We start from the raw sequence: 144179 nt of genomic DNA, 5'->3' as shown, positions 1-144179 counted from the left end.
CAATGATGGACATGCCCCTGACCCAATGATAGACACGCCCCTGACCCAATGATGGACTCGCCGCTGACCCAATGATGGACACGCCCCTGACCCAATGATGGACACGCCCCTGACCCAATGATGGACACGCCCCTGACCCAATGATGGACACGTCCCTGACCCAATGATGGACACGCCCCTGACCCAATGATGGACACGCCCCTGACCCAATGATGGACACGCCCCTGACCCAATGATGGACACGCCCCTGACCCAATGATGGACACGCCCCTGACCCAATGATGGACACGACGCTGACCCAATGATGGACACACCCCTGACCCAATGATGGACACGCCCCTGACCCAATGATGGACACGCCCCTGACCCAATGATGGACTCGCCCCTGACCCAATGATGGACTCGCCCCTGACCCAATGATGGACACGTCCCTGACCCAATGATGGACACGCCCCTGACCCAATGATGGACACGCCCCTGACCCAATGATGGACACGCCCCTGACCCAATGAAGGACACGCCCCTGACCCAATGATGGACTCGCCCCTAACCCAATGGGGACACGCCCCTGACCCAATGATGGACACGCCCCTGACCCAATGATGGACACGCCCCTGACCCAATGATGGACACGCCCCTGACCCAATGGGCCACGCCCCTGACCCAATGATGGACACGCCCCTGACCCAATGGGGACACGCCCCTGACCCAATGATGGACACGCCCCTGACCCAATGATGGACACGCCCCTGACCCAATGATGGACACGCCCCTGACCCAATGATGGACACGCCCCTGACCCAATGGGGACACGCCCCTGACCCAATGATGGACACGCCCCTGACCCAATGATGGACTCGCCCCTGACCCAATGATGGACACGCCCCTGACCCAATGATGGACACGCCCCTGACCTAATGATGGACACGCCCCTGACCCAATGATGGACATGCCCCTGACCCAATGATGGACACGCCCCTGACCCAATGACGGACACGCCCCTGACCCAATGATGGACACGCCCCTGACCCAATGATGGACACGCCCCTAACCCAATGATGGACACGCCCCTGACCCAATGATGGACACGCCCCTGACCCAATGATGGACACGCCCCTGACCCAATGATGGACACGTCCCTGACCCAATGATGGACACGCCCCTGACCCAATGATGGACACGCCCCTGACCCAATGATGGACTCGCCCCGACCCAATGATGGACACGACCCTGACCCAATGATGGACACGACCCTGACCCAATGATGGACACGTCCCTGACCCAATGATGGACACGCCCCTGACCCAATGATGGACACGCCCCTGACCCAGTGATGGACACGCCCCTGACCCAATGATGGACACGCCCCTGACCCAATGATGGACACGCCCCTGACCCAATGATGGACTCGCCCCTGACCCAATGATGGACACGCCCCTGACCCAATGATGGACACGCCCCTGACCCAATGATGGACACGCCCCTGACCCAATGATGGACACGCCCCTGACCCAATGATGGACACGCCCCTGACCCAATGATGGACACGCCCCTGACCCAATGATGGACACGCCCCTGACCCAATGATGGACACGCCCCTGACCCAATGATGGACACGCCCCTGACCCAATGATGGACACGCCCCTGACCCAATGATGGACACGCCCCTGACCCAATGATGGACACGCCCCTGACCCAATGATGGACATGCCCCTGACCCAATGATGGACACGCCCCTGACCCAATGATGGACACGCCCCTGACCCAATGATGGACACGCCCCTGACCCAATGATGGACACGCCCCTGACCCAATGGGGACACGCCCCTGACCCAATCATGGACACGCCCCTAACCCAATGATGGACACGCCCCTGACCCAATGATGGACACGCCCCGTCCCAATGATGGACACGCCCCTGACCCAATGATGGACACGCCCCTGACCCAATGATGGACACGCCCCTGACCCAATGGGGACACGCCCCTGACCCAATGATGGACACGCCCCTGACCCAATGATGGACACGCCCCTGACCCAATGATGGACACGCCCCTGACCCAATGATGGACACGCCCCTGTCCCAACGATGGACACGCCCCTGACCCAATGATGGACACGCCCCGACCCAATGATGGACACGCCCCTGACCCAATGATGGACACGCCCCTGACCCAATGATGGACACGACCCTGTCCCAATGATGGACACGCCCCTGACCCAATGGGGACACGCCCCTGACCCAATGATGGACACTCCCCTGACCCAATGATGGACACGCCCCTGACCCAATGGGGACACGCCCCTGACCCAATGATGGACACGCCCCTGTCCCAATGATGGACACGTCCCTGACCCAATGATGGACACGCCCCTGACCCAATGATGGACACGCCCCTGACCCAATGATGGACACGCCCCTGACCCAATGATGGACACGCCCCTGACCCAATGATGGACACGCCAGTGACCCAATGATGGACACGCCCCTGACCCAATGATGGACACTCCCCTGACCCAATGGGGACACGCCCCTGACCCAATGATGGACACGTCCCTGACCCAATGATGGACACGCCCCTGACCCAATGATGGACACGCCCCTGACCCAATGGGGACACGCCCCTGACCCAATGATGGACACGCCCCTGACCCAATGATGGACACTCCCCTGACCCAATGATGGACACGCCCCTGACCCAATGATGGACACGCCCCTGACCCAATGATGGACACGCCCCTGACCCAATGATGGACATGCCCCTGACCCAATGATGGACACCCCCCTGACCCAATGATGGACACGCCCCTGACCCAATGGGGACACGCCCCTGACCCAATGATGGACACGCCCCTGACCCAATGATGGACACGCCCCTGACCCAATGATGGACACGCCCCTGACCCAATGATGGACACGCCTCTGACCCAATGATGGACACGCCCCTGACCCAATGATGGACACGCCTCTGACCCAATGATGGACACGCCTCTGACCCAATGATGGACACGCCCCTGACCCAATGATGGACACGCCCCTGACCCAATGATGGACACGCCTCTGACCCAATGATGGACACGCCCCTGACCCAATGATGGACTCGCCCCTGACCCAATGATGGACACGCCCCTGACCCAATGATGGACACGCCCCTGACCCAATGATGGACTCGCCGCTGAGCCAATGATGGACACGCCCCTGACCCAATGATGGACACGCCCCTGACCCAATGATGGACACGCCCCTGACCCAATGATGGACACGCCCCTGACCCAATGATGGACACGCCCCTGACCCAATGATGGACACGCCCCTGACCCAATGATGGACACGCCCTTGACCCAATGATGGACACGCCCCTGACCCAATGATGGACACGCCCCTGACCCAATGATGGACACGCCCCTGACCCAATGATGGACACGCCCCTGACCCAATGATGGACACGCCCCTGACCCAATGATGGACACGCCCCTGACCCAATGATGGACACGCCCCTGACCCAATGGGGACACGCCCCTGACCCAATGATGGACACGCCCCTGACCCAATGATGGACACGCCCCTGACCCAATGATGGACACGCCCCTGACCCAATGATGGACACGCCACTGACCCAATGATGGACACGCCCCTGACCCAATGATGGACACGCCCCTGACCGAATGATGGACACGCCCCTGACCCAATGATGGACACGCCACTGACCCAATGATGGACACGCCACTGACCCAATGATGGACTCGCCCCTGACCCAATGATGGACACGCCCCTGACCCAATGATAGACTCGCCCCTGACCCAATGATGGACACGCCCCTGACCCAATGGGGAGACGCCCCTGACCCAATGATGGACACGCCCCTGACCCAATGATGGACTCGCCCCTGACCCAATGATGGACTCGCCCCTGACCCAATGGGGACACGCCCCTGACCCAATGATGGACACGCCCCTGACCCAATGATGGACTCGCCCCTGACCCAATGATGGACTCGCCCCTGACCCAATGGGGACACGCCCCTGACCCAATGATGGACACGCCCCTGACCCAATGATGGACTCGCCCCTGACCCAATGATGGACTCGCCCCTGGCCCAATGATGGACACGCCCCTGACCCAATGGGGACACACCCCTGACCCAATGGGGACACGCCTCTGACCCAATGATGGACACGCCCATGACCCAATGATGGACTCGCCCCTGACCCAATGATGGACTCGCCCCTGACCCAATGGGGACACGCCCCTGACCCAATGATGGACATGCCCCTGACCCAATGATGGACACGCCCCTGACCCAATGATGGACACGCCCCTGACCCAATGATGGACACGCCCCTGACCCAATGATGGACACGCCCCTGACCCAATGGGGACATGCCCCTGACCCAATGATGGACACGCCCCTGTCCCAATGATGGACACGCCCCTGACCCAAAGATGGACACGCCCCTGACCCAATGATGGACACGCCTCTGACCCAATGATGGACACGCCCCTGACCCAATGATGGACACGCCTCTGACCCAATGATGGACACGCCCCTGACCCAATGGGGACACGCCCCTGACCCAATGATGGACACGCCCCTGACCCAATGATGGACACGCCCCTGACCCAATGATGGACACGCCCCTGACCCAATGGGGACACGCCCCTGACCCAATGATGGACACGCCCCTGACCCAATGATGGACACGCCCCTGACCCAATGATGGACACGCCCCTGACCCAATGATGGACACGTCCCTGGCCCAATGATGGACATGCCCCTGACCCATTGGGGAGACGCCCCTGACCCAATGATGGACACGACCCTGACCCAATGATGGACACGCCCCTGACCCAATGATGGACACGCCCCTGACCCAATGATGGACACGCCCCTGACCCAATGATGGACACGCCCCTGACCCAATGATGGACACGCCCCTGACCCAATGATGGACACGCCCCTGACCCAATGATGGACACGCCCCTGACCCAATGATGGACACGCCCCTGACCCAATGATGGACTCGCCCCTGACCCAATGGGGAGATGCCCCTGACCCAATGATGGACACGCCCCTGACCCAATGATGGACACGCCCCTGACCCAATGATGGACACGCCCGTGACCCAATGATGGACACGCCCCTGGCCCAATGATGGACATGCCCCTGACCCATTGGGGAGATGCCCCTGACCCAATGATGGACACGACCCTGACCCAATGATGGACACGCCCCTGACCCAATGATGGACACGCCCCTGACCCAATGATGGACACGCCCCTGGCCAAATGATGGACACGCCCCTGACCCAATGATGGACATGCCCCTGACCCAATGATAGACACGCCCCTGACCCAATGATGGACTCGCCGCTGACCCAATGATGGACACGCCCCTGACCCAATGATGGACACGCCCCTGACCCAATGATGGACACGCCCCTGACCCAATGATGGACACGTCCCTGACCCAATGATGGACACGCCCCTGACCCAATGATGGACACGCCCCTGACCCAATGATGGACACGCCCCTGACCCAATGATGGACACGCCCCTGACCCAATGATGGACACGCCCCTGACCCAATGATGGACACGACGCTGACCCAATGATGGACACACCCCTGACCCAATGATGGACACGCCCCTGACCCAATGATGGACACGCCCCTGACCCAATGATGGACTCGCCCCTGACCCAATGATGGACTCGCCCCTGACCCAATGATGGACACGTCCCTGACCCAATGATGGACACGCCCCTGACCCAATGATGGACACGCCCCTGACCCAATGATGGACACGCCCCTGACCCAATGAAGGACACGCCCCTGACCCAATGATGGACTCGCCCCTAACCCAATGGGGACACGCCCCTGACCCAATGATGGACACGCCCCTGACCCAATGATGGACACGCCCCTGACCCAATGATGGACACGCCCCTGACCCAATGGGGACACGCCCCTGACCCAATGATGGACACGCCCCTGACCCAATGGGGACACGCCCCTGACCCAATGATGGACACGCCCCTGACCCAATGATGGACACGCCCCTGACCCAATGATGGACACGCCCCTGACCCAATGATGGACACGCCCCTGACCCAATGATGGACACGCCCCTGACCCAATGATGGACACGCCCCTGACCCAATGATGGACTCGCCCCTGACCCAATGATGGACTCGCCCCTGACCCAATGATGGACACGCCCCTGACCCAATGATGGACACGCCCCTGACCCAATGATGGACACGCCCCTGACCCAATGATGGACACGCCCCGAGCCAATGATGGACACGCCCCCTGACCCAATGATGGACACGCCCCCTGACCCAATGATGGACACGCCCCTGACCCAAAGATGGACACGCCCCTGACCCAATGGGGACACGCCCCTGACCCAATGATGGACACGCCCCTGACCCAATGGGGACACGCCCCTGACCCAATGATGGACACGCCCCTGACCCAATGATGGACACGCCCCTGACCCAATGATGGACACGCCCCGAGCCAATGATGGACACGCCCCCTGACCCAATGATGGACACGCCCCCTGACCCAATGATGGACATGCCCCTGACCCAATGATGGACACGCCCCTGACCCAATGATGGACACGCCCCGACCCAATGATGGACACGCCCCTGACCCAATGATGGACACGCCCCTGACCCAATGATGGACACGCCCCTGACCCAATGGGGACACGGCCCTGACCCAATGATGGACACGCCCTTGACCCAATGGGGACACGCCCCTGACCCAATGATGGACACGCCCCGAGCCAATGATGGACACGCCCCTGACCCAATGATGGACACGCCCCTGACCCAATGATGGACACGCCCCCTGACCCAACGATGGACACGCCCCTGACCCAATGATGGACACGCCCCTGACCCAATGATGGACACGCCCCTGACCCAATGATGGACACGCCCCTGACCCAATGATGGACACGCCCCTGACCCAATGGGGACACGCCCCTGACCCAATGATGGACACGCCCCTGACCCAATGATGGACACGCCCCTGACCCAATGATGGAATCGTCCCTGACCCAATGATGGACACGCCCCTGACCCAATGATGGACACGCCCCTAACCCAATGATGGACACGCCCCTGACCCAATGATGGACACGCCCCTGACCCAATGATGGACACGCCCCTGACCCAATGATGGACACGCCCCTGACCCAATGATGGACACGCCCCTGACCCAATGATGGACACGCCCCTGACCCAATGATGGACACGCCCCTGACCCAATGATGGACACGCCCCTGACCCAATGATGGACACGCCCCTGACCCAATGATGGACTCGCCCCTGACCCAATGATGGACACGCCCCTGACCCAATGATGGACACGCCCCTGACCCAATGATGGACACGCCCCTGACCCAATGATGGACACGTCCCTGACCCAATGATGGACACGCCCCTGACCCAATGATGGACACGCCCCTGACCCAATGATGGACACGCCCCTGGCCCAATGATGGACTCGCCCCTGACCCAATGATGGACACGCCCCTGACCCAATGATGGACACGCCCCTGTCCCAATGATGGACTCGCCCCTGACCCAATGATGGGCACGCCCCTGACCCAATGATGGACACGCCCCTGACCCAGTGATGGACTCGCCCCTGACCCAATGATGGACACGCCCCTGACCCAATGATGGACACGCCCCTGACCCAATGATGGACACGCCCCTGTCCCAATGATGGACACGCCCCTGACCCAATGATGGACACGCCACCGACCCAATGATGGACACGCCCCTGACCCAATGATGGACACGCCCCTGACCCAATGGGGACACGCCCCTGACCCAATGGGGACACGCCCCTGACCCAATGATGGACACGCCCCTGACCCAATGATGGACACGCCACTGACCCAATGATGGACACGCCCCTGACCCAATGATGGACACGCCCCTGACCCAATGATGGACACGTCCCTGACCCAATGATGGACACGCCCCTGACCCAATGATGGACACGCCCCTGACCCAATGATGGACACGCCCCTGACCCAATGATGGACACGCCCCTGACCCAATGATGGACACGCCCCTGACCCAATGATGGACACGCCCCTGACCCAATGATGGACACGCCCCTGACCCAATGATGGACTCGCCCCTGACCCAATGATGGACACGCCCCTGACCCAATGATGGACACGCCCCTGACCCAATGATGGACACGCCCCTGACCCAATGATGGACACGTCCCTGACCCAATGATGGACACGCCCCTGACCCAATGATGGACACGCCCCTGACCCAATGATGGACACGCCCCTGGCCCAATGATGGACTCGCCCCTGACCCAATGATGGACACGCCCCTGACCCAATGATGGACACGCCCCTGTCCCAATGATGGACTCGCCCCTGACCCAATGATGGGCACGCCCCTGACCCAATGATGGACACGCCCCTGACCCAGTGATGGACTCGCCCCTGACCCAATGATGGACACGCCCCTGACCCAATGATGGACACGCCCCTGACCCAATGATGGACACGCCCCTGTCCCAATGATGGACACGCCCCTGACCCAATGATGGACACGCCACCGACCCAATGATGGACACGCCCCTGACCCAATGATGGACACGCCCCTGACCCAATGGGGACACGCCCCTGACCCAATGGGGACACGCCCCTGACCCAATGATGGACACGCCCCTGACCCAATGATGGACACGCCACTGACCCAATGATGGACACGCCCCTGACCCAATGATGGACACGCCCCTGTCCCAATGATGGACACGCCTCTGACCCAATGATGGACACGCCCCTGACCCAATGATGGACACGCCACCGACCCAATGATGGACACGCCCCTGACCCAATGATGGACACGCCCCTGACCCAATGATGGACACGCCCCTGACCCAATGATGGACACGCCCCTGACCCAATGATGGACACGCCCCTGACCCAATGATGGACACGCCCCTGACCCAATGATGGACACGACGCTGACCCAATGATGGACACACCCCTGACCCAATGATGGACACGCCCCTGACCCAATGATGGACACGCCCCTGACCCAATGATGGACACGCCCCTGACCCAATGATGGACACGACCCTGTCCCAATGGGGACATGCCCCTGACCCAATGATGGACACGCCCCTGACCCAATGATGGACACGCCCCTGACCCAATGATGGACACGCCCCTGACCCAATGATGGACACGCCCCTGACCCAATGATGGACACGCCCCTGACCCAATGATGGACACGCCCCTGACCCAATGATGGACACGCCCCCTGACCCAATGATGGACACGCCCCCTGACCCAATGATGGACACGCCCCTGACCCAAAGATGGACACGCCCCTGACCCAATGGGGACACGCCCCTGACCCAATGATGGACACGCCCCTGACCCAATGATGGACACGCCCCTGACCCAATGATGGACACGCCCCTGACCCAATGATGGACACGCCCCGAGCCAATGATGGACACGCCCCCTGACCCAATGATGGACACGCCCCCTGACCCAATGATGGACATGCCCCTGACCCAATGATGGACACGCCCCTGACCCAATGATGGACACGCCCCGACCCAATGATGGACACGCCCCTGACCCAATGATGGACACGCCCCTGACCCAATGATGGACACGCCCCTGACCCAATGGGGACACGGCCCTGACCCAATGATGGACACGCCCTTGACCCAATGGGGACACGCCCCTGACCCAATGATGGACACGCCCCGAGCCAATGATGGACACGCCCCTGACCCAATGATGGACACGCCCCTGACCCAATGATGGACACGCCCCCTGACCCAACGATGGACACGCCCCTGACCCAATGATGGACACGCCCCTAACCCAATGATGGACACGCCCCTGACCCAATGATGGACACGCCCCTGACCCAATGATGGACACGCCCCTGACCCAATGGGGACACGCCCCTGACCCAATGATGGACACGCCCCTGACCCAATGATGGACACGCCCCTGACCCAATGATGGAATCGTCCCTGACCCAATGATGGACACGCCCCTGACCCAATGATGGACACGCCCCTAACCCAATGATGGACACGCCCCTGACCCAATGATGGACACGTCCCTGACCCAATGATGGACACGCCCCTGACCCAATGATGGACACGCCCCTGACCCAATGATGGACACGCCCCTGACCCAATGATGGACACGCCCCTGACCCAATGATGGACACGCCCCTGACCCAATGATGGACACGCCCCTGACCCAATGATGGACACGCCCCTGACCCAATGATGGACTCGCCCCTGACCCAATGATGGACACGCCCCTGACCCAATGATGGACACGCCCCTGACCCAATGATGGACACGCCCCTGACCCAATGATGGACACGTCCCTAACCCAATGATGGACACTACCCTGACCCAATGATGGACACGCCCCTGACCCAATGATGGACACGCCCCTGGCCCAATGATGGACTCGCCCCTGACCCAATGATGGACACGCCCCTGACCCAATGAAGGACACGCCCCTGTCCCAATGATGGACTCGCCCCTGACCCAATGATGGGCACGCCCCTGACCCAATGATGGACACGCCCCTGACCCAGTGATGGACTCGCCCCTGACCCAATGATGGACACGCCCCTGACCCAATGATGGACACGCCCCTGACCCAATGATGGACACGCCCCTGTCCCAATGATGGACACGCCCCTGACCCAATGATGGACACGCCACCGACCCAATGATGGACACGCCCCTGACCCAATGATGGACACGCCCCTGACCCAATGGGGACACGCCCCTGACCCAATGGGGACACGCCCCTGACCCAATGATGGACACGCCCCTGACCCAATGATGGACACGCCCCTGACCCAATGATGGACACGCCCCTGACCCAATGATGGACACGCCCCTGTCCCAATGATGGACACGCCTCTGACCCAATGATGGACACGCCCCTGACCCAATGATGGACACGCCACCGACCCAATGATGGACACGCCCCTGACCCAATGATGGACACGCCCCTGACCCAATGATGGACACGCCCCTGACCCAATGATGGACACGCCCCTGACCCAATGATGGACACGCCCCTGACCCAATGGGGACACGCCCCTGACCCAATGATGGACACACCCCTGACCCAATGATGGACTCGCCCCTGACCCAATGGGGACACGCCCCTGACCCAATGATGGACACGCCCCTGACCCAATGATGGACACGCCCCTGACCCAATGATGGACACGCCTCTGACCCAATGATGGACATGCCCCTGACCCAATGATGGACACGCCCCTGACCCAATGATGGACACGCCCCTGACCCAATGATGGACACGCCCCTGACCCAATGATGGACACGCCCCTGACCCAATGATGGACACGCCCCTGACCCAATGATAGACACGCCCCTGACCCAATGATGGACACGTCCCTGACCCAATGATGGACACGCCCCTGACCCAATGATGGACACGCCCCTGACCCAATGATGGACACGCCCCTGACCCAATGATGGACACGCCCCTGACCCAATGATGGACTCGCCCCTAACCCAATGGGGACACGCCCCTGACCCAATGATGGACACGCCCCTGACCCAATGATGGACACGCCCCTGACCCAATGATGGACACGCCCCTGACCCAATGGGGACACGCCCCTGACCCAATGATGGACACGCCCCTGACCCAATGGGGACACGCCCCTGACCCAATGATGGACACGCCCCTGACCCAATGATGGACACGCCCCTGACCCAATGATGGACACGCCCCTGACCCAATGATGGACACGCCCCTGACCCAATGGGGACACGCCCCTGACCCAATGATGGACACGCCCCTGACCCAATGATGGACTCGCCCCTGACCCAATGATGGACTCGCCCCTGACCCAATGATGGACACGCCCCTGACCCAATGATGGACACGCCCCTGACCCAATGATGGACACGCCCCTGACCCAATGATGGACACGCCCCGAGCCAAAGATGGACACGCCCCCTGACCCAATGATGGACACGCCCCCTGACCCAATGATGGACACGCCCCTGACCCAAAGATGGACATGCCCCTGACCCAATGGGGACACGCCCCTGACCCAATGATGGACACGCCCCTGACCCAATGGGGACACGCCCCTGACCCAATGATGGACACGCCCCTGACCCAATGATGGACACGCCCCTGACCCAATGATGGACACGCCCCGAGCCAATGATGGACACGCCCCCTGACCCAATGATGGACACGCCCCCTGACCCAATGATGGACATGCCCCTGACCCAATGATGGACACGCCCCTGACCCAATGATGGACACGCCCCGACCCAATGATGGACACGCCCCTGACCCAATGATGGACACGCCCCTGACCCAATGATGGACACGCCCCTGACCCAATGGGGACACGGCCCTGACCCAATGATGGACACGCCCTTGACCCAATGGGGACACGCCCCTGACCCAATGATGGACACGCCCCGAGCCAATGATGGACACGCCCCTGACCCAATGATGGACACGCCCCTGACCCAATGATGGACACGCCCCCTGACCCAACGATGGACACGCCCCCTGACCCAACGATGGACACGCCCCTGACCCAATGATGGACACGCCCCTGACCCAATGATGGACACGCCCCTGACCCAATGATGGACACGCCCCTGACCCAATGATGGACACGCCCCTGACCCAATGGGGACACGCCCCTGACCCAATGATGGACACGCCCCTGACCCAATGATGGACACGCCCCTGACCCAATGATGGAATCGTCCCTGACCCAATGATGGACACGCCCCTGACCCAATGATGGACACGCCCCTAACCCAATGATGGACACGCCCCTGACCCAATGATGGACACGTCCCTGACCCAATGATGGACACGCCCCTGACCCAATGATGGACACGCCCCTGACCCAATGATGGACACGCCCCTGACCCAATGATGGACACGCCCCTGACCCAATGATGGACACGCCCCTGACCCAATGATGGACACGCCCCTGACCCAATGATGGACACGCCCCTGACCCAATGATGGACACGCCCCTGACCCAATGATGGACTCGCCCCTGACCCAATGATGGACACGCCCCTGACCCAATGATGGACACGCCCCTGACCCAATGATGGACACGCCCCTGACCCAATGATGGACACGTCCCTGACCCAATGATGGACACGCCCCTGACCCAATGATGGACACGCCCCTGACCCAATGATGGACACGCCCCTGGCCCAATGATGGACTCGCCCCTGACCCAATGATGGACACGCCCCTGACCCAATGATGGACACGCCCCTGTCCCAATGATGGACTCGCCCCTGACCCAATGATGGGCACGCCCCTGACCCAATGATGGACACGCCCCTGACCCAATGATGGACTCGCCCCTGACCCAATGATGGACACGCCCCTGACCCAATGATGGACACGCCCCTGACCCAATGATGGACACGCCCCTGTCCCAATGATGGACACGCCCCTGACCCAATGATGGACACGCCACCGACCCAATGATGGACACGCCCCTGACCCAATGATGGACACGCCCCTGACCCAATGGGGACACGCCCCTGACCCAATGGGGACACGCCCCTGACCCAATGATGGACACGCCCCTGACCCAATGATGGACACGCCCCTGACCCAATGATGGACACGCCCCTGACCCAATGATGGACACGCCCCTGTCCCAATGATGGACACGCCTCTGACGCAATGATGGACACGCCCCTGACCCAATGATGGACACGCCACCGACCCAATGATGGACACGCCCCTGACCCAATGATGGACACGCCCCCGACCCAATGATGGACACGCCACCGACCCAATGATGGACACGCCCCTGACCCAATGATGGACACGCCCCTGACCCAATGATGGACACGCCCCTGACCCAATGGGGACACGCCCCTGACCCAATGATGGACACACCCCTGACCCAATGATGGACTCGCCCCTGACCCAATGGGGACACGCCCCTGACCCAATGATGGACACGCCCCTGACCCAATGATGGACACGCCCCTGACCCAATGATGGACACGCCCCTGACCCAATGATGGACACGCCTCTGACCCAATGATGGACACGCCCCTGACCCAATGATGGACACGACCCTGACCCAATGATGGACACGCCCCTGACCCAATGATGGACACGCCCCTGACCCAATGATGGACTCGTCCCTGACCCAATGATGGAGACGCCCCTGACCCAATGATGGACTCGCCCCTGACCCAATGATGGACACGCCCCTGACCCAATGGGGACACGCCCCTGACCCAATGATGGACACGCCCCTGACCCAATGATGGACACGCCCCTGACCCAATGATGGACACGCCCCTGACCCAATGATGGACACGCCCCTGACCCAATGATGGACTGGCCCCTGACCCAATGATGGACACGCCCCTGACCCAATGATGGACACGCTCCTGACCCAATGGGGACACGCCCCTGACCCAATGATGGACACGCCCCTGACCCAATGATGGACACGCCCCTGACCCAATGATGGACTCGCCCCTGACCCAATGATGGACACGCTCCTGACCCAATGATGGACACGCCCCTGACCCAATGATGGACACGCTCCTGACACAATGATGGACACGTCCCTGACCCAATGATGGACACGCCCCTGACCCAATGGGGACACGTCCCTGACCCAATGATGGACTCGCCCCTGACCCAATGGGGACACGCCCCTGACCCAATGATGGACACGTCCCTGACCCAATGGGGACACGTCCCTGACCCAAAGATGGACTCGCCCCTGACCCAATGATGGACTCGCCCCTGACCCAATGATGGACACGCCCCTGACCCAATGATGGACACGCCCCTGACCCAATGATGGACTCGCCCCTGACCCAATGATGGACTCGCCCCTGACCCAATGATGGACACGCCCCTGACCCAATGATGGACAGACCCCTGACCCAATGGGGACACGCCCCTGACCCAATGATGGACAGGCCCCCGACCCAATGATGGACACGCCCCTGACCCAATGATGGACACGCCCCTGACCCAATGATGGACACGCCCCTGACCCAATGGGGACACGCCCCTGACCCAATGGGGACACGCCCCTGACCCAATGATGGACACGCCCCTGACCCAATGATGGACACGCCCCTGACCCAATGATGTACACGCCGCTGACCCAATGATGGACACGCCCCTGACCCAATGATGGACACGCCCCTGGCCCAATGATGGACACGCCCCTGACCCAATGATGGACACGCCCCTGACCCAATGATGGACACGTCCCTGACCCAATGATGGACACACCTCTGACCCAATGATGGACTCGCCCCTGACCCAATGATGGACACGCCCCTGACCCAATGATGGACACGTCCCTGACCCAATGATGGACACACCCCTGACCCAATGATGGACATGCCCCTGACCCAATGGGGACACGCCCCTGACCCAATGATGGACACGCCCCTGACCCAATGGGGACACGCCCCTGACCCAATGATGGACACGCCCCTGATCCAATGATGGACACGCCCCTGACCCAATGATGGACACGCCCCTGACCCAATGATGGAGACGCCCCTGACCCAATGATGGACACGCCCCTGACCCAATGATGGACACGCCCCTGACCCAATGATGGACACGCCCCTGACCCAATGATGGACTCGCCCCTGACCCAATGATGGACACGCCCCTGACCCAATGATGGACACGCTCCTGACCCAATGGGGACACGCCTCTGACCCAATGATGGACACGCCCCTGACCCAATGATGGACACGCCCCTGACCCAATGATGGACACGCCCCTGACCCAATGATGGACACGCCTCGACCCAATGATGGACTCGCCCCTGACCCAATGGGGACACGCCCCTGACCCAATGATGGACATGCCCCTGACCCAATGATGGACTCGCCCCTGACCCAATGGGGACACTCCCCTGACCCAATGATGGACACGCCCCTGACCCAATGATGGACACGCCCCTGACCCAATGATGGACACGCCCCTGACCCAATGATGGACACACCTCTGACCCAATGATGGACTCGCTCCTGACCCAATGATGGACACGCCCCTGACCCAATGGGGACACTCCCCTCACCCAATGATGGACACGCCCCTGACCCAATGATGGACTCGCCCCTGACCCAATGATGGACACGCCCCTGACCCAATGATGGACACGCCCCGACCCAATGATGGACACGCCCCTGACCCAATGATGGACACGCCCCTGACCCAATGATGGACTTGCTCCTGACCCAATGATGGACACGCCGCTGACCCAATGATGGACACGCCCCTGACCCAATGATGGACATGCCCCTGACCCAATGATGGACTCGTCCCTGACCCAATGATGGACACGCCCCTGACCCAATGGGGACACGTCCCTGACCCAATGGGGACACGTCCCTGACCCAATGATGGACACGCCCCTGACCCAATGATGGACACGCCCCTGACCCAATGATGGACAAGCCCCTGACCCAATGATGGACTCGCTGCTGACCCAATGATGGACACGCCCCTGACGCAATGATGGACACGCCCCTGACCCAATGGGGACACGCTCCTGACCCAATGATGGACACGCCCCTGACGCAATGATGGACACGCCCCTGACCCAATGATGGACACGCCCCTGACCCAATGATGGACACTCCCCTGACCCAATGATGGACACGCCCCTGACCCAATGGGGACACGCCCCTGACCCAATGATGGACACGCCCCTGACCCAATGATGGACACTCCCCTGACCCAATGATGGACACGCCCCTGACCCAATGGGGACACGCCCCTGACCCAATGGGGACACGCCCCGACCCAATGATGGACACGCCCCTGACCCAATGGGGACACGCCCCTGACCCAATGATGGACACGCCCCTGGCCCAATGGGGACACGCCCCTGACCCAATGATGGACACGCCCCTGACCCAATGACGGACACGCCCCTGACCCAATGATGGACACGCCCCTGACCCAATGATGGACATGCCCCTGACACAATGGGGACACGCCCCTGACCCAATGATGGACACGCCCCTGACCCAATGGGGACACGCACCTGACCCAATGATGGACACGCCCCTGATCCAATGATGGACACGCCCCTGACCCAATGATGGACACGCCCCGACCCAATGATGGACACGCCCCTGTCCCAAAGATGGACACGCCCCTGACCCAATGATGGAGACGCCCCTGACCCAATGATGGACACGCCCCTGACCCAATGATGGACACGCCCCTGACCCAATGATGGACACGCCCCTGACCCAATGATGGACTCGCCCCTGACCCAATGATGGACACGCCCCTGACCCAATGATGGACACGCTCCTGACCCAATGGGGACACGCCTCTGACCCAATGATGGACACGCCCCTGACCCAATGATGGACACGCCCCTGACCCAATGATGGACACGCCCCTGACCCAATGATGGACACGCCCCGACCCAATGATGGACATGCCCCTGACCCAATGGGGACACGCCCCTGACCCAATGATGGACATGCCCCTGACCCAATGATGGACTCGCCCCTGACCCAATGGGGACACTCCCCTGACCCAATGATGGACACGCCCCTGACCCAATGATGGACACGCCCCTGACCCAATGATGGACACGCCCCTGACCCAATGATGGACACACCTCTGACCCAATGATGGACTCGCTCCTGACACAATGATGGACACGCCCCTGACCCAATGGGGACACTCCCCTCACCCAATGATGGACACGCCCCTGACCCAATGATGGACTCGCCCCTGACCCAATGGGGACACGCCCCTGACCCAATGATGGACACGCCCCTGACCCAATGATGGACACGCCCCGACCCAATGATGGACACGCCCCTGACCCAATGATGGACACGCCCCTGACCCAATGATGGACTTGCTCCTGACCCAATGATGGACACGCCGCTGACCCAATGATGGACACGCCCCTGACCCAATGATGGACTCGCCCCTGACCCAATGATGGACACGCCCCTGACCCAATGATGGACACGCCCCTGACCCAATGATGGACTCGCCCCTGACCCAATGATGGACACGCCCCTGACCCAATGATGGACACGTCCCTGACCCAATGATGGACACGCCCCTGACCTAATGATGGACACGACCCTGACCCAATGATGGACATGCACCTGACCCAATGGGGACACGCACCTTACCCAATGATGGACACGCCCCTGACCCAATGATGGACACGCCCCTGACCCAATGATGGACACGCCCCTGACCCAATGATGGACACGCCCCTGACCCAATGATGGACACGCCCCTGACCCAATGATGGACACGCCCCTGACCCAATGATGGACACGTCCCTGACCCAATGATGGACTCGCCCCTGACCCAATGATGGACACGCCCCTGACCCAATGATGGACACGCCCCTGACCCAATGATGGACACGCCCCTGACCCAATGACCGACACGCCCCTCTCCCAATGATGGACACGCCTCTGACCCAATGATGGACAGACCCCCGACCCAATGATGGACACGCCCCTGACCCAATGGGGACACGCCCCTGACCCAATGATGGACACGCCCCTGACCCAATGATGGACACACCCCTGACCCAATGGGGACACGCCCCTGACCCAATGATGGACACGTCCCTGACCCAATGATGGACACGCCCCTGACCCAATGGGGACACGCCCCTGACCCAATGATGGACACGCCCCTGACCCAATGATGGACACGCCCCTGACCCAATGACCGACACGCCCCTGACCCAATGATGGACACGCCTCTGACCCAATGATGGACAGACCCCCGACCCAATGATGGACACGCCCCTGACCCAATGATGGACACGTCCCTGACCCAATGATGGACACGCCCCTGACCCAATGATGGACTCGCCCCTGACCCAATGATGGACACGCACCTGACCCAATGATGGACACGCCCCTGACCCAATGATGGACACGCCCCTGACCCAATGATGGACACGCCCCTGACCCAATGATGGACACGCCCCTGACCCAATGGGGACACGCCCCTGACCCAATGATGGTCACGCCCCTGACCCAATGTTGGACACGCCCCTGACCAAATGATGGACTCGCCCCTGACCCAATGATGGTCACGCCCCTGACCCAATGATGGACACGCCCCGACCCAATGATGGACACGCCCCTGACCCAATGATGGACACTCCCCTGACCCAATGATGGACACCCCCCTGACCCAATGATGGACACGCCCCTGTCCCAATGATGGACACGCCCCTGACCCAATGATGGGCACGCCCCTGACCCAATGATGGACTCGCTCCTGACCCAATGATGGACACGCCGCTGACCCAATGATGGACACGCCCCTGACCCAATGATGGACTCACCCCTGACCCAATGATGGACACGCCCCTGACCCAATGATGGACACGACTATGACCCAATGATGGACACGCCCCTGACCCAATGGGGACATGCCCCTGACCCAATGATGGACACGCCCCTGACCCAATGATGGACACGCCCCTGACCCAATGATGGACACGCCCCTGACCCAATGATGGACTCGCCCCTGACCCAATGATGGACACGCCACTGACCCAATGATGGACACATCCCTGACCCAATGATGGACTCGCCCCTGACCCAATGATGGACACGCCCCTGTCCCAATGATGGACTCGCCCCTGACCCAATGATGGACACGCCCCTGACCCAATGATGGACACGCCCCTGACCCAATGATGGACACGCCCCTGACCCAATGGGGACATGCCCCTGACCCAATGATGGACACGCCCCTGACCCAATGATGGACACGCCCCTGACCCAATGATGGACACGCCCATGACACAATGATGGACACGCCAGTGACCCAATGGGGACACGCCCCTGACCCAATGATGGACACTCCCCTGACCCAATGATGGACTCGCCCCTGACCCAATGATGGACACGCCCATGACACAATGATGGACACGCCAGTGACCCAATGGGGACACGCCCCTGACCCAATGATGGACACTCCCCTGACCCAATGATGGACATGCCCCTGACCCAATGGGGACACGCCCCTGACCCAATGATGGACACTCCCCTGACCAATGATGGACACGCCCCTGACCCAATGATGGTCACGCCCCTGACCCAATGATGCACACGCCCCTGACCCAATGATGGACACGCCCCTGACCTAATGGGGACACGCCCCTGGCCCAATGATGGACACGCCCCTGACCCAATGATGGACACGCCCCTGACCCAATGATGGACACGCCCCTGACCCAATGATGGATACGCCCCTGACCCAATGGGGAGACGCCCCTGACCCAATGATGCTCACGCCGCTGACTCATTGGGGAGACGCCCCGGACCCAATGATGGACACGCCCCTGACCCAATGGGGAGACGCCCGTGACCCAATGATGGACACGCCCCTGACCCAATGATGGACACGCCCCTGACCCAATGATGGACACGCCCCTGACCCAATGGGGAGACGCCCCTGACCCAATGATGGACACGCCCCTGACCCAATGATGGGCATGCCCCTGACCCAATGATGGAGACGCCCCTGACACAATGATGGACACGCCCCTGACCCAATGATGGACACACCCCTGACCCAATGATGGACTCGCCCCTGACCCAATGATGGAGACGCCCCTGACACAATGATGGACACGCCCCTGACCCAATGATGGACACGCCCCTGACCCAATGATGGAGACGCCCCTGACACAATGATGGACACGCCCCTGACCCAATGATGGACACACCCCTGACCCAATGATGGACACGCCCCTGGCCCAATGATGGACACGCCCCGAGCCAATGATGGTCACGCCCCCTGACCCAATGATGGACACGCCCCTGTCCCAATGATGGACACGCCCCTGACCCAATGATGGACTCGCCCCTGACCCAATGGGGACACGCCCCTGACCCAATGATGGACTCGCCCCTGAGCCAATGATGGACACGCCCCTGACCCAATGATGGACTCGCCCCTGACCCAATGATGGACACGCCCCTGACCCAATGATGGACACGCCCCTGACCCAATGATGGACTCGCCCCTGACCCAATGATGGACACGCCCCTGACCCAATGGGGACACGCCCCTGACCCAATGATGGACTCGCCCCTGACCCAATGATGGACAAGCCCCTGACCCAATGGGGACACGCCCCTGACCAAATGATGGACTCGCCCCTGACCCAATGATGGACGCGCCCCTGACCCAATGATGGACACGCCCCTGACCCAATGATGGACATGCCCCTGACCCAATGATGGACACGCCCCGACCCAATGATGGACACGCCCCTGACCCAATGATGGACATGCCCCTGACCCAATGATGGACACGCCCCTGACCCAATGATGGACACGCCCCTGACCCAATGATGGACACGCCCCGACCCAATGATGGACACGCCCCTGACCCAATGATGGACACGCCCCGACCCAATGATGGACACGCCCCGACCCAATGATGGACATGCCCCTGACCCAATGATGGACTCGACCTGACCCAATGATGGACATGCCGCTGACCCAATGGGGACACGCCCCTGACCGAATGATGGACATGCCGCTGACCCAATGATGGACATGCCGCTGACCCAATGGGGACACGCCCCTGACCCAATGATGGACACGCCCCTGACCCAATGATGGACATGCCGCTGACCCAATGGGGACACGCCCCTGACCGAATGATGGACATGCCCCTGACCCAATGATGGACACGCACCTGACCCAATGATGGACACGCCCCTGACCCAATGATGGACACGCCCCTGACCCAATGATGGACACGCCCCTGACCCAATGATGGACACGCCCCTGACCGAATGATGGACTCGCCCCTGACCCAATGATGGACACGCCCCTGACCCAATGATGGACACGCCCCTGACCCAATGATGGACACGCCCCTGACCCAATGGGGACATGCCCCTGACCCAATGATGGACATGCCGCTGACCCAATGGGGACACGCCCCTGACCGAATGATGGACACTCCCCTGACCCAATGATGGACACGCCCCTGACCCAATGATGGACACGCCCCTGACCCAATGATGGACACGCCCCTGACCCAATGATGGACACGCCCCTGACCCAATGATGGACACGCCCCTGACCCAATGATGGACACGCCCCTGACCCAATGATGGACACGCCCCTGACCCAATGATGGACACGCCGCTGACCCAATGGGGACATGCCCCTGACCCAATGATGGACACGCCCCTGACCCAATGATGGACACGTCCCTGAACCAATGATGGACACGTCCCTGACCCAATGATGGACACGCCGCTGACCCAATGATGGACACGCCGCTGACCCAATGGGGACATGCCCCTGACCCAATGATGGACACGCCCTTGACCCAATGACGGACACGCCCCTGACCCAATGATGGACACGCCCCTGACCCAATGATGGACACGCCCCTGACCCAATGATGGACACGCCCCTGACCCAATGATGGACACGCCCCTGACCCAATGATGGACACGCCCCTGACCCAATGATGGACACGCCCCTGACCCAATGATGGACACGCCCCTGACCCAATGATGGACACGCCCCTGACCCAATGGGGAGACGCCCCTGACCCAATGATGGACATGCCCCTGACCCAATGATGGACACGCCCCTGACCCAATGATGGACACGTCCCTGACCCAATGATGGACACGCCCCTGACCCAATGATGGACACGCCCCTGACCCAATGATGGACACGGCCCTGACCCAATGATGGACACGTCCCTGACCCAATGATGGACATGCCGCTGACCCAATGGGGACACGCCCCTGACCGAATGATGGACATGCCCCTGACCCAATGATGGACATGCCGCTGACCCAATGGGGACACGCCCCTGACCGAATGATGGACATGCCCCTGACCGAATGATGGACTCGCCCCTGACCCAATGATGGACACACCCCTGACCCAATGATGGACACGCCCCTGACCCAATGGGGACACGCCCCTGACCCAATGATGGACACGCCCCTGACCCAATGATGGACACGCCCCTGACCCAATGATGGACACGCCCCTGACCCAATGATGGACTCGCCCCTGACCCAATGATGGACACGCCCATGACCCAATGATGGACACGCCCCTGACCCAATGGGGACATGCCCCTGACCCAATGATGGACACGCCCCTGACCCAATGGGGACACGCCCCTGACCCAATGGGGACACGCCCCTGACCCAATGATGGACACGCCCCTGACCCAATGATGGACACTCCCCTGACCCAATGATGGACACGCCCCTGACACAGTGATGGACACGCCCCTGACCCAATGATGGACACGCCCCTGACCCAATGATGGACACGCCCCTGACCCAATGATGGACACGCCCCTGACCCAATGATGGACACGCCCCTGACCCAATGATGGACACGCCCCTGACCCAATGATGGACAATCCCCTGACCCAATGATGGACACGCCCCTGACCCAATGATGGACACGCCCCTGACCCAATGATGGACACACCCCTGACCCAATGATGGACACGCCCCTGACCCAATGGGGACACTCCCCTGACCCAATGATGGACACGCCCCTGACCCAATGTTGGACACGCCCCTGACCCAATGATGGACACGACCCTGACCCAATGATGGACACGCCCCTGACCCAATGATGGACACGCCCCTGACCCAATGATGGACACGCCGCTGACCCAATGGGGACATGCCCCTGACCCAATGATGGACACGCCCCTGACCCAATGATGGACACTCCCCTGACCCAATGATGGACACGCCCCTGACCCAATGATGGACACGCCCCTGACCCAATGATGGACACACCCCTGACCCAATGATGGACACGCCCCTGACCCAATGATGGACACGCCCCTGACCCAATGGGGACACTCCCCTGACCCAATGATGGACACGCCCCTGACCCAATGATGGACACGCCCCTGACCCAATGATGGACACGCCCCTAACCCAATGATGGACACGCCCCTGACCCAATGATGGACACGCCCCTGACCCAATGATGGACACGCCCCTGACCCAATGATGGACACGCCCCTGACCCAATGATGGACACGCCCCTGACCCAATGGGGAGACGCCCCTGACCCAATGATGGACACGCCCCTGACCCAATGATGGACACGCCCCTGACCCAATGATGGACACGTCCCTGACCCAATGATGGACACGCCCCTGACCCAATGATGGACACGCCCCTGACCCAATGATGGACACGGCCCTGACCCAATGATGGACACGCCCCTGACCCAATGATGGACACGCCCCTGACCCAATGATGGACACGCCCCTGACCCAATGATGGACACGCCCCTGACCCAATGATGGACACGCCCCTGACCCAATGATGGACACGCCCCTGACCCAATGGGGACACGCCCCTGACCCAATGATGGACACGCCCCTGACCCAATGGGGAGACGCCCCTGACCCAATGATGGACACGCCCCTGACCCAATGATGGACACGTCCCTGACCCAATGATGGACACGTCCCTGACTCAATGATGGACACGCCCCTGACCCAATGATGGACACGCCCCTGACCCAATGATGGACACGGCCCTGACCCAATGATGGACACGCCCCTGACCCAATGATGGACACTCCCCGGACCCAATGATGGACACGCCCCTGACACAGTGATGGACACTCCCCTGACCCAATGATGGACACGCCCCTGACCCAATGGGGACACGCCCCTGACCCAATGGGGACACGCCCCTGACCCAATGATGGACACGCCCCTGACCCAATGATGGACACGCCCCTGACCCAATGATGGACACGCCACTGACACAGTGATGGACACGTCCCTGACCCAATGATGGACACGTCCCTGACCCAATGATGGACACGCCCCTGACCCAATGATGGACACGCCCCTGACCCAATGATGGACACGCCCCTGACCCAATGATGGACACGCCCCTGACCCAATGATGGACACTCCCCTGACCCAATGATGGACACGCCCCTGACCCAATGATGGACACGCCCCTGACCCAATGATGGACACACCCCTGACCCAATGATGGACACGCCCCTGACCCAATGATGGACACGCCCCTGACCCAATGGGGACACTCCCCTGACCCAATGATGGACACGCCCCTGACCCAATGTTGGACACGCCCCTGACCCAATGATGGACACGACCCTGACCCAATGATGGACACGCCCCTGACCCAATGATGGACACGCCCCTGACCCAATAATGGACACGCCGCTGACCCAATGGGGACATGCCCCTGACCCAATGATGGACACGCCCCTGACCCAATGATGGACACGTCCCTGAACCAATGATGGACACGTCCCTGACCCAATGATGGACACGCCCCTCACCCAATGATGGACACGCCGCTGACCCAATGGGGACATGCCCCTGACCCAATGATGGACACGCCCCTGACCCAATGACGGACACGCCCCTGACCCAATGATGGACACGCCCCTGACCCAATGATGGACACGCCCCTGACCCAATGATGGACACGCCCCTAACCCAATGATGGACACGCCCCTGACCCAATGATGGACACGCCCCTGACCCAATGATGGACACGCCCCTGACCCAATGATGGACACGCCCCTGACCCAATGATGGACACGCCCCTGACCCAATGATGGACACGCCCCTGACCCAATGGGGAGACGCCCCTGACCCAATGATGGACACGCCCCTGACCCAATGATGGACACGCCCCTGACCCAATGATGGACACGTCCCTGACCCAATGATGGACACGCCCCTGACCCAATGATGGACACGCCCCTGACCCAATGATGGACACGGCCCTGACCCAATGATGGACACGCCCCTGACCCAATGATGGACACGTCCCTGACCCAATGATGGACACGCCCCTGACCCAATGATGGACACGCCCCTGACCCAATGATGGACACGCCCCTGACCCAATGATGGACACGCCCCTGACCCAATGATGGACACGCCCCTGACCCAATGGGGACACGCCCCTGACCCAATGGGGACACGCCCCTGACCCAATGATGGACACGCCCCTGACCCAATTATGGACACGCCCCTGACCCAATGATGGACACGCCCCTGACCCAATGATGGACACGTCCCTGACCCAATGATGGACACGTCCCTGACTCAATGATGGACACGCCCCTGACCCAATGATGGACACGCCCCTGACACAGTGATGGACACGCCCCTGACCCAATGATGGACACGCCCCTGACCCAATGATGGACACTCCCCGGACCCAATGATGGACACGCCCCTGACACAGTGATGGACACGCCCCTGACCCAATGATGGACACGCCCCTGACCCAATGATGGACACGCCCCTGACCCAATGATGGACACGCTCCTGACCCAATGGGGACACTCCCCTGACCCAATGATGGACACGCCCCTGACCCAATGATGGACACGCCCCTGACCCAATGATGGACACGCCCCTGACCCAATGATGGACACGCCCCTGACCCAATGATGGACACGCCCCTGGCCCAATGATGGACACGCCCCTGACCCAATGATGGACACGCCCCTGACCCAATGATGGACACGCCGCTGACCCAATGACGGACACGCCCCTGACCCAATGATGGACACGCCCCTGACCCAATGATGGACACGCCCCTGACCCAATGATGGACACGCCCCTAACCCAATGATGGACACGCCCCTGACCCAATGATGGACACGCCCCTGACCCAATGATGGACACGCCCCTGACCCAATGATGGACACGCCCCTGACCCAATGATGGACACGCCCCTGACCCAATGATGGACACGCCCCTGACCCAATGGGGAGACGCCCCTGACCCAATGATGGACACGCCCCTGACCCAATGATGGACACGCCCCTGACCCAATGATGGACACGTCCCTGACCCAATGATGGACACGCCCCTGACCCAATGATGGACACGCCCCTGACCCAATGATGGACACGGCCCTGACCCAATGATGGACACGCCCCTGACCCAATGATGGACACGTCCCTGACCCAATGATGGACACGCCCCTGACCCAATGATGGACACGCCCCTGACCCAATGATGGACACGCCCCTGACCCAATGATGGACACGCCCCTGACCCAATGATGGACACGCCCCTGACCCAATGGGGACACGCCCCTGACCCAATGGGGACACGCCCCTGACCCAATGATGGACACGCCCCTGACCCAATTATGGACACGCCCCTGACCCAATGATGGACACGCCCCTGACCCAATGATGGACACGTCCCTGACCCAATGATGGACACGTCCCTGACTCAATGATGGACACGCCCCTGACCCAATGATGGACACGCCCCTGACACAGTGATGGACACGCCCCTGACCCAATGATGGACACGCCCCTGACCCAATGATGGACACTCCCCGGACCCAATGATGGACACGCCCCTGACACAGTGATGGACACGCCCCTGACCCAATGATGGACACGCCCCTGACCCAATGATGGACACGCCCCTGACCCAATGATGGACACGCTCCTGACCCAATGGGGACACTCCCCTGACCCAATGATGGACACGCCCCTGACCCAATGATGGACACGCCCCTGACCCAATGATGGACACGCCCCTGACCCAATGATGGACACGCCCCTGACCCAATGATGGACACGCCCCTGGCCCAATGATGGACACGCCCCTGACCCAATGATGGACACGCCCCTGACCCAATGATGGACACGCCGCTGACCCAATGATGGACACGCCCCTGACCCAATGATGGACACGCCCCTGACCCAATGATGGACACGCCCCTGACCCAATGATGGACACGTCCCTGACCCAATGATGGACACGCCCCTGACCCAATGATGGACACGCCCCTGACCCAATGATGGACACACCCCTGACACAGTGATGGACACACCCCTGACCCAATGATGGACACGCCCCTGGCCCAATGATGGACACGCCCCTGGCCCAATGATGGACACGCCCCTGACCCAATGATGGACACGCCCCTGACCCAATGATGGACTCGCCCCGACCCAATGATGGACACGCCCCTGACCCAATGATGGACACGCCCCTGACCCAATGATGGACACGCCCCTGACCCAATGATGGACACGTCCCTGACCCAATGATGGACTCGCCCCTGACCCAATGATGGACACGCCCCTGACCCAATGATGGACACGCCCCTGACCCAATGATGGACACGCCCCTGACCCAATGATGGACACGCCCCTGACCCAATGATGGACACGCCCCTGACCCAATGATGGACACGCCCCTGACCCAATGATGGACACGCCCCTGACCCAATGATGGACACGCCCCTGACCCAATGATGGACACGCCCCTGACCCAATGATGGACACGCCCCTGACCCAATGATGGACACGCCCCTGACCCAATGGGGACACGCCCCTGACCCAATGATGGACACGCCCCTGACCCAATGATGGACACGCCCCTGACCCAATGATGGACACGCCCCTGGCCCAATGATGGACACGCCCCTGACCCAATGATGGACACGCCCCTGACCCAATGATGGACACGCCCCTGACCCAATGATGGACACGCCCCTGACCCAATGGGGACACGCCCCTGACCCAATGATGGACACGCCCCTGACCCAATGATGGACACGCCCCTGGCCCAATGATGGACACGCCTCTGACCCAATGATGGACACGCCCCTGACCCAATGATGGACACGCCCCTGACCCAATGATGGACTCGCCCCTGACCCAATGATGGACTCGCCCCTGACACAATGGGGACCCGCCCCTGACCCAATGATGGACAGGCCCCCGACCCAATGATGGACACGTCCCTGACCCAATGATGGACTCGCCCCTGACCCAATGGGGACACGCCCCTGACCCAATGATGGACAAGCCCCTGACCCAATGATGGACTCGCCGCTGACCCCATGATGGACACGCCCCTGACCCAATGATGGACACGCCCCCGAGCCAATGATGGACACGCCCCTGACCCAATGATGGACACGCCCCCGAGCCAATGATGGACACGCCCCTGACCCAATGATGGACACGCCCCTGACCCAATGATGGACACGCCCCTGACCCAATGATGGACACGCCCCTGACCCAATGGGGACACGCCCCTGACCCAATGATGGACACGCCCCTGACCCAATGATGGACACTCCCCTGACCCAATGATGGACACGCCCCTGACCCAATGATGGACACGCCCCTGACCCAATGGGGACACTCCCCTGACCCAATGATGGACACGCCCCTGACCCAATGATGGACACGCCCCTGACCCAATGATGGACACGCCCCTGACCCAATGATGGACACGCCCCTGGCACAATGATGGACACGCCCCTGACCCAATGATGGACACGCCCCTGACCCAATGATGGACACGCCCCTGACCCAATGATGGACACGCCCCTGGCCCAATGATGGACACGCCCCTGACCCAATGATGGACACGCCCCTGACCCAATGATGGACACGCCCCTGACCCAATGATGGACTCGCCCCTGACCCAATGATGGACTCGCCCCTGACCCAATGGGGACACGCCCCTGACCCAATGATGGACAGGATCCCGACCCAATGATGGACACGTCCCTGACCCAATGATGGACTCGCCCCTGACCCAATGGGGACACGCCCCTGACCCAATGATGGACAAGCCCCTGACCCAATGATGGAGTCGCCGCTGACCCCATGATGGACACGCCCCTGACCCAATGATGGACACGCCCCCGAGCCAATGATGGACACGCCCCTGACCCAATGATGGACACGCCCCTGACCCAATGATGGACACGCCCCTGACCCAATGATGGACACGCCCCTGACCCAATGGTGGACACTCCCCTGACCCAATGATGGACACGCCCCTGACCCAATGGGGACATGCCCCTGACCCAATGGGGACACGCCCCTGACCCAATGGGGACACGCCCCTGACCCAATGATGGACACGCCCCTGACCCAATGATGGACACGCCCCTGACCCAATGATGGACACGCCCCTGACCCAATGGGGACACGCCCCTGACCCAATGGGGACACGCCCCTGACCCAATGATGGACACGCCCCTGGCCCAATGGGGACACGCCCCTGACCCAATGATGGACACGCCCCTGACCCAATGATGGACACGCCCTTGACCCAATGATGGACACGCCCCTGACCCAATGATGGACACGCCCCTGACCCAATGATGGACACGCACCTGACCCAATGGGGACACGCCCCTGACCCAAAGATGGACACGCCCCTGACCCAATGATGGACACGCCCCTGACCCAATGGGGAGACGCCCCTGACCCAATGATGGACACGCCCCTGACCCAATGATGGGCATGCCCCTGACCCAATGATGGAGACGCCCCTGACACAATGATGGACACGCCCCTGACCCAATGATGGACACACCCCTGACCCAATGATGGACTCGCCCCTGACCCAATGATGGAGACGCCCCTGACACAATGATGGACACGCCCCTGACCCAATGATGGACACGCCCCTGACCCAATGATGGAGACGCCCCTGACACAATGATGGACACGCCCCTGACCCAATGATGGACACACCCCTGACCCAATGATGGACACGCCCCTGGCCCAATGATGGACACGCCCCTGACCCAATGGGGAGACGCCCCTGACCCAATGATGGACACGCCCCTAACCCAATGATGGGCATGCCCCTGACCCAATGATGGAGACGCCCCTGACACAATGATGGACACGCCCCTGACCCAATGATGGACACGCCCCTGACCCAATGGGGAGACGCCCCTGACACAATGATGGACACGCCCCTGACCCAATGATGGGCATGCCCCTGACCCAATGATGGAGACGCCCCTGACCCAATGATGGACGCTCCCCTGACCCAATGATGGACACGCCCCTGACCCAATGGGGACACGCCCCTGACCCAATGGGGACACGCACCTGACCCAATGATGGACACGCCCCTGACCCAATGATGGACACGCCCCTGACCCAATGATGGACACGCCCCTGACCCAATGATGGACACGCCCCTGACCCAATGGGGACACGCCCCTGACCCAATGATGGTCACGCCCCTGACCCAATGTTGGACACGCCCCTGACCAAATGATGGACTCGCCCCTGACCCAATGATGGTCACGCCCCTGACCCAATGATGGACACGCCCCGACCCAATGATGGACACGCCCCTGACCCAATGATGGACACTCCCCTGACCCAATGATGGACACCCCCCTGACCCAATGATGGACACGCCCCTGTCCCAATGATGGACACGCCCCTGACCCAATGATGGGCACGCCCCTGACCCAATGATGGACTCGCTCCTGACCCAATGATGGACACGCCGCTGACCCAATGATGGACACGCCCCTGACCCAATGATGGACTCACCCCTGACCCAATGATGGACACGCCCCTGACCCAATGATGGACACGACTATGACCCAATGATGGACACGCCCCTGACCCAATGGGGACATGCCCCTGACCCAATGATGGACACGCCCCTGACCCAATGATGGACACGCCCCTGACCCAATGATGGACACGCCCCTGACCCAATGATGGACTCGCCCCTGACCCAATGATGGACACGCCACTGACCCAATGATGGACACGTCCCTGACCCAATGATGGACTCGCCCCTGACCCAATGATGGACACGCCCCTGTCCCAATGATGGACTCGCCCCTGACCCAATGATGGACACGCCCCTGACCCAATGATGGACACGCCCCTGACCCAATGATGGACACGCCCCTGACCCAATGGGGACATGCCCCTGACCCAATGATGGACACGCCCCTGACCCAATGATGGACACGCCCCTGACCCAATGATGGACACGCCCATGACACAATGATGGACACGCCAGTGACCCAATGGGGACACGCCCCTGACCCAATGATGGACACTCCCCTGACCCAATGATGGACTCGCCCCTGACCCAATGATGGACACGCCCATGACACAATGATGGACACGCCAGTGACCCAATGGGGACACGCCCCTGACCCAATGATGGACACTCCCCTGACCCAATGATGGACATGCCCCTGACCCAATGGGGACACGCCCCTGACCCAATGATGGACACGCCCCTGACCAATGATGGACACGCCCCTGACCCAATGATGGTCACGCCCCTGACCCAATGATGAACACGCCCCTGACCCAATGATGGACACGCCCCTGACCTAATGGGGACACGCCCCTGGCCCAATGATGGACACGCCCCTGACCCAATGATGGACACGCCCCTGACCCAATGATGGACACGCCCCTGACCCAATGATGGATACGCCCCTGACCCAATGGGGAGACGCCCCTGACCCAATGATGCTCACGCCGCTGACTCATTGGGGAGACGCCCCGGACCCAATGATGGACACGCCCCTGACCCAATGGGGAGACGCCCGTGACCCAATGATGGACACGCCCCTGACCCAATGATGGACACGCCCCTGACCCAATGGGGAGACGCCCCTGACCCAATGATGGACACGCCCCTGACCCAATGATGGGCATGCCCCTGACCCAATGATGGAGACGCCCCTGACACAATGATGGACACGCCCCTGACCCAATGATGGACACACCCCTGACCCAATGATGGACTCGCCCCTGACCCAATGATGGAGACGCCCCTGACACAATGATGGACACGCCCCTGACCCAATGATGGACACGCCCCTGACCCAATGATGGAGACGCCCCTGACACAATGATGGACACGCCCCTGACCCAATGATGGACACACCCCTGACCCAATGATGGACACGCCCCTGGCCCAATGATGGACACGCCCCGAGCCAATGATGGTCACGCCCCCTGACCCAATGATGGACACGCCCCTGTCCCAATGATGGACACGCCCCTGACCCAATGATGGACTCGCCCCTGACCCAATGGGGACACGCCCCTGACCCAATGATGGACTCGCCCCTGAGCCAATGATGGACACGCCCCTGACCCAATGATGGACTCGCCCCTGACCCAATGATGGACACGCCCCTGACCCAATGATGGACACGCCCCTGACCCAATGATGGACTCGCCCCTGACCCAATGATGGACACGCCCCTGACCCAATGGGGACACGCCCCTGACCCAATGATGGACTCGCCCCTGACCCAATGATGGACAAGCCCCTGAACCAATGGGGACACGCCCCTGACCAAATGATGGACTCGCCCCTGACCCAATGATGGACGCGCCCCTGACCCAATGATGGACACGCCCCTGACCCAATGATGGACATGCCCCTGACCCAATGATGGACACGCCCCGACCCAATGATGGACACGCCCCTGACCCAATGATGGACATGCCCCTGACCCAATGATGGACACGCCCCTGACCCAATGATGGACACGCCCCTGACCCAATGATGGACACGCCCCGACCCAATGATGGACACGCCCCTGACCCAATGATGGACACGCCCCGACCCAATGATGGACACGCCCCGACCCAATGATGGGCATGCCCCTGACCCAATGATGGAGACGCCCCTGACACAATGATGGACACGCCCCTGACCCAATGATGGACACGCCCCTGACCCAATGGGGAGACGCCCCTGACACAATGATGGACACGCCCCTGACCCAATGATGGGCATGCCCCTGACCCAATGATGGAGACGCCCCTGACCCAATGATGGACGCTCCCCTGACCCAATGATGGACACGCCCCTGACCCAATGGGGACACGCCCCTGACCCAATGGGGACACGCACCTGACCCAATGATGGACACGCCCCTGACCCAATGATGGACACGCCCCTGACCCAATGATGGACACGCCCCTGACCCAATGATGGACACGCCCCTGACCCAATGGGGACACGCCCCTGACCCAATGATGGTCACGCCCCTGACCCAATGTTGGACACGCCCCTGACCAAATGATGGACTCGCCCCTGACCCAATGATGGTCACGCCCCTGACCCAATGATGGACACGCCCCGACCCAATGATGGACACGCCCCTGACCCAATGATGGACACTCCCCTGACCCAATGATGGACACCCCCCTGACCCAATGATGGACACGCCCCTGTCCCAATGATGGACACGCCCCTGACCCAATGATGGGCACGCCCCTGACCCAATGATGGACTCGCTCCTGACCCAATGATGGACACGCCGCTGACCCAATGATGGACACGCCCCTGACCCAATGATGGACTCACCCCTGACCCAATGATGGACACGCCCCTGACCCAATGATGGACACGACTATGACCCAATGATGGACACGCCCCTGACCCAATGGGGACATGCCCCTGACCCAATGATGGACACGCCCCTGACCCAATGATGGACACGCCCCTGACCCAATGATGGACACGCCCCTGACCCAATGATGGACTCGCCCCTGACCCAATGATGGACACGCCACTGACCCAATGATGGACACGTCCCTGACCCAATGATGGACTCGCCCCTGACCCAATGATGGACACGCCCCTGTCCCAATGATGGACTCGCCCCTGACCCAATGATGGACACGCCCCTGACCCAATGATGGACACGCCCCTGACCCAATGATGGACACGCCCCTGACCCAATGGGGACATGCCCCTGACCCAATGATGGACACGCCCCTGACCCAATGATGGACACGCCCCTGACCCAATGATGGACACGCCCATGACACAATGATGGACACGCCAGTGACCCAATGGGGACACGCCCCTGACCCAATGATGGACACTCCCCTGACCCAATGATGGACTCGCCCCTGACCCAATGATGGACACGCCCATGACACAATGATGGACACGCCAGTGACCCAATGGGGACACGCCCCTGACCCAATGATGGACACTCCCCTGACCCAATGATGGACATGCCCCTGACCCAATGGGGACACGCCCCTGACCCAATGATGGACACGCCCCTGACCAATGATGGACACGCCCCTGACCCAATGATGGTCACGCCCCTGACCCAATGATGAACACGCCCCTGACCCAATGATGGACACGCCCCTGACCTAATGGGGACACGCCCCTGGCCCAATGATGGACACGCCCCTGACCCAATGATGGACACGCCCCTGACCCAATGATGGACACGCCCCTGACCCAATGATGGATACGCCCCTGACCCAATGGGGAGACGCCCCTGACCCAATGATGCTCACGCCGCTGACTCATTGGGGAGACGCCCCGGACCCAATGATGGACACGCCCCTGACCCAATGGGGAGACGCCCGTGACCCAATGATGGACACGCCCCTGACCCAATGATGGACACGCCCCTGACCCAATGGGGAGACGCCCCTGACCCAATGATGGACACGCCCCTGACCCAATGATGGGCATGCCCCTGACCCAATGATGGAGACGCCCCTGACACAATGATGGACACGCCCCTGACCCAATGATGGACACACCCCTGACCCAATGATGGACTCGCCCCTGACCCAATGATGGAGACGCCCCTGACACAATGATGGACACGCCCCTGACCCAATGATGGACACGCCCCTGACCCAATGATGGAGACGCCCCTGACACAATGATGGACACGCCCCTGACCCAATGATGGACACACCCCTGACCCAATGATGGACACGCCCCTGACCCAATGGGGAGACGCCCGTGACCCAATGATGGACACGCCCCTGACCCAATGATGGACACGCCCCTGACCCAATGGGGAGACGCCCCTGACCCAATGATGGACACGCCCCTGACCCAATGATGGGCATGCCCCTGACCCAATGATGGAGACGCCCCTGACACAATGATGGACACGCCCCTGACCCAATGATGGACACACCCCTGACCCAATGATGGACTCGCCCCTGACCCAATGATGGAGACGCCCCTGACACAATGATGGACACGCCCCTGACCCAATGATGGACACGCCCCTGACCCAATGATGGAGACGCCCCTGACACAATGATGGACACGCCCCTGACCCAATGATGGACACACCCCTGACCCAATGATGGACACGCCCCTGGCCCAATGATGGACACGCCCCGAGCCAATGATGGTCACGCCCCCTGACCCAATGATGGACACGCCCCTGTCCCAATGATGGACACGCCCCTGACCCAATGATGGACTCGCCCCTGACCCAATGGGGACACGCCCCTGACCCAATGATGGACTCGCCCCTGAGCCAATGATGGACACGCCCCTGACCCAATGATGGACTCGCCCCTGACCCAATGATGGACACGCCCCTGACCCAATGATGGACACGCCCCTGACCCAATGATGGACTCGCCCCTGACCCAATGATGGACACGCCCCTGACCCAATGGGGACACGCCCCTGACCCAATGATGGACTCGCCCCTGACCCAATGATGGACAAGCCCCTGAACCAATGGGGACACGCCCCTGACCAAATGATGGACTCGCCCCTGACCCAATGATGGACGCGCCCCTGACCCAATGATGGACACGCCCCTGACCCAATGATGGACATGCCCCTGACCCAATGATGGACACGCCCCGACCCAATGATGGACACGCCCCTGACCCAATGATGGACATGCCCCTGACCCAATGATGGACACGCCCCTGACCCAATGATGGACACGCCCCTGACCCAATGATGGACACGCCCCGACCCAATGATGGACACGCCCCTGACCCAATGATGGACACGCCCCGACCCAATGATGGACACGCCCCGACCCAATGATGGACATGCCCCTGACCCAATGATGGACTCGACCTGACCCAATGATGGACATGCCGCTGACCCAATGGGGACACGCCCCTGACCGAATGATGGACATGCCGCTGACCCAATGATGGACATGCCGCTGACCCAATGGGGACACGCCCCTGACCCAATGATGGACACGCCCCTGACCCAATGATGGACATGCCGCTGACCCAATGGGGACACGCCCCTGACCGAATGATGGACATGCCCCTGACCCAATGATGGACACGCCCCTGACCCAATGATGGACACGCCCCTGACCCAATGATGGACACGCCCCTGACCCAATGATGGACACGCCCCTGACCCAATGATGGACACGCCCCTGACCGAATGATGGACTCGCCCCTGACCCAATGATGGACACGCCCCTGACCCAATGATGGACACGCCCCTGACCCAATGATGGACACGCCCCTGACCCAATGGGGACATGCCCCTGACCCAATGATGGACATGCCGCTGACCCAATGGGGACACGCCCCTGACCGAATGATGGACACTCCCCTGACCCAATGATGGACACGCCCCTGACCCAATGATGGACACGCCCCTGACCCAATGATGGACACGCCCCTGACCCAATGATGGACACGCCCCTGACCCAATGATGGACACGCCCCTGACCCAATGATGGACACGCCCCTGACCCAATGATGGACACGCCCCTGACCCAATGATGGACACGCCGCTGACCCAATGGGGACATGCCCCTGACCCAATGATGGACACGCCCCTGACCCAATGATGGACACGTCCCTGAACCAATGATGGACACGTCCCTGACCCAATGATGGACACGCCCCTGACCCAATGATGGACACGCCCCTGACCCAATGATGGACACGCCCCTGACCCAATGATGGACACGCCCCTGACCCAATGATGGACACGCCCCTGACCCAATGATGGACACGCCCCTGACCCAATGATGGACACGCCCCTGACCCAATGATGGACACGCCCCTGACCCAATGGGGAGACGCCCCTGACCCAATGATGGACACGCCCCTGACCCAATGATGGACACGCCCCTGACCCAATGATGGACACGTCCCTGACCCAATGATGGACACGCCCCTGACCCAATGATGGACACGCCCCTGACCCAATGATGGACACGGCCCTGACCCAATGATGGACACGTCCCTGACCCAATGATGGACATGCCGCTGACCCAATGGGGACACGCCCCTGACCGAATGATGGACATGCCCCTGACCCAATGATGGACATGCCGCTGACCCAATGGGGACACGCCCCTGACCGAATGATGGACATGCCCCTGACCGAATGATGGACTCGCCCCTGACCCAATGATGGACACGCCCCGACCCAATGATGGACACGCCCCTGACCCAATGGGGACACGCCCCTGACCCAATGATGGACACGCCCCTGACCCAATGATGGACACGCCCCTGACCCAATGATGGACACGCCCCTGACCCAATGATGGACTCGCCCCTGACCCAATGATGGACACGCCCATGACCCAATGATGGACACGCCCCTGACCCAATGGGGACATGCCCCTGACCCAATGATGGACACGCCCCTGACCCAATGGGGACACGCCCCTGACCCAATGGGGACACGCCCCTGACCCAATGATGGACACGCCCCTGACCCAATGATGGACACTCCCCTGACCCAATGATGGACACGCCCCTGACACAGTGATGGACACGCCCCTGACCCAATGATGGACACGCCCCTGACCCAATGATGGACACGCCCCTGACCCAATGATGGACACGCCCCTGACCCAATGATGGACACGCCCCTGACCCAATGATGGACACGCCCCTGACCCAATGATGGACACTCCCCTGACCCAATGATGGACACGCCCCTGACCCAATGATGGACACGCCCCTGACCCAATGATGGACACACCCCTGACCCAATGATGGACACGCCCCTGACCCAATGATGGACACGCCCCTGACCCAATGGGGACACTCCCCTGACCCAATGATGGACACGCCCCTGACCCAATGTTGGACACGCCCCTGACCCAATGATGGACACGACCCTGACCCAATGATGGACACGCCCGACCCAATGATGGACACGCCCCTGACCCAATGATGGACACGCCGCTGACCCAATGGGGACATGCCCCTGACCCAATGATGGACACGCCCCTGACCCAATGATGGACACTCCCCTGACCCAATGATGGACACGCCCCTGACCCAATGATGGACACGCCCCTGACCCAATGATGGACACACCCCTGACCCAATGATGGACACGCCCCTGACCCAATGATGGACACGCCCCTGACCCAATGGGGACACTCCCCTGACCCAATGATGGACACGCCCCTGACCCAATGATGGACACGCCCCTGACCCAATGATGGACACGCCCCTAACCCAATGATGGACACGCCCCTGACCCAATGATGGACACGCCCCTGACCCAATGATGGACACGCCCCTCACCCAAAGATGGACACGCCCCTGACCCAATGATGGACACGCCCCTGACCCAATGATGGACACGCCCCTGACCCAATGGGGAGACGCCCCTGACCCAATGATGGACACGCCCCTGACCCAATGATGGACACGCCCCTGACCCAATGATGGACACGTCCCTGACCCAATGATGGACACGCCCCTGACCCAATGATGGACACGCCCCTGACCCAATGATGGACACGGCCCTGACCCAATGATGGACACGCCCCTGACCCAATGATGGACACGCCCCTGACCCAATGATGGACACGCCCCTGACCCAATGATGGACACGCCCCTGACCCAATGATGGACACGCCCCTGACCCAATGATGGACACGCCCCTGACCCAATGGGGACACGCCCCTGACCCAATGATGGACACGCCCCTGACCCAATGGGGAGACGCCCCTGACCCAATGATGGACACGCCCCTGACCCAATGATGGACACGTCCCTGACCCAATGATGGACACGTCCCTGACTCAATGATGGACACGCCCCTGACCCAATGATGGACACGCCCCTGACCCAATGATGGACACGGCCCTGACCCAATGATGGACACGCCCCTGACCCAATGATGGACACTCCCCGGACCCAATGATGGACACGCCCCTGACACAGTGATGGACACGCCCCTGACCCAATGATGGACACGCCCCTGACCCAATGGGGACACGCCCCTGACCCAATGGGGACACGCCCCTGACCCAATGATGGACACGCCCCTGACCCAATGATGGACACGCCCCTGACCCAATGATGGACACGCCACTGACACAGTGATGGACACGTCCCTGACCCAATGATGGACACGTCCCTGAACCAATGATGGACACGCCCCTGACCCAATGATGGACACGCCCCTGACCCAATGATGGACACGCCCCTGACCCAATGATGGACACGCCCCTGACCCAATGATGGACACTCCCCTGACCCAATGATGGACACGCCCCTGACCCAATGATGGACACGCCCCTGACCCAATGATGGACACACCCCTGACCCAATGATGGACACGCCCCTGACCCAATGATGGACACGCCCCTGACCCAATGGGGACACTCCCCTGACCCAATGATGGACACGCCCCTGACCCAATGTTGGACACGCCCCTCACCCAATGATGGACACGCCGCTGACCCAATGGGGACATGCCCCTGACCCAATGATGGACACGCCCCTGACCCAATGACGGACACGCCCCTGACCCAATGATGGACACGCCCCTGACCCAATGATGGACACGCCCCTGACCCAATGATGGACACGCCCCTAACCCAATGATGGACACGCCCCTGACCCAATGATGGACACGCCCCTGACCCAATGATGGACACGCCCCCGACCCAATGATGGACTCGCCCCTGACCCAATGATGGACTCGCCCCTGACCCAATGGGGACACGCCCCTGACCCAATGATGGACAGACCCCCGACCCAATGATGGACACGCCCCTGACCCAATGATGGACAGACCCCCGACCCAATGATGGACACGCCCCTGACCCAATGGGGACACGCCCCTGACCCAATGGGGACACGCCCCTGACCCAATGATGGACACGCCCCTGACCCAATGATGGACACGCCCCTGACCCAATGATGAACACGCCCCTGACCCAATGATGGACACGCCCCTGACCCAATGATGGACACGCCCCTGACCCAATGATGGACTGGCCCCTGACCCAATGATGGACACGCCCCTGACCCAATGATGGACACGCTCCTGACCCAATGGGGACACGCCCCTGACCCAATGATGGACACGCCCCTGACCCAATGATGGACACGCCCCTGACCCAATGATGGACTCGCCCCTGACCCAATGATGGACACGCTCCTGACCCAATGATGGACACGCCCCTGACCCAATGATGGACACGCTCCTGACACAATGATGGACACGTCCCTGACCCAATGATGGACACGCCCCTGACCCAATGGGGACACGTCCCTGACCCAATGATGGACTCGCCCCTGACCCAATGGGGACACGCCCCTGACCCAATGATGGACACGTCCCTGACCCAATGGGGACACGTCCCTGACCCAAAGATGGACTCGCCCCTGACCCAATGATGGACTCGCCCCTGACCCAATGATGGACACGCCCCTGACCCAATGATGGACACGCCCCTGACCCAATGATGGACTCGCCCCTGACCCAATGATGGACTCGCCCCTGACCCAATGATGGACACGCCCCTGACCCAATGATGGACAGACCCCTGACCCAATGGGGACACGCCCCTGACCCAATGATGGACAGGCCCCCGACCCAATGATGGACACGCCCCTGACCCAATGATGGACACGCCCCTGACCCAATGATGGACACGCCCCTGACCCAATGGGGACACGCCCCTGACCCAATGGGGACACGCCCCTGACCCAATGATGGACACGCCCCTGACCCAATGATGGACACGCCCCTGACCCAATGATGTACACGCCCCTGACCCAATGATGGACACGCCCCTGACCCAATGATGGACACGCCCCTGGCCCAATGATGGACACGCCCCTGACCCAATGATGGACACGCCCCTGACCCAATGATGGACACGTCCCTGACCCAATGATGGACACACCTCTGACCCAATGATGGACTCGCCCCTGACCCAATGATGGACACGCCCCTGACCCAATGATGGACACGCCCCTGACCCAATGATGGACACACCCCTGACCCAATGATGGACACGCCCCTGACCCAATGATGGACACACCCCTGACCCAATGGTGACACGCCCCTGACCCAATGACGGACACGCCCCTGACCCAATGACGGACACACCCCTGACCCAATGATGGACTCGTCCCTGACCCAATGGGGACACGCCCCTGACCCAATGATGGACACGCCCCTGACCCAATGATGGACTCGCCCCTGACCCAATGATGGACACGCCCCTGACACAATGATGGACACGCCCCTGACCCAATGGGGACACGCCCCTGACCCAATGATGGACACGCCCCTGACCCAATGATGGACACGCCCCTGACCCAATGATGGACACGCCCCTGACCCAATGATGGACACGCCCCTGACCCAATGGGGACACGCCCCTGACCCAATGGGGACACGCCCCTGACCCAATGGGGACACGCCCCTGACCCAATGATGGACACGCCCCTGACCCAATGGGGACACACCTCTGACCCAATGATGGACTCGCCCCTGACCCAATGATGGACACGCCCCTGACCCAATGATGGACTCGTCCCTGACACAATGATGGACACGCCCCTGACCCAATGGGGACACGTCCCTGACCCAATGATGGACACGCCCCTGACCCAATGATGGACACGCCCCTGACCCAATGATGGACAAGCCCCTGACCCAATGATGGACTCGCTGCTGACCCAATGATGGACACGCCCCTGACCCAATGGGGACACGCTCCTGACCCAATGATGGACACGCCCCTGACGCAATGATGGACACGCCCCTGACCCAATGATGGACACGCCCCTGACCCAATGATGGACACTCCCCTGACCCAATGATGGACACGCCCCTGACCCAATGATGGACACTCCCCTGACCCAATGATGGACACGCCCCTGACCCAATGGGGACACGCCCCTGACCCAATGATGGACACGCCCCTGACCCAATGATGGACACTCCCCTGACCCAATGATGGACACGCCCCTGACCCAATGGGGACACGCCCCTGACCCAATGGGGACACGCCCCTGACCCAATGGGGACACGCCCCTGACCCAATGATGGACACGCCCCTGACCCAATGGGGACACGCCCCTGACCCAATGATGGACACGCCCCTGGCCCAATGGGGACACGCCCCTGACCCAATGAGGGACACGCCCCTGACCCAATGACGGACACGCCCCTGACCCAATGATGGACACGCCCCTGACCCAATGATGGACATGCCCCTGACCCAATGGGGACACGCCCCTGACCCAATGGGGACACTCCCCTCACCCAATGATGGACACGCCCCTGACCCAATGATGGACTCGCCCCTGACCCAATGATGGACACGCCCGTGACCCAATGATGGACACGCCCCGACCCAATGATGGAGACGCCCCTGACCCAATGATGGACACGCCCCTGACCCAATGATGGACACGCCCCTGACCCAATGATGGACACGCTCCTGACCCAATGGGGACACGCCTCTGACCCAATGATGGACACGCCCCTGACCCAATGATGGACACGCCCCTGACCCAATGATGGACACGCCCCTGACCCAATGATGGACACGCCTCGACCCAATGATGGACACGCCCCTGACCCAATGGGGACACGCCCCTGACCCAATGATGGACATGCCCCTGACCCAATGATGGACTCGCCCCTGACCCAATGGGGACACTCCCCTGACCCAATGATGGACACGCCCCTGACCCAATGATGGACACGCCCCTGACCCAATGATGGACACGCCCCTGACCCAATGATGGACACACCTCTGACCCAATGATGGACTCGCTCCTGACCCAATGATGGACACGCCCCTGACCCAATGGGGACACTCCCCTCACCCAATGATGGACACGCCCCTGACCCAATGATGGACTCGCCCCTGACCCAATGATGGACACGCCCGTGACCCAATGATGGACACGCCCCGACCCAATGATGGACACGCCCCTGACCCAATGATGGACACGCCCCTGACCCAATGATGGACTTGCTCCTGACCCAATGATGGACACGCCGCTGACCCAATGATGGACACGCCCCTGACCCAATGATGGACATGCCCCTGACCCAATGATGGACTCGTCCCTGACCCAATGATGGACACGCCCCTGACCCAATGGGGACACGTCCCTGACCCAATGATGGACACGCCCCTGACCCAATGATGGACACGCCCCTGACCCAATGATGGACAAGCCCCTGACCCAATGATGGACTCGCTGCTGACCCAATGATGGACACGCCCCTGACGCAATGATGGACACGCCCCTGACCCAATGGGGACACGCTCCTGACCCAATGATGGACACGCCCCTGACGCAATGATGGACACGCCCCTGACCCAATGATGGACACGCCCCTGACCCAATGATGGACACTCCCCTGACCCAATGATGGACACGCCCCTGACCCAATGGGGACACGCCCCTGACCCAATGATGGACACGCCCCTGACCCAATGATGGACACTCCCCTGACCCAATGATGGACACGCCCCTGACCCAATGGGGACACGCCCCTGACCCAATGGGGACACGCCCCGACCCAATGATGGACACGCCCCTGACCCAATGGGGACACGCCCCTGACCCAATGATGGACACGCCCCTGGCCCAATGGGGACACGCCCCTGACCCAATGATGGACACGCCCCTGACCCAATGACGGACACGCCCCTGACCCAATGATGGACACGCCCCTGACCCAATGATGGACATGCCCCTGACACAATGGGGACACGCCCCTGACCCAATGATGGACACGCCCCTGACCCAATGGGGACACGCACCTGACCCAATGATGGACACGCCCCCGATCCAATGATGGACACGCCCCTGACCCAATGATGGACACGCCCCGACCCAATGATGGACACGCCCCTGTCCCAAAGATGGACACGCCCCTGACCCAATGATGGACACGCCCCTGACCCAATGATGGACACGCCCCTGACCCAATGATGGACACGCCCCTGACCCAATGATGGACACGCCCCTGACCCAATGATGGACACGCCCCTGACCCAATGATGGACTCGCCCCTGACCCAATGATGGACACGCCCCTGACCCAATGATGGACACGCTCCTGACCCAATGGGGACACGCCTCTGACCCAATGATGGACACGCCCCTGACCCAATGATGGACACGCCCCTGACCCAATGATGGACACGCCCCTGACCCAATGATGGACACGCCCCTGACCCAATGATGGACACGCCCCTGACCCAATGGGGACACGCCCCTGACCCAATGATGGACATGCCCCTGACCCAATGATGGACTCGCCCCTGACCCAATGGGGACACTCCCCTGACCCAATGATGGACACGCCCCTGACCCAATGATGGACACGCCCCTGACCCAATGATGGACACGCCCCTGACCCAATGATGGACACACCTCTGACCCGATGATGGACTCGCTCCTGACACAATGATGGACACGCCCCTGACCCAATGGGGACACTCCCCTCACCCAATGATGGACACGCCCCTGACCCAATGATGGACTCGCCCCTGACCCAATGGAGACACGCCCCTGACCCAATGATGGACACGCCCCTGACCCAATGATGGACACGCCCCGACCCAATGATGGACACGCCCCTGACCCAATGATGGACACGCCCCTGACCCAATGATGGACTTGCTCCTGACCCAATGATGGACACGCCGCTGACCCAATGATGGACACGCCCCTGACCCAATGATGGACTCGCCCCTGACCCAATGATGGACACGCCCCTGACCCAATGATGGACACGTCCCTGACCCAATGATGGACACGCCCCTGACCTAATGATGGACACGACCCTGACCCAATGATGGACATGCACCTGACCCAATGGGGACACGCCCCTGACCCAATGATGGACACGCCCCTGACCCAATGATGGACACGCCCCTGACCCAATGATGGACACGCCCCTGACCCAATGATGGACACGCCCCTGACCCAATGATGGACACGCCCCTGACCCAATGATGGACACGCCCCTGACCCAATGATGGACACGTCCCTGACCCAATGATGGACTCGCCCCTGACCCAATGATGGACACGCCCCTGACCCAATGATGGACACGCCCCTGACCCAATGATGGACACGCCCCTGACCCAATGACCGACACGCCCCTGACCCAATGATGGACACGCCTCTGACCCAATGATGGACAGACCCCCGACCCAATGATGGACACGCCCCTGACCCAATGGGGACACGCCCCTGACCCAATGATGGACACGCCCCTGACCCAATGATGGACACGCCCCTGACCCAATGGGGACACGCCCCTGACCCAATGATGGACACGTCCCTGACCCAATGATGGACACGCCCCTGACCCAATGGGGACACGCCCCTGACCCAATGATGGACACGCCCCTGACCCAATGATGGACACGCCCCTGACCCAATGACCGACACGCCCCTGACCCAATGATGGACACGCCTCTGACCCAATGATGGACAGACCCCCGACCCAATGATGGACACGCCCCTGACCCAATGATGGACACGTCCCTGACCCAATGATGGACACGCCCCTGACCCAATGATGGACACGCCCCTGACCCAATGATGGACACGCCCCTGACCCAATGATGGACACGCCCCTGACCCAATGATGGACACGCCCCTGACCCAATGATGGACACGCCCCTGACCCAATGATGGACTCGCCCCTGACCCAATGATGGACACGCACCTGACCCAATGATGGACACGCCCCTGACCCAATGATGGACACGCCCCTGACCCAATGATGGACACGCCCCTGACCCAATGATGGACACGCCCCTGACCCAATGGGGACACGCCCCTGACCCAATGATGGTCACGCCCCTGACCCAATGTTGGACACGCCCCTGATCAAATGATGGACTCGCCCCTGACCCAATGATGGTCACGCCCCTGACCCAATGATGGACACGCCCCGACCCAATGATGGACACGCCCCTGACCCAATGATGGACACTCCCCTGACCCAATGATGGACACCCCCCTGACCCAATGATGGACACGCCCCTGTCCCAATGATGGACACGCCCCTGACCCAATGATGGGCACGCCCCTGACCCAATGATGGACTCGCTCCTGACCCAATGATGGACACGCCGCTGACCCAATGATGGACACGCCCCTGACCCAATGATGGACTCACCCCTGACCCAATGATGGACACGCCCCTGACCCAATGATGGACACGACTATGACCCAATGATGGACACGCCCCTGACCCAATGGGGACATGCCCCTGACCCAATGATGGACACGCCCCTGACCCAATGATGGACACGCCCCTGACCCAATGATGGACACGCCCCTGACCCAATGATGGACTCGCCCCTGACCCAATGATGGACACGCCCACTGACCCAATGATGGACACGTCCCTGACCCAATGATGGACTCGCCCCTGACCCAATGATGGACACGCCCCTGTCCCAATGATGGACTCGCCCCTGACCCAATGATGGACACGCCCCTGACCCAATGATGGACACGCCCCTGACCCAATGATGGACACGCCCCTGACCCAATGGGGACATGCCCCTGACCCAATGATGGACACGCCCCTGACCCAATGATGGACACGCCCCTGACCCAATGATGGACACGCCCATGACACAATGATGGACACGCCAGTGACCCAATGGGGACACGCCCCTGACCCAATGATGGACACTCCCCTGACCCAATGATGGACTCGCCCCTGACCCAATGATGGACACGCCCATGACACAATGATGGACACGCCAGTGACCCAATGGGGACACGCCCCTGACCCAATGATGGACACTCCCCTGACCCAATGATGGACATGCCCCTGACCCAATGGGGACACGCCCCTGACCCAATGATGGACACGCCCCTGACCAATGATGGACACGCCCCTGACCCAATGATGGTCACGCCCCTGACCCAATGATGCACACGCCCCTGACCCAATGATGGACACGCCCCTGACCTAATGGGGACACGCCCCTGGCCCAATGATGGACACGCCCCTGACCCAATGATGGACACGCCCCTGACCCAATGATGGACACGCCCCTGACCCAATGATGGATACGCCCCTGACCCAATGGGGAGACGCCCCTGACCCAATGATGCTCACGCCGCTGACTCATTGGGGAGACGCCCCGGACCCAATGATGGACACGCCCCTGACCCAATGGGGAGACGCCCGTGACCCAATGATGGACACGCCCCTGACCCAATGATGGGCATGCCCCTGACCCAATGATGGAGACGCCCCTGACACAATGATGGACACGCCCCTGACCCAATGATGGACACACCCCTGACCCAATGATGGACTCGCCCCTGACCCAATGATGGAGACGCCCCTGACACAATGATGGACACGCCCCTGACCCAATGATGGACACGCCCCTGACCCAATGATGGAGACGCCCCTGACACAATGATGGACACGCCCCTGACCCAATGATGGACACACCCCTGACCCAATGATGGACACGCCCCTGGCCCAATGATGGACACGCCCCGAGCCAATGATGGTCACGCCCCCTGACCCAATGATGGACACGCCCCTGTCCCAATGATGGACACGCCCCTGACCCAATGATGGACTCGCCCCTGACCCAATGGGGACACGCCCCTGACCCAATGATGGACTCGCCCCTGAGCCAATGATGGACACGCCCCTGACCCAATGATGGACAAGCCCCTGACCCAATGGGGACACGCCCCTGACCAAATGATGGACTCGCCCCTGACCCAATGATGGACGCGCCCCTGACCCAATGATGGACACGCCCCTGACCCAATGATGGACATGCCCCTGACCCAATGATGGACACGCCCCGACCCAATGATGGACACGCCCCTGACCCAATGATGGACATGCCCCTGACCCAATGATGGACACGCCCCTGACCCAATGATGGACACGCCCCTGACCCAATGATGGACACGCCCCGACCCAATGATGGACACGCCCCTGACCCAATGGGGACACGCCCCTGACCGAATGATGGACATGCCGCTGACCCAATGATGGACATGCCGCTGACCCAATGGGGACACGCCCCTGACCCAATGATGGACACGCCCCTGACCCAATGATGGACTCGACCTGACCCAATGATGGACATGCCGCTGACCCAATGGGGACACGCCCCTGACCGAATGATGGACATGCCGCTGACCCAATGATGGACATGCCGCTGACCCAATGGGGACACGCCCCTGACCCAATGATGGACACGCCCCTGACCCAATGATGGACATGCCGCTGACCCAATGGGGACACGCCCCTGACCGAATGATGGACATGCCCCTGACCCAATGATGGACACGCCCCTGACCCAATGATGGACACGCCCCTGACCCAATGATGGACACGCCCCTGACCCAATGATGGACACGCCCCTGACCCAATGATGGACACGCCCCTGACCGAATGATGGACTCGCCCCTGACCCAATGATGGACACGCCCCTGACCCAATGATGGACACGCCCCTGACCCAATGATGGACACGCCCCTGACCCAATGGGGACATGCCCCTGACCCAATGATGGACATGCCGCTGACCCAATGGGGACACGCCCCTGACCGAATGATGGACACTCCCCTGACCCAATGATGGACACGCCCCTGACCCAATGATGGACACGCCCCTGACCCAATGATGGACACGCCCCTGACCCAATGATGGACACGCCCCTGACCCAATGATGGACACGCCCCTGACCCAATGATGGACACGCCCCTGACCCAATGATGGACACGCCCCTGACCCAATGATGGACACGCCGCTGACCCAATGGGGACATGCCCCTGACCCAATGATGGACACGCCCCTGACCCAATGATGGACACGTCCCTGAACCAATGATGGACACGTCCCTGACCCAATGATGGACACGCCCCTGACCCAATGATGGACACGCCGCTGACCCAATGGGGACATGCCCCTGACCCAATGATGGACACGCCCTTGACCCAATGACGGACACGCCCCTGACCCAATGATGGACACGCCCCTGACCCAATGATGGACACGCCCCTGACCCAATGATGGACACGCCCCTGACCCAATGATGGACACGCCCCTGACCCAATGATGGACACGCCCCTGACCCAATGATGGACACGCCCCTGACCCAAAGATGGACACGCCCCTGACCCAATGATGGACACGCCCCTGACCCAATGGGGAGACGCCCCTGACCCAATGATGGACACGCCCCTGACCCAATGATGGACACGCCCCTGACCCAATGATGGACACGTCCCTGACCCAATGATGGACACGCCCCTGACCCAATGATGGACACGCCCCTGACCCAATGATGGACACGGCCCTGACCCAATGATGGACACGTCCCTGACCCAATGATGGACATGCCGCTGACCCAATGGGGACACGCCCCTGACCGAATGATGGACATGCCCCTGACCCAATGATGGACATGCCGCTGACCCAATGGGGACACGCCCCTGACCGAATGATGGACATGCCCCTGACCGAATGATGGACTCGCCCCTGACCCAATGATGGACACGCCCCTGACCCAATGATGGACACGCCCCTGACCCAATGGGGACACGCCCCTGACCCAATGATGGACACGCCCCTGACCCAATGATGGACACGCCCCTGACCCAATGATGGACACGCCCCTGACCCAATGATGGACTCGCCCCTGACCCAATGATGGACACGCCCATGACCCAATGATGGACACGCCCCTGACCCAATGGGGACATGCCCCTGACCCAATGATGGACACGCCCCTGACCCAATGGGGACACGCCCCTGACCCAATGGGGACACGCCCCTGACCCAATGATGGACACGCCCCTGACCCAATGATGGACACTCCCCTGACCCAATGATGGACACGCCCCTGACACAGTGATGGACACGCCCCTGACCCAATGATGGACACGCCCCTGACCCAATGATGGACACGCCCCTGACCCAATGATGGACACGCCCCTGACCCAATGATGGACACGCCCCTGACCCAATGATGGACACGCCCCTGACCCAATGATGGACACTCCCCTGACCCAATGATGGACACGCCCCTGACCCAATGATGGACACGCCCCTGACCCAATGATGGACACACCCCTGACCCAATGATGGACACGCCCCTGACCCAATGATGGACACGCCCCTGACCCAATGGGGACACTCCCCTGACCCAATGATGGACACGCCCCTGACCCAATGTTGGACACGCCCCTGACCCAATGATGGACACGACCCTGACCCAATGATGGACACGCCCCTGACCCAATGATGGAATCGCCCCTGACCCAATGATGGACACGCCGCTGACCCAATGGGGACATGCCCCTGACCCAATGATGGACACGCCCCTGACCCAATGATGGACACTCCCCTGACCCAATGATGGACACGCCCCTGACCCAATGATGGACACGCCCCTGACCCAATGATGGACACACCCCTGACCCAATGATGGACACGCCCCTGACCCAATGATGGACACGCCCCTGACCCAATGGGGACACTCCCCTGACCCAATGATGGACACGCCCCTGACCCAATGATGGACACGCCCCTGACCCAATGATGGACACGCCCCTAACCCAATGATGGACACGCCCCTGACCCAATGATGGACACGCCCCTGACCCAATGATGGACACGCCCCTGACCCAATGATGGACACGCCCCTGACCCAATGATGGACACGCCCCTGACCCAATGATGGACACGCCCCTGACCCAATGGGGAGACGCCCCTGACCCAATGATGGACACGCCCCTGACCCAATGATGGACACGCCCCTGACCCAATGATGGACACGTCCCTGACCCAATGATGGACACGCCCCTGACCCAATGATGGACACGCCCCTGACCCAATGATGGACACGGCCCTGACCCAATGATGGACACGCCCCTGACCCAATGATGGACACGCCCCTGACCCAATGATGGACACGCCCCTGACCCAATGATGGACACGCCCCTGACCCAATGATGGACACGCCCCTGACCCAATGATGGACACGCCCCTGACCCAATGGGGACACGCCCCTGACCCAATGATGGACACGCCCCTGACCCAATGGGGAGACGCCCCTGACCCAATGATGGACACGCCCCTGACCCAATGATGGACACGTCCCTGACCCAATGATGGACACGTCCCTGACTCAATGATGGACACGCCCCTGACCCAATGATGGACACACCCCTGACCCAATGATGGACACGGCCCTGACCCAATGATGGACACGCCCCTGACCCAATGATGGACACTCCCCGGACCCAATGATGGACATGCCCCTGACCCAATGATGGACACGCCCCTGACCCAATGATGGACACGCCCCTGACCCAATGATGGACAAGCCCCTGACCCAATGATGGACACGCCCCTGACCCAATGATGGACAAGCCCCTGACCCAATGATGGACACGCCCCTGACCCAATGATGGACACGCCCCTGACCCAATGATGGACAAGCCCCTGACCCAATGATGGACACGCCCCTGACACAGTGATGGACACGCCCCTGACCCAATGATGGACACGCCCCTGACCCAATGGGGACACGCCCCTGACCCAATGGGGACACGCCCCTGACCCAATGATGGACACGCCCCTGACCCAATGATGGACACGCCCCTGACCCAATGATGGACACGCCACTGACACAGTGATGGACACGTCCCTGACCCAATGATGGACACGCCCCTGACCCAATGATGGACTCGTCCCTGACCCAATGATGGACACGCCCCTGACCCAATGATGGACTCGCTCCTGACCCAATGATGGACTCGTCCCTGACCCAATGATGGACACGTCCCTGACCCAATGATGGACACGCCCCGACCCAATGATGGACACGCCCCTGACCCAATGATGGACACGCCCCTGACCCAATGATGGACACGCCCCTGACCCAATGATGGACACTCCCCTGACCCAATGATGGACACGCCCCTGACCCAATGATGGACACGCCCCTGACCCAATGATGGACACACCCCTGACCCAATGATGGACACGCCCCTGACCCAATGATGGACACGCCCCTGACCCAATGGGGACACTCCCCTGACCCAATGATGGACACGCCCCTGACCCAATGTTGGACACGCCCCTGACCCAATGATGGACACGACCCTGACCCAATGATGGACACGCCCCTGACCCAATGATGGACACGCCCCTGACCCAATAATGGACACGCCGCTGACCCAATGGGGACATGCCCCTGACCCAATGATGGACACGCCCCTGACCCAATGATGGACACGTCCCTGAACCAATGATGGACACGTCCCTGACCCAATGATGGACACGCCCCTCACCCAATGATGGACACGCCGCTGACCCAATGGGGACATGCCCCTGACCCAATGATGGACACGCCCCTGACCCAATGACGGACACGCCCCTGACCCAATGATGGACACGCCCCTGACCCAATGATGGACACGCCCCTGACCCAATGATGGACACGCCCCTGACCCAATGATGGACACGCCCATGACCCAATGATGGACACGCCCCTGACCCAATGATGGACACGCCCCTGACCCAATGATGGACACGCCCCTGACCCAATGATGGACACGCCCCTGACCCAATGATGGACACGCCCCTGACCCAATGATGGACACGGCCCTGACCCAATGATGGACACGCCCCTGACCCAATGATGGACACGTCCCTGACCCAATGATGGACACGCCCCTGACCCAATGATGGACACGCCCCTGACCCAATGATGGACACGCCCCTGACCCAATGATGGACACGCCCCTGACCCAATGATGGACACGCCCCTGACCCAATGGGGACACGCCCCTGACCCAATGGGGACACGCCCCTGACCCAATGATGGACACGCCCCTGACCCAATGATGGACACGCCCCTGACCCAATGATGGACACGCCCCTGACCCAATGATGGACACGTCCCTGACCCAATGATGGACACGTCCCTGACTCAATGATGGACACGCCCCTGACCCAATGATGGACACGCCCCTGACACAGTGATGGACACGCCCCTGACCCAATGATGGACACGCCCCTGACCCAATGATGGACACTCCCCGGACACAATGATGGACACGCCCCTGACACAGTGATGGACACGCCCCTGACCCAATGATGGACACGCCCCTGACCCAATGATGGACACGCCCCTGACCCAATGATGGACACGCTCCTGACCCAATGGGGACACTCCCCTGACCCAATGATGGACACGCCCCTGACCCAATGATGGACACGCCCCTGACCCAATGATGGACACGCCCCTGACCCAATGATGGACACGCCCCTGACCCAATGATGGACACGCCCCTGGCCCAATGATGGACACGCCCCTGACCCAATGATGGACACACCCCTGACCCAATGATGGACACGCCCCTGACACAGTGATGGACACACCCCTGACCCAATGATGGACACGCCCCTGGCCCAATGATGGACACACCCCTGGCCCAATGATGGACACGCCCCTGACCCAATGATGGACACGCCCCTGACCCAATGATGGACTCGCCCCGACCCAATGATGGACATGCCCCTGACCCAATGATGGACACGCCCCTGACCCAATGATGGACACGCCCCTGACCCAATGATGGACACGTCCCTGACCCAATGATGGACTCGCCCCTGACCCAATGATGGACACGCCCCTGACCCAATGATGGACACGCCCCTGACCCAATGATGGACACGCCCCTGACCCAATGATGGACACGCCCCTGACCCAATGATGGACACGCCCCTGACCCAATGATGGACACGCCCCTGACCCAATGATGGACACGCCCCTGACCCAATGGGGACACGCCCCTGACCCAATGATGGACACGCCCCTGACCCAATGATGGACACGCCCCTGACCCAATGATGGACACGCCCCTGGCCCAATGATGGACACGCCCCTGACCCAATGATGGACACGCCCCTGACCCAATGATGGACACGCCCCTGACCCAATGATGGACACGCCCCTGACCCAATGGGGACACGCCCCTGACCCAATGATGGACACGCCCCTGACCCAATGATGGACACGCCCCTGGCCCAATGATGGACACGCCCCTGACCCAATGATGGACACGCCCCTGACCCAATGATGGACACGCCCCTGACCCAATGATGGACTCGCCCCTGACCCAATGATGGACTCGCCCCTGACCCAATGGGGACACGCCCCTGACCCAATGATGGACAGGCCCCCGACCCAATGATGGACACGTCCCTGACCCAATGATGGACTCGCCCCTGACCCAATGGGGACACGCCCCTGACCCAATGATGGACAAGCCCCTGACCCAATGATGGACTCGCCGCTGACCCCATGATGGACACGCCCCTGACCCAATGATGGACACGCCCCCGAGCCAATGATGGACACGCCCCTGACCCAATGATGGACACGCCCCCGAGCCAATGATGGACACGCCCCTGACCCAATGATGGACACGCCCCTGACCCAATGATGGACACGCCCCTGACCCAATGATGGACACGCCCCTGACCCAATGGGGACACGCCCCTGACCCAATGATGGACACGCCCCTGACCCAATGATGGACACTCCCCTGACCCAATGATGGACACGCCCCTGACCCAATGATGGACACGCCCCTGACCCAATGGGGACACTCCCCTGACCCAATGATGGACACGCCCCTGACCCAATGATGGACACGCCCCTGACCCAATGATGGACACGCCCCTGACCCAATGATGGACACGCCCCTGGCACAATGATGGACACGCCCCTGACCCAATGATGGACACGCCCCTGACCCAATGATGGACACGCCCCTGACCCAATGATGGACACGCCCCTGGCCCAATGATGGACACGCCCCTGACCCAATGATGGACACGCCCCTGACCCAATGATGGACACGCCCCTGACCCAATGATGGACTCGCCCCTGACCCAATGATGGACTCGCCCCTGACCCAATGGGGACACGCCCCTGACCCAATGATGGACAGGATCCCGACCCAATGATGGACACGTCCCTGACCCAATGATGGACTCGCCCCTGACCCAATGGGGACACGCCCCTGACCCAATGATGGACAAGCCCCTGACCCAATGATGGACTCGCCGCTGACCCCATGATGGACACGCCCCTGACCCAATGATGGACACGCCCCCGAGCCAATGATGGACACGCCCCTGACCCAATGATGGACACGCCCCCGAGCCAATGATGGACACGCCCCTGACCCAATGATGGACACGCCCCTGACCCAATGATGGACACGCCCCTGACCCAATGATGGACACGCCCCTGACCCAATGGTGGACACTCCCCTGACCCAATGATGGACACGCCCCTGACCCAATGGGGACATGCCCCTGACCCAATGGGGACACGCCCCTGACCCAATGGGGACACGCCCCTGACCCAATGATGGACACGCCCCTGACCCAATGATGGACACGCCCCTGACCCAATGATGGACACGCCCCTGACCCAATGGGGACACGCCCCTGACCCAATGGGGACACGCCCCTGACCCAATGATGGACACGCCCCTGGCCCAATGGGGACACGCCCCTGACCCAATGATGGACACGCACCGACCCAAGGGTGGACACGCCCCTGACCCAATGATGGACACGCCCCTGACCCAATGATGGACACGCACCTGACCCAATGGGGACACGCCCCTGACCCAAAGATGGACACGCCCCTGACCCAATGATGGACACGCCCCTGACCCAATGGGGAGACGCCCCTGACCCAATGATGGACACGCCCCTGACCCAATGGGGAGACGCCCCTGACACAATGATGGACACGCCCCTGACCCAATGATGGGCATGCCCCTGACCCAATGATGGAGACGCCCCTGACCCAATGATGGACGCTCCCCTGACCCAATGATGGACACGCCCCTGACCCAATGGGGACACGCCCCTGACCCAATGATGGACACGCCCCTGACCCAATGGGGACACGCACCTGACCCAATGATGGACACGCCCCTGACCCAATGATGGACACGCCCCTGACCCAATGATGGACACGCCCCTGACCCAATGGGGACACGCCCCTGACCCAATGATGGTCACGCCCCTGACCCAATGTTGGACACGCCCCTGACCAAATGATGGACTCGCCCCTGACCCAATGATGGTCACGCCCCTGACCCAATGATGGACACGCCCCGACCCAATGATGGACACGCCCCTGACCCAATGATGGACACTCCCCTGACCCAATGATGGACACCCCCCTGACCCAATGATGGACACGCCCCTGTCCCAATGATGGACACGCCCCTGACCCAATGATGGGCACGCCCCTGACCCAATGATGGACTCGCTCCTGACCCAATGATGGACACGCCGCTGACCCAATGATGGACACGCCCCTGACCCAATGATGGACTCACCCCTGACCCAATGATGGACACGCCCCTGACCCAATGATGGACACGCCCCTGACCCAATGGGGACATGCCCCTGACCCAATGATGGACACGCCCCTGACCCAATGATGGACACGCCCCTGACCCAATGATGGACACGCCCCTGACCCAATGGGGACATGCCCCTGACCCAATGATGGACACGCCCCTGACCCAATGATGGACACGCCCCTGACCCAATGATGGACACGCCCATGACACAATGATGGACACGCCAGTGACCCAATGGGGACACGCCCCTGACCCAATGATGGACACTCCCCTGACCCAATGATGGACTCGCCCCTGACCCAATGATGGACACGCCCATGACACAATGATGGACACGCCAGTGACCCAATGGGGACACGCCCCTGACCCAATGATGGACACTCCCCTGACCCAATGATGGACATGCCCCTGACCCAATGGGGACACGCCCCTGACCCAATGATGGACACGCCCCTGACCAATGATGGACACGCCCCTGACCCAATGATGGTCACGCCCCTGACCCAATGATGCACACGCCCCTGACCCAATGATGGACACGCCCCTGACCTAATGGGGACACGCCCCTGGCCCAATGATGGACACGCCCCTGACCCAATGATGGACACGCCCCTGACCCAATGATGGACACGCCCCTGACCCAATGATGGATACGCCCCTGACCCAATGGGGAGACGCCCCTGACCCAATGATGCTCACGCCGCTGACTCATTGGGGAGACGCCCCGGACCCAATGATGGACACGCCCCTGACCCAATGGGGAGACGCCCGTGACCCAATGATGGACACGCCCCTGACCCAATGATGGACACGCCCCTGACCCAATGATGGACACGCCCCTGACCCAATGGGGAGACGCCCCTGACCCAATGATGGACACGCCCCTGACCCAATGATGGGCATGCCCCTGACCCAATGATGGAGACGCCCCTGACACAATGATGGACACGCCCCTGACCCAATGATGGACACACCCCTGACCCAATGATGGACTCGCCCCTGACCCAATGATGGAGATGCCCCTGACACAATGATGGACACGCCCCTGACCCAATGATGGACACGCCCCTGACCCAATGATGGAGACGCCCCTGACACAATGATGGACACGCCCCTGACCCAATGATGGACACACCCCTGACCCAATGATGGACACGCCCCTGGCCCAATGATGGACACGCCCCGAGCCAATGATGGTCACGCCCCCTGACCCAATGATGGACACGCCCCTGTCCCAATGATGGACACGCCCCTGACCCAATGATGGACTCGCCCCTGACCCAATGGGGACACGCCCCTGACCCAATGATGGACTCGCCCCTGAGCCAATGATGGACACGCCCCTGACCCAATGATGGACTCGCCCCTGACCCAATGATGGACACGCCCCTGACCCAATGATGGACACGCCCCTGACCCAATGATGGACTCGCCCCTGACCCAATGATGGACACGCCCCTGACCCAATGGGGACACGCTCCTGACCCAATGATGGACTCGCCCCTGACCCAATGATGGACAAGCCCCTGACCCAATGGGGACACGCCCCTGACCAAATGATGGACTCGCCCCTGACCCAATGATGGACGCGCCCCTGACCCAATGATGGACACGCCCCTGACCCAATGATGGACATGCCCCTGACCCAATGATGGACACGCCCCGACCCAATGATGGACACGCCCCTGACCCAATGATGGACAGGCCCCTGACCCAATGATGGACACGCCCCTGACCCAATGATGGACACGCCCCTGACCCAATGATGGACACGCCCCGACCCAATGATGGACACGCCCCTGACCCAATGATGGACACGCCCCGACCCAATGATGGACACGCCCCGACCCAATGATGGACATGCCCCTGACCCAATGATGGACTCGACCTGACCCAATGATGGACATGCCGCTGACCCAATGGGGACACGCCCCTGACCGAATGATGGACATGCCGCTGACCCAATGATGGACATGCCGCTGACCCAATGGGGACACGCCCCTGACCCAATGATGGACACGCCCCTGACCCAATGATGGACATGCCGCTGACCCAATGGGGACACGCCCCTGACCGAATGATGGACATGCCCCTGACCCAATGATGGACACGCCCCTGACCCAATGATGGACACGCCCCTGACCCAATGATGGACACGCCCCTGACCCAATGATGGACACGCCCCTGACCCAATGATGGACACGCCCCTGACCGAATGATGGACTCGCCCCTGACCCAATGATGGACACGCCCCTGACCCAATGATGGACACGCCCCTGACCCAATGATGGACACGCCCCTGACCCAATGGGGACATGCCCCTGACCCAATGATGGACATGCCGCTGACCCAATGGGGACACGCCCCTGACCGAATGATGGACACTCCCCTGACCCAATGATGGACACGCCCCTGACCCAATGATGGACACGCCCCTGACCCAATGATGGACACGCCCCTGACCCAATGATGGACACGCCCCTGACCCAATGATGGACACGCCCCTGACCCAATGATGGACACGCCCCTGACCCAATGATGGACACGCCCCTGACCCAATGATGGACACGCCGCTGACCCAATGGGGACATGCCCCTGACCCAATGATGGACACGCCCCTGACCCAATGATGGACACGTCCCTGAACCAATGATGGACACGTCCCTGACCCAATGATGGACACGCCCCTGACCCAATGATGGACACGCCGCTGACCCAATGGGGACATGCCCCTGACCCAATGATGGACACGCCCTTGACCCAATGACGGACACGCCCCTGACCCAATGATGGACACGCCCCTGACCCAATGATGGACACGCCCCTGACCCAATGATGGACACGCCCCTGACCCAATGATGGACACGCCCCTGACCCAATGATGGACACGCCCCTGACCCAATGATGGACACGCCCCTGACCCAATGATGGACACGCCCCTGACCCAATGATGGACACGCCCCTGACCCAATGGGGAGACGCCCCTGACCCAATGATGGACACGCCCCTGACCCAATGATGGACACGCCCCTGACCCAATGATGGACACGTCCCTGACCCAATGATGGACACGCCCCTGACCCAATGATGGACACGCCCCTGACCCAATGATGGACACGGCCCTGACCCAATGATGGACACGTCCCTGACCCAATGATGGACATGCCGCTGACCCAATGGGGACACGCCCCTGACCGAATGATGGACATGCCCCTGACCCAATGATGGACATGCCGCTGACCCAATGGGGACACGCCCCTGACCGAATGATGGACATGCCCCTGACCGAATGATGGACTCGCCCCTGACCCAATGATGGACACGCCCCTGACCCAATGATGGACACGCCCCTGACCCAATGGGGACACGCCCCTGACCCAATGATGGACACGCCCCTGACCCAATGATGGACACGCCCCTGACCCAATGATGGACACGCCCCTGACCCAATGATGGACTCGCCCCTGACCCAATGATGGACACGCCCATGACCCAATGATGGACACGCCCCTGACCCAATGGGGACATGCCCCTGACCCAATGATGGACACGCCCCTGACCCAATGGGGACACGCCCCTGACCCAATGGGGACACGCCCCTGACCCAATGATGGACACGCCCCTGACCCAATGATGGACACTCCCCTGACCCAATGATGGACACGCCCCTGACACAGTGATGGACACGCCCCTGACCCAATGATGGACACGCCCCTGACCCAATGATGGACACGCCCCTGACCCAATGATGGACACGCCCCTGACCCAATGATGGACACGCCCCTGACCCAATGATGGACACGCCCCTGACCCAATGATGGACACTCCCCTGACCCAATGATGGACACGCCCCTGACCCAATGATGGACACGCCCCTGACCCAATGATGGACACACCCCTGACCCAATGATGGACACGCCCCTGACCCAATGATGGACGCGCCCCTGACCCAATGGGGACACTCCCCTGACCCAATGATGGACACGCCCCTGACCCAATGTTGGACACGCCCCTGACCCAATGATGGACACGACCCTGACCCAATGATGGACACGCCCCTGACCCAATGATGGACACGCCCCTGACCCAATGATGGACACGCCGCTGACCCAATGGGGACATGCCCCTGACCCAATGATGGACACGCCCCTGACCCAATGATGGACACTCCCCTGACCCAATGATGGACACGCCCCTGACCCAATGATGGACACGCCCCTGACCCAATGATGGACACACCCCTGACCCAATGATGGACACGCCCCTGACCCAATGATGGACACGCCCCTGACCCAATGGGGACACTCCCCTGACCCAATGATGGACACGCCCCTGACCCAATGATGGACACGCCCCTGACCCAATGATGGACACGCCCCTAACCCAATGATGGACACGCCCCTGACCCAATGATGGACACGCCCCTGACCCAATGATGGACACGCCCCTGACCCAAAGATGGACACGCCCCTGACCCAATGATGGACACGCCCCTGACCCAATGATGGACACGCCCCTGACCCAATGGGGAGACGCCCCTGACCCAATGATGGACACGCCCCTGACCCAATGATGGACACGCCCCTGACCCAATGATGGACACGTCCCTGACCCAATGATGGACACGCCCCTGACCCAATGATGGACACGCCCCTGACCCAATGATGGACACGGCCCTGACCCAATGATGGACACGCCCCTGACCCAATGATGGACACGCCCCTGACCCAATGATGGACACGCCCCTGACCCAATGATGGACACGCCCCTGACCCAATGATGGACACGCCCCTGACCCAATGATGGACACGCCCCTGACCCAATGGGGACACGCCCCTGACCCAATGATGGACACGCCCCTGACCCAATGGGGAGACGCCCCTGACCCAATGATGGACACGCCCCTGACCCAATGATGGACACGTCCCTGACCCAATGATGGACACGTCCCTGACTCAATGATGGACACGCCCCTGACCCAATGATGGACACGCCCCTGACCCAATGATGGACACGGCCCTGACCCAATGATGGACACGCCCCTGACCCAATGATGGACACTCCCCGGACCCAATGATGGACACGCCCCTGACACAGTGATGGACACGCCCCTGACCCAATGATGGACACGCCCCTGACCCAATGGGGACACGCCCCTGACCCAATGGGGACACGCCCCTGACCCAATGATGGACACGCCCCTGACCCAATGATGGACACGCCCCTGACCCAATGATGGACACGCCACTGACACAGTGATGGACACGTCCCTGACCCAATGATGGACACGTCCCTGACCCAATGATGGACACGCCCCTGACCCAATGATGGACACGCCCCTGACCCAATGATGGACACGCCCCTGACCCAATGATGGACACGCCCCTGACCCAATGATGGACACTCCCCTGACCCAATGATGGACACGCCCCTGACCCAATGATGGACACGCCCCTGACCCAATGATGGACACACCCCTGACCCAATGATGGACACGCCCCTGACCCAATGATGGACACGCCCCTGACCCAATGGGGACACTCCCCTGACCCAATGATGGACACGCCCCTGACCCAATGTTGGACACGCCCCTGACCCAATGATGGACACGACCCTGACCCAATGATGGACACGCCCCTGACCCAATGATGGACACGCCCCTGACCCAATGATGGACACGCCGCTGACCCAATGGGGACATGCCCCTGACCCAATGATGGACACGCCCCTGACCCAATGATGGACACGTCCCTGAACCAATGATGGACACGTCCCTGACCCAATGATGGACACGCCCCTCACCCAATGATGGACACGCCGCTGACCCAATGGGGACATGCCCCTGACCCAATGATGGACACGCCCCTGACCCAATGACGGACACGCCCCTGACCCAATGATGGACACGCCCCTGACCCAATGATGGACACGCCCCTGACCCAATGATGGACACGCCCCTAACCCAATGATGGACACGCCCCTGACCCAATGATGGACACGCCCCTGACCCAATGATGGACACGCCCCTGACCCAATGATGGACACGCCCCTGACCGAATGATGGACACGCCCCTGACCCAATGATGGACACGCCCCTGACCCAATGGGGAGACGCCCCTGACCCAATGATGGACACGCCCCTGACCCAATGATGGACACGCCCCTGACCCAATGATGGACACGTCCCTGACCCAATGATGGACACGCCCCTGACCCAATGATGGACACGCCCCTGACCCAATGATGGACACGGCCCTGACCCAATGATGGACACGCCCCTGACCCAATGATGGACACGTCCCTGACCCAATGATGGACACGCCCCTGACCCAATGATGGACACGCCCCTGACCCAATGATGGACACGCCCCTGACCCAATGATGGACACGCCCCTGACCCAATGATGGACACGCCCCTGACCCAATGGGGACACGCCCCTGACCCAATGGGGACACGCCCCTGACCCAATGATGGACACGCCCCTGACCCAATGATGGACACGCCCCTGACCCAATGATGGACACGCCCCTGACCCAATGATGGACACGTCCCTGACCCAATGATGGACACGTCCCTGACTCAATGATGGACACGCCCCTGACCCAATGATGGACACGCCCCTGACACAGTGATGGACACGCCCCTGACCCAATGATGGACACGCCCCTGGCCCAATGATGGACACTCCCCGGACCCAATGATGGACACGCCCCTGACACAGTGATGGACACGCCCCTGACCCAATGATGGACACGCCCCTGGCCCAATGATGGACACTCCCCGGACCCAATGATGGACACGCCCCTGACCCAATGATGGACACGCCCCTGACCCAATGATGGACACTCCCCGGACCCAATGATGGACACGCCCCTGACACAGTGATGGACACGCCCCTGACCCAATGATGGACACGCCCCTGACCCAATGATGGACACGCCCCTGACCCAATGATGGACACGCTCCTGACCCAATGGGGACACTCCCCTGACCCAATGATGGACACGCCCCTGACCCAATGATGGACACGCCCCTGACCCAATGATGGACACGCCCCTGACCCAATGATGGACACGCCCCTGACCCAATGATGGACACGCCCCTGGCCCAATGATGGACACGCCCCTGACCCAATGATGGACACGCCCCTGACCCAATGATGGACACGCCCCTGACACAGTGATGGACACACCCCTGACCCAATGATGGACACGCCCCTGGCCCAATGATGGACACGCCCCTGGCCCAATGATGGACACGCCCCTGACCCAATGATGGACACGCCCCTGACCCAATGATGGACTCGCCCCGACCCAATGATGGACATGCCCCTGACCCAATGATGGACACGCCCCTGACCCAATGATGGACACGCCCCTGACCCAATGATGGACACGTCCCTGACCCAATGATGGACTCGCCCCTGACCCAATGATGGACACGTCCCTGACCCAATGATGGACACGCCCCTGACCCAATGATGGACACGCCCCTGACCCAATGATGGACACGCCCCTGACCCAATGATGGACACGCCCCTGACCCAATGATGGACACGCCCCTGACCCAATGTTGGACACGCCCCTGACCCAATGGGGACACGCCCCTGACCCAATGATGGACACGCCCCTGACCCAATGATGGACACGCCCCTGACCCAATGATGGACACGCCCCTGGCCCAATGATGGACACGCCCCTGACCCAATGATGGACACGCCCCTGACCCAATGATGGACACGCCCCTGACCCAATGATGGACACGCCCCTGACCCAATGGGGACACGCCCCTGACCCAATGATGGACACGCCCCTGACCCAATGATGGACACGCCCCTGGCCCAATGATGGACACGCCCCTGACCCAATGATGGACACGCCCCTGACCCAATGATGGACACGCCCCTGACCCAATGATGGACTCGCCCCTGACCCAATGATGGACTCGCCCCTGACCCAATGGGGACACGCCCCTGACCCAATGATGGACAGGCCCCCGACCCAATGATGGACACGTCCCTGACCCAATGATGGACTCGCCCCTGACCCAATGGGGACACGCCCCTGACCCAATGATGGACAAGCCCCTGACCCAATGATGGACTCGCCGCTGACCCCATGATGGACACGCCCCTGACCCAATGATGGACACGCCCCCGAGCCAATGATGGACACGCCCCTGACCCAATGATGGACACGCCCCCGAGCCAATGATGGACACGCCCCTGACCCAATGATGGACACGCCCCTGACCCAATGATGGACACGCCCCTGACCCAATGATGGACACGCCCCTGACCCAATGGGGACACGCCCCTGACCCAATGATGGACACGCCCCTGACCCAATGATGGACACTCCCCTGACCCAATGATGGACACGCCCCTGACCCAATGATGGACACGCCCCTGACCCAATGGGGACACTCCCCTGACCCAATGATGGACACGCCCCTGACCCAATGATGGACACGCCCCTGACCCAATGATGGACACGCCCCTGACCCAATGATGGACACGCCCCTGGCACAATGATGGACACGCCCCTGACCCAATGATGGACACGCCCCTGACCCAATGATGGACACGCCCCTGACCCAATGATGGACACGCCCCTGGCCCAATGATGGACACGCCCCTGACCCAATGATGGACACGCCCCTGACCCAATGATGGACACGCCCCTGACCCAATGATGGACTCGCCCCTGACCCAATGATGGACTCGCCCCTGACCCAATGGGGACACGCCCCTGACCCAATGATGGACAGGATCCCGACCCAATGATGGACACGTCCCTGACCCAATGATGGACTCGCCCCTGACCCAATGGGGACACGCCCCTGACCCAATGATGGACAAGCCCCTGACCCAATGATGGACTCGCCGCTGACCCCATGATGGACACGCCCCTGACCCAATGATGGAAACGCCCCCGAGCCAATGATGGACACGCCCCTGACCCAATGATGGACACGCCCCCGAGCCAATGATGGACACGCCCCTGACCCAATGATGGACACGCCCCTGACCCAATGATGGACACGCCCCTGACCCAATGATGGACACGCCCCTGACCCAATGGTGGACACTCCCCTGACCCAATGATGGACACGCCCCTGACCCAATGGGGACATGCCCCTGACCCAATGGGGACACGCCCCTGACCCAATGGGGACACGCCCCTGACCCAATGATGGACACGCCCCTGACCCAATGATGGACACGCCCCTGACCCAATGATGGACACGCCCCTGACCCAATGGGGACACGCCCCTGACCCAATGGGGACACGCCCCTGACCCAATGATGGACACGCCCCTGGCCCAATGGGGACACGCCCCTGACCCAATGATGGACACGCACCGACCCAATGGTGGACACGCCCCTGACCCAATGATGGACACGCCCCTGACCCAATGATGGACACGCACCTGACCCAATGGGGACACGCCCCTGACCCAAAGATGGACACGCCCCTGACCCAATGATGGACACGCCCCTGACCCAATGGGGAGACGCCCCTGACCCAATGATGGACACGCCCCTGACCCAATGATGGGCATGCCCCTGACCCAATGATGGAGACGCCCCTGACACAATGATGGACACGCCCCTGACCCAATGATGGACACACCCCTGACCCAATGATGGACTCGCCCCTGACCCAATGATGGAGACGCCCCTGACACAATGATGGACACGCCCCTGACCCAATGATGGACACGCCCCTGACCCAATGATGGAGACGCCCCTGACACAATGATGGACACGCCCCTGACCCAATGATGGACACACCCCTGACCCAATGATGGACACGCCCCTGGCCCAATGATGGACACGCCCCTGACCCAATGGGGAGACGCCCCTGACCCAATGATGGACACGCCCCTAACCCAATGATGGGCATGCCCCTGACCCAATGATGGAGACGCCCCTGACACAATGATGGACACGCCCCTGACCCAATGATGGACACGCCCCTGACCCAATGGGGAGACGCCCCTGACACAATGATGGACACGCCCCTGACCCAATGATGGGCATGCCCCTGACCCAATGATGGAGACGCCCCTGACCCAATGATGGACGCTCCCCTGACCCAATGATGGACACGCCCCTGACCCAATGGGGACACGCCCCTGACCCAATGGGGACACGCCCCTGACCCAATGGGGACACGCCCCTGACCCAATGATGGACACGCCCCTGACCCAATGATGGACTCGCCCCTGACCCAATGATGGACACGCCCCTGACCCAATGATGGACACGCCCCTGACCCAATGATGGACACGCCCCTGACCCAATGATGGACACGACCCTGACCCAATGATGGACACGCCCCTGACCCAATGATGGACTCGCCCCTGACCCAATGATGGACACGCCCCTGACCCAATGATGGACACGCCCCTGGCCCAATGATGGACACGCCCCTGACCCAATGATGGACACGCCCCTGACCCAATGATGGACACGCCCCTGACCCAATGATGGACTCGCCCCTGACCCAATGATGGACTCGCCCCTGACCCAATGGGGACACGCCCCTGACCCAATGATGGACAGACCCCCGACCCAATGATGGACTCGCCCCTGACCCAATGATGGACTCGCCCCTGACCCAATGGGGACACGCCCCTGACCCAATGATGGACAGACCCCCGACCCAATGATGGACACGCCCCTGACCCAATGATGGACAGACCCCCGACCCAATGATGGACACGCCCCTGACCCAATGGGGACACGCCCCTGACCCAATGGGGACACGCCCCTGACCCAATGATGGACACGCCCCTGACCCAATGATGGACACGCCCCTGACCCAATGATGGACACGCCCCTGACCCAATGATGGACACGCCCCTGACCCAATGATGGACTCGTCCCTGACCCAATGATGGACACGCCCCTGACCCAATGATGGACACGCCCCTGACCCAATGGGGACACGCCCCTGACCCAATGATGGACTCGTCCCTGACCCAATGATGGACTTGTCCCTGACCCAATGATGGACAAGCCCCTGACCCAATGATGGACTCGCCGCTGACCCAATGATGGACACGCCCCTGACCCAATGATGGACACGCCCCTGACCCAATGATGGACACCACCCTGACCCAATGATGGACACGCCCCTGACCAAATGATGGACACGCCCCTGACCCAATGATGGACACGCCCCTGACCCAATGATGGACACTCCCCTGACCCAATGATGGACACGCCCCTGACCGAATGGGGACACGCCCCTGACCCAATGATGGACACGCCCCTGACCCAATGATGGACACGCCCCTGACCCAATGATGGACACGCCCCTGACCCAATGATGGACACGCCCCTGACCCAATGGGGACACGCCCCTGACCCAATGGGGACACGCCCCTGACCCAAAGATGGACACGCCCCTGACCCAATGATGGACACGCCCCTGAACCAAAGGGGACACGCCCCTGACCCAATGGGGACACGCCCCTGACCCAATGATGGACACGCCCCGACCCAATGATGGACACGCCCCTGACCCAATCATGGACACGCCCCTGACCCAATGGTGACACGTCCCTGACCCAATGGGGACACGCCCCTGACCCAAAGATGGACACGCCCCTGACCCAATGATGGACACGCCCCTGACCCAATGATGGACACGCCCCTGACCCAATGATGGACACGCACCTGACCCAATGATGGAAACGCCCCTGACCCAATGATGGACACGCCCCTGACCCAATGATGGACACGCCCCTGACCCAATGGTGACACGCCCCGACCCAATGGGGACACGTCCCTGACCCAATGGGGACACGCCCCTGACCCAAAGATGGACACGCCCCTGACCCAATGATGGACACGCCCCTGACCCAATGATGGACACGCACCTGACCCAATGATGGAAACGCCCCTGACCCAATGATGGACACGCCCCTGACCCAATGATGGACACACCCCTGACACAATGATGGACACGCCCCTGACCCAATGATGGACACGCCCCTGAGCCAATGATGGACACTCCCCTGACCTAATGATGGACACGCCCCTGACCCAATGGGGACACGCCCCTGACCCAATGGGGACACGCCCCTGACCCAATGATGGACACGCCCCTGACCCAAGGATGGACACGCCCCTGACCCAATGATGGACACGCCCCTGACCCAATGGGGACACGCCCCTGACCCAATGATGGACACGCCCCTGACCCAATGATGGACACGCCCCTGACCCAAAGATGGACACGCCCCTGACCCAATGATGGACACGCCCCTGACCCAATGATGGACACGCTCCTGACCCAATGATGGACACGCCCCTGACCCAATGATGGACATGCCCCTGACCTAATGGGGACACGCCCCTGACCCAATGGGGACACGCCCCTGACCCAAAGATGGACACGCCCCTGACCCAATGATGGACACGCCCCTGACCCAAAGATGGACACGCCCCTGACCCAATGATGGACACGCCCCTGACCCAATGATGGACACGCCCCTGACCCAAAGATGGACACGCCCCTGACCCAATGATGGACACACCCCTGACCCAATGATGGACTCGCCCCTGACCCAATGATGGACTCGCCCCTGACCCAATGATGGACATGCCCCTGACCCAATGATGGACTCGCCCCTGACCCAATGATGGACATGCCCCTGACCCAATGATGGACACGCCCCTGACCCAATGATGGACTCGCCCCTGACCCAATGATGGACTCGCCCCTGACCCAATGATGGACATGCCCCTGACCCAATGATGGACTCGCCCCTGACCCAATGATGGACATGCCCCTGACCCAATGATGGACACGCCCCTGACCCAATGATGGACTCGCCCCTAACCCAATGGGGACACGCCCCTGACCCAATGATGGACTCGCCCCTGACCCAATGATGGACATGCCCCTGACCCAATGATGGACTCGCCCCAACCCAATGATGGACACGCCCCTGACCCAATGATGGACTCGCCCCTGACCCAATGATGGACACGCCCCTGACCCAATGATGGACATGCCCCTGACCCATTGGGGAGATGCCCCTGACCCAATGATGGACACGACCCTGACCCAATGATGGACTCGCCCCTGACCCAATGATGGACATGCCCCTGACCCAATGATGGACACGCCCCTGACCCAATGATGGACACGCCCCTGACCCAATGATGGACACGCCCCTGACCCAAAGATGGACACGCCCCTGACCCAATGATGGACACGCCCCTGACCCAATGATGGACGCGCCCCTGACCCAATGTTGGACACGGCCCTGACCCAATGGGGACGCGCCCCTGACCCAATGATGGACACGCCCATTTTCTGCTTCTTCTGCCAATGAGGACCCTGTTAAATGACCTAATTTTGCCTGCTCGCCCCGCTATTGGCTGTCACACCCGTCAGTAACAGCGCGGTCCCGCCCCCATTATCTAGTTTGGTTTTTGATTGGACGGACGTGACATGATCCCGCCCCCTCTCAGCTCACTGTCCTTGTTGGCCAACCGGAGGCTCGGTCCCGCCCCGCTGTGCCGCAGCCATTGGCGGAGGCGCCTGTCCGTTAGCCGAGTCCTCGCTTCTGATTGGGCGGCGCGCGTTTGTTGTTTGGGAACCGTTTTCGAAGCCCCGCCCCCCCTCCGCCGCTACCGCTCGCCGATTGGATAACTCGCCTGTCGCTAGGCGGGAGGGCCGGTCGGCGATTGGTCGGCGCGGCGTCCGTCAAGGGGAAGCGCCGCCGGCTGATTGGTCGGAGCCGCACTGGCGAGAGTTGAGGTGCGTGTTTGAGGCGGGCCTCGGGCTGCGGGCTCTCGGCCGCCGGCTGCGGGCACCGGATCCGCCTCGGTAAGGCCCCGGCTCTTCACCCATTCCCAGTGCACTTCCCCCCCCCCCCCCCCCCCGTTACCTGCGGGCAGATGATTGACAGCAACTCCATCCAATCAGGTGCCGGCTTACGCCTTTCACCCACGGGTTCCAACCAATGGCGGGTGGGGAGGGGGCGGGACTTGGAGTGATTGACCGGCCTGCAGCCAATAGCGAGTTAGAAGGGGCGGAGACGTTCTTGTGGGCGTGGAGGGGACGGGGCCATGGCAAGGGGGCGTGGCCATTACTGGGGGGAGGGGCCATGGCTAGGGGGCGGGGCATCGGGTAAAGCTCACCTGGGGAGGGGCATCGGGTAAAGCTCACCTGGGGAGGGGGCATCGGGTAAAGCTCACCTGGGGAGGGGGCATCGGGTAAAGCTCACCTGGGGAGGGGCGTCGGGTAAAGCTCACCTGGGGAGAGGCATCGGGTAAATCTCACCTGGGCAGGGGGCATCGGGTAAAGCTCACCTGGGGAGGGGGCATCGGGTATAGCTCACCTGGGGAGGGGGCATCGGGTAAAGCTCACCTGGGGAGGGGCATCGGGTAAAGCTCACCTGGGGAGGGGCATCGGGTAAAGCTCACCTGGGGTGGGGCATCGGGTAAAGCTCACCTGGGGAGGGGGCATCGGGTAAAGCTCACCTGGGGAGGGGGCATCGGGTATAGCTCACCTGGGGAGGGGGCATCGGGTAAAGCTCACCTGGGGAGGGGCATCGGGTAAAGCTCACCTGGGGAGGGGCATCGGGTAAAGCTCACCTGGGGAGGGGCGTCGGGTAAAGCTCACCTGGGGAGGGGCATCGGGTAAAGCTCACCTGGGGAGGGGCGTCGGGTAAAGCTCACCTGGGGAGGGGCGTCGGGTGAAGATCACCTGGGGAGGGGCATCAGGTAAAGCTCACCTGGGGAGGGGCATCTGGTAATGTTCACCTGGGGAGGGGGCATTGGGTAAAGCTCACCTGGGGAGGGGCGTCAGGTAAAGCTCACCTGGGGAGGGGCGTCAGGTAAAGCTCACCTGGGGAGGGGGCATCGGGTAAAGCTCACCTGGGGAGGGGGCATCGGGTAAAGCTCACCTGGGGAGGGGGCATCGGGTAAAGCTCACCTGGGGAGGGGCGTCGGGTAAAGCTCACCTGGGGAGGGGCATCGGGTGAAGCTCACCTGGGGTGGGGCATCGGGTAAAGCTCACCTGGGGAGGAAACATCGGGTAAAGCTCACCTGGGGAGGGGCGTCAGGTAAAGCTCACCTGGGGAGGGGCATCGGGTAAAGCTCACCTTTGGAGGGGGCATTGGGTAAAGCTCACCTCGGGAGGGGCATCGGGTAAAGCTCACCTGGGGAGGGGTATCGGGTAAAGCTCACCTGGGGAGGGGCATCAGGTAATGTTCACCTGGGGAGGGGGCATCAGGTAAAGCTCACCAGGGGAGGGGCATCGGGTAATGTTCACCTCGGGAGAGGGCGTCGGGTAAAGCTCACGTGGGGAGGGGGCGTCGGGTAAAGCTCACCTGGGGAGGGGCATCGGGTAAAGCTCACCTGGGGAGGGGCATCGGGTAAAGCTCACCTGGGGAGGGGGAATCGGGTAAAGCTCACCTGGGGAGGGGCATCGGGTAAAGCTCACCTGGGGAGGGGGCATCGGGTAAAGCTCACCTGGGGAGGGGGCATCGGGTAAAGCTCACCTGGGGAGGGGCGTCAGGTAAAGCTCACCTGGGGAGGGGGAATCGGATAAAGCTCACCTGGGGAGGGGCAACGGGTAAAGCTCACCTGGGGAGGGGGCATTGGGTAAAGCTCACCTGGGGAGGGGCGTCAGGTAAAGCTCACCTGGGGAGGGGCGTCGGGGAAAGCTCACCTGGGGAGGGGATTCAGGTAAAGCTCACCTGGGGAGGGGCGTCGGGTAAAGCTCACTTGGGGAGGGGCATCGGGTAAAGCTCACCTGGGGAGGGGGCATCGGGTAAAGCTCACCTGGGGAGGTGGCATTGGGTAAAGCTCACCTGGGGAGGGGCGTCAGGTACAGCTCACCTGGGGAGGGGGCATCGGGTAAAGCTCACCTGGGGAGGGGCGTCGGGTAAAGCTCACCTGGGGAGGGGCATCGTGTAAAGCTCACCTGGGGATTGGGCATTGTGTAAAGCTCACCTGGGGAGGGGGCATCGGGTAAAGCTCACCTGGGGAGGGGGCATCGGGTAAAGCTCACCTGGGGAGGGGGCATCAGGTAAAGCTCACCTGGGGAGGGGCATCAGGTAAAGATCACCTGGGGATTGGGCATCGGGTAAAGCTCACCTGGGGAGGGGCGTCGGGTAATGCTCACCTGGGGAGGAAACATCGGGTAAAGCTCACCTGGGGAGGGGCGTCAGGTAAAGCTCACCTGGGGAGGGGGCGTCGGGTAAAGCTCACCTGGGGAGCGGGCATCGGGTAAAGCTCACCTGGGGAGGAGCATCGGGTAAAGCTCACCTGGGGAGGAAACATCGGGTAAAGCTCAGCTGGGGAGGGGCGTCAGGTAAAGCTCACCTGGGGAGTGGGCATCGGGTATAGCTCACCTGGGGAGGGGGCATCGGGTAAAGCTCACCTGGGGAGGGGCGTCGGGTAAAGCTCACCTGGGGAGGGGCATCGGGTAAAGCTCACCTGGGGAGGGGCATCGGGTAAAGCTCACCTGGGGAGGGGGGTCAGGTAAAGCTCACCTGGGGAGGGGCATCGGGTAAAGCTCACCTGGGGAGGGGGCATTGGGTAAAGCTCACCTCGGGAGGGGCATCGGGTAAAGATCACCTGGGGATGGGGCATCGGGTAAAGCTCACCTGGGGAGGGGGCACTGGGTAAAGCTCGCCTGGGGAGGGGCATCGGGTAAAGCTCACCTGGGGGAGGGGGATTGGGTAAAGCTCACCTGGGGAGGGGCATCGGGTAAAGCTCACCTGGGGAGGGGGCATTGGGTAAAGGTCACCTCGGGAGGGGCATCGGGTAAAGCTCACCTCGGGAGGGGCATCGGGTAAAGCTCACCTGGGGAGGGGGCATCGGGTAAAGCTCACCTGGGGAGGGGCATCAGGTAAAGATCACCTGGGGATGGGGCATCGGGTAAAGCTCACCTGGGGAGGGGTGTCGGGTAAAGCTCACCTGGGGAGGGGCGTCGGGTAAAGCTCACCTGGGGAGGGGCGTCGGGTAAAGCTCACCTGGGGAGGGGGCACCGGGTAAAGCTCGCCTGGGGAGGAGCATCGGGTAAAGCTCACCTGGGGAGGGGCATCGGGTAAAGCTCACCTGGGGAGGGGTATTGGGTAAAGCTCACCTGGGGAGGGGGCATCGGGTGAAGCTCACCTGGGGAGGGGCATCGGGAAAAGCTCACCTGGGGAGGGGGATCGGGTAAAGCTCACCTGGGGAGGGGCATCGGGTAATGTTCACCTGGGGAGGGGGCTTCAGGTAAAGCTCACCTGGGGAGAGGCATCGGGTAAAGCTCACCTGGGGAGGGGCATCGGGTAAAGCTCACCTGGGGAGGGGCATCGGGTAAAGCTCACCTGGGGAGGGGCATCGGGTAAAGCTCACCTGGGGGAGGGGGCATCGGGTAAAGCTCACCTGGGGAGGGGCATCGGGTAAAGCTCACCTGGGGAGGGGGATCGGGTAATGTTCACCTCGGGAGAGGGCATCAGGTAAAGCTCACCTGGGGAAGGGGATCGGGTAAATCTCACCTGGGGAGGGGCATCGGGCAATGTTTACCTGGGGAGGGGCGTCGGGTAAAGCTCACCTGGGGAGGGGCATCGGGTAATGTTTACCTGGGGAGGGGGCGTCGGGTAAAGCTCACCTGGGGAGGGGCCGTCGGGTAAAGCTCACCTGGGGAGGGGCATCGGGTAAAGCTCACCTGGGGAGGGGGCATCGGGTAAAGCTCACCTGGGGAGGGGGCATCGTGTAAAGCTCACCTTGGGCGGGGCTTCGGGTAAAGCTCACTTGGGGAGGGGGCATCGGGTAAAGCTCACCTGGGGAGGGGGCGTCAGGTAAAGCTCAACTGGGGAGGGGCAACGGGTAAAGCTCACCTGGGGAGGGGGCATTGGGTAAAGCTCAGCTGGGGAGGGGCGTCAGGTAATGCTCACCTGGGGAGGGGGCATCGGGTAAAGCTCACCTGGGGAGGGGGCATTGGGTAAAGCTCACCTGGGGAGGGGCGTCAGGTAAAGCTCACCTGGGGAGGGGCGTCGGGTAAAGCTCACCTGGGGAGGGGCGTCAGGTAAAGCTCACCTGGAGAGGGGCATCGGGTAAAGCTCACCTGGGGAGGGGGCATCGGGTAAAGCTCACCTGGGGAGGGGGCGTCGGGTAAAGCTCACCTGGGGAGGGGCATCGGGTAAAGCTCACCTGGGGAGGGGAATCGGGTAAAGCTCACCTGGGGAGGGGCAGCGGGTAAAGCTCACCTGGGGAGGGGCATCAGGTAAAGGTCACCTGGGGAGGAAACATCGGGTAAAGCTCAACTGGGGAGGGGCATCGGGTAAAGCTCACCTGGGGAGGGGCATCGGGTAAAGCTCACCTGGGGAGGAAACATCGGGTAAAGCTCACCTGGGGAGGGGGCATCGGGTAAAGCTCACCTGGGGAGGGGCAGCGGGTAAAGCTCACCTGGGGAGGGGCATCAGGTAAAGGTCACCTGGGGAGGGGGAATCGGGTAAAGCTCACCTGGGGAGGGGCATCGGGAAAAGCTCACCTGGGGAGGGGGCATCAGGTAAAGCTCACCTGGGGAGGGGGCATCGGGTAAAGCTCACCTGGGGAGGGGCATCAGGTAAAGTTCACCTGGGGATGGGGCATTGGGTAAAGCTCACCTGGGGAGGGGCGTCGGGTAAAGCTCACCTGGGGAGGGGCATCGGTTAAAGCTAACCTGGGGAGGGGGCATCGGGTAAAGCTCACCTGGGGAGGGGCATCGGGTAAAGCTCACCTGGGGAGGAGCATCGGGTAAAGCTCACCTGGGGAGGAGCATCGGGTAAAGCTCACCTGGGGAGGGGCATCGGGTAAAGCTCACCTGGGGAGGAAACATCGGGTAAAGCTCAACTGGGGAGGGGCATCGGGTAAAGCTCACCTGGGGAGGGGCATCGGGTAAAGATCACCTCGGGAGGAAACATCGGGTAAAGCTCACCTGGGGAGGGGGCATCGGGTAAATCTCACCTGGGGGAGGGGCATCAGGTAAAGCTCACCTGGGGGAGGGGCGTCAGGTAAAGCTCACCTGGGTAGGGGCATCAGGTAAAGCTCACCTAGGGAGGGGGCATCGGGTAAAGCTCACTTGGGGAGCGGCGTCGGGTAAAGCACACATGGGGAGGGGCATCGGGTAAAGCTCACCTGGGGAGGGGCATCGGGTAAAGCTCACTTGGGGAGGGGGCATCAGGTAAAGCTCACCTGGGGAGGGGGCATCGGGTAAAGCTCACCTGGGGAGGGGCATCAGGTAAAGCTCACCTGGGGATGGGGCATCGGGTAAAGCTCACCTGGGGATGGGGCATCGGGTAAAGCTCACCTGGGGAGGGGCGTCGGGTAAAGCTCACCTGGGGAGGGGCGTCGGGGAAAGCTCACCTGGGGAGGGGGCATCGGGTAAAGCTCACCTGGGGAGGAGCATCGGGTAAAGCTCACCTGGGGAGGGGCATCGGGTAAAGCTCACCTAGGGAGGAAACATCGGGTAAAGCTCAACTGGGGAGGGGCATCGGGTAAAGCTCACCTGGGGAGGGGCATCGGGTAAAACTCACCTGGGGAGGGGCATCGGGTAAAGCTCACTTGGGGAGCGGCGTCGGGTAAAGCTCACCTGGGGAGGGGGCATCGGGTAAAGCTCACTTGGGGAGGGGCATCGGGTAAAGCTCACCTGGGGAGGGGCATCGGGTAAAGCTCACTTGGGGAGGGGGCATCGGGTAAAGCTCACCTGGGGAGGGGCATCGGGTAAAGCTCACCTGGGGAGGAAACATCGGGTAAAGCTCACCTGGGGCGGGGGCATCAGGTAAAGCTCACCTGGGGAGGGGCATCAGGTAAAGCTCACCTGGGGAGGGGGCATCGGGTAAAGCTCACCTGGGGAGGGGCATCGGGTAAAGCTCACCTGGGGAGGGGCATCAGGTAAAGCTCACCTAGGGAGGGGGCATCGGGTAAAGCTCACCTGGGGAGGGGCATCGGGTAAAGCTCACCTGGGGGAGGGGGATTGGGTAAAGCTCACCTGGGGAGGGGCATCGGGTAAAGCTCACCTGGGGAGGGGGCATCGGGTAAAGCTCACCTGGGGAGGGGCATCGGGTAAAGCTCACCTGGGGAGGGGCATCGGGTGAAGCTCACCTGGGGAGGGGCATCGGGTAAACCTCACCTGGGGAGGGGGCATCGGGTAAAGCTCACCTGGGGAGGGGCATCAGGTAAAGCTCACCTAGGGAGGGGGCATCGGGTGAAGCTCACCTGGGGAGGGGCATCGGGTAAAGCTCACCTGGGGAGGGGCATCGGGTAAAGCTCACCTGGGGAGGGGCATCGGGTAAAGCTCACCTGGGGAGGGGGCATCGGGTAATGTTCAGCTGGGGAGGGGCATCGGGTAAAGCTCACCTGGGGCGGGGCATCGGGTAAAGCTCACCTGGGGAGGCAACATCGGGTAAAGCTCACCTGGGGAGGGGGCATCGGGTAAAGCTCACCTGGGGAGGGGCATCGGGTAAAGCTCAACGGGGAGGGGGCATCGGGTAAAGCTCACCTGGGGAGGGGCATCGGGTAAAGCTCACCTGGGGAGGGGCATTGGGTAAAGCTCACCTGGGGAGGGCGCATCGGCTAAAGCTCACCTGGGGAGGGGGCATCGGGTAAAGCTCACCTGGGGAGGGGCGTCGGGTAAAGCTCACCTGGGGAGGGGGCATCAGGTAAAGCTCACCTGGGGAGGGGGCATCGGGTAAAGCTCACCTGGGGAGGGGGCATCGGGTAAAGTTCACCTGGGGAGGGGCATCGGGTAAAGCTCACCTGGGGAGGGGGCATCAGGTAATGCTCACCTGGGGAGGGGGCATCAGGTAATGCTCACCTGGGGAGGGGCGTCGGGCAAAGCTCACCTGGGGAGGGGGCATCGGGTAAAGCTCACCTGGGGAGGGGCGTCGGGAATGCTCACCTGGGGAGGGGCATCGGGTAAAGCTCACCTGGGGAGAGGCATCGGGTAAAGCTCACCTGGGGAGGGGCGTCGGGTAAAGCTCACCTGGGGAGGGGCGTCGGGTAAAGCTCACCTGGGGAGGGGCATCGGGTAAAGCTCACCTGGGGAGGGGCATCGGGTAAAGCTCACCTGGGGAGGGGCATCGGGTAAAGCTCACCTGGGGAGGGGCATCAGGTAAAGCTCACCTGGGGAGGGGGCATCGGGTAAAGCTCACCTGGGGAGGGGCATCAGGTAAAGCTCACCTGGGGAGGGGGCATCGGGTAAAGCTCACCTGGGGAGGGGCATCGGGTAAAGCTCACCTGGGGAGAGGCATCGGGTAAAGCTCACCTGGGGAGGGGCATCAGGTAAAGCTCACCTGGGCAGGGGGCATCGGGTAAAGCTCACCTGGGGAGGGGCATCAGGTAAAGCTCACCTGGGGAGGGGGCATCGGGTAAAGGTCACCTGGGGAGGGGAATCGGGTAAAGCTCACCTGGGGAGGGGCATCGGGTAAAGCTCACCTGGGGAGGGGCCGTCGGGTAAAGCTCACCTGGGGAGGGGGCATCGGGTAAAGCTCACCTGGGGAGGGGGCATCGGGTAAAGCTCACCTGGGGAGGGGCGTCGGGTAAAGCTCACCTGGGGAGGGGCATCGGGTAAAGCTCACTTGGGGAGAGGGCATCAGGTAAAGCTCACCTGGGGAGGGGGCATCGGGTAAAGCTCACCTGGGGAGGGGCATCAGGTAAAGCTCACCTGGGGAGGGGGCATCGGGTAATGCTCACCTGGGGAGGGGCATCGGGTAAAGCTCACCTGGGGAGGGGCATTGGGTAAAGCTCACCTGGGGAGGGGCATCGGGTAAAGCTCACCTGGGGGAGGAGCATTGGGTAAAGGTCACCTGGGGAGGGGCATCGGGTAAAGCTCACTTGGGGAGGGGGCATCGGGTAAAGCTCACCTGGGGAGGGGCATCGGGTAAAGCTCACCTGGGGAGGGGCATCGGGTAAAGCTCACCTGGGGAGGGGCATCGGGTAAAGCTCACCTGGGGAGGGGCATCGGGTAAAGCTCACCTGGGGAGGGGGGTCAGGTAAAGCTCACCTGGGGAGGGGCATCGGGAAAGCTCCCTGGGGAGGGGGCATCGGGTAAAGCTCACCTGGGGGGGGGAATCGGGTAAAGCTCACCTGGGGAGGGGCATCGGGTAAAGCTCACCTGGGGAGGGGGCATCGGGTAAAGCTCACCTGGGGGGGGAATCGGGTAAAGCTCACCTGGGGAGGGGCATTGGGAAAGCTCACCTGGGGAGGGGCATCGGGTAAAGCTCACTTGGGGAGGGGGCATCAGGTAAAGCTCACCTGGGGAGGGGCATCGGGTAAAGCTCACCTGGGGAGGGGCATCAGGTAATGCTCACCTGGGGAGGGGCGTCGGGTAAAGCTCACCTGGGGAGGAGCGTCGGGTAAAGCTCACTTGGGGAGGGGGCATCAGGTAAAGCTGACCTGGGGAGGGGTGTCGGGTAAAGCTGACCTGGGGAGGGGCATCGGGCAAAGCTCACCTGGGGAGGGGCATCGGGTAAAGCTGACCTGGGGAGGGGCATCGGGCAAAGCTCACCTGGGGAGGGGGATCGGGTAAAGCTCACCTGGGGAGGGGGATCGGGTAAAGCTCACCTGGGGAGGGGCATCGGGTAAAGCTCACCTGGGGAGGGGGGTCAGGTAAAGCTCACCTGGGGAGGGGCATCGGGAAAGCTCCCTGGGGAGGGGGCATCGGGTAAAGCTCACCTGGGGGGGGGAATCGGGTAAAGCTCACCTGGGGAGGGGCATCGGGTAAAGCTCACCTGGGGAGGGGGCATCGGGTAAAGCTCACCTGGGGGGGGAATCGGGTAAAGCTCACCTGGGGAGGGGCATTGGGAAAGCTCACCTGGGGAGGGGCATCGGGTAAAGCTCACTTGGGGAGGGGGCATCAGGTAAAGCTCACCTGGGGAGGGGCATCAGGTAAAGCTCACCTGGGGGGGGAATCGGGTAAAGCTCACCTGGGGAGGGGGCATCGGGTAAAGCTGACCTGGGGAGGGGCATCGGGCAAAGCTCACCTGGGGAGGGGGCATCGGGTAAAGCTCACCTGGGGAGGGGGCATCAGGTAAAGCTCACCTGGGGAGGGGCATCAGGTAAAGCTCACCTGGGGAGGGGCATCAGGTAATGCTCACCTGGGGAGGGGCGTCGGGTAAAGCTCACCTGGGGAGGAGCGTCGGGTAAAGCTCACTTGGGGAGGGGGCATCAGGTAAAGCTGACCTGGGGAGGGGTGTCGGGTAAAGCTGACCTGGGGAGGGGCATCGGGCAAAGCTCACCTGGGGAGGGGCATCGGGTAAAGCTCACCTGGGGAGGGGGATCGGGTAAAGCTCACCTGGGGAGGGGCATCGGGTAAAGCTGACCTGGGGAGGGGCATCGGGCAAAGCTCACCTGGGGAGGGGCATCGGGTAAAGCTCACCTGGGGAGGGGGATCGGGTAAAGCTCACCTGGGGAGGGGCATCGGGTAAAGCTCACCTGGGGAGGGGCGTCGGGTAAAGCTCACCTGGGGAGGGGGCATCAGGTAAAGCTCACCTGGGGAGGGGCATCAGGTAAAGCTCACCTGGGGAGGGGCATCAGGTAAAGCTCACCTGGGGAGGGGCATCGGGTAAAGCTCACCTGGGGAGGGGCATCGGGTAAAGCTCACCTGGGGAGGGGCATCGGGTAAAGCTCACCTGGGGAGGGGCATCAGGTAAATCTCACCTGGGGAGGGGCATCGGGTAAAGCTCACCTGGGGAGGGGTGTCGGGTAAAGCTCACCTGGGGAGGGGCGTCGGGTAAAGCTCACCTGGGGAGGAGCGTCGGGTAAAGCTCACCTGGGGAGGGGCATTGGGTAAAGCTCACCTGGGGAGGGGGCATCGGGTAAAGCTCACCTGGGGAGGAAACATCGGGTAAAGCTCACCTGGGGAGGGGCATCGGGTAAAGCTCACCTGGGGAGGGGCATCGGGTAAAGCTCACCTGGGGAGGGGCATCAGGTAAAGCTCACCTGGGGAGGGGCATCGGGTAAAGCTCACCTGGGGAGGGGCATCGGGTAAAGCTCACCTGGGGAGGGGGCATCGGGTAATGTTCACCTGGGGAGGGGCATCGTGTAAAGCTCACCTGGGGAGGGGCATCGGGTAAAGCTCACCTGGGGCGGGGCATCGGGTAAAGCTCACCTGGGGAGGGGGCATCGGGTAAAGCTCACCTGGGGAGGGGCGTCGGGTAAAGCTCACCTGGGGAGGGGCATCGGGTAAAGCTCACCTGGGGCGGGGCATCGGGTAAAGCTCACCTGGGGAGGGGGCATCGGGTAAAGCTCACCTGGGGAGAGGCATCGGGTAAAGCTCACCTGGGGAGGGGGCATCGGGTAAAGCTCACCTGGGGAGGGGGCATCGGCTAAAGCTCACCTGGGGAGGGGCATCAGGTAAAGCTCACCTGGGGAGGGGGCATCGGGTAAAGCTCACCTGGGGAGTGGCATCAGGTAAAGCTCACCTGGGGAGGGGGCATCGGGTAAAGCTCACCTGGGGAGGGGCATCGGGTGAAGCTCACCTAGGGAGGGGCGTCGGGTAAATCTCACCTGGGGAGGGGCATCAGGTAATGTTCACCCATTGACGGAGCGAGTGAGTGACTGACACTCTGACTGCCGATTCATGCTCCCTTACAGAAGACGCGATGAGGCCAGGAGGGAAGGACGTTCCTGGACAGTTTGAAGAGTAAAGCCTGCGTCTGGGTCCAAGCAGCCCGACCTCGCTACCGTGCTCTCGCCATGTTCACCACCAGCCCGGCCCACCTGGGCACCTGGGCAACTTCTAAGAGCAGGAGAGGCCAGAGGGAGCCGGAATGTGCTGCCCTTGGCCTGTTACAAGACGGGGAGGAGCGCCTGAAATGTGTGAGTAATTGTTGCAAATCTCTCTTCCTGAATATAGCACCTCCCGTGCCCTGTGGGTGCTGTGTGTGTGTCTAAATGGGAGCACGATCCCCTGTTACAGTGCGATATCAGCGTGCTGCAGTATTGACAACATAAATAGGAGCAGGAGTCGGCCATTCGGCCCCTCGAGCCTGCTCCGCCATTCAATGAGATCACGGCTGATCATCGACCTCAACTCCACTTTTCCGCCCGATCCCTCGATTCCCCGAGAGTCCAAAAATCTCTCGATCTCAGCCTTGAATATACTCAACGACTGAGCCTCCACAGCCCTCTGGGGCAGAGAATTCCAAAGATTCACCGCCCTCTGAGTGAAGAAATTCCTCCTCATCTCAGTCCTAGATGCAGGAAGGATGTTCCCGATGGCGGGGGAGTCCAGAACCAGGGGTCACAGTCTAAGGATAAGGGAAGCCATTTAGGACAGAGATGAGGAGGGATTTCTTCACCCAGAGAGTGGTGAACCTGTGGAATTCTCTACCACACAAGGCAGTGGAGGCCAATTCATTAAATATATTCAAGAAGGAGTTGGATATATTTCTTGAGGCTAAAGGGATCAAGGGATATGGGGAGAAGGCAGGGACAGGGTACTGAATTTGGATGATCAGCCGTGATCTCATTGAATGGCGGAGCAGGCTCGAGGGGCCGAATGGCCTACTCCTGCTCCTATCTTCCATGTTTCTATGTCCTAAATGGCCGACCCCTAGTCCTCGACTCTCCAGCCGAGGGAAACATCCTCCCAACATCTACCCTGTCTGTAGTGTATGTCTCCGTCTACCTTTAAGAAAACCATTGTATGTAACCGTTCACCTTTAAGAGAACTATTTTAGGTGTGGCACGACTTTGTTGGCTTCTGTATACTGTAATACCGACGGTGACCACACCGGTATATAAGTGCTGTGTCAGGATTATTTGGCAGATTCGCCCTGACCTTCGAATAGTAAAGTCCTGTTTTAAGTTACTCTTGGAGTCTGTGCATTAATTAACTAAACAACCCAGAGACTTTACAGTGGCGACGAGTCCGATCGTACCCTGCGGCAACAATACGTCCGAAGCAGTTAACGAGCGTCGAGAAGAGGCAACCGCCCTCGTCGTTCTGCTGGGAAAAAACTCGAGGCTGCAGAACTAGAAAGGAGGAAGAATTTAGAGACAAAGACTTCCATCAGCAACAGGCACTGAGTGTCCCTTCTGCCACGGTGAGGAGTGAGCCGATCAGCACGAGAAGCAAGGCGGCCACGGTGACTGTGAGTAAGGGAAAGTAAAAAGAATAGCCGGAGGATAAGGGCGGTGCACTCGACCACGGTCGAGGGGGAAAGGAGCCGGACAGAAGTCGGGTCCAGAGGCGCTGAGACTGGGGTAGCGTGGAGCAATGAAGCCGCGGTACAGACAGGCTGGGGGACGCAACGGCGTCGTGAGACAGCTAGACCGCGACCGGCGAAAAAGGCCGGGCAGCGACCGAAGCCACGAAGCGCTGCGACCGGGAACGTAGGCGCGGGAAGAGATAACTCAGCCGCAGCCGGGGAAGGAAGCACCGGACTGCGAGAGGGCTGGGAGGCGCGATTGGGAGCCGAGCGAGCGGGAGAGGCAGAGCCGACCAAGGGAGACTGAGCGAGAGCCAGTCCAGCGGCTGAAACTGTTCTCCGTCAACGGGGTGTACCCAGCGCCGGTAGAGCCGAGCGAGCGGGAGAGAGACAGAGCCCGAGCAAGGGAGACTGAGCGAGAGCCAGTCCAGCGGCTGAAACTGTTCTCCGTCAACGGGGTGTACCCAGCGCCGGTAGAGCCGAGCGAGCGGGAGAGAGACAGAGCCCGAGCAAGGGGAACTGAGCGAGAGCCAGCCAGCGGCTGAAACTGTTCGCCGTCAACGGGGTGTACCCAGCGCCGGTTGCCCTGCCGAGAAAAGGGAAAGCACTGAAGCCGACGCGCAGGCTGTGAACCTGAAAGCCAGCGGCCGTCGCCTGTGGGGAAAGTGTACCCCTCCCGCCAGGGAAGAAACGCGGGAAGCCGCCATTAGGCGGGGAAGAAGACAGAAGCGGGGAACTGCCATTGAAGTGGGCGGGGAGAGAAGATAAGCGCGGGAAACCGCCATTTTCGCGGGAACCGCCATCTTGAAAGAAAAAAAAAATTTTAAAGAAATAATTCGTGGTGTTTATCAGGAAGAGAGGAAGATGCCTAAGCGTGGTAACATCAACGATTTTAATTCCGAGGTAGAAGACTGGGCCACGTATGTGGAACGCATTGAGATCTATTGTGAGGCCAATAAAATAGAAGAAGATGACAAAGCTATAACCTTGCTAAACTCGATGGGCGCGAAGACATACGGGCTCTTGAAGCATCTACTATCACCGGCTAAACCGGCGGATCAGACTTTCGATGATATTGTGGCTGTTCTGAAGGATCACTTGAACCCCACACTGTTGATGTTGGCGGAACGATTCAAATTCTATGCGAGAACGCAACGGAAAGACGAAAGCAACGCAGAATACTTGGTCGAACTGCGTAGACTAGCGAAATACTGCCAGTTTGGAGGGAATCTGACAGAGGCATTGCGAGACAAGTTCGTGTGCGGATTGGCAAAGGAAGGAACGCAAAAGCAACTACTCGAAGAGAACAACCTTACACTTGACAGGGCTGTCCTTATTGCAGCATCGCACGAAGCCGCAGCGAAGGGAACTGCGGAAATGCAGCTAAAGACAGCGGCACTCAATGTGGATCAAATTACCTCGACAACAACAAAATGCTATCGTTGTGGGAAGACAACACACGACCAGAACCAATGCTGGTTTAAGAACCAGGAATGTAGGAAATGTGGCAAACTGGGTCACATAGCTAAGGTATGCCGGTCAGGGAAGAAGACCAACAACCAAAGGACCAACAGCCAAAGGAAGCCATCACAGGAAAAGTACAACAAGGTACACAAGGTGGCTGAGAAGAGTTCAGATGAACAGAATTCGGACTCAGACCCAAACGGCCAGGAGCTGGGTAGTCTGAGAATTCACAATGTGAGTAAGGAAGCTGACCTACAAACTATCTGGGTCATGCTAAAAATAGCTGGAGTCCAAGTGAAAATGGAGTTGGACACTGGATCAGCTCTATCAGTCATAAATCGAAGGGATTACCACCGGCTATTCTCACATATACCCTTAAGAGATACCAAGTTCGTATTGCAGACATACACGGGGCATAAAGTATACCCCATGGGAAAGATAAGAGTCAAGGTGAGAGATAGGGGTAAAGAACACCCACGAATGAACTTATACGTACTACATGAGGGAGGACCACCACTTCTAGGACGGGAGTGGATCAAGAAAATAGACATGGAATGGCACTATCTAAAAGCCATAACGAGTGAGGACTCGGTGCAGACAATCAGCTCAGATTCTGAATCGGATGACGATAAGACCAACCCAAATGTGAAAGACAAGGCTAAAATGGACTTGCCGACTAAGGTTGGAAAAACGAAGGCATGCAGAAAGGCTTATGCTTCAGAGAAGAACAAAGTTTCAGAACAGATCTCCACCGAACAACGACAACATAGTTTGACAGAGAATTCTGAGTCTGTTCAGTTTAAGGACATATCCATGACGGAAGAACACCGAGCTCGGACTCAACTTTATTTCAAATCACGACAACAAGTAGAACAATTGAGTTACCGTCTCGTACAAGAGATGAAAACAATGAAAAAGTTCTATGACACCGAATGGGAGAATCTGGAAAGACAACAGAAGCAGCTCGCTCAAGCAGAGAGCGACCATAGAGCCATCGTGACCAATTACCGATCACATCTCCCTTATGATGTTCAGGAGTTAGAATATTTGCAGAAAGAAGCAAATGAAGAGGAATCTTCAGGAAGCCAGGATTTTATTCCAGTTCTTCTCTACGACTCCTTACAAGCAGAGTTTGAGAAGTTGAAGGAACAGTATGAACAGGCCCAGGCTACAATCCTGGAGGGGGTTAACTCGGCAACCTCCGAAAAGCTAGTTTCAGTGGAAGCATATGAGCAACTAAAGGTTGAACATGAGCAAGAAGTCCAAAGGCTGCAGGAAATTCTTGATGAGCTCAAGGCCAAGACAGACTCATCGGTAGAAGTTCCATCCATAGATGAGAAATTAGAGGTGAAAGACATGGCAGAACATGAAAATCAAGATGTCCAAGAACTCATAAAAATATTGAAGGAAACCCAAGACAAATATGAGGCGGCAATGACCGAGGTTCAACAACTTGAAGAACAGATTCAACTGGGAATTCTTTCAGTGGAAGAAAAGGCAACTGTAAGAAACACAGAGACTGTAAGAATGGCCCCTGAACATGAGCTAGAGAGCATCAAGGCGCAACTTCTCCGAGCGCTTAAAGCCAAAGTACAAGAGGAAAAAAAGGTGAAAGCATTGGAGGAAAAGGTGGATGAAATGGAGAAGACTCTGATCCACAGGGTCCCCGTGGAAGAGTTAACGGTCAGCCAACTCCTTCATATGCTGAGAGACAAGACTCTGCAAGGGGAACCATTTGAACACGAGCTTCAATCTTCAAAGGGAAGGGGTTCGGAGCTCTCAAAAGTTTGGGGAATAGTTGAGGTTGCAACACAGATTTTACGGGGCTGTCGAAAGTACGCTGAATCACGTCAATGTGAACTACAGAATGTTGAAACAGCTGCTCCAGTAGAAGGATTGAATAGCCCGATCAATCAATCCCCGATGGAAGGGGAAGTATTGGAATCACAAATGAGGTCATTAGTGAAGGATTGGCAGGAAACCCAGGAAGAGCGGGATGAATATGAACGCATGAAGAAGTCTCTTCAGGAAAGATGTCTAGGGAGGGAACAACAGTCGGCTAACGTCCGGTTGGGTAAGGAAGAAGTAGCAGGCCCTCCCGCTAGACTAGTTCAGGACGGCACCGAATATTACCAGGACCTGTTGAGTGACACGGAATATTACGAGGACTTGGTCTGCCCAGCTTGTGATGAAAACTCCCAAAGTGCAGAAATCAGGATGAAGCACTTAAAGTCTAAGGAACATAGAGAGATGGTGGCGCTACAGCTGGCAGCGGATAAGGGAGCCCCGAGAGTCTCCAAGAAGCAGAAAAGAAAAAGACGAAGCAGAAAGTGATAACCATCTAAATCATTATCACTTCTACCAGATCATGTACGTGGGCCCTACGAAGGGAGCCAAATCAGTTGGCAAGTAGGAAAAATTACCAAGGCAGTCCAGCTGTTTGTAAAAGTCAGCACTGCTGGTTCAGCAGGACGGAAGTTCAAGCTGTTAAGTCAAGGGAAAGACTATTGGATGAGTCACGCTAGCAATGTGAACCGGCTACACCACAGAGATGTTGTTCGGACCGAGTCAAGACCAGAGACTGAATCTGTGAACTGTTCCCGCAGAGACTGAATCTGTAAACTGTTTCCCGCATAGATTATACCTGTGAATTGTTTTACATGAAGTTGAATATATGTTATGTTTAATGGGGGACTAAGTATGTTGTAAGCTAAAAAGGGAGGATTGTAGTGTATGTCTCCGTCTACCTTTAAGAAAACCATTGTATGTAACCGTTCACCTTTAAGAGAACTATTTTAGGTGTGGCACGACTTTGTTGGCTTCTGTATACTGTAATACCGACGGTGACCACACCGGTATATAAGTGCTGTGTCAGGATTATTTGGCAGATTCGCCCTGACCTTCGAATAGTAAAGTCCTGTTTTAAGTTACTCTTGGAGTCTGTGCATTAATTAACTAAACAACCCACAGACTTTACACTGTCAATCCCAGTAAGAATTTTATACGTTTGAATGAGATAATCTCTCGTGCTTCTGAAGTATTATATCTATCCACACGGCCCTGAGTGCGGCACAGAAACCAAGTTACCTGTACTATACAGATGTATCCCGGGATGTTTCCTCTCTGGATATGATTGGCCTTCCTACAGTACCCCTATCTGGTGACTTATTGTCTGTCCTGATAAGTCTGTGTGAAAACAGACAGTCAGTGCAGTGATAATCCTGAGTGGTACGGATTTGAGATGCAACGCTTTCCGTTGCTGGGTCGAGGCAGGCCACCCCTCCTCTGATGGGCTTTTTCTGCCCTTTCTCCACAGGACTGCACTGGCAGTGCGGAGGATCAGGCTGCGCTGGGACAGAGGGAAGAGGAGGAAGAGGTGGCGGTGGACCATGTCCGAGTGCTGACGCTGCCGCTGCAGGCTCATCACGCCATGGAGAAGATGGAGGAGTTTGTGTTCAAGGTGAGCGCCAGTCTCGGGAGTGCTGCGCCCGCCATCGCCGTGACTAAACTCTGAGCCCCACCGGCTGGAAACCTGGCCGCAGATTCAGCCCCAACTCTTCACGCTGCAGGGAGGGAAATTCTGCAGCGTCCAAAGTGATTGCCAATGAATTGCGCCTGTACCGAGGGAGGAGGGAGGCCTCCCAAAGAGGGGGTGTGGGAATAAGGAGAGTCTTTCAGGGAGAGGGCACAGGAATGATGGATCGATTGACAGATTTTTAAGTCTGTGCATCGAGGAAGGTGGTGAATGTATGTGTGTGTGTGTACCATTCTGTGTCTGTGTGTACCATTCTGAGCATGTGTGCGCGTGCGTGCGTATACCATTCTGTGTGTGTACCATTCTGAGCGTGTGTACCATTCTGAGCATGTGTGTGTATGTGTGTGTGTGTACCATTCTGAGCGTGTGTACCATTCTGAGCATGTGTGTGTGTGTATGTGTGTGTGTGCCATTTTGTGTGTGTGTGCGTGTGCCATTGTGTGTGTGTGTGTGCGTGTCTGTGTGTGCCATTCTGTGTCTGTGCATTCTGTGTGTGTGTGTGTCTGTGTGTGTGTGTGTGTCTGTGTGTGTGTGTGTGTCTGTGTGTGTGTGTGTGTCTGTGTGTGCCATTCTGTGTCTGTGCATTCTGTGTGTGTCTGTGTGTGTGATTACTCACTCCTATCGCTGCACCTGCCTGGTTTGGTTAAATTTGTCTTGACACCTTTATTACATCACAGCACATGCCCTTACCATACTGAATATTTACAGTGACTGATACAGACTGGAGGTGGTTCACTGCAAGCTGGCATTTATTCCCAGGTTATGGTGCAGGCTGCCCCTGGTTAGTGCGGTGTGTGCATGTGCACTGGAGGGAGAGATTGCAGTGTCCCCAAGACCTGACTGAGGGGGGCAGGAGGCTGGACTGAAGGAGGAGGTGGCAGGATTCAATCTGATTCTGCTCTTCTCTAGCTGCTGCATGTGCCAATGTCGGGCCCAATGGGTACTGACACCATGGACCAGCTGAAGGTAGATGTACACAGTGAGTGTGTACACAGTGAGGGACGTGTGAGTGTGTACACAGTGAGGGACACGGAGAGATGTACACAGTGAGGGACGTGTGAGTGTGTACACAGTGAGGGACACGGAGAGATGTACACGGTGAGGGACGTGTGAGTGTGTACACAGTGAGGGACACGGAGAGATGGACACGGTGAGGGGCGTGTGAGCGTGTACACAGTGAGGGACACGGAGAGATGTACACGGTGAGGGACGTGTGAGCGTGTACACAGTGAGGGACACGGAGAGATGTACACAGTGAGGGACGTGTGAGTGTGTACACAGTGAGGGACACGGAGAGATGTACACGGTGAGGGACGTGTGAGCATGTACACATTGGGGGACATGGAGAGATGTACACAGTGAGGGACGTGTGAGCGTGTACACAGTGAGGGACACGGAGAGATGTACACGGTGAGGGACGTGTGAGTGTGTACACAGTGAGGGACACGGAGAGATGTACACAGTGAGGGACGTGTGAGTGTGTACACAGTGAGGGACACGGAGAGATGTACACAGTGAGGGACGTGTGAGCGTGTACACATTGGGGGACATGGAGAGATGTACACGGTGAGGGACGTGTGAGTGTGTACACAGTGAGGGACACGGAGAGATGTACACGGTGAGGGACGTGTGAGCGTGTACACATTGGGGGACACGGAGAGATGTACACAGTGAGGGACGTGTGAGTGCGTACACAGTGAGGGACACGGAGAGATGTACACGGTGAGGGACGTGTGAGTGTGTACACTGTGAGGGAGACGGAGAGATGTACACGGTGAGGGACGTGTGAGCGTGTACACAGTGAGGGACACGGAGAGATGTACACAGTGAGGGATGTGTGAGCGTGTACACAGTGAGGGACACGGAGAGATGTACACAGTGAGGGACGTGTGAGCGTGTACACAGGGAGGGACACAGAGAGATGTACACAGTGAGGGACGTGTGAGTGTGTACACATTGGGGGACATGGAGAGATGTACACAGTGAGGGACGTGTGAGTGTGTACACAGTGAGGGACACGGAGAGATGTACACGGTGAGGGACGTGTGAGCGTGTACACAGCGAGGGACACGGAGAGATGTACACAGTGAGGGACGTGTGAGCGTGTACACAGTGAGGGACACGGAGAGATGTACACGGTGATGGACGTGTGAGTGGGTACACAGTGAGGGACACGGAGAGATGTACACAGTGAGGGACACGGAGAGATGTACACAGTGAGGGACGTGTGAGCGTGTACACAGTGAGGGAGACGGAGAGATGTACACAGTGAGGGACGTGTGAGTGTGTACACAGTGAGGGACACGGAGAGATGTACACAGTGAGGGACGTGTGAGTGTGTACACAGTGAGGGACACGGAGAGATGTACACGGTGAGGGACGTGTGAGCGTGTACACACTGAGGGACACGGAGAGATGTACACAGTGAGGGACGTGTGAGCGTGTACACAGTGAGGGACACGGAGAGATGTACAAGGTGATGGACGTGTGAGTGTACACAGTGAGGGACACGGAGAGATGTACACAATGAGGGACGTGTGAGTGTGTACACAGTGAGGGACACGGAGAGATGTACACGGTGAGGGACGTGTGAGCGTGTACACATTGGGGGACATGGAGAGATGTACACGGTGAGGGACGTGTGAGTGTGTACACAGTGAGGGACACGGAGAGATGTACACGGTGAGGGACGTGTGAGCGTGTACACATTGGGGGACACGGAGAGATGTACACGGTGAGGGACGTGTGAGTGTGTACACAGTGAGGGACACGGAGAGATGTACACGGTGAGGGACGTGTGAGTGTGTACACAGTGAGGGAGACGGAGAGATGTACACGGTGAGGGACGTGTGAGCGTGTACACAGTGAGGGACACGGAGAGATGTACACAGTGAGGGACGTGTGAGCGTGTACACAGTGAGGGACACGGAGAGATGTACACAGTGAGGGACGTGTGAGCGTGTACACAGGGAGGGACACAGAGAGATGTACACAGTGAGGGACGTGTGAGCGTGTACACATTGGGGGACATGGAGAGATGTACACAGTGAGGGACGTGTGAGTGTGTACACAGTGAGGGACACGGAGAGATGTACACAGTGAGGGACGTGTGAGCGTGTACACAGCGAGGGACACGGAGAGATGTACACAGTGAGGGACGTGTGAGCGTGTACACAGTGAGGGACACGGAGAGATGTACAAGGTGATGGACGTGTGAGTGTACACAGTGAGGGACACGGAGAGATGTACACAGTGAGGGACGTGTGAGTGTGTACACAGTGAGGGACACGGAGAGATGTACACGGTGAGGGACGTGTGAGCGTGTACACAGTGAGGGACACGGAGAGATGTACACAGTGAGGGACGTGTGAGTGTGTACACAGTGAGGGACACGGAGAGATGCACACAGTGAGGGACGTGTGAGTGTGTACACATTGGGGGACATGGAGAGATGTACACAGTGAGGGACGTGTGAGCGTGTACACAGTGAGGGACACGGAGAGATGTACACGGTGAGGGACGTGTGAGTGTGTACACAGTGAGGGACACGGAGAGATGTACACAGTGAGGGACGTGTGAGCGTGTACACAGTGAGGGACACGGAGAGATGTACACAGTGAGGGACGTGTGAGTGTGTACACAGTGAGGGACACGGAGAGATGTACACGGTGAGGGACGTGTGAGCGTGTACACAGTGAGGGACACGGAGAGATGTACACAGTGAGGGACGTGTGAGCGTGTACACAGTGAGGGACACGGAGGGATGTACACGGTGAGGGACACGTGAGTGTGTACACAGTGAGGGACACGGAGAGATGTACACGGTGAGGGACGTGTGAGCGTGTACACAGTGAGGGACACGGAGAGATGTACACAGTGAGGGACGTGTGAGCATGTACACAGTGAGGGACACGGAGAGATGTACACGGTGAGGGACGTGTGAGCGTGTACACAGTGAGGGACACGGAGAGATGTACACGGTGAGGGACATGTGAGCGTGTACACAGTGAGGGACACGGAGAGATGTACACGGTGAGGGACGTGTGAGCGTGTACACAGTGAGGGACACGGAGAGATGTACACGGTGAGGGACGTGTGAGCGTGTACACAGTGAGGGACACGGAGAGATGTACACGGTGAGGGACGTGTGAGCGTGTACACAGTGAGGGACACGGAGAGATGTACACGGTGAGGGACGTGTGAGCGTGTCCACAGTGAGGGACACGGAGAGATGTACACGGTGAGGGACGTGTGAGCGTGTACACAGTGAGGGACACGGAGAGATGTACACGGTGAGGGACGTGTGAGCGTGTACACAGTGAGGGACACGGAGAGATGTACACGGTGAGGGACGTGTGAGCGTGTGCACAGTGAGGGACACGGAGAGATGTACACGGTGAGGGACGTGCGAGCGTGTGCACAGTGAGGGACACGGAGAGATGTACACGGTGAGGGACGTGTGAGTGTGTACACAGTGAGGGACACGGAGAGATGTACACGGTGAGGGACGTGTGAGTGTACACAGTGAGGGACACGGAGAGATGTACACAGTGAGGGACGTGTGAGTGTGTACACAGTGAGGGACACGGAGAGATGTACACGGTGAGGGACGTGTGAGCGTGTACACAGTGAGGGACACGGAGAGATGTACACGGTGAGGGACGTGTGAGCGTGTACACAGTGAGGGACACGGCGAGATGTACACGGTGAGGGACGTGTGAGCGTGTACACAGTGAGGGACACGGAGAGATGTACACGGTGAGGGACGTGTGAGCGTGTACACAGTGAGGGACACGGAGAGATGTACACTGAGGGACACGGAGAGATGTACACAGTGAGGGACGTGTGAGTGTGTACACAGTGAGGGACATGTGAGCGTGTACACAGTGAGGGACACAGAGAGATGTACACGGTGAGGGACGTGTGAGTGTGTACACAGTGAGGGACACGGAGAGATGTACACAGTGAGGGACACGGAGAGATGTACACGGTGAGGGACGTGTGAGCGTGTACACAGTGAGGGACACGGAGAGATGTACACGGTGATGGACGTGTGAGTGGGTACACAGTGAGGGACACGGAGAGATGTACACAGTGAGGGACACGGAGAGATGTACACAGTGAGGGACGTGTGAGCGTGTACACAGTGAGGGAGACGGAGAGATGTACACAGTGAGGGACGTGTGAGTGTGTACACAGTGAGGGACACGGAGAGATGTACACAGTGAGGGACGTGTGAGTGTGTACACAGTGAGGGACACGGAGAGATGTACACGGTGAGGGACGTGTGAGCGTGTACACACTGAGGGACACGGAGAGATGTACACAGTGAGGGACGTGTGAGCGTGTACACAGTGAGGGACACGGAGAGATGTACAAGGTGATGGACGTGTGAGTGTACACAGTGAGGGACACGGAGAGATGTACACAGTGAGGGACGTGTGAGTGTGTACACAGTGAGGGACACGGAGAGATGTACACGGTGAGGGACGTGTGAGCGTGTACACACTGAGGGACACGGAGAGATGTACACAGTGAGGGACGTGTGAGCGTGTACACAGTGAGGGACACGGAGAGATGTACAAGGTGATGGACGTGTGAGTGTACACAGTGAGGGACACGGAGAGATGTACACAATGAGGGACGTGTGAGTGTGTACACAGTGAGGGACACGGAGAGATGTACACGGTGAGGGACGTGTGAGCGTGTACACATTGGGGGACATGGAGAGATGTACACGGTGAGGGACGTGTGAGTGTGTACACAGTGAGGGACACGGAGAGATGTACACGGTGAGGGACGTGTGAGCGTGTACACATTGGGGGACACGGAGAGATGTACACGGTGAGGGACGTGTGAGTGTGTACACAGTGAGGGACACGGAGAGATGTACACGGTGAGGGACGTGTGAGTGTGTACACAGTGAGGGAGACGGAGAGATGTACACGGTGAGGGACGTGTGAGCGTGTACACAGTGAGGGACACGGAGAGATGTACACAGTGAGGGACGTGTGAGCGTGTACACAGTGAGGGACACGGAGAGATGTACACAGTGAGGGACGTGTGAGCGTGTACACAGGGAGGGACACAGAGAGATGTACACAGTGAGGGACGTGTGAGCGTGTACACATTGGGGGACATGGAGAGATGTACACAGTGAGGGACGTGTGAGTGTGTACACAGTGAGGGACACGGAGAGATGTACACAGTGAGGGACGTGTGAGCGTGTACACAGCGAGGGACACGGAGAGATGTACACAGTGAGGGACGTGTGAGCGTGTACACAGTGAGGGACACGGAGAGATGTACAAGGTGATGGACGTGTGAGTGTACACAGTGAGGGACACGGAGAGATGTACACAGTGAGGGACGTGTGAGTGTGTACACAGTGAGGGACACGGAGAGATGTACACGGTGAGGGACGTGTGAGCGTGTACACAGTGAGGGACACGGAGAGATGTACACAGTGAGGGACGTGTGAGTGTGTACACAGTGAGGGACACGGAGAGATGCACACAGTGAGGGACGTGTGAGTGTGTACACATTGGGGGACATGGAGAGATGTACACAGTGAGGGACGTGTGAGCGTGTACACAGTGAGGGACACGGAGAGATGTACACGGTGAGGGACGTGTGAGTGTGTACACAGTGAGGGACACGGAGAGATGTACACAGTGAGGGACGTGTGAGCGTGTACACAGTGAGGGACACGGAGAGATGTACACAGTGAGGGACGTGTGAGTGTGTACACAGTGAGGGACACGGAGAGATGTACACGGTGAGGGACGTGTGAGCGTGTACACAGTGAGGGACACGGAGAGATGTACACAGTGAGGGACGTGTGAGCGTGTACACAGTGAGGGACACGGAGGGATGTACACGGTGAGGGACACGTGAGTGTGTACACAGTGAGGGACACGGAGAGATGTACACGGTGAGGGACGTGTGAGCGTGTACACAGTGAGGGACACGGAGAGATGTACACAGTGAGGGACGTGTGAGCATGTACACAGTGAGGGACACGGAGAGATGTACACGGTGAGGGACGTGTGAGCGTGTACACAGTGAGGGACACGGAGAGATGTACACGGTGAGGGACATGTGAGCGTGTACACAGTGAGGGACACGGAGAGATGTACACGGTGAGGGACGTGTGAGCGTGTACACAGTGAGGGACACGGAGAGATGTACACGGTGAGGGACGTGTGAGCGTGTACACAGTGAGGGACACGGAGAGATGTACACGGTGAGGGACGTGTGAGCGTGTACACAGTGAGGGACACGGAGAGATGTACACGGTGAGGGACGTGTGAGCGTGTCCACAGTGAGGGACACGGAGAGATGTACACGGTGAGGGACGTGTGAGCGTGTACACAGTGAGGGACACGGAGAGATGTACACGGTGAGGGACGTGTGAGCGTGTACACAGTGAGGGACACGGAGAGATGTACACGGTGAGGGACGTGTGAGCGTGTGCACAGTGAGGGACACGGAGAGATGTACACGGTGAGGGACGTGCGAGCGTGTGCACAGTGAGGGACACGGAGAGATGTACACGGTGAGGGACGTGTGAGTGTGTACACAGTGAGGGACACGGAGAGATGTACACGGTGAGGGACGTGTGAGTGTACACAGTGAGGGACACGGAGAGATGTACACAGTGAGGGACGTGTGAGTGTGTACACAGTGAGGGACACGGAGAGATGTACACGGTGAGGGACGTGTGAGCGTGTACACAGTGAGGGACACGGAGAGATGTACACGGTGAGGGACGTGTGAGCGTGTACACAGTGAGGGACACGGCGAGATGTACACGGTGAGGGACGTGTGAGCGTGTACACAGTGAGGGACACGGAGAGATGTACACGGTGAGGGACGTGTGAGCGTGTACACAGTGAGGGACACGGAGAGATGTACACTGAGGGACACGGAGAGATGTACACAGTGAGGGACGTGTGAGTGTGTACACAGTGAGGGACATGTGAGCGTGTACACAGTGAGGGACACAGAGAGATGTACACGGTGAGGGACGTGTGAGTGTGTACACAGTGAGGGACACGGAGAGATGTACACAGTGAGGGACACGGAGAGATGTACACGGTGAGGGACGTGTGAGCGTGTACACAGTGAGGGACACGGAGAGATGTACACAGTGAGGGACACGGAGAGATGTACACAGTGAGGGACGTGTGAGTGTGTACACAGTGAGGGACACGGAGAGATGTACACAGTGAGGGACACAGAGAGATGTACACGGTGAGGGACGTGTGAGCGTGTACACAGTGAGGGACACGGAGAGATGTACACAGTGAGGGACACGGAGAGATGTACACAGTGAGGGACGTGTGAGTGTGTACACAGTGAGGGACATGTGAGCGTGTACACAGTGAGGGACACAGAGAGATGTACACAGTGAGGGACACGGAGAGATGTACACAGTGAGGGACGTGTGAGTGTGTACACAGTGAGGGACACGGAGAGATGTACACAGTGAGGGACACGGAGAGATGTACACGGTGAGGGACGTGTGAGCGTGTACACAGTGAGGGACACGGAGAGATGTACACAGTGAGGGACACGGAGAGATGTACACAGTGAGGGACACGGAGAGATGTACACAGTGAGGGACATGTGAGCGTGTGCACAGTGAGGGACACAGAGAGATGTACACAGTGAGGGACACGGAGAGATGTACACAGTGAGGGACGTGTGAGTGTGTACACAGTGAGGGACACGGAGAGATGTACACAGTGAGGGACGTGTGAGTGTGTACACAGTGAGGGACACGGAGAGATGTACACAGTGAGGGACACAGAGAGATGTACACGGTGAGGGACGTGTGAGCGTGTACACAGTGAGGGACACGGAGAGATGTACACAGTGAGGGACGTGTGAGTGTGTACACAGTGAGGGACACGGAGAGATGTACACAGTGAGGGACGTGTGAGCGTGTACACGGTGAGGGACGTGTGAGCGTGTACACAGTGAGGGACACGGAGAGATGTACACAGTGAGGGACGTGTGAGTGTGTACACAGTGAGGGACATGTGAGCGTGTACACAGTGAGGGACACAGAGAGATGTACACCGGCAAGAGGAGTGTGGTGTGTCCACACAGGGCAGCCAGCGACTGACATGCCGACAGATGCAGTGACTGCGGATTGTTGCGACAGTTTTTAGCGGGGCTCAGGCCAGGGTTTTGATGATGTGACTTTGTGCGGCAGAGCAATGCTCGAGTGGCCATCGCCCAGGGCAGTGTAACACAGAGAGTAACGAGGGAAATGGAGAGCTCGCTGAGAGTGAGGGACGGAGGTCTGCCATCAGACTCCGGAAGAAAGCCAGTGCGGTGCTGTTGACGGGTTTCCACAAGGTACAGAGCGAGTGCGGTGTCGTGTGTTCGAAGGGCGGGTGACTAACGGGCCATTCAGGCTGCCATCTAACCCCAGCAGCGCTCCCAAACCTTTCCTTTTCACCAATTTGCCGCTCCTCTCCTGGAGATGGGCTAGGATTCAACAGGCGCTGCTCCTCCCGGACAGTGGGATATTCCTTCCTGGGGCACCGCAGCCCTGTCCTCGCCCGGTGCCCACAAGCGGGAGTCAGCGGACAGAGATCAGGAGCAGGAATGTTGGCCCTCTCTTGTTTATCTCCCCTCTCTATCGCAGTGGGCACGGTATCCGAGGGTAGCGCCCCACCTCCACATAGAATGACACAGCACAGCAGGAGGCCATTCGGCCTGTCGAGCCTGTGCCGGCTCTTTGAACGAGCTCTCCAATTAGTCCCACTCCTCCCTGCTCTTTCCCCGCAGCCCGGCACATTTTCCCCTTCAAGTATTTCTCCAATTCCCTTTTGAAAGTTACTCTTGAATCTGCTCCCACCGCCCTTTCAGGCAGCGCATTCCAGATCACAACAACTCGCTGTGTAAAAAACATTCTCCTCATCTCCCCTCTGGTTCTTTTACTGATTATCTTCAATCTGTGTCCTCTGGTTACCGACCCTCCTGCCACTGGAAACAGTTTCTCCTTATTTACTCCATCAAAACCCTTCATGATTTTGAACACCTCAATTAAATCTCCTCTTAACCTTCTCTGCTCGAAGGAGAACAACCCCAGCTTCTCCAATCTCTCCATGTCACTGAAGTCCCTCATCCCTGGTACCATTCTGGTCAATCTCCCCTTAACCTTCTCTGCTCCAAGGAGAACAACCCCAGCTTCTCCAGTCTCTCCACATCACTGAACTCCCTCATCCCTGGAACCATTCTGGTCAATCTCCCCTTAACCTTCTCTGCTCTAAGGAGAACAACCCCAGCTTCTCCAGTCTCTCCACATCACTGAAGTCCCTCATCCCCGGTACCATTCTGGTCAATCTCCCCTTAACCTTCTCTGCTCCAAGGAGAACAATCCCAGCTTCTCCAGTCTCTCCACATCACTGAAGTCCCTCATCCCTGGTACCATTCTGGTCAATCTCCCCTTAACCTTCTCTGCTCTAAGGAGAACAATCCCAGCTTCTCCAGTCTCTCCACATCACTGAAGTCCCTCATCCCTGGTACCATTCTGGTCAATCTCCCCTTAACCTTCTCTGCTCTAACGAGAACAACCCCAGCTTCTCCACGTCACTGAAGTCCCTCATCCCTGGAACCATTCTGGTCAATCTCCCCTTAACCTTCTCTGCTCTAAGGAGAACAACCCCAGCTTCTCCAGTCTCTCCACATCACTGAAGTCCCTCATCCCTGGAACCATTCTGGTCAATCTCCCCTTAACCTTCTCTGCTCTAAGGAGAACAATCCCAGCTTCTCCAGTCTCTCCACATCACTGAAGTCCCCCATCCCTGGAACCATTCTGGTCAATCTCCTCTTAACCTTCTCTGCTCTAAGGAGAACAATTCCAGCTTCTCCAGTCTCTCCACATAACTGAAGTCCCTCATCCCTGGTACCATTCTGGTCAATCTCCTCTCAACCTTCTCTGCTCTAAGGAGAACAATCCCAGCTTCTCCAGTCTCTCCACATCACTGAAGTCCCTCATCCCTGGTACCATTCTGGTCAATCTCCCCTTAACCTTCTCTGCTCTAAGGAGAACAACCCCAGCTTCTCCAGTCTCTCCACATCACTGAAGTCCCTCATCCCTGGTACCATTCTGGTCAATCTCCCCTTAACCTTCTCTGCTCCAAGGAGAACAACCCCAGCTTCTCCAGTCTCTCCACATCACTGAAGTCCCTCATCCCTGGTACCATTCTGGTCAATCTCCCCTTAACCTTCTCTGCTCTAAGGAGAACAACCCCAGCTTCTCCAGTCTCTCCACATCACTGAAGTCCCTCATCCCTGGTACCATTCTGGTCAATCTCCCCTTAACCTTCTCTGCTCTAAGGAGAACAATCCCAGCTTCTCCAGTCTCTCCACATCACTGAAGTCCCTCATCCCTGGTACCATTCTGGTCAATCTCCCCTTAACCTTCTCTGCTCTAAGGAGAACAACCCCAGCTCCTCCAGTCTATCCACATCACTGAAGTCCCTCATCCCTGGTACCATTCTGGTCAATCTCCCCTTAACCTTCTCTGCTCTAAGGAGAACAACCCCAGCTTCTCCAGTCTCTCCACATCACTGAAGTCCCCCATCCCTGGTACCATTCTAGTAAATCTCCTGTGCACCCTCTCCAAGGCCTTGACATCCTTCCTAAAGTGCGGTGCCCAGAATTGGACACAATACTCCAGCCAAGGCCTAACCAGTGTTTTATAAAGGTTTAGCATAACTTCCTGGCTTTTGTACTCTCCTGTTCTGTGTGTGGGGTGCTGAGTCCCACACCGGGTGCAATTGGGTAACTGGACACAGGCCGGTGACGGAGCCTGTTGATCTGAGGGACAGCCTCGGCCAGTTTGCAATCTCCTGTAGTTCCCTCTGACTCGAGGCCTGCTCCTGTTGCGTTAATGGGGGAAGGCGGTACTGCCCGTCAGTCAGCCCTCCCACCAGCGGCGGAGCTGTGGTGCCTACCTCTGGGCCTGCTGGCCTTTGTCTTTGAGGTCAGTTACCCCACACCCGGCTAAAGGGCTGACTGCTTCCTCTGAGGAGCAGGGAGCGGGGCATTGACTGACGCGCATCTTGTCTCCCTCGATCTCTCCTCCTGTTCCACCCTCCTCTCCGAATGGGCCACCTCCGCCCCATGATAATACAGTGATATCAGCCCATGGGCACCCGAGGGCACAGCTCTACTCAGCATCACTGAGGGGCACCGGAGAGCTGGGCGCCCCGCCCGCCCCAGGCCCCGTGTGTCCAATCGCAAGCGTGTGATAGATTGATTTACCCCCTCCCCTGGTGCTCTCTCTCTCTCTCCGCAGGTTTGGGAGGGGAGGTGGCGAGTCATTCCCCACGACGTGCTCCCGGACTGGCTGAAGGACAACGACTTCCTCCTGCACGGACACCGGCCCCCCATGCCCTCCTTCCGGGCGTGCTTCCGTAGCATCTTCAGGCTGCACACCGAGACCGGCAACATCTGGACACACCTAATAGGTAGCCGCAGAATCTGGGTGATGCGTGGTGCCGCGTAAAATATCAAAACATGTGAATACCCTGCAGCCTCTCGGAGCTCACCGCCCCTGATGGCAGTGCCCATTCTGTGCTGACTTTGCCTTCAACAAAGAAACATGTAAGATTCTGAGGGGGGGATTGACAGGGTAGATGCTGAGAGGCTGTTTCCCCCCTGGCTGGAGAGTCTAGAACCAGGGGTCACAGTCTCAGGATAAGGGGTCGGCCATTGAGGACTGAGATGAGGAGGAATTTCTTCACTCAGAGGGCAGTGAATCTTTGGAATTCTCTGCCCCAGAGGGCTGTGGAGGCTCAGTCGTTGAGTCTATTCAAGGCTGAGATCGAGAGATTTCTGGACTCTCGGGGAATCGAGGGATCGGGCGGGAAAGTGGAGATGAGGTGGAAGATCAGCCCTGATCTTATTGAATGGAGGAGCAGGCTCGAGGGGCCGAATGGCCGACTCCTGCTCCTAATCCTTTGGTTTTTACATTCGAACGGCTCTGCGGGAGAACCTTTGAAGTGTGGTCACTGTTGTAATGTAGGAAAGGTGGCAGCCAATTTGCGCACAGCAAGCTCCCACGAACAGCAATGAGATAAGTGACCAGATAATCTGTTTAGTCGGTGTTGGTTGAGGCAAGGATATACTTGCCACAGAGGGAGTGCAACGAAGGTTCACTAGATTGATTCCTGGGATGGGGGGATTGTCCTATGAGGCGAGATTGAGTAGACTAGGCCTATATTCCCTAGAGTTTAGAAGAAAGAAGTGATCTCATTGAAACATACAAGATTCTGAGGGGGATTGACAGGGTAGATGCTGAGCGGCTGTTTCCCCCCTGGCTGGAGAGTCTAGGTGTGGAGATGCCGGAGTTGGACTGGGGTGGATAAATGTAAGAAATCACACAACACCAGGTTATAGTCCAACAGCTTTATTTGAAATCACAAGCTTTCGGAGCGCTGCTCCTTCGTCAGGTGAAGTGGAGAAATGCATAAAGACACAGCTTATATAGTCAGAGAATAATGTCAGATGTTTACAGGTAATCTTTCTAACTGCCATTTATCACACCTCGGCAGAGAGATAATCACAGCAATCAAAGGTGTGAATGGTGTCCAAACAGGTCAGTCAGGAAAACATTACATCAAAGAACAATGAGGTGGGGGTCACAAGGGGTCAAACAAGTCTAGAACCAGGGGTCACAGTCTCAGGCAAAGGGGTCGGCCATTGACCGAGATGAGGAGGAATTTCTTCACTCAGAGGGTGGTGAATCTTTGGAATTCTCTACCCCAGAGGGCTGTGGAGGCTCAGTCGTTGGGTATATTCAAGGCTGAGATCGAGAGATTTTTGGACTCTAGGGGAATCGAGGGACATGGGTTGAGGTTGAAGATCAGCCATGATCTCATTGAATGGCGGAACAGGCTTGAGGGGCCGAAAGGCCGACTCCTGCTCCTAATTCTTATGTTCTTATGCACTCTTCTGCCAGGTTTCCTGTTCTTCCTGATCCTCGGTGTTGTCTACATGTTCCGGCCCAACATTTACTTCGTGGCCCCAGTGCAGGAGAAGGTCGTGTTCGGCATGTTCTTCCTGGGAGCCGTCCTGTGCCTCTGCTTCTCCTGGCTCTTCCACACCGTCTACTGCCACTCCGAGAAAGTCTCACGCACCTTCTCCAAGTACGTCTGCGTCCCGCTTCGCCCAGTCAGGGCTTCCAGAGAGCGAGGAAGGAATAGTGAGATTCCTGGGAGAACGTTACAGGCAGGGGTGGGAAGAGTGACATACCTGGGGTATCGAGGGGTTCGGGGGGTTTATATATAGAATAACGGATACCCGGGAGTGAGTTACAGGCTGGAATCTAATCGAGGGGTTCGGGGGGGTTTATATATAGAATAACAGATACCCGGGAGTGAGTTACAGGCTGGAATCTAATCGAGGGGTTCGGGGGGTTTATATATAGAATAACAGATACCTAGGAGTGAGTTACAGGCTGGAATCTAATCGAGGGGTTCGGGGGGGTTTATATATAGAATAACAGATACCCGGGAGTGAGTTACAGGCTGGAATCTAATCGAGGGGTTCGGGGGGGTTTATATATAGAATAACAGATACCCGGGAGTGAGTTACAGGCTGGAATCTAATCGAGGGGTTCGGGGGGTTTATATATAGAATAACAGATACCCGGGAGTGAGTTACAGGCTGGAATCTAATCGGGGGGTTCGGGGGGGTTTATATATAGAATAACAGATACCCGGGAGTGAGTTACAGGCTGGAATCTAATCGAGGGGTTCGGGGGGTTTATATATATAATAACGGATACCCAGGAGTGAGTTACAGGCTAGAATCTAATCGGGGGGTTCGGGGGGGTTTATATATAGAATAACAGATGCCCGGGAGTGAGTTACAGGCTGGAATCTAATCGAGGGGTTCGGGGGGTTTATATATAGAATAACAGATACCCGGGAGTGAGTTACAGACTGGAATCTAATCGAGGGGTTCGGGGGGTTTATATATAGAATAACAGATACCCGGGAGTGAGTTACAGACTGGAATCTAATCGAGGGGTTTGGGGGTTTATATATAGAATAACAGATACTCGGGAGTGAGTTACAGGCTGGAATCTAATCGAGGGGTTCGGGGGGTTTATATATAGAATAACAGATACCCGGGAGTGAGTTACAGGCTAGAATCTAATCGAGGGGTTCGGGGGGTTTATATATAGAATAACAGATACCCGGGAGTGAGTTACAGGCTGGAATCTAATCGAGGGGATCGGGGGGTTTATATATAGAATAACAGATACCCGGGAGTGAGTTACAGGCTGGAATCTAATCGGGGGGTTCGGGGGGGTTTATATATAGAATAACAGATACCCGGGAGTGAGTTACAGGCAGGAATCTAATCGAGGGGATCGGGGGGTTTATATATAGAATAACAGATACCCGGGAGTGAGTTACAGGCTGGAATCTAATCGAGGGGTTCGGGGGGGTTTATATATAGAATAACAGATACCCGGGAGTGAGTTACAGGCTGGAATCTAATCGGGGGGTTCGGGGAGGTTTATATATAGAATAACAGATACCCGGGAGTGAGTTACAGGCTGGAATCTAATCGGGGGGTTCGGGGGGGTTTATATATAGAATAACAGATACCCGGGAGTGAGTTACAGGCTGGAATCTAATCGAGGGGTTCGGGGGGGTTTATATATAGAATAACAGATACCCGGGAGTGAGTTACAGGCTGGAATCTAATCGGGGGGTTCGGGGAGGTTTATATATAGAATAACAGATACCCGGGAGTGAGTTCCAGGCTAGAATCTAATCGGGGGGTTCGGGGAGGTTTATATATAGAATAACAGATACCCGGGAGTGAGTTACAGGCTGGAATCTAAACGAGTGGTTCGGGGGGATTTGTATATAGAATAACAGATACGCGGGAGTGAGTTACAGGCTAGAATCTAATCGAGGGGTTCAGGGGGTTTATATTTAGAATAACGGAAACCCGGGAGTGAGTTACAGGCTGGAATCTAATCGAGGGGTTCGGGGGGTTTATATATAGAATAACAGATACCCGGGAGTGAGTTACAGGCTGGAATCTAAACGAGTGGTTCGGGGGGATTTGTATATAGAATAACAGATACCCGGGAGTGAGTTACAGGCTAGAATCTAATCGAGAGGTTCAGGGGGTTTATATTTAGAATAACGGAAACCCGGGAGTGAGTTACAGGCTGGAATCTAATCGAGGGGTTCGGGGGGTTTATATATAGAATAACAGATACCCGAGAGTGAGTTACATGCTGGAATCTATTCGAGGGGTTCGGGGGGTTTATATATAGAATAACAGATACCCGGGAGTGAGTTACAGGCTGGAATCTAATTGAGGGGTTCAGGGGGTTTATATATATAGAATAACGGATACCCGGGAGTGAGTTACAGGCTGGAATCTAATTGAGGGGTTCAGGGGGTTTATATTTAGAATAACAGATACCCGGGAGTGAGTTACAAGCTGGAATCTAATCGAGTGGTTCGGGGGGTTTATATATAGAATAACAGATACCCGGAAGTGAGTTACAGGCTGGAATCTAATCTAGGGGTTCGGGGGGTTTATATATAGAATAACAGATACCCGGGAGTGAGTTACAGGCTGGAATCTAATCGAGGGGTTCGGGGGAGGTGTTTATATATAGAATAACAGATACCCGGGAGTGAGTTACAGACTGGAATCTAATCGAGGGGTTCGGGGGGTTTATATATAGAATAACAGATACCCGGGAGTGAGTTACAGGCTGGAATCTAATTGAGGGGTTCAGGGGGTTTATATATATAGAATAACGGATACCCGGGAGTGAGTTACAGGCTGGAATCTAATTGAGGGGTTCAGGGGGTTTATATTTAGAAAAACAGATACCCGGGAGTGAGTTACAAGCTGGAATCTAATCGAGTGGTTCGGGGGGTTTATATATAGAATAACAGATACCCGGGAGTGAGTTACAGGCTGGAATCTAATCTAGGGGTTCGGGGGGTTTATATATAGAATAACAGATACCCGGGAGTGAGTTACAGGCTGGAATCTAATCGAGGGGTTCGGGGGAGGTGTTTATATATAGAATAACAGATACCCGGGAGTGAGTTACAGACTGGAATCTAATCGAGGGGTTCGGGGGGTTTATATATAGAATAACAGATACCCGGGAGTGAGTTACAGGCTGGAATCTAATTGAGGGGTTCAGGGGGTTTATATATATAGAATAACGGATACCCGGGAGTGAGTTACAGGCTGGAATCTAATTGAGGGGTTCAGGGGGTTTATATTTAGAATAACAGATACCCGGGAGTGAGTTACAAGCTGGAATTTAATCGAGTGGTTCGGGGGGTTTATATATAGAATAACAGATACTCGGGAGTGAGTTACAGGCTGGAATCTAATCGAGGGGTTCGGGGGGGTTTATATTTAGAATAACAGATACCCGGGAGTGAGTTACAGGCTGGAATCTAATCGAGTGGTTCGGGGGGTTTATATATAGAATAACAGATACTCGGGAGTGAGTTACAGGCTGGAATCTAATCGAGGGGTTCGGGGGGTTTATATATAGAATAACGGATACCCGGGAGTGAGTTACAGGCTGGAGTCTAATCGAGGGATTCGGGGGGTTTATATATAGAATAACAGATACCCGGGAGTGAGTTACAGGCTGGAATCTAATCGAGGGTTTGGGGGGGTTTATATATAGAATAACAGATACCCGGGAGTGAGTTACAGGCTGGAATCTAATCGGGGGGTTCGGGGGGTTTATATATAGAATAACAGATACCTGGGAGTGAGTTACAGGCTGGAATCTAATCGAGGGGTTCGGGGGAGGTGTTTATATATAGAATAACAGATACCCGGGAGTGAGTTACAGGCTGGAATCTATTCGAGGGGTTCGGGGGGGTTTATATATAGAATAACAGATACCCGGGAGTGAGTTACAGGCTGGAATCTATTCGAGGGGTTCGGGGGGGTTTATATATAGAATAACAGATACCCGGGAGTGAGTTACAGGCTGGAATCTATTCGAGGGGTCCGGGGGGTTTATATATAGAATAACAGATACTCGGGAGTGAGTTACAGGCTGGAATCTAATCGAGGGGTTCGGGGGAGGTGATTATATATAGAATAACAGATACCCGGGAGTGAGTTACAGACTGGTATCTAATCGAGTGGTTCGGGGGAGTTTATATATAGAATAACAGATACCCGGGAGTGAGTTACAGGCTGGAATCTAATCGAGGGGTTCAGGGGGTTTGTATTTAGAATAACGGAAACCCGGGAGTGAGTTACAGGCTGGAATCTAATCGAGGGGTTCAGGGGGGGTTTATATTTAGAATAACAGATACCCGGGAGTGAGTTACAGGCTGGAATCTAATCGAGGGGTTCGGGGGGTTTATATATAGAATAACAGATACCCGGGAGTGAGTTACAGGCTGGAATCTAATCGCGGGGTTCAGGGGGGTTTATATTTAGAATAACAGATACCCGGGAGTGAATTACAGGCTGGAATCTAATCGAGGGGTTCGGGGGGGTTTATATTTAGAATAACAGATACCCGGGAGTGAGTTACAGGCTGGAATCTAATCGAGGGGTTCGGGGGTTTATATATAGAATAACAGATACCCGGGAGTGAGTTACAGGCTGGAATCTAATCGAGGGGTTCGGGGGTTTATATATAGAATAACAGATACCCGGGAGCGAGTTACAGGCTGGAATCTAATCGGGGGGTTCGGGGGGTTTATATATAGAATAACGGATACCCGGGAGTGAGTTACAGGCTGGAATCTAATCAAGGGGTTCGGGGGGTTTATATATAGAATAACAGATACCCGGGAGTGAGTTACAGGCTGGAATCTAATCGAGGAGTGCGGGGGGTTTATATATAGAATAACAGATACCCGGGAGTGAGTTACAGGCTGGAATCTAATCGAGGGGTTCGGGGGGTTTATATATAGAATAACAGATACCCGGGAGTGAGTTACAGGCTGGAATCTAATCGAGGAGTGCGGGGGGTTTATATATAGAATAACAGATACCCGGGAGTGAGTTACAGGCTGGAATCTAATCGTGGGGTTCGGGGGGGTTTATATATAGAATAACAGATACCCGGGAGTGAGTTACAGGCTGGAGTCTAATCGAGGGATTCGGGGGGGTTATATATAGAATAACGGATACCCGGGTGTGAGTTACAGGCTGGAATCTAATCGAGGGGTTCGGGGGGGGTTTATATATAGAATAACAGATACCCGGGAGTGAGTTACAGGCTGGAATCTAATCGGGGGGTTCGGGGGGTTTATATATAGAATAACAGATACCCGGGAGTGAGTTACAGGCTGGAATCTAATCGAGGGGTTCGGGGGGTTTATATATAGAATAACAGACACCCGGGAGTGAGTTACAGGCTGGAATCTAATCGAGGGGTTCGGGGGGTTTATATATAGAATAACAGATACCCGGGAGTGAGTTACAGGCTGGAATCTATTCGAGGGGTTCGGGGGGGTTTACATATAGAATAACAGATACCCGGGAGTGAGTTACAGGCTGGAATCTAATCGGGGGGTTCGGGGGGTTTATATACAGAATAACGGATACCTGGGAGTGAGTTACAGGCTGGAATCTAATCGAGGGGTTCGGAGGTGTTTATATATAGAATAACAGATACCCGGGAGTGAGTTACAGGCTGGAATCTATTCGAGGGGTTCGGAGGGGTTTATATATAGAATAACAGATACCCGGGAGTGAGTTACAGGCTGGAATCTATTCGAGGGGTTCGGGGGGTTTATATATAGAATAACAGATACCCGGGAGTGAGTTACAGGCTGGAATCTAATCGGGGGGTTCGGGGGGTTTATATATAGAATAACGGATACCCGGGAGCGAGTTACAGGCTGGAATCTAATCGAGGGGTTCGGGGGAGTTTATATATAGAATAACAGATACCCGGGAGTGAGTTACAGACTGGTATCTAATCGAGTGGTTCGGGGGAGTTTATATATAGAATAACAGATACCCGGGAGTGAGTTACAGGCTGGAATCTAATCGAGTGGTTCGGGGGAGTTTATATATAGAATAACAGATACCCGGGAGTGAGTTACAGGCTGGAATCTAATCGAGGGGTTCAGGGGGTTTGTATTTAGAATAACGGAAACCCGGGAGTGAGTTACAGGCTGGAATCTAATCGAGGGGTTCAGGGGGGGTTTATATTTAGAATAACAGATACCCGGGAGTGAGTTACAGGCTGGAATCTAATCGAGGGGTTCGGGGGGTTTATATATAGAATAACAGATACCCGGGAGTGAGTTACAGGCTGGAATCTAATCGAGGGGTTCAGGGGGGTTTATATTTAGAATAACAGATACCCGGGAGTGAATTACAGGCTGGAATCTAATCGAGGGGTTCGGGGGGGTTTATATTTAGAATAACAGATACCCGGGAGTGAGTTACAGGCTGGAATCTAATCGAGGGGTTCGGGGGAGGTGTTTATATATAGAATAACAGATACCCGGGAGTGAGTTACAGGCTGGAATCTAATCGAGGGGTTCGGGGGTTTATATATAGAATAACAGATACCCGGGAGTGAGTTACAGGCTGGAATCTAATTGAGGGGTTCAGGGGGTTTATATATATAGAATAACGGATACCCGGGAGTGAGTTACAGGCTGGAATCTAATTGAGGGGTTCAGGGGGTTTATATTTAGAATAACAGATACCCGGGAGTGAGTTACAAGCTGGAATCTAATCGAGTGCTTCGGGGGTTTATATATAGAATAACAGATACTCGGGAGTGAGTTACAGGCTGGAATCTAATCGAGGAGTTCGGGGGGGTTTATATTTAGAATAACAGATACCCGGGAGTGAGTTACAGGCTGGAATCTAATCGAGTGGTTCGGGGGGTTTATATATAGAATAACAGATACTCGGGAGTGAGTTACAGGCTGGAATCTAATCGAGGGGTTCGGGGGGTTTATATATAGAATAACGGATACCCGGGAGTGAGTTACAGGCTGGAGTCTAATCGAGGGATTCGGGGGGTTTATATGTAGAATAACAGATACCCTGGAGTGAGTTACAGGCTGGAATCTATTCGAGGGGTTCGGGGGGGTTTATATATAGAATAACAGATACCCGGGAGTGAGTTACAGGCTGGAATCTAATCGGGGGGTTCGGGGGGCTTATATATAGAATAACGGATACCTGGGAGTGAGTTACAGGCTGGAATCTAATCGAGGGGTTCGGGGGAGGTGTTTATATATAGAATAACAGATACCCGGGAGTGAGTTACAGGCTGGAATCTATTCGAGGGGTTCGGGGGGGTTTATATATAGAATAACAGATACCCGGGAGTGAGTTACAGGCTGGAATCTATTCGAGGGGTTCGGGGGGTTTATATATAGAATAACAGATACCCGGGAGTGAGTTACAGGCTGGAATCTAATCGGGGGGTTCGGGGGGTTTATATATAGAATAACGGATACCCGGGAGCGAGTTACAGGCTGGAATCTAATCGAGTGGTTCGGGGGAGTTTATATATAGAATAACAGATACCCGGGAGTGAGTTACAGGCTGGAATCTAATCGAGGGGTTCAGGGGGGGTTTATATTTAGAATTACAGATACCTGGGAGTGAGTTACAGGCTGGAATCTAATCGAGGGGTTCGGGGTGTTTATATATAGAATAACAGATACCCGGGAGTGAGTTGCAGGCTGGAATCTAATCGAGGGGTTCAGGGGGGTTTATATTTAGAATAACAGATACCCGGGAGTGAGTTACAGGCTGGAATCTAATCGAGGGGTTCTGGGGTTTATATATAGAATAACAGATACCCGGGAGTGAGTTAAAGGCTGGAATCTAATCGGGGGGGTTCGGGGGGTTTATATATAGAATAACAGATACCCGGGAGTGAGTTACAGGCTGGAATCTAATCTAGGGGTTCGGGGGGTTTATATATAGAATAACAGATACCCGGGAGTGAGTTACAGGCTGGAATCTAATCGAGGGGTTCGGGGGAGGTGTTTATATATAGAATAACAGATACCCGGGAGTGAGTTACAGACTGGAATCTAATCGAGGGGTTCGGGGGGTTTATATATAGAATAACAGATACCCGGGAGTGAGTTACAGGCTGGAATCTAATTGAGGGGTTCAGGGGGTTTATATATATAGAATAACGGATACCCGGGAGTGAGTTACAGGCTGGAATCTAATTGAGGGGTTCAGGGGGTTTATATTTAGAATAACAGATACCCGGGAGTGAGTTACAAGCTGGAATTTAATCGAGTGGTTCGGGGGGTTTATATATAGAATAACAGATACTCGGGAGTGAGTTACAGGCTGGAATCTAATCGAGGGGTTCGGGGGGGTTTATATTTAGAATAACAGATACCCGGGAGTGAGTTACAGGCTGGAATCTAATCGAGTGGTTCGGGGGGTTTATATATAGAATAACAGATACTCGGGAGTGAGTTACAGGCTGGAATCTAATCGAGGGGTTCGGGGGGTTTATATATAGAATAACGGATACCCGGGAGTGAGTTACAGGCTGGAGTCTAATCGAGGGATTCGGGTGGTTTATATATAGAATAACAGATACCCGGGAGTGAGTTACAGGCTGGAATCTAATCGAGGGTTTGGGGGGGTTTATATATAGAATAACAGATACCCGGGAGTGAGTTACAGGCTGGAATCTAATCGGGGGGTTCGGGGGGTTTATATATACAATAACGGATACCTGGGAGTGAGTTAAAGGCTGGAATCTAATCGAGGGGTTCGGGGGAGGTGTTTATATATAGAATAACAGATACCCGGGAGTGAGTTACAGGCTGGAATCTATTCGAGGGGTTCGGGGGGGTTTATATATAGAATAACAGATACCCGGGAGTGAGTTACAGGCTGGAATCTATTCGTGGGGTTCGGGGGGGTTTATATATAGAATAACAGATACCCGGGAGTGAGTTACAGGCTGGAATCTATTCGAGGGGTTCGGGGGGTTTATATATAGAATAACAGATACCCGGGAGTGAGTTACAGGCTGGAATCTAATCGGGGGGTTCGGGGGGTTTATATATAGAATAACAGATACCCGGGAGTGAGTTACAGGCTGGAATCTAATCGAGGGGTCCGGGGGGTTTATATATAGAATAACAGATACTCGGGAGTGAGTTACAGGCTGGAATCTAATCGAGGGGTTCGGGGGAGGTGATTATATATAGAATAACAGATACCCGGGAGTGAGTTACAGACTGGTATCTAATCGAGTGGTTCGGGGGAGTTTATATATAGAATAACAGATACCCGGGAGTGAGTTACAGGCTGGAATCTAATCGAGGGGTTCAGGGGGTTTGTATTTAGAATAACGGAAACCCGGGAGTGAGTTACAGGCTGGAATCTAATCGAGGGGTTCAGGGGGGGTTTATATTTAGAATAACAGATACCCGGGAGTGAGTTACAGGCTGGAATCTAATCGAGGGGTTCGGGGGGTTTATATATAGAATAACAGATACCCGGGAGTGAGTTACAGGCTGGAATCTAATCGAGGGGTTCAGGGGGGTTTATATTTAGAATAACAGATACCCGGGAGTGAATTACAGGCTGGAATCTAATCGAGGGGTTCGGGGGGGTTTATATTTAGAATAACAGATACCCGGGAGTGAGTTACAGGCTGGAATCTAATCGAGGGGTTCGGGGGTTTATATATAGAATAACAGATACCCGGGAGTGAGTTACAGGCTGGAATCTAATCGAGGGGTTCGGGGGTTTATATATAGAATAACAGATACCCGGGAGCGAGTTACAGGCTGGAATCTAATCGGGTGGTTCGGGGGGTTTATATATAGAATAACGGATACCCGGGAGTGAGTTACAGGCTGGAATCTAATCAAGGGGTTCGGGGGGTTTATATATAGAATAACAGATACCCGGGAGTGAGTTACAGGCTGGAATCTAATCGAGGAGTGCGGGGGGTTTATATATAGAATAACAGATACCCGGGAGTGAGTTACAGGCTGGAATCTAATCGAGGGGTTCCGGGGGTTTATATATAGAACAACAGATACCCGGGAGTGAGTTACAGGCTGGAATCTAATCGAGGAGTGCGGGGGGTTTATATATAGAATAACAGATACCCGGGAGTGAGTTACAGGCTGGAGTCTAATCGAGGGATTCGGGGGGGTTATATATAGAATAACGGATACCCGGGTGTGAGTTACAGGCTGGAATCTAATCGAGGGGTTCGGGGGGTTTATATATAGAATAACAGATACCCGGGAGTGAGTTACAGGCTGGAATCTAATCGAGGGGTTCAGGGGGGTTTATATTTAGAATAACAGATACCCGGGAGTGAATTACAGGCTGGAATCTAATCGAGGGGTTCGGGGGGGTTTATATTTAGAATAACAGATACCCGGGAGTGAGTTACAGGCTGGAATCTAATCGAGGGGTTCGGGGGTTTATATATAGAATAACAGATACCCGGGAGTGAGTTACAGGCTGGAATCTAATCGAGGGGTTCGGGGTTTATATATAGAATAACAGATACCCGGGAGCGAGTTACAGGCTGGAATCTAATCGGGTGGTTCGGGGGGTTTATATATAGAATAACGGATACCCGGGAGTGAGTTACAGGCTGGAATCTAATCAAGGGGTTCGGGGGGTTTATATATAGAATAACAGATACCCGGGAGTGAGTTACAGGCTGGAATCTAATTGAGGGGTTCAGGGGGTTTATATATATAGAATAACGGATACCCGGGAGTGAGTTACAGGCTGGAATCTAATTGAGGGGTTCAGGGGGTTTATATTTAGAATAACAGATACCCGGGAGTGAGTTACAAGCTGGAATCTAATCGAGTGCTTCGGGGGTTTATATATAGAATAACAGATACTCGGGAGTGAGTTACAGGCTGGAATCTAATCGAGGAGTTCGGGGGGGTTTATATTTAGAATAACAGATACCCGGGAGTGAGTTACAGGCTGGAATCTAATCGAGTGGTTCGGGGGGTTTATATATAGAATAACAGATACTCGGGAGTGAGTTACAGGCTGGAATCTAATCGAGGGGTTCGGGGGGTTTATATATAGAATAACGGATACCCGGGAGTGAGTTACAGGCTGGAGTCTAATCGAGGGATTCGGGGGGTTTATATGTAGAATAACAGATACCCTGGAGTGAGTTACAGGCTGGAATCTATTCGAGGGGTTCGGGGGGGTTTATATATAGAATAACAGATACCCGGGAGTGAGTTACAGGCTGGAATCTAATCGGGGGGTTCGGGGGGCTTATATATAGAATAACGGATACCTGGGAGTGAGTTACAGGCTGGAATCTAATCGAGGGGTTCGGGGGAGGTGTTTATATATAGAATAACAGATACCCGGGAGTGAGTTACAGGCTGGAATCTATTCGAGGGGTTCGGGGGGGTTTATATATAGAATAACAGATACCCGGGAGTGAGTTACAGGCTGGAATCTATTCGAGGGGTTCGGGGGGTTTATATATAGAATAACAGATACCCGGGAGTAAGTTACAGGCTGGAATCTAATCGGGGGGTTCGGGGGGTTTATATATAGAATAACGGATACCCGGGAGCGAGTTACAGGCTGGAATCTAATCGAGTGGTTCGGGGGAGTTTATATATAGAATAACAGATACCCGGGAGTGAGTTACAGGCTGGAATCTAATCGAGGGGTTCAGGGGGGGTTTATATTTAGAATTACAGATACCTGGGAGTGAGTTACAGGCTGGAATCTAATCGAGGGGTTCGGGGTGTTTATATATAGAATAACAGATACCCGGGAGTGAGTTGCAGGCTGGAATCTAATCGAGGGGTTCAGGGGGGTTTATATTTAGAATAACAGATACCCGGGAGTGAGTTACAGGCTGGAATCTAATCGAGGGGTTCTGGGGTTTATATATAGAATAACAGATACCCGGGAGTGAGTTAAAGGCTGGAATCTAATCGGGGGGGTTCGGGGGGTTTATATATAGAATAACAGATACCCGGGAGTGAGTTACAGGCTGGAATCTAATCTAGGGGTTCGGGGGGTTTATATATAGAATAACAGATACCCGGGAGTGAGTTACAGGCTGGAATCTAATCGAGGGGTTCGGGGGAGGTGTTTATATATAGAATAACAGATACCCGGGAGTGAGTTACAGACTGGAATCTAATCGAGGGGTTCGGGGGGTTTATATATAGAATAACAGATACCCGGGAGTGAGTTACAGGCTGGAATCTAATTGAGGGGTTCAGGGGGTTTATATATATAGAATAACGGATACCCGGGAGTGAGTTACAGGCTGGAATCTAATTGAGGGGTTCAGGGGGTTTATATTTAGAATAACAGATACCCGGGAGTGAGTTACAAGCTGGAATTTAATCGAGTGGTTCGGGGGGTTTATATATAGAATAACAGATACTCGGGAGTGAGTTACAGGCTGGAATCTAATCGAGGGGTTCGGGGGGGTTTATATTTAGAATAACAGATACCCGGGAGTGAGTTACAGGCTGGAATCTAATCGAGTGGTTCGGGGGGTTTATATATAGAATAACAGATACTCGGGAGTGAGTTACAGGCTGGAATCTAATCGAGGGGTTCGGGGGGTTTATATATAGAATAACGGATACCCGGGAGTGAGTTACAGGCTGGAGTCTAATCGAGGGATTCGGGTGGTTTATATATAGAATAACAGATACCCGGGAGTGAGTTACAGGCTGGAATCTAATCGAGGGTTTGGGGGGGTTTATATATAGAATAACAGATACCCGGGAGTGAGTTACAGGCTGGAATCTAATCGGGGGGTTCGGGGGGTTTATATATACAATAACGGATACCTGGGAGTGAGTTAAAGGCTGGAATCTAATCGAGGGGTTCGGGGGAGGTGTTTATATATAGAATAACAGATACCCGGGAGTGAGTTACAGGCTGGAATCTATTCGAGGGGTTCGGGGGGGTTTATATATAGAATAACAGATACCCGGGAGTGAGTTACAGGCTGGAATCTATTCGTGGGGTTCGGGGGGGTTTATATATAGAATAACAGATACCCGGGAGTGAGTTACAGGCTGGAATCTATTCGAGGGGTTCGGGGGGTTTATATATAGAATAACAGATACCCGGGAGTGAGTTACAGGCTGGAATCTAATCGGGGGGTTCGGGGGGTTTATATATAGAATAACAGATACCCGGGAGTGAGTTACAGGCTGGAATCTAATCGAGGGGTCCGGGGGGTTTATATATAGAATAACAGATACTCGGGAGTGAGTTACAGGCTGGAATCTAATCGAGGGGTTCGGGGGAGGTGATTATATATAGAATAACAGATACCCGGGAGTGAGTTACAGACTGGTATCTAATCGAGTGGTTCGGGGGAGTTTATATATAGAATAACAGATACCCGGGAGTGAGTTACAGGCTGGAATCTAATCGAGGGGTTCAGGGGGTTTGTATTTAGAATAACGGAAACCCGGGAGTGAGTTACAGGCTGGAATCTAATCGAGGGGTTCAGGGGGGGTTTATATTTAGAATAACAGATACCCGGGAGTGAGTTACAGGCTGGAATCTAATCGAGGGGTTCGGGGGGTTTATATATAGAATAACAGATACCCGGGAGTGAGTTACAGGCTGGAATCTAATCGAGGGGTTCAGGGGGGTTTATATTTAGAATAACAGATACCCGGGAGTGAATTACAGGCTGGAATCTAATCGAGGGGTTCGGGGGGGTTTATATTTAGAATAACAGATACCCGGGAGTGAGTTACAGGCTGGAATCTAATCGAGGGGTTCGGGGGTTTATATATAGAATAACAGATACCCGGGAGTGAGTTACAGGCTGGAATCTAATCGAGGGGTTCGGGGGTTTATATATAGAATAACAGATACCCGGGAGCGAGTTACAGGCTGGAATCTAATCGGGTGGTTCGGGGGGTTTATATATAGAATAACGGATACCCGGGAGTGAGTTACAGGCTGGAATCTAATCAAGGGGTTCGGGGGGTTTATATATAGAATAACAGATACCCGGGAGTGAGTTACAGGCTGGAATCTAATCGAGGAGTGCGGGGGGTTTATATATAGAATAACAGATACCCGGGAGTGAGTTACAGGCTGGAATCTAATCGAGGGGTTCGGGGGGTTTATATATAGAACAACAGATACCCGGGAGTGAGTTACAGGCTGGAATCTAATCGAGGAGTGCGGGGGGTTTATATATAGAATAACAGATACCCGGGAGTGAGTTACAGGCTGGAGTCTAATCGAGGGATTCGGGGGGGTTATATATAGAATAACGGATACCCGGGTGTGAGTTACAGGCTGGAATCTAATCGAGGGGTTCGGGGGGTTTATATATAGAATAACAGATACCCGGGAGTGAGTTACAGGCTGGAATCTAATCGAGGGGTTCAGGGGGGTTTATATTTAGAATAACAGATACCCGGGAGTGAATTACAGGCTGGAATCTAATCGAGGGGTTCGGGGGGGTTTATATTTAGAATAACAGATACCCGGGAGTGAGTTACAGGCTGGAATCTAATCGAGGGGTTCGGGGGTTTATATATAGAATAACAGATACCCGGGAGTGAGTTACAGGCTGGAATCTAATCGAGGGGTTCGGGGTTTATATATAGAATAACAGATACCCGGGAGCGAGTTACAGGCTGGAATCTAATCGGGTGGTTCGGGGGGTTTATATATAGAATAACGGATACCCGGGAGTGAGTTACAGGCTGGAATCTAATCAAGGGGTTCGGGGGGTTTATATATAGAATAACAGATACCCGGGAGTGAGTTACAGGCTGGAATCTAATCGAGGAGTGCGGGGGGTTTATATATAGAATAACAGATACCCGGGAGTGAGTTACAGGCTGGAATCTAATCGAGGGGTTCGGGGGGTTTATATATAGAACAACAGATACCCGGGAGTGAGTTACAGGCTGGAATCTAATCGAGGAGTGCGGGGGGTTTATATATAGAATAACAGATACCCGGGAGTGAGTTACAGGCTGGAGTCTAATCGAGGGATTCGGGGGGGTTATATATAGAATAACGGATACCCGGGTGTGAGTTACAGGCTGGAATCTAATCGAGGGGTTCGGGGGGGGTTTATATATAGAATAACAGATACCCGGGAGTGAGTTACAGGCTGGAATCTAATCGGGGGGTTCGGGGGGTTTATATATAGAATAACAGATACTCGGGAGTGAGTTACAGGCTGGAATCTAATCGAGGGGTTCGGGGGGTTTATATATAGAATAACAGACACCCGGGAGTGAGTTACAGGCTGGAATCTAATCGAGGGGTTCGGGGGGTTTATATATAGAATAACAGATACCCGGGAGTGAGTTACAGGCTGGAATCTATTCGAGGGGTTCGGGGGGGTTTACATATAGAATAACAGATACCCGGGAGTGAGTTACAGGCTGGAATCTAATCGGGGGGTTCGGGGGGTTTATATACAGAATAACGGATACCTGGGAGTGAGTTACAGGCTGGAATCTAATCGAGGGGTTCGGGGGAGGTGTTTATATATAGAATAACAGATACCCGGGAGTGAGTTACAGGCTGGAATCTATTCGAGGGGTTCGGGGGGGTTTATATACAGAATAACAGATACCCGGGAGTGAGTTACAGGCTGGAATCTATTCGAGGGGTTCGGGGGGTTTATATATAGAATAACAGATACCCGGGAGTGAGTTACAGGCTGGAATCCAATCGGGGGGTTCGGGGGGTTTATATATAGAATAACGGATACCCGGGAGCGAGTTACAGGCTGGAATCTAAACGAGGGGTTCGGGGGAGTTTATATATAGAATAACAGATACCCGGGAGTGAGTTACAGACTGGTATCTAATCGAGTGGTTCGGGGGAGTTTATATATAGAATAACAGATACCCGGGAGTGAGTTACAGGCTGGAATCTAATCGAGTGGTTCGGGGGAGTTTATATATAGAATAACAGATACCCGGGAGTGAGTTACAGGCTGGAATCTAATCGAGGGGTTCAGGGGGTTTGTATTTAGAATAACGGAAACCCGGGAGTGAGTTACAGGCTGGAATCTAATCGAGGGGTTCAGGGGGTGTTTATATTTAGAATAACAGATACCCGGGAGTGAGTTACAGGCTGGAATCTAATCGAGGGGTTCGGGGGGTTTATATATAGAATAACAGATACCCGGGAGTGAGTTACAGGCTGGAATCTAATCGAGGGGTTCAGGGGGGTTTATATTTAGAATAACAGATACCCGGGAGTGAATTACAGGCTGGAATCTAATCGAGGGGTTCGGGGGGGTTGATATTTAGAATAACAGATACCCGGGAGTGAGTTACAGGCTGGAATCTAATCGAGGGGTTCGGGGCAGGTGTTTATATATAGAATAACAGATACCCGGGAGTGAGTTACAGGCTGGAATCTAATCGAGGGGTTCGGGGGTTTATATATAGAATAACAGATACCCGGGAGTGAGTTACAGGCTGGAATCTAATTGAGGGGTTCAGGGGGTTTATATATATAGAATAACGGATACCCGGGAGTGAGTTACAGGCTGGAATCTAATTGAGGGGTTCAGGGGGTTTATATTTAGAATAACAGATACCCGGGAGTGAGTTACAAGCTGGAATCTAATCGAGTGCTTCGGGGGTTTATATATAGAATAACAGATACTCGGGAGTGAGTTACAGGCTGGAATCTAATCGAGGAGTTCGGGGGGGTTTATATTTAGAATAACAGATACCCGGGAGTGAGTTACAGGCTGGAATCTAATCGAGTGGTTCGGGGGGTTTATATATAGAATAACAGATACTCGGGAGTGAGTTACAGGCTGGAATCTAATCGAGGGGTTCGGGGGGTTTATATATAGAATAACGGATACCCGGGAGTGAGTTACAGGCTGGAGTCTAATCGAGGGATTCGGGGGGTTTATATATAGAATAACAGATACCCGGGAGTGAGTTACAGGCTGGAATCTAATCGGGGGGTTCGGGGGGTTTATATATAGAATAACGGACACCTGGGAGTGAGTTACAGGCTGGAATCTAATCGAGGGGTTCGGGGGAGGTGTTTATATATAGAATAACAGATACCCGGGAGTGAGTTACAGGCTGGAATCTATTCGAGGGGTTCGGGGGGGTTTATATATAGAATAACAGATACCCGGGAGTGAGTTACAGGCTGGAATCTATTCGAGGGGTTCGGGGGGTTTATATATAGAATAACAGATACCCGGGAGTGAGTTACAGGCTGGAATCTAATCGGGGGGTTCGGGGGGTTTATATATAGAATAACGGATACCCGGGAGCGAGTTACAGGCTGGAATCTAATCGAGTGGTTCGGGGGAGTTTATATATAGAATAACAGATATCCGGGAGTGAGTTACAGGCTGGAATCTAATCGAGGGGTTCAGGGGGTTTGTATTTAGAATAACGGAAACCCGGGAGTGAGTTACAGGCTGGAATCTAATCGAGGGGTTCAGGGGGGGTTTATATTTAGAATAACAGATACCTGGGAGTGAGTTACAGGCTGGAATCTAATCGAGGGGTTCGGGGGGTTTATATATAGAATAACGGATACCCGGGAGCGAGTTACAGGCTGGAATCTAATCGAGTGGTTCGGGGGAGTTTATATATAGAATAACAGATATCCGTGAGTGAGTTACAGGCTGGAATCTAATCGAGGGGTTCAGGGGGTTTGTATTTAGAATAACGGAAACCCGGGAGTGAGTTACAGGCTGGAATCTAATCGGGGGGTTCAGGGGGATTTATATTTAGAATAACAGATACCCGGGAGTGAGTTACAGGCTGGAATCTAATCGAGGGGTTCGGGGGTTTATATATAGAATAACAGATACCCGGGGGTGAGTTACAGGCTGGAATCTAATCGGGGGGGTTCGGGGGGTTTATATATAGAATAACAGATACCCGGGAGTGAGTTACAGGCTGGAATCTAATCGTGGGGTTCGGGGGTTTATATATAGAATAACAGATACCCGGGAGTGAGTTACAGGCTGGAATCTAATCGAGGAGTGCGGGGGGTTTATATATAGAATAACAGATACCCGGGAGTGAGTTACAGGATGGAATCTAATCGAGGGGTTTGGGGGGTTTATATATAGAATACAGATACCCGGGAGTGAGTTACAGGCTGGAATCTAATCAAGGGGTTCGGGGGGTTTATATATAGAATAACAGATACCCGGGAGTGAGTTACAGGCTGGAATCGAATCGAGGAGTGCGGGGGGTTTATATATAGAATAACAGATACCCGGGAGTGAGTTACAGGCTGGAATCTAATCGAGGGGTTCGGGGGGTTTATATATAGAATAACAGATACCCGGGAGTGAGCTACAGGCTGGAATCTAATCGAGGAGTGCGGGGGGTTTATATATAGAATAACAGATACCCGGGAGTGAGTTACAGGCTGGAATCTAATCGAGGGGTTCGGGGGGGTTTATATATAAAATAACAGATACCCGGGAGTGAGTTACAGGCTGGAGTCTAATCGAGGGATTCGGGGGGGTTATATATAGAATAACGGATACCCGGGTGTGAGTTACAGGCTGGAATCTAATCGAGGGGTTCGGGGGGGTTTATATATAGAATAACAGATACCCGGGAGTGAGTTACAGGCTGGAATCTAATCGGGGGGTTCGGGGGGTTTATATACAGAATAACAGATACCCGGGAGTGAGTTACAGGCTGGAATCTAATCGAGGGGTTCGGGGGGTTTATATATAGAATAACAGACACCCGGGAGTGAGTTACAGGCTGGAATCTAATCGAGGGGTTCGGGGGGTTTATATATAGAATAACAGATACCCGGGAGTGAGTTACAGGCTGGAATCTATTCGAGGGGTTCGGGGGGGTTTACATATAGAATAACAGATACCCGGGAGTGAGTTACAGGCTGGAATCTAATCGGGGGGTTCGGGGGGTTTATATACAGAATAACGGATACCTGGGAGTGAGTTACAGGCTGGAATCTAATCGAGGGGTTCGGGGGAGGTGTTTATATATAGAATAACAGATACCCGGGAGTGAGTTACAGGCTGGAATCTATTCGAGGGGTTCGGGGGGGTTTATATATAGAATAACAGATACCCGGGAGTGAGTTACAGGCTGGAATCTATTCGAGGGGTTCGGGGGGTTTATATATAGAATAACAGATACCCGGGAGTGAGTTACAGGCTGGAATCTAATCGGGGGGTTCGGGGGAGTTTATATATAGAATAACAGATACCCGGGAGTGAGTTACAGGCTGGAATCTATTCGAGGGGTTCGGGGGGGTTTATATATAGAATAACAGATACCCGGGAGTGAGTTACAGGCTGGAATCTATTCGAGGGGTTCGGGGGGTTTATATTTAGAATAACAGATACCCGGGAGTGAATTACAGGCTGGAATCTAATCGAGGGGTTCGGGGGGGTTTATATTTAGAATAACAGATACCCGGGAGTGAGTTACAGGCTGGAATCTAATCGAGGGGTTCGGGGGAGGTGTTTATATATAGAATAACAGATACCCGGGAGTGAGTTACAGGCTGGAATCTAATCGAGGGGTTCGGGGGTTTAAATATAGAATAACAGATACCCGGGAGTGAGTTACAGGCTGGAATCTAATTGAGGGGTTCAGGGGGTTTATATATATAGAATAACGGATACCCGGGAGTGAGTTACAGGCTGGAATCTAATTGAGGGGTTCAGGGGGTTTATATTTAGAATAACAGATACCCGGGAGTGAGTTACAAGCTGGAATCTAATCGAGTGCTTCGGGGGTTTATATATAGAATAACAGATACTCGGGAGTGAGTTACAGGCTGGAATCTAATCGAGGAGTTCGGGGGGGTTTATATTTAGAATAACAGATACCCGGGAGTGAGTTACAGGCTGGAATCTAATCGAGTGGTTCGGGGGGTTTATATATAGAATAACAGATACTCGGGAGTGAGTTACAGGCTGGAATCTAATCGAGGGGTTCGGGGGGTTTATATATAGAATAACGGATACCCGGGAGTGAGTTACGGGCTGGAGTCTAATCGAGGGATTCGGGGGGTTTATATGTAGAATAACAGATACCCGGGAGTGAGTTGCAGGCTGGAATCTATTCGAGGGGTTCGGGGGGGTTTATATATAGAATAACAGATACCCGGGAGTGAGTTACAGGCTGGAATCTAATCGGGGGGTTCGGGGGGTTTATATATAGAATAACGGATACCTGCGAGTGAGTTACAGGCTGGAATCTAATCGAGGGGTTCGGGGGAGGTGTTTATATATAGAATAACAGATACCCGGGAGTGAGTTACAGGCTGGAATCTATTCGAGGGGTTCGGGGGGGTTTATATATAGAATAACAGATACCCGGGAGTGAGTTACAGGCTGGAATCTATTCGAGGGGTTCGGGGGGTTTATATATAGAATAACAGATACCCGGGAGTGAGTTACAGGCTGGAATCTAATCGGGGGGTTCGGGGGGTTTATATATAGAATAACGGATACCCGGGAGCGAGTTACAGGCTGGAATCTAATCGAGTGGTTCGGGGGAGTTTATATATAGAATAACAGATACCCGGGAGTGAGTTACAGGCTGGAATCTAATCGAGGGGTTGAGGGGGTTTGTATTTAGAATAACGGAAACCCGGGAGTGAGTTACAGGCTGGAATATAATCGAGGGGTTTCGGGGGGGGTTTATATTTAGAATAACAGATACCTGGGAGTGAGTTACAGGCTGGAATCTAATCGAGGGGTTCGGGGGGTTTATATATAGAATAACAGATACCCGGGAGTGAGTTACAGGCTGGAATCTAATCGAGGGGTTCAGGGGGGTTTATATTTAGAATAACAGATACCCGGGAGTGAGTTACAGGCTGGAATCTAATCGAGGGGTTCGGGGGTTTATATATAGAATAACAGATACCCGGGAGTGAGTTACAGGCTGGAATCTAATCGGGGTGGTTCGGGGGGTTTATATATAGAATAACAGATACCCGGGAGTGAGTTACAGGCTGGAATCTAATCGTGGGGTTCGGGCGGTTTATATATAGAATAACAGATACCCGGGAGTGAGTTACAGGCTGGAATCTAATCGAGGAGTGCGGGGGGTTTATATATAGAATAACAGATACCCGGGAGTGAGTTACAGGCTGGAATCTAATCGAGGGGTTTGGGGGGTTTATATATAGAATACAGATACCCGGGAGTGAGTTACAGGCTGGAATCTAATCAAGGGGTTCGGGGGGTTTATATATAGAATAACAGATACCCGGGAGTGAGTTACAGGCTGGAATCGAATCGAGGAGTGCGGGGGGTTTATATATAGAATAACAGATACCCGGGAGTGAGTTACAGGCTGGAATCTAATCGAGGGGTTCGGGGGGTTTATATATAGAATAACAGATACCCGGGAGTGAGTTACAGGCTGGAATCTAATCGAGGAGTGCGGGGGGTTTATATATAGAATAACAGATACCCGGGAGTGAGTTACAGGCTGGAATCTAATCGAGGGGTTCGGGGGGGTTTATATATAGAATAACAGATACCCGGGAGTGAGTTTCAGGCTGGAGTCTAATCGAGGGATTCGGGGGGGTTATATATAGAATAACGGATACCCGGGTGTGAGTTACAGGCTGGAATCTAATCGAGGGGTTCGGGGGGGTTTATATATAGAATAACAGATACCCGGGAGTGAGTTACAGGCTGGAATCTAATCGGGGGGTTCGGGGGGTTTATATACAGAATAACAGATACCCGGGAGTGAGTTACAGGCTGGAATCTAATCGAGGGGTTCGGGGGGTTTATATATAGAATAACAGATACCCGGGAGTGAGTTACAGGCTGGAATCTAATCGAGGGGTTCGGGGGGTTTATATATAGAATAACAGATACCCGGGAGTGAGTTACAGGCTAAAATCTAATCGAGGGGTTCGGGGGGTTTATATATAGAATAACAGATACCCGGGAGTGAGTTACTGACTGGAATCTAATCGAGGGGTTCGGTGGGTTTATATATAGAATAACAGATACCCGGGAGTGAGTTACAGGCTGGAATCTAATCGAGGGGTTCGGGGGGGTTTATATATAAAATAACAGATACCCGGGAGTGAGTTAGAGGCTGGAATCTAATCGAGGGGTTCGGGGGGTTTATATATAGAATAACAGATACCCGGGAGTGAGTTACAGGCTGGAATCTAATCGGGGGGTTCGGGGGGGTTTATATATAAAATAACAGATACCCGGGAGTGAGTTACAGGCTGGAATCTAATCGAGGGGTTCGGGGGGTTTATATATAGAATAACAGATACCCGGGAGTGAGTTAGAGGCTGGAATCTAATCGAGGGGTTCAGGGGTGTTTATATATAGAATAACAGATACCCGGGAGTGAGTTACAGGCTGGAATCTAATCGAGGGGTTCGGGGGGTTTATATATAGAATAACAGATACCCGGGAGTGAGTTACAGGCTGGAATCTAATCGAGGGGTTCGGGGGGTTTATATGTAGAATAACAGATACCCGGGAGTGAGTTACAGGCTGGAATCTAATCGAGGGGTTCGGGGGGTTTAGATATAGAATAACAGATACCCGGGAGTGAGTTACAGGCTGGAATCTAATCGAGGGGTTTGGGGGGTTTATATATAGAATACCAGATACCCGGGAGTGAGTTACAGGCTGGAATCTAATCGAGGGGTTCGGGGGGTTTATATATAGAATAACAGATACCCGGGAGTGAGTTACAGGCTGGAATCTAATCGAGGAGTGCGGGGGGTTTATATATAGAATAACAGATACCTGGGAGTGAGTTACAGGCTGGAATCTAATCGAGGGGTTTGGGGGGTTTATATATAGAATACAGATACACGGGAGTGAGTTACAGGCTGGAATCTAATCAAGGGGTTCGGGGGCTTTATGTATAGAATAACAGATACCCGGGAGTGAGTTACAGGCTGGAATCTAATCGAGCGGTTCGGGGTTTTTTTTTATAGAATAACAGATACCCAGGAGTGAGTTACAGGCTGGAATCTAATCGAGGAGTGCGGGGGGTTTATATATAGAATAACAGATACCCGGGAGTGAGTTACAGGCTGGAATCTAATCGAGGGGTTCGGGGGGTTTATATATAGAATAACAGATACCCGGGAGTGAGTTACAGGCTGGAGTCTAATCGAGGGATTCGGGGGGTTTATATATAGAATAACAGATACCCGGGAGTGAGTTACAGGCTGGAGTCTAATCGAGGGATTCGGGGGGGATATATATAGAATAACGGATACCCGGGAGTGAGTTACAGGCTGGAATCTAATCGAGGGGTTCGGGGGGGTTTATATATAGAATAACAGATACCCGGGAGTGAGTTACAGGCTGGAATCTAATCGGGGGGTTCGGGGGGTTTATATATAGAATAACAGATACCCGGGAGTGAGTTACAGGCTGGAATCTAATCGAGGGGTTCGGGGGGTTTATATATAGAATAACAGATACCCGGGAGTGAGTTCCAGGCTGGAATCTAATCGAGGGGTTCGGGGGGTTTATATATAGAATAACGGATACCCGGGAGTGAGTTACAGGCTGGAATCTAATCGAGGGGTTCGGGGGGTTTATATATAGAATAACAGATACCCGGGAGTGAGTTACAGGCTGGAATCTATTCGAGGGGTTCGGGGGGGTTTATATATAGAATAACAGATACCCGGGAGTGAGTTACAGGCTGGAATCTATTCGAGGGGTTCGGGGGGTTTATATATAGAATAACAGATACCCGGGAGTGAGTTACAGGCTGGAATCTAATCGGGGGGTTCGGGGGGTTTATATATAGAATAACGGATACCCGGGAGCGAGTTACAGGCTGGAATCTAATCGAGTGGTTCGGGGGAGTTTATATATAGAATAACAGATACCCGGGAGTGAGTTACAGGCTGGAATCTAATCGAGGGGTTCAGGGGGTTTGTATTTAGAATAACGGAAACCCGGGAGTGAGTTACAGGCTGGAATCTAATCGAGGGGTTCAGGGGGGGTTTATATTTAGAATAACAGATACCTGGGAGTGAGTTACAGGCTGGAATCTAATCGAGGGGTTCGGGGGGTTTATATATAGAATAACAGATACCCGGGAGTGAGTTACAGGCTGGAATCTAATCGAGGGGTTCAGGGGGGTTTATATTTAGAATAACAGATACCCGGGAGTGAGTTACAGGCTGGAATCTAATCGAGGGGTTCGGGGGTTTATATATAGAATAACAGATACCCGGGAGTGAGTTACAGGCTGGAATCTAATCGGGGGGGGTTCGGGGGGTTTATATATAGAATAACAGATACCCGGGAGTGAGTTACAGGCTGGAATCTAATCGAGGAGTGCGGGGGGTTTATATATAGAATAACAGATACCCGGGAGTGAGTTACAGGCTGGAATCTAATCGAGGGGTTTGGGGGGTTTATATATAGAATACAGATACCCGGGAGTGAGTTACAGGCTGGAATCTAATCAAGGGGTTCGGGGGGTTTATATATAGAATAACAGATACCCGGGAGTGAGTTACAGGCTGGAATCGAATCGAGGAGTGCGGGGGGTTTATATATAGAATAACAGATACCCGGGAGTGAGTTACAGGCTGGAATCTAATCGAGGGGTTCGGGGGGTTTATATATAGAATAACAGATACCCGGGAGTGAGTTACAGGCTGGAATCTAATCGAGGAGTGCGGGGGGTTTATATATAGAATAACAGATACCCGGGAGTGAGTTACAGGCTGGAATCTAATCGAGGGGTTCGGGGGGGTTTATATATAGAATAACAGATACCCGGGAGTGAGTTTCAGGCTGGAGTCTAATCGAGGGATTCGGGGGGGTTATATATAGAATAACGGATACCCGGGTGTGAGTTACAGGCTGGAATCTAATCGAGGGGTTCGGGGGGGTTTATATATAGAATAACAGATACCCGGGAGTGAGTTACAGGCTGGAATCTAATCGGGGGGTTCGGGGGGTTTATATACAGAATAACAGATACCCGGGAGTGAGTTACAGGCTGGAATCTAATCGAGGGGTTCGGGGGGTTTATATATAGAATAACAGATACCCGGGAGTGAGTTACAGGCTGGAATCTAATCGAGGGGTTCGGGGGGTTTATATATAGAATAACAGATACCCGGGAGTGAGTTACAGGCTAAAATCTAATCGAGGGGTTCGGGGGGTTTATATATAGAATAACAGATACCCGGGAGTGAGTTACTGACTGGAATCTAATCGAGGGGTTCGGTGGGTTTATATATAGAATAACAGATACCCGGGAGTGAGTTACAGGCTGGAATCTAATCGAGGGGTTCGGGGGTGTTTATATATAAAATAACAGATACCCGGGAGTGAGTTAGAGGCTGGAATCTAATCGAGGGGTTCGGGGGGTTTATATATAGAATAACAGATACCCGGGAGTGAGTTACAGGCTGGAATCTAATCGGGGGGTTCGGGGGGGTTTATATATAAAATAACAGATACCCGGGAGTGAGTTACAGGCTGGAATCTAATCGAGGGGTTCGGGGGGTTTATATATAGAATAACAGATACCCGGGAGTGAGTTAGAGGCTGGAATCTAATCGAGGGGTTCAGGGGTGTTTATATATAGAATAACAGATACCCGGGAGTGAGTTACAGGCTGGAATCTAATCGAGGGGTTCGGGGGGTTTATATATAGAATAACAGATACCCGGGAGTGAGTTACAGGCTGGAATCTAATCGAGGGGTTCGGGGGGTTTATATATAGAATAACAGATACCCGGGAGTGAGTTACAGGCTGGAATCTAATCGAGGGGTTCGGGGGGTTTAGATATAGAATAACAGATACCCGGGAGTGAGTTACAGGCTGGAATCTAATCGAGGGGTTTGGGGGGTTTATATATAGAATACCAGATACCCGGGAGTGAGTTACAGGCTGGAATCTAATCGAGGGGTTCGGGGGGTTTATATATAGAATAACAGATACCCGGGAGTGAGTTACAGGCTGGAATCTAATCGAGGAGTGCGTGGGGTTTATATATAGAATAACAGATACCTGGGAGTGAGTTACAGGCTGGAATCTAATCGAGGGGTTTGGGGGGTTTATATATAGAATACAGATACACGGGAGTGAGTTACAGGCTGGAATCTAATCAAGGGGTTCGGGGGGTTTATGTATAGAATAACAGATACCCGGGAGTGAGTTACAGGCTGGAATCTAATCGAGGAGTGCGGGGGGTTTATATATAGAATAACAGATACCCGGGAGTGAGTTACAGGCTGGAATCTAATCGAGCGGTTCGGGGTTTTTTTTTATAGAATAACAGATACCCGGGAGTGAGTTACAGGCTGGAATCTAATCGAGGAGTGCGGGGGGTTTATATATAGAATAACAGATACCCGGGAGTGAGTTACAGGCTGGAATCTAATCGAGGGGTTCGGGGGGTTTATATATAGAATAACAGATACCCGGGAGTGAGTTACAGGCTGGAGTCTAATCGAGGGATTCGGGGGGTTTATATATAGAATAACAGATACCCGGGAGTGAGTTACAGGCTGGAGTCTAATCGAGGGATTCGGGGGGGTTATATATAGAATAACGGATACCCGGGAGTGAGTTACAGGCTGGAATCTAATCGAGGGGTTCGGGGGGGTTTATATATAGAATAACAGATACCCGGGAGTGAGTTACAGGCTGGAATCTAATCGGGGGGTTCGGGGGGTTTATATATAGAATAACAGATACCCGGGAGTGAGTTACAGGCTGGAATCTAATCGAGGGGTTCGGGGGGTTTATATATAGAATAACAGATACCCGGGAGTGAGTTACAGGCTGGAATCTAATCGAGGGGTTCGGGGGGTTTATATATAGAATAACGGATACCCGGGAGTGAGTTACAGGCTGGAATCTAATCGAGGGGTTCGGGGGGTTTATATATAGAATAACAGATACCCGGGAGTGAGTTACAGGCTGGAATCTAATCGAGGGGTTCGGGGGGTTTATATATAGAATAACAGATACCCGGGAGTGAGTTACAGGCTAGAATCTAATCGAGGGGTTCGGGGGGTTTATATATAGAATAACAGATACCCGGGAGTGAGTTACAGGCTGGAATCTAATCGAGGGGTTCGGGGGGTTTATATATAGAATAACAGATACCCGGGAATGAGTTACAGGCTGGAATCTAATCGAGGGGTTCGGGGGGTTTATATGTAGAATAACAGATACCCGGGAGTGAGTTACAGGCTGGAATCTAATCGAGGGGTTCGGGGGGTTTATATATAGAATAACAGATACCCGGGAGTGAGTTACAGGCTGGAATCTAATCGAGGGGTTCGGGGGGTTTATATATAGAATAACAGATACCCGGGAGTGAGTTACAGGCTGGAATCTAATCGAGGGGTTCGGGGGGTTTATATATAGAATAACGGATACCCGGTGTTGTGTATGTAATATGTGTGCTACTTTGAACCTTTGGACAGGACTGCACTACTTGTTGGGCGTAGTGATACGCAGTACCACTCCTGGCCATAGGGGTATAAATAGTACTGTGGGTACTGATCCCCCTCAGTTCCCGCCTGTGGGCATGAAGTAAAGACCTATGTATAGTCCCTACCTCCAACCAGTAAAGACCTGTTTGAGTTATACGTTTAAGTCTTTGTGTTAATTGTTCAATACAATACACATACTTAACACTGGCGACGAGTCGGTTCGAACCCTGCGGCAGTTATTCCACAGCGGCTTCGTCCAAAGACAGGACGTTGAAGAGAGGTTCCAATCCTCAACACCCCACTGAAAACTGAAGGGCAGCAGAAATCCTGACAGCTTCCAGCGACTGGAAGCGACAGGCATTAGGACCCTGAAGCCTCCATAACCTCTTGGGTAAGCCAGAGCCCGGGAGGGCGCGAGCGGGTAAGCCAGAGCCCGGGAGGGAGCGAGCAAGAGCCGCCGAGCGGGTGAGCCAGAGGCCGGGAGCCGCTTCAAGCGGGAGGCGCTTAGCGGGCCAGCGATCGCACCGGTGATAAGGGCTGAGAACCGTTTCGGGCGGGCGGCGCACCAGCGATCGCACAGGAGATAAGAGCCGCAGTCGGGCTGAAAGTCAGCGACGAGAAGCGCGGGAAAACCGCCATTGAAGTGGGCGGGGAGAGCGAGAAGCGCGGGAAAGCCGCCATTTTTCGCGGGAAAACCGCTGGGGAAGAAGGCAGAAGCGGGAAAACCGCCATTTTGTGGGCGGAGGACGACGGCAAGAGCGGGAAGCCGCCATCTTGGATAACAGTAAAAAAAAAATCTGAGAAATTGCAAATCTGATAAAGTACTACAATGCCTAAACACGGGAATATTAGCAACTTTGATAGTGACATCGAAGATTGGGCCATATATGTTGAACGAGTTAAAAATTATTGTAAGGCCAATAAAATTCGTGAGGCTGATAAAGCACTAACATTATTAAATTTAATGGGTGCGAAGACATACGGGCAATTGAAACACTTGTTATCACCAGATGAACCGGCGGATAAGACGTTCGATGAGATTGTTACTGTCCTGAAAGATCATCTAAACCCCACGCCGCTGATGCTAGCGGAACGATTTAAATTTTACGACAGAAGGCAGCTACAGCATGAAAGCAATGCTGATTATTTGCTGGAATTGCGTAAATTAGCGAAATATTGCCAGTTTGGAACGGGACTGACAGAGGCACTTCGAGACAAATTTGTGTGTGGTTTATTTAAACAGGATACACAAAAGCGACTGCTCGAGGAGAATGAGCTGACGCTTGAGAAGGCGGTCACTATGGCAGCAGCACACGAAGCCGCAGCGAGAGGCACGGCAGTAATGCAGCTACGGTCACCGGAGCTCAGTGCACACAAATTGGGTGTGAGTTCTGGCAAATGTTATCGTTGTGGAAAGACAACGCATGATCAGAACCAGTGTTGGTTTAAAAACCAAGAATGTAGAACTTGTGGTAGGCTTGGACATATAGCTAGAGTATGCAGGTCAGGGAAGAAGACCAGCAACAAGAAGTCACCGCAAGGAAAATACGCAAAGGTACACAAGGTGACCGAACAGGAGTCCGATTCAGACGCTAGCAGTAATGAACTGGCTAGCTTAAGCTGTAATGAACTGGCTAGCTTAAGAGTACTCAACGCTGGTAAGGGTGCAGACCTCCAGACAATTTGGGTCACTCTTCAGATAGAAGGAGTCCAAGTAAAACTGGAATTGGACACTGGATCGGCATTGACGGTCATAAATAAGAAAGATTACGGAAAGTTATTCCAACATATTCCCCTACAGGATACGGGGATTATATTGAAAACATACACGGGGCAAAGAGTGTACCCCATCGGGAAAATAGAGGTTGCAGTGGTCCACAAGGGCGAAGACAGTCAAATAATGGACTTATATGTGATATCTGAAGGAGGTCCTCCACTACTAGGACGGGAGTGGATTAGGAAAATGAATATGGACTGGCATTTCCTACAAACAATAACGAGTGAGAACTCGGTGAAGATAGTCGGCCCAGACTCTGGAACGGATGATGGTAAGCCCAACTCAGGTGCAAAAGACAAAGTTTCAGCACAGAATTCCACTGAGCAACAACAACATAGTTTAACTGTGGATTCTGAGTCTGGCAAGTCTACTGATGTGCCCATTTCTGAGGGACACCGGGCCCGAACTCAACTCCATTTCAAACTACAACAGCAATTAGAACAAATGCTTCGCCGTTTTGAGCAAGAGTTGAATGCAACGAAAGAGTTCTTTGATATAGAGTTGGAGAATCTGGAAAGACAACAGAAGCAGCTGATGGAGAAAATGGAGCAGGAGCACACAAAACGTCTGATGTCAGAGGAGTTAACGGTCAGCCAACTCCTGCATATGCTGAAGGACAGGACTCTGAAATGGGAAAAACTTGAACACGAACTTCAATATTCAAACGAAAGGGGTTCGGAGCTCTCAAAGGTTATTGGAAGAGCTGAGGTGGCAACACAGACTGAGATGACTGCAACAGAGCAGCCCTTGGATGCCAAAAGTACGCTGACTCACGTCAACGTAGAACAACAGACCGCTGAAACAGCTGCTCCGGTAGAGGGATTGCATAGTCCGATCAATCAATCTCCAAAGGAAGTTGAAGTATTAAAATCACAAATGAGGTCACTAGTAAACGACTTGCTGAAAGCCCAGAAAAAGCTGGATGCAGAGGTACACATGAAGAAGTCTCTTCAGGAAAGATGTCTGGATTTGGAACAAGAGCTGGCTAACGTCCAGCTGGGTATGGAGGAAATAGACGACCCTCTCACTGGTCTAGCTCAGGACGACACCGAATATTACGATGTCCTGTCCTGCCCAGCTTGTAACTTCGACTCCCAAAGTGCAGAAATCATGGAGGAGCACCAAAAGTCTACGGAACATCGGGAGAAGCTGGCTCTACGACGGAAACAGGAGGAAGAGAAGGAGGAACTGCGCATGCAGCTGGCAGCTGTGGCAGCTGACAATGGAGCCCAGAGAGTCTCCAAGAAGCAGAAAAGGAAAAGTAAAAACAGAAGATGACTCATCTGAACCATTATCACCTCTACCAGATCACACACGTGGTCCCTCAGAACGGAGCCAATTCAGTTCGGAAGTTCAAACTGTTAAATCCATGGAAGGACTATTGAATGAGTCACTCCAGCAACGTGAACCGACTCCACCACAGAGATTGAATCTGTGAACTGTTTTCCGCAGAGACTGAATCTGTGATCTGTTTTGACATGAAGTTATCTATGTATCTATGTTATTCTGTTATGTAAACCTGAAGTTATATATGTATATATGTTATTACGTTATGTTAAATGGGGAGATGACTGTAAAGCTAGGAAGGGAGGAATGTTGTGTATGTAATATGTGTGCTACTTTGAACCTATGGACAGGACTGCACTACTTGTTGGGCGTAGTGATACGCAGTACCACTCCTGGCCATAGGGGTATAAATAGTACTGTGGGTACTGATCCCCCTCAGTTCCCGCCTGTGGGCATGAAGTAAAGACCTATGTATAGTCCCTACCTCCAACCAGTAAAGACCTGTTTGAGTTATACGTTTAAGTCTTTGTGTTAATTGTTCAATACAATACACATACTTAACACCCGGGAGTGAGTTACAGACTGAAATCTAATCGAGGGGTTCGGGGGGTTTATATATAGAATAACAGATACCCGGGAGTGAGTTACAGGCTGGAGTCTAATCGGGGGGTTCGGGGGGTTTATATATAGAATAACAGATACCCGGGAGTGAGTTACAGGCTGGAATCTAATCGAGGAGTTCGGGGGGTTTATATATAGAATAACAGATACCCGGGAGTGAGTTACAGGCTGGAATCTAATCGAGGGGTTCGGGGGGTTTATATATAGAATAACGGATACCCGGGAGTGAGTTACAGGCTGGAATCTAATCGAGGGGTTCGGGGGGTTTATATATAGAATAACAGATACCCGGGAGTGAGTTACAGGCTGGAATCTAATCGAGGGGTTCGGGGGGTTTATATATAGAATAACAGATACCCGGGAGTGAGTTACAGGCTGGAATCTAATCGAGGAGTTCGGGGGGTTTATATATAGAATAACAGATACCCGGGAGTGAGTTACAGGCTGGAATCTAATCGAGGGGTTCGGGGGGTTTATATATAGAATAACAGATACCCGGGAGTGAGTTACAGGCTGGAATCTAATCGAGGGGTTTGGGGGGTTTATATATAGAATAACAGATACCCGGGAGTGAGTTACAGGCTGGAATCTAATCGAGGGGTTCGGGGGGTTTATATATAGAATAACGGATACCCGGGAGTGAGTTACAGACTGAAATCTAATCGAGGGGTTCGGGGGGTTTATATATAGAATAACAGATACCCGGGAGTGAGTTACAGGCTGGAGTCTAATCGGGGGGTTCGGGGGGTTTATATATAGAATTAACAGATACCCGGGAGTGAGTTACAGACTGGAATCTAATCGAGGAGTTCGGGGGGTTTATATATAGAATAACAGATACCCGGGAGTGAGTTACAGGCTGGAATCTAATCGAGGGGTTCGGGGGGTTTATATATAGAATAACAGATACCCGGGAGTGAGTTACAGGCTGGAATCTAATCGAGGGGTTCCGGGGGGTTTATATATAGAATAACGGATACCCGGGAGTGAGTTACAGGCTGGAATCTAATCGAGGGGTTCGGGGGGTTTATATATAGAATAACAGATACCCGGGAGTGAGTTACAGGCTGGAATCTAATCGAGGGGTTCGGGGGGTTTATATATAGAATAACAGATACCCGGGAGTGAGTTACAGGCTGGAATCTAATTGAGGGGTTCGGGGGGTTTATATATAGAATAACAGATACCCAGGAGTGAGTTACAGGCTAGAATATTTGTGTGTCTGTCTATGTGTTTTTTATTTGTTCCTGGGTTGTGGGCGTCGCAGGCAAGGGCAGCATTTATTGCCCATCCCTACTTCCCTCGAGAAGGTGGTGGTGAGCCGCCTTCTTGGACCGCTGTAGTCCGTGATGTGAAGGTACTCCCACAGTGCTTTGTGCGTCTGTGTGGGACGAATTGGAGAGCTCTATCAAAGAGCCTGCAGAGGCAGGACGGGCCGAATGGCCTCCTCCTGTGCTGTGTGAGTCTATGATTGTAGTCTGGAAATACTCTGCTGCCTGTGTTCCCCGTCTTCAGGTTAGATTACTCTGGAATCGCTCTCCTGATCATGGGCAGTTTCGTGCCTTGGTTATATTACTCCTTCTACTGCTCCCCGCAGCCCCGGCTCATCTATCTCGTCATCATCTGTGTGTTGGGAATAACCGCCATCGTCGTATCGCAGTGGGACCGCTTCGCCACGCCGCAGTACAGGGCGGTACGTGCCGGTGAGTGTCGGTTGTGTTGTAACCGTGACAGTGCAGGGCAGTGAGTGTCAGTCTCAGTGTAACCGGGGCGATGCCGGGCGGTGGGTGCCGGTCTTGGTGTAACCGGGGCGATGCCGGGCGGTGGGTGCCGGTCTTGGTGTAACCGGGGCGATGCCGGGCAGTGGGTGCCGGTCTCAGTGTACCCAGGGCGATGCCGGACGGTGGGTGCCGGTCTCGGTGTAACCAGGGCGATGCCAGGCGGTGGGTGCCGGTCTTGGTGTAACCAGGGCGATGCCGGGCGGTGGGTGCCGGTCTCGGTGTAACCAGGGCGATGCCGGACGGTGGGTGCCGGTCTCGGTGTAACCAGGGCGATGCCAGGCGGTGGGTGCCGGTCTTGGTGTAACCAGGGCGATGCCGGGCGGTGGGTGCCGGTCTCGGTGTAACCAGGGCGATGCCGGGCGGTGATTGCCGGTCTCGGTGTAACCAGGGCGATGCCGGGCGGTGATTGCCGGTCTTGGTGTAACCAGGACGATGCCGGGCGGTGATTGCCGGTCTCTGTGTAACCCGGGCGATGCCGGGCGGTGATGCCAGTCTCAGTGTAACCCTGGCGATGCAGGGTGGTGAGTGCTGGTCTCAGTTTAACCATTGTGATACCAGGCGGTGAGTGTTGATCCCGGTGTAACCAGGGCGGTGAGTGCCGGTCTCTGTGTAACTGCGGCGATGCCAGGCGGTGAGTGCCAGTCTCGGTGTAACCATGGCAATGCTGATCGGGGAGGGGGTGGGGAGAGAGAGTCATTAATCCAGTCACTGCTGAAACATCGGCAGAAACAAAGAGCTGTGGGAATGGGATATTGGGATCTGTGGGAATGGAATGGGATATTGGGAGCTATGGGATGGGAATGGGATATTGGGAGCTATGGGATGGGGATAGGATATTGGGAGCTATGGGATGGGGATAGGATATTGGGAGCTATGGGATGGGATATTGGGAGCTATGAGATGGGGATGGGATATTGGGAGCTATGGGATGGAGTTGGGATGGGAACTATGGGATGGGATATTGGGAGCTATGGGATGGAGTTGGGATGGGAACTATGGGATGGGATATTGGGAGCTATGGGATGGGAGCTATGGGATGGAGTTGGGATGGGAACGATGGGATATTGGGAGCTATGGGATGGGGATGGGATATTGGGAGCTATGTGATGGGAGCTATGGGATGGGATATTGGGAGCTATGGGATGGGGATAGGATATTGGGAGCTATGGGATGGGGTTGGGATGGGAACTATGGGATGGGATATTGGGAGCTATGGGATGGGGTTGGGATGGGAGCTATGGGATATTGGGAGCTATGGAATGGGGATGGGATATTGGGAGCTATGGGATGGGAGCTATGGGATGGGGATAGGATATTGGGAGCTATGGGATGGGGATAGGATATTGGGAGCTATGGGATGGGGATAGGATATTGGGAGCTATGGGATGGGAGCTATGGGATGGGGATGGGATATTGGAAGCTATGGGATGGGAGCTATGGGATGGGGATGGGATATTGGGAGCTATGGGATGGGAGCTATGGGATGGGGATAGGATATTGGGAGCTATGGGATGGGGATAGGATATTGGGAGCTATGGGATGGGGATAGGATATTGGGAGCTATGGGATGGGAGCTATGGGATGGGGATGGGATATTGGGAGCTATGGGATGGGAGCTATGGGATGGGGATAGGATATTGGGAGCTATGGGATGGGAGCTATGGGATGGGGATAGGATATTGGGAGCTATGGGATGGGAGCTATGGGATGGGGATGGGATATTGGGAGCTATGGGATGGGAGCTATGGGATGGGGATAGGATATTGGGAGCTATGGGATGGGAGCTATGGGATGGGGATGGGATATTGGGAGCTATGGGATGGGGATGGGATATTGGGAGCTATGGGATGGGAGCTATGGGATGGGGATAGGATATTGGGAGCTGTAGACCTGATGTTCACTGACTAACCCTTCCTTGGTTCTGTAGGTGTATTCCTGGGCCTGGGACTCAGTGGGCTTGTCCCCACACTTCATTTCATGATTGCCGAAGGGTTCATTAAAGCTGCTACAGTTGGCCAGATGGGCTGGCTCTTCCTCATGGCGATTCTCTACATCCTGGGGGTTGCACTCTACGCGGCTCGCATCCCAGAACGCTTTTTCCCTGGGAAGTGTGACATCTGGGTAAGCACTGCTTTAACCGGTCCCCTCTCACTAGCAGCGAGCACGCCACGCGGGGCGTGTGGCCGATCCCGCTAACGCTGCTCCCGTCCTTTCTCTTTCAGTTCCACTCTCACCAGATCTTCCACGTGCTGGTGGTGGCTGCCGCTGTGGTCCACCTTCACGGAGTCTCGCAGCTGCAGGCGTTCCGATCCACGCTGGGCGGGGGCTGCACCTCCGACACCACGCTGTGACCGAGTCACGACAGCTCGCCGCGATTCACCGAGACACAGAGAGAGAGAGAGAGAGGGGGAAAAAAGAATTGCAGTTTCAAACCAGAAGATGAATTTGTTTTTCTTTTTATACACGAGTATAGTTTTGAAAAAAAAAGTACAAGGAGTGGTTTATTTATAGGGCCCTGCAGCGCACCGGGCGCGCACCAGCTCTGTGTCTCGGGTCAGCGCCACTGACGGCGTTCGAATCCGTCGAGGCTTGGCCCCACTCCCCCCTGCCAGGCGGGGGGGGCGAGGAAGCCCGGTACCGAGGCAGGGGTCGTGGGTCGAGTAGAGCCCGGTACCGAGGCAGGGGTCGGCCTCCTGGGCCGTGGGCTGTTCTGCTCTCATCACGCTGACGGTGTTCCCGGTCACCCAGCTTCTCCCAGCCCTCCGAATCCGACCCTGGCGCGGAGGGGAGGGTCCCTGGTGGGTTTGGGGGCTGCCCATGGCTTCCTGCTTTGGTTTGTTTATTTCCCCGCGCGTTCGGGAAAGAACTTCAAACCATGCGCGCCTGGGGAAGGAGCTGGCCGAAGGAGGGCCAGTCTGTCAGAACGCACACGGGCATCGTCGCCCCCACCGTCCCGCCCACCGACCGGTGACCCCACCGACCCACCCACCGCGGAGACTGCCTTCGCTTTGCGCAGGCTGAGCTCCCACTTCGAGTGGCAGCTTTCCTGCTTCAGACCATTCCTGGTTGCGCCGATACTTCTGCCGGAGCCCTGTACCGAGCGGCCACAGTGCACTGGGAGGCTGGGGCCAACACTCCCGGGGCAGGGAGTGGGGGCAGCACCGCATGGCATTGGGTCGCTCTTGGGACCAGAGTCGGGGCGTAGTGGGCGGGTGCTGCTGACTGCTTCAAAATCTGAGCCATTGGACCTCTCCCAAACCCCTCTCACTCCCGAAAATAACGGCCCAGGGACACAGACCACAGGTGGGGTAGGAGCTATCGGTGTAACTGATGCTCAACCTTGATAAAACACTGGTTAGGCCTCGGCTGGAAGATTGTGTCCAATTCTGGGCACCGCACTTTAGGAAGGATGTCAAGGCCTTGGAGAGGGTGCAGAGGAGATTGACCAGAATGGTTCCAGGGATGAGGGACTTCAGTGACGTGGAGAGACTGGAGAAGCTGGGGTTGTTCTCCTTAGAGCAGAGAAGGTTAAGGGGAGATTGACCAGAATGGTACCAGGGATGAGGGACTTCAGTGACGTGGAGAGACTGGAGAAGCTGGGATTGTTCTCCTTAGAGCAGAGAAGGTTAAGGGGAGATTGACCAGAATGGTACCAGGGATGAGGGACTTCAGTGATGTGGAGAGACTGGAGAAGCTGGGGTTGTTCTCCTTAGAGCAGAGAAGGTTAAGGGGAGATTGACCAGAATGGTACCAGGGATGAGGGACTTCAGTGATGTGGAGAGACTGGAGAAGCTGGGATTGTTCTCCTTAGAGCAGAGAAGGTTAAGGGGAGATTGACCAGAATGGTACCAGGGATGAGGGACTTCAGTGATGTGGAGAGACTGGAGAAGCTGGGGTTGTTCTCCTTAGAGCAGAGAAGGTTAAGGGGAGATTGACCAGAATGGTACCAGGGATGAGGGACTTCAGTGATGTGGAGAGACTGGAGAAGCTGGGGTTGTTCTCCTTAGAGCAGAGAAGGTTAAGGGGAGATTGACCAGAATGGTACCAGGGATGAGGGACTTCAGTGATGTGGAGAGACTGGAGAAGCTGGGGTTGTTCTCCTTAGAGCAAAGAAGGTTAAGGGGAGATTGACCAGAATGGTACCAGGGATGAGGGACTTCAGTGATGTGGAGAGACTGGAGAAGCTGGGGTTGTTCTCCTTAGAGCAGAGAAGGTTAAGGGGAGATTGACCAGAATGGTACCAGGGATGAGGGACTTCAGTGATGTGGAGAGACTGGAGAAGCTGGGATTGTTCTCCTTGGAGCAGAGAAGGTTAAGGGGAGATTGACCAGAATGGTTCTGGGGATGAGGGACTTCAGTGACGTGGGGAGACTGGAGAAGCTGGGATTGTTCTCCTTAGAGCAGAGAAGGTTAAGGGGAGATTGACCAGAATGGTTCCGGGGATGAGGGACTTCAGTGACGTGGGGAGACTGGAGAAGCTGGGATTGTTCTCCTTAGAGCAGAGAAGGTTAAGGGGAGATTGACCAGAATGGTACCAGGGATGAGGGACTTCAGTGACGTGGGGAGACTGGAGAAGCTGGGATTGTTCTCCTTAGAGCAGAGAAGGTTAAGGGGAGATTGACCAGAATGGTTCCAGGGATGAGGGACTTCAGTGACACGGAGAGATTGGAGAAGCTGGGGTTGTTCTCCTTAGAGCAGAGAAGGTTAAGGGGAGATTTAATAGAGGTGTTCAAAATCATGAAGGGTTTTGATGGAGTAAATAAGGAGAAGCTGTTTCCAGTGGCAGGAGGGTCGGTAACCAGAGGACACAGATTGAAGAGAATCGGTAAAAGAACCAGAGGGGAGATGAGGAGAATGTTTTTAGGCAGTGAGTTGTTGTGATCTGGAACGCGCTGCCTGAAAGGGCGGTGGGAGCAGATTCAATAGTAACTTTCAAAAGGGGGAATTGGAGAAATACTTGAAGTGGAGAAATGTGCCGGGCTGTGGGGAAAGAGCAGGGGGGAGTGGGACTAATTGGAGAGCTCGTTCAAAGAGCCGGCACAGGCACGACGGGCCGAATGGCCTCCTCCTGCTATGCTGTGTGATTGTAGAAACTGACAGGAACAGGGAGCGGGGCGGGGGGGGTGCTTAGGGTATAGAAACTAACGGGAAGTGCCTCGGCCCACTCAGGAATCCCCGCCCTTCCCCCTGAGAAACTGCTGCCCCCCCCCACCCAGAGAATCCTTCCTCTGTCCCCTGACCCTGGGGAATCCTGGTCCCTCACTCTCTCCTCTCTCCCTGGTATTGTTTCACGGTGCAAACGTTTCAAACGTATGAAGAAATAGATCGAAATATATTTAAAATATTCTCTGATTCCCGGTCCGTGCATCTTAAATTATTGGAATTTTTGTCTATTGCGCATTTTGTAAGTAATTTCAGTGATTAAATAAAGCTCCATGTTTGGGTTCTGCTGTCATTCTCGTCACTCCCATAACTCCTCGCTGGGTCTGGGCTGCTACTACTGGGTTAAGATCATCTCCCTCTCGGAGAGTGCGTGCCCCACTGTTCAACACAGCCCAGCACATTCTACGTCAGTCTCACTGTTACAGACAGACAGGGACAGCCCAGGACTGGCTCCCGTCAGTCTCACTGTTACAGACAAACAGGGACAGCCCAGGACTGACTCCAGTCAGTCTCACTGTTACAGACAGGGACAGCCCAGGACTGACTCCAGTCAGTCTCACTGTTACAGACAGGGACAGCCCAGGACTGACTCCAGTCAGTCTCACTGTTACAGACAGACAGGGACAGCCCAGGACTGACTCCAGTCAGTCTCACTGTTACAGACAGACAGGGACAGCCCAGGACTGACTCCAGTCACTCTCACTGTTACAGACAGACAGGGACAGCCCAGGACTGACTCCAGTCAGTCTCACTGTTACAGACAGACAGGGACAGCCCAGGACTGACTCCAGTCAGTCTCACTGTTACAGACAGACAGACACAGCCCAGGACTGGCTCCCGTCAGTCTCACTGTTACAGACAGCGACAGCCCAGGACTGACTCCAGTCAGTCTCACTGTTACAGACAGACAGGGACAGCCCAGGACTGACTCCAGTCAGTCTCACTGTTACAGACAGGGACAGCCCAGGACTGACTCCAGTCAGTCTCACTGTTACAGACAGACAGCGACAGCCCAGGACTGGCTCCCGTCAATCTCACTGTTACAGACAGGGACAGCCCAGGACTGACTCCAGTCAGTCTCACTGTTACAGACAGACAGGTACAGCCCAGGACTGACTCCAGTCAGTCTCACTGTTACAGACAGGGACAGCCCAGGACTGACTCCAGTCAGTCTCACTGTTACAGACAGACAGCGACAGCCCAGGACTGACTCCAGTCAGTCTCACTGTTACAGACAGACAGGGACAGCCCAGGACTGACTCCAGTCAGTCTCACTGTTACAGACAGACAGGGACAGCCCAGGACTGGCTCCCGTCAGTCTCACTGTTACAGACAGCGACAGCCCAGGACTGACTCCAGTCAGTCTCACTGTTACAGACAGACAGCGACAGCCCAGGACTGACTCCAGTCAGTCTCACTGTTACAGACAGACAGGGACAGCCCAGGACTGGCTCCAGTCAGTCTCACTGTTACAGACAGACAGACACAGCCCAGGACTGACTCCAGTCAGTCTCACTGTTACAGACAGACAGGGACAGCCCAGGACTGACTCCAGTCAGTCTCACTGTTACAGACAGACAGGGACAGCCCAGGACTGACTCCAGTCAGTCTCACTGTTACAGACAGGGACAGCCCAGGACTGACTCCAGTCAGTCTCACTGTTACAGACAGACAGGGACAGCCCAGGACTGACTCCAGTCAGTCTCACTGTTACAGACAGACAGGGACAGCCCAGGACTGACTCCAGTCAGTCTCACTGTTACAGACAGACAGGGACAGCCCAGGACTGACTCCAGTCAGTCTCACTGTTACAGACAGACAGGGACAGCCCAGGACTGACTCCAGTCAGTCTCACTGTTACAGACAGACAGCGACAGCCCAGGACTGACTCCAGTCAGTCTCACTGTTACAGACAGACAGGTACAGCCCGGGACTGACTCCAGTCAGTCTCACTGTTACAGACAGACAGCGACAGCCCAGAACTGACTCCAGTCAGTCTCACTGTTACAGACAGACAGCGACAGCCCAGGACTGACTCCAGTCAGTCTCACTGTTACAGACAGACAGACACAGCCCAGGACTGACTCCAGTCAGTCTCACTGTTACAGACAGACAGGGACAGCCCAGGACTGACTCCAGTCAGTCTCACTGTTACAGACAGGGACAGCCCAGGACTGACTCCAGTCAGTCTCACTGTTACAGACAGACAGGGACAGCCCAGGACTGACTCCAGTCAGTCTCACTGTTACAGACAGACAGGGACAGCCCAGGACTGACTCCAGTCAGTCTCACTGTTACAGACAGACAGGGACAGCCCAGGACTGGCTCCAGTCAGTCTCGCTGTTACAGACAGACAGGGACAGCCCAGGACTGGCTCCAGTCAGTCTCACTGTTACTGACAGACAGGGACAGCCCAGGACTGGCTCCAGTCAGTCTCACTGTTACAGACAGACAGGGACAGCCCAGGACTGAATCCAGTCAATCTCACTGTTACAGACAGATAGGGACAGCCCAGGACTGACTCCAGTCAGTCTCACTGTTACAGACAGACAGACACAGCCCAGGACTGACTCCAGTCAGTCTCACTGTTACAGACAGACAGGGACAGCCCAGGACTGACTCCAGTCAGTCTCACTGTTACAGACAGGGACAGCCCAGGACTGACTCCAGTCAGTCTCACTGCTACAGACAGACAGGGACAGCCCAGGACTGGCTCCCGTCAATCTCACTGTTACAGACAGATAGGGACAGCCAGGACTGACTCCAGTCAGTCTCACTGTTACAGACAGACAGGGACAGCCCAGGACTGACTCCAGTCAGTCTCACTGTTACAGACAGACAGGGACAGCCCAGGACTGACTCCAGTCAGTCTCACTGTTACAGACAGACAGGTACAGCCCGGGACTGACTCCAGTCAGTCTCACTGGTTACAGACAGACAGGGACAGCCCAGGACTGACTCCAGTCAGTCTCACTGTTACAGACAGAGACAGCCCAGGACTGACTCCAGTCAGTCTCACTGTTACAGACAGAAGGACAGCCCAGGACTGACTCCAGTCAGTCTCACTGTTACAGACAGACAGGGACAGCCCAGGACTGACTCCAGTCAGTCTCACTGTTACAGACAGGGACAGCCCAGGACTGACTCCAGTCAGTCTCACTGTTACAGACAGACAGGGACAGCCCAGGACTGACTCCAGTCAGTCTCACTGTTACAGACAGACAGGGACAGCCCAGGGACTGACTCCAGTCAGTCTCACTGTTACAGACAGACAGGGACAGCCCAGGACTGACTCCAGTCAGTCTCACTGTTACAGACAGACAGGGACAGCCCAGGACTGACTCCAGTCAGTCTCACTGTTACAGACAGACAGGGACAGCCCAGGACTGACTCCAGTCAGTCTCACTGTTACAGACAGACAGGGACAGCCCAGGACTGACTCCAGTCAGTCTCACTGTTACAGACAGACAGGGACAGCCCAGGA

The 144179-nt window shown here is 56.4% G+C and overlaps 1 protein-coding gene across 2 annotated transcripts; it reads left to right on the top strand.

Annotated features, from left to right (window-relative positions):
* Nucleotides 1–71139: 71139 nt before the first annotated feature.
* LOC147086640 (adiponectin receptor protein 1-like) lies at nucleotides 71140–137981 on the top strand. 2 transcript variants are annotated; one of them, XM_085978779.1, is made up of 8 exons: nucleotides 71140–71281; nucleotides 82027–82251; nucleotides 88366–88509; nucleotides 100907–101078; nucleotides 102572–102758; nucleotides 135267–135454; nucleotides 137460–137653; nucleotides 137755–137981. In XM_085978779.1, the coding sequence occupies exons 2-8, from the start codon at nucleotides 82129–82131 to the stop codon at nucleotides 137881–137883; spliced, it is 1137 nt and encodes a 378-aa protein (XP_085834905.1). In that variant the 5' UTR covers nucleotides 71140–71281; nucleotides 82027–82128; the 3' UTR covers nucleotides 137884–137981. The 2 variants fall into 2 exon arrangements, with proteins under 2 accessions (XP_085834905.1, XP_085834906.1); XM_085978780.1 differs by lacking the exon at nucleotides 71140–71281 and adding an exon at nucleotides 71291–71380.
* Nucleotides 137982–144179: the final 6198 nt, after the last annotated feature.

Source organism: Somniosus microcephalus, unplaced genomic scaffold, assembly GCF_052327205.1.
Source record: "Somniosus microcephalus isolate GS21.2 unplaced genomic scaffold, FLI_Smic_1.0 unresolved_chr7, whole genome shotgun sequence".
NCBI lineage: Eukaryota > Metazoa > Chordata > Chondrichthyes > Squaliformes > Somniosidae > Somniosus > Somniosus microcephalus.
Note: the sequence above shows the minus strand (reverse complement) of the source record. Positions and strands in the feature narration are given on the sequence as shown.

What these genes read in the sequence shown, in the direction of transcription:
- LOC147086640 (XM_085978779.1), top strand. Translation starts at nt 82,129, where the DNA reads ATGTTCACCACCAGCCCGGCCCACCTGGGCACCTGGGCAACTTCTAAG. An exon ending in TGGAGGAGTTTGTGTTCAAG is followed by an intron (nt 88,510 to 100,906) that starts GTGAGCGCCAGT and finishes CTCTCTCCGCAG; the next exon opens with GTTTGGGAGGGGAGGTGGCG. An exon ending in GTACAGGGCGGTACGTGCCG is followed by an intron (nt 135,455 to 137,459) that starts GTGAGTGTCGGT and finishes TTGGTTCTGTAG; the next exon opens with GTGTATTCCTGGGCCTGGGA.